This window comes from Microtus pennsylvanicus, chromosome 2 (genome assembly GCF_037038515.1).
Source record: "Microtus pennsylvanicus isolate mMicPen1 chromosome 2, mMicPen1.hap1, whole genome shotgun sequence".
Classification (NCBI taxonomy): domain Eukaryota; kingdom Metazoa; phylum Chordata; class Mammalia; order Rodentia; family Cricetidae; genus Microtus; species Microtus pennsylvanicus.
In genome coordinates this window covers 95478447-95622625 of record NC_134580.1, presented here as the reverse complement: position 1 = coordinate 95622625, position 144179 = coordinate 95478447, and the positions used below count along the sequence as shown (strand labels likewise).

The 144179-nt window shown below is 45.0% G+C and overlaps 2 protein-coding genes across 2 annotated transcripts; one reads left to right on the top strand and one right to left on the bottom strand.

Moving 5' to 3' along the window:
- Window positions 1-35243: 35243 nt before the first annotated feature.
- Rasgrp1 (RAS guanyl releasing protein 1) lies at window positions 35244-100277 on the top strand. The gene is made up of 18 exons (XM_075961764.1): window positions 35244-35468; window positions 39856-40040; window positions 70693-70798; window positions 75195-75257; window positions 76249-76380; window positions 79352-79505; window positions 82617-82790; window positions 83659-83775; window positions 85550-85825; window positions 87570-87650; window positions 88834-88938; window positions 89719-89828; window positions 90461-90605; window positions 91562-91598; window positions 92230-92382; window positions 95122-95504; window positions 97664-99917; window positions 99956-100277. Exons 1-17 carry the CDS (start codon window positions 35434-35436, stop codon window positions 97796-97798), a joined length of 2391 nt encoding a protein of 796 aa, XP_075817879.1. The 5' UTR covers window positions 35244-35433; the 3' UTR covers window positions 97799-99917; window positions 99956-100277.
- Window positions 100278-103822: 3545 nt separating this feature from the next.
- On the bottom strand, window positions 103823-126969 carry Fam98b (family with sequence similarity 98 member B). Its single transcript, XM_075961763.1, has 8 exons — window positions 126862-126969; window positions 120231-120376; window positions 119062-119196; window positions 117742-117920; window positions 115587-115667; window positions 114501-114617; window positions 108329-108496; window positions 103823-104727 (listed from the first exon to the last, which is right to left on the bottom strand). The coding sequence occupies exons 1-8, from the start codon at window positions 126930-126932 to the stop codon at window positions 104356-104358; spliced, it is 1269 nt and encodes a 422-aa protein (XP_075817878.1). The 5' UTR covers window positions 126933-126969; the 3' UTR covers window positions 103823-104355.
- Between the last annotated feature and the right edge of the window lie 17210 nt (window positions 126970-144179).

Sequence of the window (144179 nt, the reverse complement as noted above, 5' to 3'; positions counted from 1 at the left end):
GACAGCAGATTAACTGTAGGCTCCATGTTTAATTAATCACTGCTAAGAAAAATCTTCGTCTCTGATATTTATGGCTGGACTGGGTTGAGGGTGAATCTGTGAGTCTTGAGGTCTGAACTCTCTATGAACTAAAACTTTTCACTGTCTCAGTAAATGAAAGGTAGTAGAAAGCCCAAACTTTTACAGGGAGTCGGGGAGGAGCTGAGAAGGAAAGAAAGAGATAAAATAAATGGGGAAGAGGAGATGGACCAACTAGTCCTTGAGGCCCTGATTTTGTGAGCACAGGATCCCAATGGTCCTTTCCTCCAGAAAATCATCAGATGCTCTCAGTGTTGAAGAGGCCAAAAAACAGAGCTTAAGCCTTGTAGCACTGCCAACCCCCATGTGACCCCTGCCTGATGATATGTGATGACATGAACAAGTGTCCCACACTCTTCCTCCGTTAGCCACTGCAAATAAATAGACCCCTTCAGAAGGGCTGGCTGCCTTAGAAAAGCTAAATGCCCCACAGGCTGACCAGATAGTATGGACCCAATCCATCGCTCTTTTCTAAATTGTATGTTAATGCCCAGAATGGTCGAAGTTGAATAAGTCCATGAAGGAAAACTACCATGAACTTGAGAAAAGTGTAGTTAATATAAACTTCTACCTTCTGCAAAACAGAAAGCATTCACTCTAGGAAACCCAGAAAATAAAATGAGCCTTCCACCACATGCCAAGTGAGGGAACCTCACAGAAATCCTTGTTTACTTCTCGTCTACCAATTGCAAACTAAGTATTAGTGTTCTAACCTTAGTTGTGAAGAGATTTCAAGCTTCTTTGTGAGTTTTCTTTGGAGTTAGTAAAACAAGAGGTATTGGATGTCGGGTATCTTCCACCAGGGCCTTGGCTCCCTGAGTTTTATAATAATACACCATTCCAGATGCAATGAGGTTATGATGTGGACTTTCATGGGATTAGATGCTTAGCAGCACATACACAGTTCAGAGCCACTAAAAATCACAACTTCCATGTCTGACTGTAGGTGTTCCTGTGACTTCTGAATCTCTATAACTCTAGGGGAGCTCTGGGACAGCCCTTACAGCCTTGTTGACACTAATCACTGAAGAGCTAGCTGAGCACCAACCCCGTGCCAAGCCCTGTTGGCATGTGTGATAAGCAGATGACCTCATGTACACAGCGCTGTGTCTGTCTTCCATGTCCCTTGATTATCTTTTTTCAATTGACACCCATCCCGGGTCCTATATATAAGCCCTGGTTGCTGTTGTGGCTTTTGTACTCACTTTTGAGAGGCAGGAGAGTGTTGAAGTTATTTGATGGTGAGGCACATTCTCACTCAGTCACAGTGACAAGTAGCCAAGGGTGGAAATCAAGAGACTGAGCAGAACTGGGCTCAGCAAGACGGCCTTTAGGCTGAGCCCTGTAGAAGCGGTGTTGGTCTTAGACACTTTCCCATCTTTTGCTCTCAGAGTCCTATCTGAAAGCTGTGATTGGTTTCTAAGCATTTGCCCTTCAGGGTCAGGTCTAAAGGCTCTGAGGTGGGGGATGGAGATGGGGGATGGCAGTGCCTAACTGAGGACAGCTCCCTGAGTCTTAGCACGTGATTCATGCTGCTGTCTCCAAGTAGAACGCCTTCTTTCATAAAGTGTATTTGTCCAGTGTTTCTATTGTATGAAATGCATATAAAATAAGATTTGCTAGTTTAATAATTTCAAATATAAAGTTTAGTGATTTTAATTCTATTCACAGTGGATAAATTTTGCCAAGATCCAATGCCAGAATTGTTTTCACCTTGTAAAAGAGAAACTCTATAGCCATCAAACAGTATCTTCCTGCTTTTATTCACCTTAGCTACTAGCAGCTACCATTCCTCTGTCTGTCTCTGTGATTTAACTCTTCCCGTGTAGAATGTTATGGTTCTCCATATGGGTTATCTGGTAGACCCATCTCTCCTGTGATGGTAGACTCATCTTTCCCTATTGACCTGGAAAATACAGTGATATTCTTGGCTTCATCCCTGGGTATGGGGTAATACATTTCTGCACATTTTCAATGGAGTTTCTTCTCTCTGCTACTACAGGATCTGACCTGTCGCAAGAAGCTTCACTGAACCTTTATGTACAGTAAGCTCTATAGTTTCTAAATCCTCACTTTTCTTTATATCTCTCCTTGGCATCCTTCAGGATCTACACTCATCTCCCACACTCTTGAAGAGCATCGAACTCTCTAATTCTCTCTGATTGGTAAATGTTTCCTAATCTTTCACACACCTCTTTTAAGACTGTTTCCTCTATAAAGCTGTGTCCTCCCCCAATTATGTTTGTCAAATCAATTCTTTCCAAGACAATCCCCTGGGACACGTATATACATTTCTTACTGTGTTTTATGGTGGCTCCCCTCCCTCACCAACACACACCTATTTGTCCTACTAACTAGTGTGAAAATTCTTCAAGGATACCAAGTCTTGCTCAAGTCACCTGGTCTAAGCTCTATCTCAACTCATAGGATGACATCAGTTCACTCTCCATATGCTATAGGACAACACTGAGGATACAGTGTCTGGATAGTCAAGGCTTTGGCACAGGGAAAGCACACACTTGGAGTACCTCTCAGTGTAGTCACTGAGGTCCTTATGTATGTTGTGCCCTACATGGGTACAGTCCCCTAAGCCAAACAATGACACTCTCGGCTGCTTAACTGAGACATCATCTTCCCTTTACATAGTCTCTGTCATGTTTCCAAATAGCTGCTGTGGATACTTCTGGAGAATAGTGAGTTGTTCCATACCAATGAACTCTTACTCAGATACAGTATGTTCTTAAAAGGAGACCTCATGGAAGTCCTAAAAAATCCAATTTGATAACAAAATCAGAAATGAAAAGGAGGACATAACAGCAGACATGAAGGAAATCCAGAGAATCATTAGGTCATATTTTGAAAACCTGTATTCCACAATATTGAAAAACTTAAAGGAAATAGACAATTTTCTGGATAAATATCACTTACCAAAATTAAATCAAGACCTGATAAGCAAACTAAATAGACCTATAACTGCTAAAGAAATAGAAACAGTCATCAAAAGTCTCCCAACCTAAAAAAGTTCAGGACCAGATGGTTCAGCTCAGAATTCTATAAGATTTTCAAAGAAGAATTAATACCAATACTCCTCAAGTTGTTCCACACAATAGAAACAGAAGGAGCATTGCCAAACTCTTTTTATGAGGTTACAATTACCCTGATACACAAACCACATAGAGACATTACTGAGAAAGAGAATTACAGACCAGTCTTGCTCATGAATACTGATACAAAAGTACTCAATAAAATACTGGCAAACAAATCCAAGAACACATCAGAAAAATCATCCACCATGATCAAGTCTGCTTCATCCAGGAAAGGCAGGGATGGTTCAACATTTGAAAATCTGTCAATGTAATCCACCATATAAACAAACTGAAAATAAAAACCACATGATCATCTCACTAGATGCTGAAAAGGACTTCGACAAAATACAGCATCCCTTCACGATTAAGGTCTTGGAGAGAGCAGGGATACAAGGAACATATCTAAACATAATAAAAAGCAATATACAGCAAGCCAAGAGCCAACATCAAACTAATGTTGATGGAAAGAAATTCAAAGAGATCCCACTGAAATCAGGAACAAGGCAAGGTTGTCCACTCTCTCCATATCTATTCAACACAGTTCTTGGGGTTCTAGATAGGAGATCAAGGGGATATAAATCATAAGAGAAGTCAAACTCTCACTATTTGCTGATGATATGATAGTTTACATAAGTGACCCCAAAAATTCTACCAAGGAACTTCTACAACCCATAAACACTTTCAGTAATGTAGCAGGATACAAGATTAACTCAAAAAAAAAAAAATCAGTAGCCCTCCTTTACACAGATGATAAATGGGCAGGAGGCTAGGGCTACCCACCAATGAGTCTTGTCAGAATGGGAGGAGCCTCACGAGCCAGCTCAGAAAGCCTTTCTACCCGAAGGACATTTCTTATATTTGCACCAAAAAGCAAGACGTTTTCTCAGTGGAATTCCTGCTGAGGGGAGCTGCCTCTAGAAACTCCTTGTTTTGAAACTGTGAAGCTCAGCCACCTAAGATCAAATGATGAAAGTTGCTGACAGCATCAGCCCCTGGGCGCTACACACTTTGATTCAAGTGAAGCTATAGCTTCTGCTGTATCGGCTCTAAGATCTGCTCTCTGTAAAAGCAATTTACTAAATGTGCGCGCTTGATCTCAGAAGGTGCCGGCTAGGGAAGAGCTCATAGGGCAAATGTTGATGGGCCTGTGTCTAGACTTTAGGGCAACACCATAGAGAAGCACTCTTCTCGAGGAGGTGGAACGAGGGGGCAGGAAAGGGTCAGAGTGCAGGTGTGTCTGGGGCCTGTATCATATCCATATAGAGACTGAGGACTACTGGGAAGAAAGAAGCAGACATCTTAGGCTCAGCATGGAGCCTGTAGGATGAGGTCACAGAACAAGCCTTTCTGTTCAAATCTTTAGTTTCCTGGAAGTCTTCCTAAGTCTCAGCTTCAGCTGTGCCCAGCAACCCTTTCTGGTAAAGAGGGTGTCAGTACCACAAAGTTGAGCTGTGAATCAGCTGAGCTACCAACTTCCTGGAGGCTGTCGCTCAACCCAAGCTGGGCTTAGGTCTCACTGAACTGGCTTTTCTGGAGGCTGGACTTGATCAGCGTCCCAAAAACCTTCCTAAAAGGCAGAGGCATCAGGTCTTCCTCATCTCGCTTCTCCCTTCTTTTTTTTTATTTTTTAATTTCTCTATAGCTTTCGTTCTTTGTTTTACGGCACCAACAGAGGAGTATAGAACTAGAAATGAGATATCCAGGGCTAAGGAAAGGTTGTCTGGCTTTATCACGAGAGATTGCAGGAAAGGAGAGTATTGCAAAGCATTGGCCAAAATGGGCAAAACCAGAGATCACCCTGTAAAGCAAAATAAGCTATGTTCACAAACAAATGTCAAGTGTTTTCTCCCATTTGTGGAATTCAGAAAGGAAAGGGGGGCCTAAATGTAAAAGCAAGGCTGCTATGGGAAAAGAAGAAGGGCTCTGGATAAGAGAAGGCAGTGGGTGGGGAGAATATGACAGAAGGAGATCATATGCATGATATAGCTGAGTCGAAAATGTCCCCTACCCCAGGCTGGTGTTCTGAAAGCACAGTATTTAGAAGGGCCTTGTTTGAAGAAGTTGTTCTCTAGGGGTGGCCTTTGAAGGCTGTGTCCATTCCTAGTTCTATTCTGTATGCCTTGCTTTCTGGTCCACACTATGTGATGATCTGTGCCTCCTCTTCCTCCTGCCACAGATCAAGCCTCCCACTTTGCCTTCCCAGCCGTAATGGACTGTGAGCCTCTCAAACTGTGAGACAAAATAAAGCTTTCCTCCCTTTACTGGGATTTTATCACACTGACAAGAAAAGTAACTAATGCAGAACACACATGAAAATATCATGAGGGCCAGTAACCTGCACACTTAATGTCTACTAACAGCCAGGCCATGTTGACCTGGTCCCACATGAAATACAAATACATGACTTCAGCATGGCTCTGCCTTCCAGGTCCTCCCTTATGGACCCACTGTTCCTGTTTCCTAGTCCCCATCACTTCACACCCACCCCGACATATGACATGGAGAATCTCTAGTACTCGGCTGGAACCCTCCCCACTTTGTCCTCTCTGTCTTTGCATCTTCTAAAATCCAAGGTTGATTTCCAACTTAATTCCAGGAATCCTAACTATAATGTATTGTCTACAGTGGTGGTTACGAAATCTGACTACAAAACAAAACTCTGAGAACATTTTAAACTTTTTTCCTCTGTGTACATTGATTTTACAATGCAATACTTTTACTACGATGTTATCATGATCATATGCATACCCTTATTACTCTCTCTTGCCCTCCAGCTCCCCTGGGGGAACTGTGCCAGTGTCTACGAACACTTTCTGAAGACTGCTGAGTTTGAAATTTGGGGAGTAAGGCCAGTTATCTTCTGTCAGTGCTATTTTGTGGCATTCCAATGCACCTTCATTTAGGAACCACTGATATATAAAAAGTACTCCATACTTAATTGTTGTATTGTTTATTAGTTATTATTAGTTTGCTACATGTATTTTTTTCCACTGATCCCTCCTCACATCTCTCCCCAGGGACAAAGCTTACATGCCTCCGTACAAAGTCCTCTACAGTATCAAAGACACAATGAACACGCAATAAGTCGTTGATGCTATGTAACACTAAAAGGAAGCGAATGGGTGGCGGGAACATATACTATTGATATTTTTCTTTCTTTTGTTATGATTCTATGAATAGCAAACCCTACATGTGACTATAAAGATCTAGTTTGAAAGGGGGATGATTAGGGAGGAAGTAACTTCAGTGGTACAACATTGCTAGGATGCAAGAAGCCTTGCATTCTATGGAAACTCTCAAGTGAAAGAAGAACCTTTGGGGGGGGGGTTGAAGACATGAGTATCTTAGAAAAGATAATGGATAAACCCAATCTGTAAGATAATTGAAAAACCAGCAGAAATCTTGCTAAGGATGATAAGAGCTACTGTATTGTGAGTCTTCAAGCTGTTCACCTGACAGGGATATCACCAATCTTACTCCAAAGACAAGAAGAGTGAGTCCCCAAGATGCTGGATTCTTTATCCAAGTTCACAAATGACAGGGTCCATAGCTGAAGTGTTTAACCTCTCCATTTCTTGGGGTCACGTGTTTTCCTTTTCTTTGCCCTCCTCAAGAAACCAGCTCCTACTATCCCTTTCTCCTGCACCTACCCCTCCTCCAGACTAGATACCCCTATCCCTGCAGCTCTTCAAGAGACCTTCACCTTTATGATGTTTAATTAAAATTTGACAGAATCAGATTAGCAAATGAATTGGTACTTTGAGTCAGATGTTCATCCAGGATCCGATCCGATAACTATGGGCGGGGGTCTCCCAGAACAGGGGTTGGAGGACGCAAGCTGGCAGCATGTCCATTATGCCAGTACATTACTTGCCATCCCTGAAGCCAAACTCTGCAGTAGACAATGCCAGCCTACTGCTTTTCTCACATGTAGTTCCAGGCTAATAATGGTACTCCCCCACATTGCTATTTTGAGTCTTAAAGGAGATAATTTATGTCAAATGCATAGAACAGCGTCTGACACAGGAACTTCCATGGATGGTATTATGATCATTATGCAAGTTGTACTATAGATCCTGTTCCTCTGCTTTACCAGTCTGCCAGACCCTTGGCTCCCATTTGGCTTGGAGGCAGAAAGTGTGCCTCAACAGTCTACAAACTGAAACCCTTCCGGAATTGCATCCCTGGACAGCAGAGCGTGCTGCCTCCATTAGACATGCATGACTCTGGTCTGAAATGTCCCAAGTTCTTTCAAAGTGGCCCAAAGCAAGACTAACTTTAGCCTTTAGGAAATAAATCATTGAAACTAAGTCCTATAGAATAAGGAGAATTTCCCTGGGAGTCAAAGACCGGAAATGGCTCAGAAAATCATGGGACAGCTAGCCTAGAGCACACAGCAAACTGAAAGACAAGGTAGATGTGAGATCCAACTCCCAAAAGTCATTCTTAGACCTGCATAGTATGGCATGCACATGCCTACACACATTCACAAACACACACACGTACACACACTCACACACACACGTACACACACCACGTACACACAAACATCTCACACATACGTACCCACACACTATACTGCCTCCCAAATTTTTTTTAATTAAAAAGAGTTACAATGTCTAGGTGTTGATTAAATTTCTCATTAGATATTTTTAACTATTATCTTGCCAGCAGTGGAGAACCAGTACTATCCGGGTTTACAAAGGACTAAGTAAACACAGACCAAGTCACCATTACTCACTACAGGCAGCAAGGATGTCATATTAGGACCCAGGTCTTTTGACTCTTGAGCTCTTTGACTGTCCCACGGTGTCTCTCTATGATATGTTGTGCAAATTGTGGGAAAAGCCCCCAAATAGAAACTGAGAAATAACTGATTCTTTCCATAGGTGCTCCTGAGTAAGCTTGGGAGCCAGGCCTCACCATGTTCCCCGTCTTGAATTATGAGGCGCATTAGCTTATTGGAGGCTTTAAGCAGCCCTACCACAAAGAAACCTGTGCATGTGTTCCCCCAAACATACTTAATCGTAGTTTGGGGGTTGTATTATTTGTTAATATTTCATAGGACAATCATCAGGAAGATATTTTTGACTGTGTTACAAATGTTTATACAGCCACGTGAATAAAATTACATTTCATCTTTCCATACCTAATCCTGTTTTTTAGGTCCAAACTGATTTCTAGACATACTAATTCTAAATATGATTCCTGGAGCTACAAGGGCAGCATGTAGGAAGAGGGTTGAAGCAGGGCTGGGGCAGGCAGAGAAGCAGAGCAAAACTCCTGCCTCCTGCTGCCCACTTGCTTTTGTGGCTTTCCTTTAACCTACATGACTTGTCCTTTGTCCAGAGCTCTGTCCTGATTTAAGAAGGAATATATTCCCCCACCTACCCCCACCTGTGATCTTCCCCAGACAAGAAACTCTCCTGAATCTTCGGGGAGAAATTCTTGCTGTTTCTGGAGCTCAGAGTTTCAGGTGGAAGGTGGAAAGGTCAGCTGTGGTTGCAAGAACAACGATTCCAGGCATGGAGGCAAAGGGGAAAAAGCTAGTGTGCTTTCCCAGAAACCTTTGCCCAGCATGAACCAAAGAAGCAGTTGAAATCCACCATGCCAACAGGGCGAGGCTTTAAGGCACCGCCCAAGTTCCTTGCCTCTTGCCAGTGGCTGCCACTTCCCCGCTGACTAACAAAGCCTCCTCCCTAAGAAAGTTCCGTGTGAGTCCTCTTCATCCACACCAATACATATCTCTATTAAAGTCACTGAGTGGAGCCCAGTTGCTGCACAAAAGTCCCCTGGAGAGTTGAAGACACACTATCCCCACACACAGAATCTTGTCATTTGTTACTCTCACCTTCTACTGCCCCGTCCCCCGAAAGAGGACGACTGACCTGCTCCCTGTAGATTTCATAGATTCTCAATCCAGAAAGGTCCTTCTCGCACCTGGAGAAATCGAGTCAAAGTCCCAGAAGCACCAAGAGAAATCCGATCAGACAGGCCCTGCTGACCATCCCCCGTACTCCTCACTCAATGCCACTCGTTCATGCTCGCCTTTGTCCAACTGTTCCACGGCAGGACTGTCCGCTCTTCATCCAAGCTAAACATAAGACTGTTTCCCTGTACTTCTTTGGGACTTTTATTTTAAAGGCTTTTGGGGAAAATAGTAAATAAACAAATAAACAAGCATAGCTTCAGTAAGCTCGCACACTGTCCTCTTGTCTATCTATCTTCTGCTACAGGGGTCTCAACCATGACCTTAACTTTGGGTGAGGTATACTGCTTTTCTTCCCTGACACCCACTGAGAGAAACACATGAGCCTCTCTGCCTATGCCCTTCCTAAAACAGTCATTGCTAGAAGTTTCTTCTAGTCCTTCATTTTATCCTGAGCTAAGGAGGAGACAAGACTTAGCACATTGGGGACCCTTTAGCAAATTAGTGTTTCCCTTCTCACGTGATCCAAGATGGTGGAGGCCCCATAAAATCTTTCCTACCCAGGTCTGACGGTTACAACAAAGAACCAGCCTGCCTCCATCTTAGGCGTGAAAGCCTTCTTATAATAAAGATAAACTAAGTTCACTTCTGTTTATCATGAAATCTGTTTCTCCAGGATTGGGTTATGCCCCACCTGCAACCTGAACTACAAATGGCTCATATTGCCTGTTCCAGGAAACAGCAGCCATGTCTTTGTTTCAAAAAGTAGTTATGACCATTTTGTAACCCTACCTTTGTTTCAAAATGTTATTATAACTTGTTATGGCTACCTCAGTATGACTACTTTGTTATGATATGCTTCTTCTAGAACCTGCCTGCCAAGTCCCCAATTTGGTAACCCCCTACCCCTGAGCTATAAGCACCTTATCTTCTCCACATCTAATGCTAACCTCTTAAACCCTGCCTTTAGGAGGAGGCAGCCCATGTCCATAAATAAAAACAACCTGCTTTAATTAATTGCTTGCTTTAATTAATCTGGCCATAATGATTTGGGTCAATGATCTTTTTCTTCATATCTCTGAGATATCAATGGCAGAACTGTTCTCCCAGGAGCCAATCCCAAAGCTCACAGTCTTCTTGTCCCCCAGGGCATAGGCCAACCTCTCCTCTGACCCAGAAGTGGGAAAGGTCCACCTTCTTGAGTAGGGGTCTCTTCATCACAGGGACCATCTTACACTACAGAGTCTCGCCATGAGTAGAAGGGGAGTAGTGCTCTCCCAGGGACAAGAAAGGACCCTTCTGCCCCCACTGTCTCTGACCCATGTTCCCAAAGAGACGGTCTCCTTCCTAGTTCCTCTAAGGGAAAACTACTGGCTGTGGCTGAGGACTGGAGCAGAGAGTTTTGGTCAGCGAGAATGGCAAGTCAGTACTGGGGACCTCTGAGCATTCCTCTAGGATGCCACTGTCATCGCCTGGATCCACATCTTGCCCAGAAAAAGAGCAAGCTGACTTTCTACACATTTCAGAGCGAGGGACTCCTTCTTAAGGATCTTGACTGCCAGGATGAAGAAAAAAGAGCCTGCAAGGATGACTTGTGTTCTCGGGTGAAGGAGGAAGGATAGATTGCCAAAGTGGGACCGAATGCAGCAAGACCTGTTGGCTCTCATTCTTCCGTGATCCTGTGTCTTCAGAGATAAAGATGGCTCTCTCCCCTGGATTCCAGGATTGAGAGGAGAGGAGGCTGCCCTGCGCTGGGAGTGGCTTTTGGCCTGCGTTGAGGGGGAAGACAAAGAAAAGACAAGATTGTCTTTCTTGCTTCTGCAGTTTTTCAAAATGTCTAGGTGCAATGTTTTGGGATAGCTTTCTTGAAAAATCCAGAAGGGTTGTGATTTTTTTTTATTATTTGGGAAATTCATCTCAAACTGTAGCAACTGCACAATGTAATAACTAATAGTAAAATCTCCCCTTGTTCCTCGGTTCCTGGCTGCGAGCCTAAATTTAAACCAAATCCTAATCGATGCTGACTATCACAAGGAAGTGAGTTTAAAAATAAAGTTCTTTCTAAGTGTTCCTTGCCAGGGCACTTAAGATCATATGTGCCATCGTTCGGCAATCTGTGCAGGTTGCCTGAAGAACTGGGCTACACTAGATCTATACACAATAATCAGCCGAGCCATCTGGGGCGCAGAAAGCCCTGTGAGGGCCATGACTGCATGGCTGTGTGCTAGAGCAAAGTCTTAAACAGACCCAGGTGAAGCTCCAAGGAAGAGAGCAAGGAAGTTCTAATTATGATGACTTAAATTATTTAATATTCTTACTCTTTTGAGCCCCACTGTTCTCTGCGATGTTATCAGCCCTAATGAATGTACAACACAGATCAGAACAGGCTTTCATGATGCACAGATGGACGCCAGCGTCTCTTAGGCAGCCATTTCATCCCAGTCCTTGTGTGTGGTCTCTTCTTACACGACTTTACAAGAAAAATCAGGGTGGGAAGCAAGGAAAGGAGAGCGGCCCCTACCTTCCCACACCTGCCCCCACAGTCCTGTCCCTGCAGCCTCTCTACAGACAGAGAAGACAAGAACACCCCTCAGTGGCAAAGCTGCTGTTGCCATTATGTGCAGAGCAGACAGGAGACACAAAAGTCACCTTGTTTCCAAATGTGGTCCAAAGACCACGCTGCAGCAGAATCTCCTGGGGAGTTACTGAAAATGCCTATCACCAGACTGGGATATAGCTAAGGGGTACAGCACTGGCCTAACACGTATGAGGTCCTGAGTTCAATTCCTAGCATGGGAAGGGGTGAAGGAGAGCATCCGACTCCCATTCCTAAAGACTTAAGTCAGCTCATGGTGTGTCTGTATTCCGCAGTAGGTAAGTCATTACATTTCAGATCAAACATCAAAGCGGAGAGTGCACGTTTTCTCCCAGAGACCTTACACACTGGTCAGGACATAGTCAGACTGGCCTCCAGAAGCCCTGCCTAGAAGGTGGGCTTTGCCCAACCTGCCCCACCGCCTTTCAGGCACAGATAAGGTAGAAAGATGAAACCAGCCTAGGGGAAATGTTTTGCTTTCGACCATCTGTTTACCATTTTCAAACCATCTGTTTCTTCTCATGAAATATTTTGCCTATTAAGGCCCCATAGGGTGGTGATTAAACTTGTGTTCTAGACCCAGAACACCAGGAATTAAATTCTGATTTTATAACTTATAATCTGATTAAAGCACTTAACTCTTTCTGGAGTTTTATGCAATATTAATATCTGATGAGACACAGGACATAGCACTCCCACGACGGCTAAAGGATACTAGGAACATAGCACCCCAAACATGTTTGTGTTTGTTCGTTTGTTTGTTTTGGTTACTTGGTGACTTGCAGCCGGTCGTTTTTGAGAAACTGCAGACACAGTAGAAGCTGAGAAGTTGTACCAGTGTATGAGACCTTTGAAAGGATTTTCCTCCCTGCACCAAGAAAAGAAGAATGGTCACATCCCTATTGAAGAGATCAGTAGAGAAGGCGCTGGGCCTGGTCGGACTTGCACAAGCCACCCCTCCCTTCCTGGCCAGCTCTTTTGAACCCAGCCATTTGCCTCTCTGTGTCCCACATGTTAATACATGTGGGTTCAAGACTGAAGCTTCCTTGGTGTGTTCTCTAAAGACCGTCTAATTTTTCTGGATTTTCTCCCAAATCTAGTCATGTATACTAGAAAACTTCTATATTTCTCATGTTAATCCATCTTTTCTTACAGAGAACTCTATTAAGAAGAACAGAAAGAAAATCATATTTCCTTTCCTATATACTTACTATTATTGCCTTGAGGGTTACACTGATTAACATGTTATGACATTTTGACCAACGAAGATTAAGAATTCGAGTAGCAATGGTATGTTCAGAATTTGAAGTAGAGGCTGGCATGTGTTTAGTGAGTGTTAATTATCTTTTATTTTTGGTTCCCCTGCTATGATTACTTAAGATAGGAAGAATTGTGAACTATTTATCGGATTGTCAAGGGTACAATACCACGGGTAATTGCACTGTTCTGGGCCTAATATTCTATCATTTGACTGCATCACTCAAGGTCTCTCGCCTTGACGTTCTGCCTTGACGTTCTGCCCACGTGAAGGTCATGGAAACCTAGCGCTGACTGGTGTGGGATGCGGATGTGCATGGGGCCAGCCACGTCTCTGTGACTATGAAATACGCCATCCTAAGGAATTTACTCGCATTGGTATAGGGACTAAAGGGGTTGACCTCTGAAGGCTTGCTGGGACAGAGTGGCCAAGATTAAACAAGAAGAAAGGCATGCAAATCTATTAACAGGCAAGCGGGAGAACAACATTGGAAAATTCCAACAATGCAGTAGGTAACTCACTGGCCCAGTGCCGTTCAGAAGCTTTGTGCCTCTCTTTCCACAAAGAGCAGGAAGGGAAGAGAATGTGGACAATTTTAGGGAATGTGGGTGATTTTCAGGAAAGAAACGTGTGGCTTTGGAGACGTTTGTTTCAGGGTTTGATTTGTACATGCTAAGCACATGCTCTACCACTGAGCTACACACAATTCCAGCCCCCCCTCCCCCCACCTTGGGTTCTGACCACACAAGAACCAGAAGCAATCTGTTCGGCCAGCAGAACACACAATAGTTTGCAAGGAATTATCTATGGGATTGAAATTCAGGGCAATGACAGGTAACAAAAGTCTGCTCAGGTGTGTCAACCCAAAGCAGCAGTCTTTCCTCCTAAGCTTGAACGTGGAAGTTTTCCAAAGGGGCCACAGCCCAGTGGTTTCTTCCCTGGGTGTCCAGATTTGAGCAGGTAAAGAGTTGCAGAAAGTCTCTGCAACTGAGAAAAGTCAGGAAAGGTAAGAGAGATCCATTCTGAGGCTGGAGCTGAAGTCTGTTGGTGCGGCAACACACCAGTCTCGGGGCGAAGATTTCTGAGTCCTAACTTTCACCTCCAGCAGAATCAAAGGAATGTTTTAATAGTTTTCCTAGACAAAAACTCGAGCTATGAAACCAGGGCACAGGCCTCTCCAGGAAAAAAAAAGTTGAGACATCCTCCCCAAACTGATTTAATCTTATGCATTCCACCCCCTACCTTTCCTTCCAGATCCACCAGGTGTTTGGTTGTAGTTGTAGGGGCTACAAAGTCAGGTGGAAGTGGAATGGGATGGGGTTGAATCTGGGAGGAGTTGGGGGAGGGGATGAATACGATCAAACTACAGTATATGAAGTTTACAAAGAATTAATAAAAACCTCTTTTAAAGAAATGCTATCTACCCAGCACAAATCTATTATCTCAATAAAATGCAAGCAGAACTGAGTGTGGTAAAGTGTGCCCTAGAAATGAGGTTCACTTTAGATAATCACCTTCTTGCTGTTGAGAAGCCCAAGAGGCTGACCGTGAGCCCCAGGTAGGAACAGCATTAAAACCGCTGAGGCATGTCGGGTGGCAGTACACCTTGAGTATGGGCCGTGAGACTACCTGGAGGCAATACAGCTCAGTTCCCATCACGGGTCTCCAAGAAGTTGTCTACTCATTAAAGGACAAGCATTCAAGTTATGATGCCCCCGGGTGCTAGAGTCCACAGGGGGTCCCTAAGACTGACCTGCTGGCCACTTGCTACCTGCCTGAGAAGGAATAAATAATGCAAATCCCTCTGAGGTTGAGTTGCTTGGCTGGGACGTGGGAAGCGAGATACAGAACTAAACTATCTAGGTTATAACTTTCCTCGACTGTTAAGTCCCAGAAAAGCCATGACTCAAGAGCTGTATCGTGGGAAGTTCCATCTCACACAGCAGGAAATGCCTGGTCATGGTCCCAGGTGTGCCAAGCAGCCATCTTACCTCTGCTTTGCGAGGCTCTAGCGTCCTCCCTCTGTGTTTGCTCCTTTCATAACTGCTGCAATTCCAGGTAACTGTCAGGTCGCCGAATGGTAGAGAGAAGGACGTCTCTCTTCGTCCATGGGAAAACCTTCATTTTCTTCTTCTTCCCATCGTTCTTCCCCTTACCTCTCTCTGACTAGAACTACCTACAGCCCTTGGCCGCTTCTGAACTAACCACGTCACAGGTGACGTGATGGATGTGGAAAGACCTTTCTGCCCTTATCCTTGCATTAAGGACAGGGCCACCTTCCCTGAGGACAGGGTGATGAGGGAGAGCTACAGCTTCCTAAAAAGACCAGACTCTCTTAATAAGGGAGAAGCTGTGCTGGTGGGTGCGGTACGCAGCCAAACATGCTTATATCACCACATCAGAGTCTGTGGCAAACACGTGAATGGGTGAATGGCCTATAACATCACCTGGCAAGTGACAATAACAGCAGCTTGTATCCTGAGGAGTCATAATATTAGTGACTTTACACAAATTACATAATTTAATCAGTCTGCATAGTAGATACCATTATTACACCTGTTTCACAGTTAAGAGCACTGAGCCATGAGTCTGATAAGTAACTTAATCCAGGCAGAATACACATTCAAACTCAGTCTAACTTCCTTCAAAGCCCGACTCTTATCCATCCGCTCCCTCAGATTATCTGTGCTGAAATACAAATCGGATGTCTCATTCCTTCACTAATATACAGGAGTTATGCATGTGAGCCTTCAGGGAATTAACCCAGAGGTAAACAAAAGAATAGCATGGGGAAACAGCCGGTGATGGCCTTGGTGGCAGACTGGAAGGAGGGACCCAAGAGGAGGGTTCTGCACAACTCCCTTTGGTCCAGGAAGAAAGTGTCCTCTACTCTGGTCCCTATCCATCTACTCTCCCCTCTTCTCCCTGTTACTTAGTCTGGAAATTTCGCCCTAGATTTCTCGGCAGTCTGACCTAAGGGAGTGTCATGGAACAGCCAGGCTGGGAAATGATGGCATAAAATCGTCGCTGTGATCACTACATGCTCCCTTGGACCCAGGACTGAACCTCCGCAGGAGAGTCCCCATGGAAAAGAGTGCTCGGGCTGACAGTCATAAAGCAGAAAAGAAAGGCATCTTGCTCGTTGTCTACACAGGCTACTGTTTTGAATGTGTGTTATTTCTTCTTCTTTTCCCTTTCTCCACTGGAGAAAATGCAAAGGAGTGAGAGAAAATAGTCGAAGTGCAGAATATCTGTCTGTGGTTGTCATGGTATGTGATTATGCCGCTAGTTGCTGTGTGACCAATGGAGGACGCATTGCCATCTCTGGGTCCTATTCTGCATGTGCACACACAGAGCTTGGGTTTTTGTGACAGCTGATATTGACCCTCATGAAAAGGTCTAGACCCACTAGTGGTTCTCAACCTGTGGGTCCCGACCCCTTTCAGGTCTGCGTATCAGATATTTGCATTACAATTCATAACAATAGAAAAATTGCACTATGACGTGGCAACAAAACAATTTTATGGTTGGGGTCGCAGTTATAGGAAGGTTGAGAACCACAGATGTAGAATCATCTAGGAGACTAGTATCTGGTCATATCTGGGAGCGAGTCTATAAATTGGGTTAACTGATAAGAGAAGGCCCAGACTAACCATGGGCAGCGCCATTGTTTGGGCTGTGATCTTACACTGAGAAAATGCACTGAGGAGCAGCATTGAACTTTCTCTCTGCTTCCTGGCTGGGAATGCGAAGTGACTGACGGCCTAGAGCTCCTGCTGCATTGACTGTCCTGCCATGGCAGACAGAAATCAAAATAAAACTCCCTTAAGTTACTTTTGTAAGGTGTTTTGTTAGTGTGGTGAGAAAAGGAACTAATTTTATTTTCAGGATCATATATATATATATATATATATATATATATATATATATATATATTGCATTTAAACGCAATTTGCTGCCTATATTTCCCCAGCCCTGAGTCATGGGAATTCCCCAAACCCTTCAACTTCACGCAGGCTCAGGGCCATCTCCCTCAGCAAGGTGTGGTCCGTTCTTCCATGTCGACTTCATCTGCAGGATCCTACCCGCTTCTGGGGTGTTGTGCAATGGCTGCTCTCTGAAAACAACAAGGACCTTCTGACCACTCAGCAAGGAGGTGCCGTGAAGACCCGAGATAACCATCTATAAAAGAGCCCGCAGTCCTCAGCCAGACAGTCTAAGGTCCAATCCGAGCAGCCAAGAGCAAACAAGGCAACCGCATAGACTGTAAGGTCACCTGGTCCTGCGGTTTGTAACGTGTGGCCCTGTGAGCTGGGCAGGCTCCTCCGAGGCTCTGATGCAGAGAGGGTGGGGAGACAGAGAGAGATGATCCAGCTCCACTCTTCCAGAAAGGGTCCGCCTCTGACTCATACGTTCCCGGGTTTCTGCAGGAAGTCTCCCGCCTAGAAAGAAATGTCCTAATGTCACCAGTGTTATGTTCCCTTCCTCAGACTGGATCCTTCCCGCCTCCAGTAAGTTCTCCTAAGAAAATCATTCTAGATCTATGAAAACTTCAAAAGCACTATCCCGCTGCACACTTCACACTAGAGAAGGGAACAGGAATCAGGGACAAGAAAGAGAAGTGGCTGAGGATGCATCATGTCCCCAGACATGGAACACTGGGAAGTCCCAGATAGCATGGAAGAAAGATACTCACTCAGGAAAACGTTCACGATAGATTGCTAAGTGGAACACACACACACACACACACACACACACACACACGTTCTACTACAGCTAATTGTCTCCATCTATGTCTCTGAAGGGCATTCTGGCAATGTCTAACTGGGGCCCCATTATGTCCACAATGGACAGCAGTTGGCCTGTGGTGTTGGCCTGGCCCTTTTCTCATCCGCCACATCTCTCTGCATGATATCTTCTCCTGCTGCTGCTGCTGCTGCTGCTGCTGCCGCTGCTGCTGCATGAGTAAATGTCTCCGTGCTATGGTGCCACCTCCCTGCCTCCGTTCCTGGTGCACCAGAACTTCAGGATTCTTGACTGGTGACTTGGAGCCACATTATTTTGTCCTAATCCTGAACTGTTCATGAATGTACCCAGAATCTTATTTCCTTCTTAAATGGTATTGGATAGTTAATAAGGGAATGTGTCCTGGGATTGGAAAGATGTGATAGACAGACAACAGACCTCTAAAAGTGGCATATGACAGGATTGTGACCACGGAGGCAGACGTTGGATTCTGCTCATAGAGCTGGAAGAAGGAATGACAGCCACAAGACACCAGAAGCTTCCCTCCTTCACTCCAAGAAATGCCAGTGGCTAAAACGGTCAAACAATCTGTTCTCCCCTGCAGTCACTGGTGGGGAGCACTCCTTCTCCCCTGCAGTCACTGGTGGGGAGCACTCCTTCTCCCCTGCAGTCACTGGTGGGGAGCACTCCTTCTCCCCTGCAGTCACTAGTGGGGAGCACCGATTCTCTCCTGCAGTCACTGGTGGGGAGCACTCCTTCTCTCCTGCAGTCACTGGTGGGGAGCACTCCTTCTCTCCTGCAGTCACTGGTGGGGAGCACTCGTTCTCTCCTGCAGTCACTGGTGGGGAGCACCGATTCTCTCCAGCAGTCACTGGTGGGGAGCACTCCTTCTCCCCTGCAGTCACTGGTGGGGAGCACTCCTTCTCTCCTGCAGTCACTGGTGGGGAGCACTCGTTCTCTCCTGCAGTCACTGGTGGGGAGCACCGATTCTCTCCAGCAGTCACTGGTGGGGAGCACTCCTTCTCTCCTGCAGTCACTGGTGGGGAGCACTCCTTCTCCCCTGCAGTCACTGGTGGGGAGCACTCCTTCTCTCCTGCAGTCACTGGTGGGGAGCACTCCTTCTCTCCTGCAGTCACTGGTGGGGAGCACTCCTTCTCCCCTGCAGTCACTGGTGGGGAGCACTCGTTCTCCCCTGCAGTCACTGGTGGGGAGCACTCCTTCTCTCCTGCAGTCACTGGTGGGGAGCACCGATTCTCTCCTGCAGTCACTGGTGGGGAGCACTCCTTCTCTCCTGCAGTCACTGGTGGGGAGCACCGATTCTCCCCTGCAGTCACTGGTGGAGATCATTGTTAAATGTCTTGATCCCTGCTCCACAGTGCACTTATCAGCTACCAAACTCTGAACCAACAAAGTGTTGCTTTAAGTTGTACAATGTGGGATACTGTGTTATCACACTTAGGAAACTCACCCAAAGGGTAAGATGTTCATTCTGGGAACAGCCAACCCACCCCATTATTAAGGACTAGGCTGGCACTAAGAATGACTTTTTCTTAACTACATTCTCTGTCTTTAGTCAAATAAACACACAGTAACTTTTGTAATAAAACTGAAACATTTTCAAAAAGAAAATCCTAGTGGAACATTGTAGGAAAGCCCTGGAAGGGAGTTAGGCTGGAATGTATAAAGATCCTGGAAGGGTCATGGGCTAGCCTCTCACCTGTAACCTAGTGGGGATGGGACTGAGTCAAAGGAGGCAGGCATGCGGCCTGAAATACTACCTTTATCATTTAGGACCTTGACGTCCAGGGAATCTGAAGATAGGGTTAGGACAGCTCTCAGGAACTTTATATATTTATTTATTTATTTTGGTTTTTCGAGACAGGGTTTCTCTGTGGTTTTTGGAGCCTGTCCTGGAACTAGCTCTTGTAGACCAGGCTGGTCTCAAACTCACAGAGATCCGCCTGCCTCTGCCTCCCGAGTGCTGGGATTAAAGGCGTGTGCCACCACCGCCCGGCCTCTCAGGAACTTTAATCCCCCCGAAATACAGACTGAGAGAAGGAATCTAAAAGTGAGCAGGCACAGAGAAAGATTTAAAAAAAAAAACTAAAAAGGAGCCAAGGACGGTGCCCGTAAGATCAACATTGGGAGGCAGGAGGATGAAGAATGCAAGGTCATCCTCAACTTCATAGCATGTTCATGGCCATCCTGTCTCCATGAGTCTCTCTCTCTCTCTCTCTCTCTCTCTCTCTCTCTCTCTCTCTCTCTCTCTCTCACACACACACACACACACACACACACACACACACACACGCGCGCGCGCGCGCGCGCGCGCGCACACACACGGTGCCCAAGGGGCTGTGGAAGAAAAGTCAGGCTATTAGAAGAAGGTGAAAGTGGGTGTAGAGCCTCAGACACTACAGGGACAAACAGCAGTTCTTCTTTTCGGGTCTGCAGGAAGGAAGTCACAACAAAGTCAAGGTAATGGACCGGCCTACCGGGAGGAAACCGCAGTGAGGGGATTTTACGGTCCCTTTGCAAAGGTTATGCAGAGCTCCCTACCAGAACATTCCATCCAGCCCCTTCCTGGAAATAACCCTTTCTTGGGAAAGACAACTGTCATAAACACTTCATTGTCTCATGGTCATGAAGGAAAAGGGGGAGGCACATTCTAGAACCAGCCACACTCCAAAGAGATAGAATGTAAGTTTTACTCTTCCAGTGGTTCGATTAAAAATAAATTAAGTGAGATGAATTTCAAAAGTGTATTTCATTTAATTAAAGTATACTCAAAAGATTTCAACATGGAGTCAAAGTTTAATATATATTGAGATATCTATCATCCATTACTTCACTGTAAATCTTTAGGAGTTGATGTGTATATTGCATTTATATTTTGTATATTTTTATATCTATTATACTAGCCATATTTCAAAGTATTCAACAGCCCCATATAGTTTGTAACAATTATACTAAACTACAGTTCTAACTAAAAGAAATAAGACGGAACTAGTCAGTTACCTGCTGCTATAACAAAAGACCTAAACCTGGTTACTCTACAAAGAAAAGAGCCTACGTGTTCTTGACTACATTGTTCTTCAGCCTACATCCCTGATCCATGGCTCCTTAGCCCCAGGCACCTTGTGCTCCACACAGCTGCACACACGGCCCACTTCAGATCCCTTAGGAGAACCACAGAGGAAGCACAATTAGGGGGATCAGCTCTTAGTACCTAAAAATAGCTGCAACAGTGTGGAATGCCAATCATTATAGAAAATTTTTAAGCATATTCTCCTCTCTGAGCACCAAAGACTAAAATAAAGACAAAGCAGAAACGTGTTGAGTATATTGAAAGGCTCTATTAGTCAAAGCCCCAGGTAACCCAGACCATGGCTGTGTTCTGGAGACTGGTCGAATTCTGTTGGGTTTTGTTGCTGTTCTTATTGTTCGAAAAGTCAAGAAGAAAATACAGTTTTTGTTTTGAGACACAAACCTTAAGACATTTTTTTTACCTATTGACCAAAAATTGAAAGGCATTATGCAAATAGAGAAATAACTGTCTCGGAAACTCTGTGCTTCAGGGTTCCAATAATTATTTTGTAAGTGATCTATTTGTGATGTGGTTATTCTGGCCCCGACTCCTCCTCCTCTTTTCCACACTGTGAAACCGCTTAGGTCCCAAGGTTCATCATCCTTTGTCTGTGGACCTTGTTTATTTCCCTATCTGCTTCCTTAACACATTTATGTATACAGGCACTAACCAACGCATAAAGACACATACACACACACACAAACCTAAACAGCAAACTCACATGTAGGAACATCATGCTAAATATGGTCCTCAAAAATTCATGAGCCACACTCACCCCAAGCCTCTTAACTTTGTGACGTCTGGTTAAATTTCTTGGTGAAAAGAAACAGAATGTCACATTTTTAAAAGTCTGCAGGGTATCTTCAAGGATATGGAGTTCTATGGTATTGGCTTACCTTCCTAGGACATACCCCTGTTGAATATTCTTTCAGAATGCTATGTGGTCCATGTTGCTGAACTTACCTATAATTGGTAGTGTTTTTAAAAGTTTGCGAGTCCCCCAAGGTTGTTTTCTTCTCAGTAGGTCACCATTTGCTCCAGCAATCACGTGCTTGGGCTGAATAAACTCTTGCCTCATGCATATCATTTTAATTCCAGAGCTTCTCTTCATTCCTCTGGAATCCCCAGGCTCCCAAATGTTGACCGTGGATAAATATTGCCTATCCCATTGAGAGCATAGAGTGCAGTGGAAATTTAGCTGGGTGACAACGAGGAGCAATGCTGAACCCAGATAAGAAACCCAAGGTGTCAGGGATGAGGGACTTACCCAGTGAGTGAGATGAGGAAGAAGAAGAGGAGGAGCATGAGAAGGAATGAGTCAACCTTCTGAATAGAAAATCCTTAGGTAGAAGCTGAATGAACGCTAGGACTCATGTCTGATGGCCCATTCCTAGGGAGGTTCTTGCCTCGGACCTAGTAGCTAGTATGGAGTTGTCCTGGCTGGAGCATCTCCCAAGAAACGGGAGAAGAAGGGCCATAGCCTGAGACTAGCTGTCTCCTCCAGAAATTCACCTCAGTCCTGACCAATGATCTTACACATTACTTTCTCAGCCAAACAAGACACAAAATTCAGAAGATTGCTCACATCTATATTTAAAGTTTTTTAAATGATTATTTTCAGTATATTTTTCTAGGCCCCTGATTGAAAATCACATATTTAAGATCAGCACTAAAACTTTTGTTCTGGGCCCAGCTGAGCATTTTCTTCCCCAGCTAGAAAGCCAGATACAAAGCTTAACAGGAAGCACCATGGAAATTGTGTTTAAGATGTGGGAAATTTCCACAAGCCAATTTTTGAAAAAAACATGATGTGACTTCCTGCCTTTTTAATGAGACAAAATAACTAAAGAGGCAACGTGTGAAAATCCAGCTGTAGATTGTGCATCAGTCATGAAGGCAGACACCTCAGATCCCTGCCGGAAACCGGCTCCAAAGGAGTTGAAGCAAGGCGGCCGCTTTCCCACCTATGATGTAATCTCTACAGGTAAAACAAGACGTTCTCTTGGTCAGAAGGCCAAGCTGGATTTTGAAGACATGGTGCAAGGCAAAACCTGTCAGTGACTCACTCTGCAGGGCACTTATCTCTGAGCCTGGTGAAGGATTCATGTGTGCATTGCACAGGAATGGGAAGCCTAAGAGGAACTACCGCACTGTGTACACAAATCTGTGGGAAGATGAGGGATTCCCCCATCCTCAGACATGGAAGCCAGGAATTGCCCTGACAGTCATTCTCCAGCTGCAAGGGTTCAGTCACTGTGTTCCCAAAGAATACTCAGAACCACAAATCCACCCTCCTCCCCCACTACACACACTCACATGTGTGTGTGCGCACACACGCACACACACACAAACCAGTTTGCTGTCCATGGGGTGCAGGCTCCCTCAGGATGCCAGCAATGCCCCTGTTACACTCAGGATGGATTCATTTCTTAAGGTCAACTTGAGAATTAATTTGACCTTCCTGCGTTCTTCACATCCACCCTGACTGAGATCTGGAGGTACACCTACTTAAGAACAACAAGGGGGTGCTGTTAGCACTCTTTCCCTGGTGCAGTTCCTCCCTAGAATATCTCTTTCCTCCACCTGCTATGTTCTGGTAATGACAACCATGGCCCTCGTGGGGTCTGAGATCAGAATATCAGCAGAGAACAAGACAAGGCTTGCCCCCACTCCCTTTCTCCATCGGTGAGCTGTGTGCTTGACAGTGAGGACTAGGCATCTTTAATGGTGGCTGGCCTGTCACTCAAAGTGCAGCTCTTCCTGCATTCCAAAAGGCAGTTGTCTGTGCTTTCTCTCTGCAAACAAGCATCTTTGATTTAGTACAGAGTGACCTTCTGAACCCCGGGACTGGAAGGGCTTTTTGTTTAGATACTTCCCTGGCATGTTTTCCTTTCACTCTGGTCCTGCTCAAGTCACCTGATGATCTCTTACAGTTCAGAGGGAGAAACCTCCACCGGAGACATCAGGATCTGAAATGTAAATTCTCTGGGAGTCACTCCCGACTCCCAGAAACCTGTCCCAGGTCTCAGATGGTCACCGCCTTACGAAAGTTAACAGCATTCCAAATACTGAGACAGGTTGTCCGTTTCAGGCAATTCAAACTACTCCTGCCTTCAAGACACTACAGCAAATCTACGAGTCTTAGCTAGAGAAGTGATTTTTACTGATCACTTAATGTGAGAGGCACAGGTTCACTCATTTTGAAACACGATTAATAAAAGCTCAGAGACAAAAATTGGGTTCAACCGAAAGTTCAGAAAAGCAAAGCAGCCAGCCACTGGCTCTTACCTCTACCTCAGTCTAAAAGGTGATCCTGCCTCCAGGAATCTCAGAATGAACTGTGTCTGAGAGCTGTCTCCTCCCGTTTTGTATTCCTCTCTAGTTCTGGGATTAAAGGCATGCACCACCCAGTTTCTATGGCAAACTAATACGGCTACTGGGATTAAAGGTGTGTGTTACGACTGTCTGGTCTGTAAGGCTGACCAGTGGGGCTGTTTTACTCCCTGATCTTCAGACAAGCTTTATTTATTGAAATACAAATGAAATGCCACTACATCATGTCCTGGGATCCTGGACATAGCATGCTTCTTTTTAGCAAGACTAAAACATAGGCACGTCGCCTGCTGCGGGCCAGTTTTCTCTCTACTGTCTTTTCCAATCGTACCAGGATGCTTTTCCACATGACTGCTCTTTGTAGAGGCTGGAGTTCAGAGAAAGGTTTGAGGCGTGCTTGCTTAACTGGCTAAGGGGCCAGGTATCCACCCTAGATAGAAAATAAAAGTGAAAAATGAGACACAAGTTCCCTAAAAGGGTAAAAGAGCATCGAGGCACAGCTGAGATGAAGAGAAGCCTCTGACCTGAGTCTCATGAAGGAACTTCGGCAGTAGATGGAGGGCTCCCCCGTCCTGGGGGTTAGCAGTGGATGGAGGGCTCCCTGCTACTGGGTGTCAGCAGTGGATGGAGGGCTCCCCCGCCCTGGGTGTCAGCAATGGATGGAGGGCTCCCCCGTCCTGGGAGTTAGCAGTGGATGGAGGGCTCCCCTGTCCTGGGTCAGATCTGAGTCAGAAGCTGCAAGCAGGATGTGCAGAAGAACAAGGAGGAAGATGCTGAGTGCATACGTTTAGGCCATTGCGGGAAAGAATGGTCCTGACTGGATACATGAGGGACAAAGAAAAGAGGATTCTAGATGGGCATTCATTTTTAATTGAACCGGGTCAGACCAAGTATCTGAAATTGTGTTAGGACCTCAAAAAATATTCATACCTGTTTAAAATAGATTTTGATATCCAGAGCACAATTCTAGTAACAGCTTGGTCATCAGAATAAATTATATACATTATACATACATATGTTCTCTCTCTCTCTCTCTTTCCTTCTCCTCTTTGTGTGTGGGAGTAATGAGGGAGGTTGTGGCTGTGTGGTTATGGGTATGCACACTCAAGTGCTAAAACGCTGTTACAGAAACAGCTTAAAAAGTAAAACTTACCGGGAAGTGGTGACACACACCTCTAATCTCAGCACTCAGGAGACAGAGGCAAGGGGATCTCCTAGTTAGAGGCCAACCTGGTCTACAGAGTGAGTTCCAGGTTAGCCAGGGCTACACAGAGAAATCCTGTCTCAAAAAACAAAACAAACGAAAGAGTAAAACTTCTTGGGCCGTTATTAGAAAGACCCAATACCCAAGTATTAAGACCCAAGTCACTCCATCTAAGAATTTCCATTTTCCTATTGGAATAGACCAAAGCCTTCAGGAAAAGAATCATGGGGAAGAGATGGTAGCAAAAACGTGCTTCTGGCCCAATCTGGGTTTTAAAATGGGGAGAGAGGGGGAGGTCCGGAGAGAAAGAGAGACAGACGGAGAGCATGCCCTGGGCCTGTCCTAGGAAGACTGATATATTACACTAGCCCATGACCCCAACCAGCACACAAGGGCGCACTGCGAACACTTCTGCTTTCGCTTCTCAGATGTGAAAGCGAAAACTTGGTGGCAAGGCCAAGAGAAGTCTGGAGTAGTGATTCTTCTTAGCCACTGTAGAGATGCTTGGCGCTCGAGACAGGGCAAGGAACAGCTTGTAAGTGAGCCAAGATCCTGGCCTCCATGATGCTCAGGGTAGAAACTTCTAGTCGGTAAGACAGTTCAGAGGTTAGCACTTTGCTGGGACCACCAACCATCTGTTTACATCTGGTCACTTATCCCTTTTTCTTACGCAGTACTTTTGATGACTAATGGCCGACATGTTCAAACGTTTTGGATACAGAATCTAAGCTGTCATGAGTGACTGCCATAGCAGAGGGGTGATCAGCTTGTGCTCCCGATTTGCTTCTCACAATCTGTGTTCATATGAGTGACTCAGCTCCTCCTAAGTCTTAAGTTCCTCAGCTACAAAGCAGGGACCATGACAACTAAAAATCAACACAGCATTTTGTGCGGATGAGTGAGGTCATAGACAGGCCTTCCTCAGAACAGCTTCAGCTGTGCAGGAGTCATGAGGGCTAGAGAAACAGAAAACAAGGAGAGTCAATCAAGTGTTTTAAATAAATTACTAATAAGTGAATACTTATTTTAAAATATTCTGCTCCATCACAGCACCCAGGTTAGGGTGAACTGACATGCAGCCAGTCTTTGAGGTTTGTTTGTTTGGTTTGGCCTCTTACTCATTTCGCCTGATGGTGTGGCTGACTTCCTCAATCGTCCAGGATTGCCGATGTCCTTTCTGTTTGGCCCTCTGGTGTAACAGCTCCGAGTGGGACATGGAACAACTCGTCACACTAGGAGAGACATATGGGTGATCCAGGACAAGCACTTACGAGTTGATATGCCGGCAGGTAGCTGTGGGGCAGGTACGACTCTTTGGGCCCCTTTAAATGGGAGTCTCTGGTATTTCACTGCACTTTGAGCCTCTAATTTGCTTGGACTGTGATGGGGGTTCTTTGTTTACATGTTGTCAGGGTCTCACTATGTACCCCAAGTTGGCCTCAAACTCATTGTCTTCCTGCCTCAATCTTTGGAGTGTTGGGATTTTTTAAAAATATTTTTTTTTATTTTTAATGAGAAGTTTTTAGGTTCAAGGCAAAACTGTGTTGAACAAGTTCTTTTCTTCTTCATGTGTGTACAGTGTCCCCCTCCGGGACGGTGTGTGTGTGTCAACTGAGGAATCCATGTCATTATCTGGAGTTCTGTAAGGCTGAATGACTACCCACTCTCTAGTGTCCCCACGCACTCATACTGTCTTACAAAATAGAGTCACTGTTCTAAAACGTCCCTGCTAGAGCCCCCAACTTAAAGAAGATACAAGATAGGTTTGGGGGCGCTGGCCTGTCATCCTAGCATTTGGGAGATGATAGCAGGAAGACAAACTCAAGGTCTATATTGAATTCAAGGCCAGCCTGGGACCATGAGACCATGTCTCAAGACAATAAAATATATAAAAATAAAAGAGTGTGTGTCTTAAGCTCTCCCCTGCCCACCATATCCCACTAACTGCTCTCTATTTCTCCTTCCTGGGAGTCCAAGGGGACCAGAGCGTGGCTCCCCTCTAAACTCACTAGTCACAACCCTTCTGAGGCCAAATGAGAGCACCTCGCCTCCACGAAGGAGCAAGTCGAGCTGCCAGGCACACTTGCCAGGCAGGTTCAGTGCCCAGGACCCTCAGCAATCACAGCACCCACAGAAAAGTGTTTCGACTTCACTACTTTCATAAACAGACAAAACGTGTACTTCAGCCTGCATAGAGGACACGCTGAGCAGAGCATTAGCTACCTAAGCGTAAGGACCTGAGTTCAAATCCTAGAGCCCTTGGGAAGAGTGTGGGTGTTTGTCTTTAGTCCCAGCCCCTCTCTGACACAATGAGCAATAGCGACAGGTGAATCCCCCGGAGATCAGGAGCCAGCACTCAGTTTACACAGTCGTGAACAACAAAGAGACCTTGTCCCAAATAAGGCAGTAAGGAAGGACTGACAGCCAAGGTTTTTCTCTGACTTCCACACACATACAGCGTTCCTGTACTCATGTACAAAAACATACACATCACACATGTATACACACACACACACACACACACAATATTTAACAATGAGCACAATCTGGATTACATTTACCTTTATGTCAATGTACTTACAAAAGGTGCTTTTGAATTTTTATGGAAAAAAAAGCCCAATGCTGAGTTTGGAGGGGCTTTGGGGGGGCGGTCTTAAGATACACAAGGTGATACCATCTCCCACTTTGTGTCCACTCCTCCATTTTCTTCCTCTTGCCACATGACCAGGCAAAAGCCACAGCCTCATTGAGTTCTACAAGGGTCTCTTTTAAGCAACTACCAGCATTGGCTATCCAGGACTTGGTTAGCTCATGTGCCCAGCATAAGCCTCTCCCGGATTTTTCACACCCCCCATCCCAGATACAAACTAACAATATCGCAGCAACTAACAGCACAGTGGGGTCACACCTGCATGGGCCAAATTAGGATCTGGCAGGGGTAGCAGTCCCCTGGGAGTAGCTCTCACTTCAGAGGCTCTTGAGAATCACACACAGCGGCAGTGATCACACCCTTCACAGCAGCAGCAGCGATCACACCCCTCACGGCAGCAGCGATCACACCCCTCACGGTGGCAGCGATCACACCCCTCACAACAGCAGCGATCACACCCCTCACGGCGGCAGCGATCACACCCCTCACAGCCAATGGCTGTGTTTTATTTTTTTGTACTGACTAACGAGCATGATCAATGACTGGACACTTAGTTGATGCCCGGTCAAGTGCGGGTCTCCATCCACTCTGGGAAGCTGTCATGAAGGCTTTCTGGCATTTTTTGTTTAAAATAATACGGGGTAGAAAAAAAATTAAAGAAACAAAGCAAACAAAACAGTAGTGTTTCCTTGTACGTTGAATTTTGTACGTGTGTTGGGGAGTGATAGTGAGAAGTTTTTTCTACCAAAATACTTGAGCCAGTTGCACGCGAGGCAGTCATGCAGATCAGTCTTGACTTACTCTTGCAACAACTGCAGCGACCATTCAGCACTTCCCCCCTGAACAGTGCAGTCCTGATTTGCACGATCCAGCCCTGCACTGACTCTGCGAAAGAACCCCAAGTCTACACAGGATGGGCACACTTTGGCACAGTGGAATTGGCTGTTTAGAATGTCAATGTCAAAATCAAGGAGTAAACTCGCGTCTGTCATTGTCTTTGGGTGTGAAATTGACTCCTTCAGGCTTCATTGGCTAAGAGAATGAGCGGTGTGTGTGGGGGGGGGGGGACCCGGCCCTGAGCTGGGGTACCTGTCCAAGCGTTACAACCTGAATTTTGGTCTTCACCGTCCAGTGAAGTGCCTGTGATTTAGGGTGCACATGAGAGGATTTAGGAACTCTCTGGCCAGAAAGGAAAGCCCCAGCAGCAGTGAGAGATTCTTGTTTGAGGGAATAAAGTGGAGGGAAAAGCTACAGGATACCGGGCATCTTTTTCTAGACATCACATGTGAGCACACACACATGCGTGCACACGCGCACACACACACACACACACACACACACACACACACACACACACGGTGACTTTCCCTCAAAGGAACTGTTCCCTTACATAGCTTAAGGACATCAGCTGATGAGCCCGGTCTGAGCAATTCCTGCCCACGTTAACCTGCAGCGCCTGTCCCTGCTGCTCACAGGCAAGTTGGTCTGCAAATTGCCGGGTGTTTTCCTTTCAATGCTGTGTTGATGGCATGCTTTTTTTTTTGAATGTATATTGACTTGAGCAGCTTGGGTTTTTTTTGTTTTGTTTTGTTTGGCTTTGTTTTTACCCAGAAAACCACATCCTTTGGCTGATCCTGGCCACTTGAATCTTTCTATAAACTGGTTTTTTCCAGCTTTTGCCAATGTACCTTTGCAGGTGCTAAGTGGTTAAGCAGAATCAGTTCAGCGAGGTACGCGACACGGCTTTAAAAATACTGTTGGTGTGACCAAACTGGTTTCAGCTTTGGAATCATTGCTCTTAGACTGTACTCTGGAAAGGGGCCCGGTGTGGAATTTTAATCACTTCAACCCTTTCTCAGTCCCCCTCGTCCCAGGCACCCAGTAGCAAACCCGAGGGTGTATGTTAACTGAATCACACCCAAAGGGGAGGGAGGATGAAAGGAGCTGGAGGAGTCTCTTGAAGATGTGGAACCTCCAGCCTCTGCCAAGTCCGGAAGAAGCAGACTGATATACATACACACACTGTGTGTGTGTGTGTGGTGTGTGTGTGTGTGTGTGTGTGTGTGTGTGTGTGTGTAGGGGGGTCCCCCAATATTGTGATTCAGCACTCACTGGCTCTCCCTAACCTCTGCATATTCCCCCCACCCACCACTTTGATGTCCTCTCCCTTCCAGCTCAGCACACTGTTCCTGACCCTAGGTGTCACTTAGCCCGGATCTAAGTTCCTCCGAGAAAGGGGCCCTTCCTCAGCCAACAAGTGGAGGGGGTGTCCCATGGGTGTGAACATGACGCTTGCCAGGGTACGAAGCATCCACTCTGGCAACACCCACCCTTGCCATAGAGGAGGCAGTCACAGCACTAACAGTACTGCATCCGGGGCAAAGTTCATGCTGTATGCTCTGATTCTTTGAAGACTCTTCAAGTGAGCATGGAGCCCATTATGAAGAAGAGGCTCACCTGGAGTCACTTAACTAAGACATCTTACAGACGAGAGTCACGTTCGGTCTAAACTCATACTTTTAACCACTAAATTCATTCCTTGGTAACAAAAAGCTGATGTTGTTTGTTTCCTGCTTGAATAAAGTGGATGCACCGGGTTAGTACCATGAGGGGCACCTCTCCCAGTTCCTCCCACCTGTGCCTGTACAAAGGGGGGGGTGTCTGCTAAAGCAGAAGTCAGGTCCCGGCCCTCCTCTGTTCTCTCCCTTCAGGATGTCTCTCCAAGAATAGACAGCCTGAGACCTATGGTATGGTATGGTATGGTATTGGTATCATATATAGCATTTATTCTATTCTTCATTTTATTATAGAGTGTATTGCAATATCATGTGTTTATTGTGTTAGCATGCTCAAAGATACTGAGACCAAACCTGAGACTATTTAGAGACACTGTTTCTGCCTATGCGTTCTGCAGGGTAAATAAATACAATTTACCAGACTCTAGTAGAGAAGTTCACAGACTCAGACAGCAGTCTTCAAAGCACCTAAAGACAAGAATGGGTTTCCACATTTAGGATCTGTACCTGGGGTGGTCTAACATAATACATGCAATGGCCTTCATTACCGCTCCCCCGCCCCTGTCCCCGTGAAGACTTGGGAATAGATGGGTTGGTAAAATGACTGTCTAGATTGTTTGAGCTCTGAATAGACCAGGTATATCGGTAGGTGCCTGTAAAGTCAGCACTCTGGAGATGGAGTCAGAAGGATCAGAAATCCAAAGCTCAAGGTCAGCTATGTAGCAAATTTAAGACCAGTTTGGCCTCCAAAGGATCTCTTTAAACGCAAACATACAAACAAAACCACTTCTTTGGAGAAGATACCCTGGAGCAGTGGAGCGTACCAAGCCCCTCTCTGGACAGAGACTCCCTGGGTCTTCTGAAGTATGCAAAGATGAAGTCTGAAAGACAGAAGCAAAGGAGCACCTCTCATGGAGACCGCCTCCTGGCCCCGGTCTGAGGTGAGCCACAGCGAGACTGTACCGTGCTTACAAACCTATGGATCTGCAACTGACAATGTGCAGAGAGTGAGACCCTTTGGAGCACTCACTCAGCTCTAAACCCAACCTTTATATCAAAGTTCTCCTCTATATAAAGTCCTCCTCTCAAGACTCCGGGAGCTATGTGAAAGAGGTGAAAACTTTGCAAGAACCAGGGACCGTGGTGACTCCGAAGGAAGAGCGTCTTCCAGGTACAGCAAAGCTGAAGCCTAGATGAGCCCCTGGAGACCATGACAGCATGCGTGAGATGTGTGCAGACCCAAGCCGCAGAAAAATCTCAGGACAAAGACGGGGAAGTGAGTTCGAAGACCTAGCACTAACCAAAAAGCTGTTTGCCATTGGTGCCTTCTGGGAGAAGGAAAACCAGTTTTCACCAGTAGAGTAAACTGAGCAGGCCCCATGCTCGGGAGTAGAGGCCAACACAAAAATAGACTCCATGATTTTTGTGTGCGTCTTTGTTTTGTTATTTTTGGTCTTTTTGGTTTGTTTTCCTTTTTTTCTAAATAGAGAAAAAGAACACGAATTTAGGTGGAGAGGGCGTGGTAGGATCTAAAATTAGTTGGGGTAGGGGAAAGAATATGATCAAAATACATTATGTTAAAAAAAAATTAAGAAGTCAATACATAAAATAAAAACCCATGGGTCAGAGGCTGGAGCAATGACTCAGTGGTTAAGAGCACTTACTACTCTTGCAGAGGACCTGAGTTTGGTGCCCAGCACCCACATAGGGGCTCACAAGTACTCAATAACTCCAGTTCCAGGGGCTCCAACACCCTCTGACCTCCGAGGACATCAGGCACGTGCGTGATGAGCAAACATACACACAAGCAAACAAATCAATAAACTGTAGAACAGCCATCACAATCACACAAACAATGAGACTAAGCATCCCTGCCTCTGGGACAACCGGGGCCGGCAAAGGATGACATAACCCGATTCCATGCCATTCTCCCTCTCTTTCCTCTCCTCTGGGCTTGAGTGCCTGGGCACGCTGGCCCACGAGTCCTTCGCTGGGACATAGGATCATGCGGAGACCTCCACCAGGACACGTGGACGTATCTCCATGAGGGTAGAGGTGTCCTGGCGCTGTTGGCAGTTCCTGGACAGGAAAGGGTTAAAGCCACAGCCTACTTCACATATTTGTTTACTTGCTGACTTGGTTATGCTGACTTGGTTACTGTCCATGTGCTAGACACGTGAGCTCATGAACACAAGGACCTTGCCCATCTTGTTCTCTCCCAGACTCTCAGCATATGACACCAGGGAGGCATCTAGCAATTACATCTTAGGAGGGTGATTAAGTCTTAGGCAACGCCATGCAGATTCCCCAAACATGGCCAGGTCTGAAGAAAGGCCTGTGTGCCGTCTTCTTATCTGCCCTCTAGGGTGACCTGGTGTCCTAGATAACCTGGGTATAAATCTACGTTGTGTGTTTACCAGGCAAAGAGAGAGGGGAGGCAGCAGCAAGCACCCAGGCAAACACATTGCTTCCTAGGGTGCAGCAAGGAGCAGCTCTCAGGAGTGAGCGGAGTTCAGTCTATGAGATCGCTTACCGGATGCCTCCAGCCAGGAGGCTGCAAAGCTTATGATGTCCAAACCTTATTTTCTAGGTGATGGGGAATTCCTAAAGTCTGGAAGCGGAGGGATAACACAGTGATATAACCATGGGAAGGACCTGAAAAAAAAATCAGAGAAAGGAGATCTCAAAATTAGGAAGGCCAGTTACAAGTCTACGACTTTTGTCCTGGTGAGGAACCATGGGAAAACACTCCAGTTTGTAGTTTGGGGGACAGAGATGAAGTGACAATTCAGGGGAGTAGTGGAGGGGAAGGTGACTCTATTAGATGCTAAGTGTAGACACTCAAAGGAGGCCTGTGGGTCTTGTTGAAGCCAAAGAAGAAAATGAAAACACCTCATTGACGTGTAGGTCATACAGAAAAGCCAAGGAAAGTAAAATCATCTCCTCAGGAAGAGCATATACAAAAATGTGGGTACGATGGCAAAGGAGTCACACATTATGTCTCTCACCTGAGCAAGGGATCTTCATTAAGAACCCCTAAGTAAGAAGAGGAAGAATGACCTCAGAGAGGGTGGGAAGAAAGACCCCCCCCCCCATGAATGCTGACTGCTCCAGAGGCAGTGTCCGTACCAGATCGGAACGGCGAAAGCAGTAGCAAAATGGGCAAGATGAGGGTACAAAAAAAGCAGACCTTTGCTCTCCAGTGCACTAACTCATAACAGGAGATGAAGAGGGGGATGGAGCCGCCATGATTTCTAGGAGTTTGGGGGAGGCAGGTTGCTCAGGTCTTAGCAGACAGAAGAAAGTCATGGGAGGTCTCAGGTGAGTGTTTTCTTGACTGGCCACAGGTATCCATCCTCATGAGAAGAGTAAGGCGAGGCCCTCCCTTTGTCCAGGACTGCCCTCACAGGAACCAGCCTGCACTCTGCTGCCCTCATCCCGTGTGACCCCGAGGTAGCCATAACCAGGAGAATCCTCAGGAGAAACTTCATCCATCCCAATCTCTGTGGCAAGAATTGAAGATTTTTGAAACTTTTCTGTGGTTGTTGTTCTTTCTTATGTAAGGACGTGATTTTTAGAGCAGGCCTTCCTCTTGGATGTGGCACACTTGAAGCAAGTGTATATTGAATTCTGTTTCCCAAATGTGTAAGTATATATTGGTACATAATTTTTAGAATAATGTTAATTCTGACCCCATCTTATCATCCTTATCCCCCCATATACACATACTTATTTTTACCTTTTTTGTAGGTTATGTATTCCTGTAAATGATCCTCAATTCTTTTCTGGGACAGCATGGCACATAAATACAAGGAAATACATGAGATATAGCAGAAGGAGTTCTTAAAGTCCGGAACGTTGTGACTGGGAAGATTATGGGATGTGACGATAAGGAGTGTGTTATTAGGCCAGTCCAACAGGGACCCAGAGGTGCCAGGCAGTCTCTGTCTGGGCCACCTCTTTTTTTCTGTTTACTGGCTGTGAGACCTGATGTTCTTTAGCTCTTAGGTAGTCACCTCTTTGCATTTGGGGGGTGGCTTAAACGAGGTAGTGTGTGGAAACGCGTAGGTCAGCACTGTGTCAGCATTAGCTGCTGTTATTACCAACATTGTCATGGTAGTTGGTAGGTCTACCCTCTTGGCCACGTCTGCTGGCACACTGGCACTGTCAGAAAGCCCCCTCCCCCAGACTTCCATCCCCCGCTTGACTCCCCCCCCACCGCCACCCATATCCCACCCACACCCACAGACTCCAAACAGCTGTCTCTTGTCCCACACGGATCACTCCTCCGGAGCTCACCACCTCTTCTAGGAAGCAGTGCACACATCTATGTCCCCTCTTGTAAAATGTGCCAAAGAGAATGAAGTGCACAGGTTTAGGGGCTTTGTGTTCCCTGTCTGGACCCGACTGTGTGCCCCCACTGATACCTACAAGATAGTACTGCTATCCGGGAAGGGGTCTCAGCAGAGCCCCCAGGGTACCCGTGGCCTTGGGTGGAAGCAACTCAACTGCAAGGCTCTAAGCTGGGTCAATTTCGGGGCAGCTCACTCTGAAGCCCTTGAACCTAACTAAGCCTTGAGCTGGCGAAGGAAGAAACGAGGGCGGCTCAGGCCCTAAACCGGGCGCTACCGAGTACTGGGGGCAGGATTCGAAGAAGAGCTGAGGGCGCCCCACGTTTCCTCCACCCTCGTGATAACATCAGCGCCTGTCAGGTGGTTGGTGCGAGAGTGTGTGTGAGCGCGCGCGCGCTGTCGCGCGGGAGCGAGCTCAGGGAGCGCGCTCGCACAAACTTTGTGCCTGCGGGTGCGCCTGGGTCGGCTCGCCTGGCTCCGAGAGTGGCCGGCGCCAGGCTGCGAGGGCCGGCGGCGGCCGAAGGATGCGCCACTCCCCGCCGAGCCGGTCCCGCCGCTCCAGGTGAGACGACTCCAGGCAAGCGGCGCACCGCGGCCATGGGCACCCTGGGCAAGGCGAGAGAGGCTCCGCGGTGAGTAGCTGTGGCTCCTCGGGGAGCTCGGCATCTTTAGTGGGGAGGGATAGCCGAACGGTGTCCCTTGCGGTCCTCTCCCAGTGGGTAAGGCGCGGGTTCGGAGGACTAGGCGACTCCGTCCCAGAACAGTTGCTTCCCGGAGTGGACGATGGCCGGAGACCAGGGAGCCGGGTCAGGACTGAGGTTGGGGGAGAACAGGCGTGAGGCAGACACCCCCGGAGCCCAGCACTTTGGACCAGGAGGAAAGAGAGCGTTAGGGCTGTTGAGGTGGCAAGGCCATATATCCTGGTTAGATATGGAGTGGTCTGGGCCCAAGCCTTCGCCTACCCAGCGCCCACAACAGTCGACCCCCGTGGATGCTCTTCGGCAGGTCACCCCCCACCCCGAACTCCCACTCGCATACTTTCTGAGCCCCTGGCACCTGCTGCGGGCGCGGGGCGCGGGAAGCGCCATCTGGTGGACTCTCCAGGCCTTTCTGGAGCGACCCACAGCAATGGCTGGCTGCAAGCGGAGGTGGCAGTGCTGGCTTGGCTGCCCGTTAAGAAAAAAAAAAGTTTCCAAATCAGTGGTCTGCGAACTGCACTCCTCCCCCCATTCTCTAGAAAGATGTTTGGGAGAATCTTGAAATGACAGAAAGTGAAGGAAGAGTGACCATGAACAGTCCGGCTCTTGGAAGCACTAAGGGGACTTTAAGAGGTCAAAAGGAATTTAGCTTTTGCCCTCAAAGCACAAGAGTCCCGCAACTGCCTGGATACCGCTCTCCTTATTTGGAGCCGAGAAGGTTGTGTCCTTCACAGCGCCGTTCACGTGGTCTCACATATGAGCACACCATGCCCGACCTATGTATATAGCCATGCCCATTCTAATTCCCTGAGTGTGTCATCTTGAGGGTCCTCAGCATCGCTTGGCACTACTCTGAGGTGGATCTGTCCATTAAATTAACTCTGTATTGTGGACAGCGTGGGGCAGGACTAGAAGGTGAGCTCAGCAGAAGTGACCAGTGAAAGCCCCCTTTCCTTCTATGCAGACCAGGGGTTGTCTCCCTTGTTCCTCCTTTGTCCTAAGGATATCTGTGCCTGGAGACCAAATCTCCCAAACCAGTTCAAACTTCCTTCGGCACGCTGTGGGGGTGGGAGGTGGTGCGAGCTAGCCACTACAGGACTGAAAAAAAGATCTTCAAGTGAATGTGTTTCTTTCAAGATGTTGTTGTTGTCTTGTTTTATTTAATTCACAATTTCAACTGGAAACGTTGTGGCTACTGCCTTTTAAAACACTCCTTTGTAGAATTAGCAGCTGTTCATTCTGGGGATGGCTAAAACGCTCTCAAAGCTTCCTATGATAAAGTACTGTATTAAATCAGTGGTTCTCAACCTGTGGGTCTTAAACCCCCTGGAGCTGTAAATCAGGAAGTCCTGTAGGTCACACATTAACATTACGATCAACAGTAGCAAAATTACAGTTATGAAATATCAACAAAATAATTTTATAGGTGGAGGTCACCACAACAGGAGAAACTGTATTAAAGGATCACAGCATTTGGAAGGTTGAGAACTACCAGTCTAAATCCTTATCTATAACCATTCTACCAGGAGGTGGGGGGAGAGGGAGGAGGGTGGAAGCGGGGAGGTGCTGGGGGAGTATTTCAGTAAAAAAAAGCTTGCCTGACATATGACAGCCCTGGATTTGGTCCCTAGCATCATTAAAGAAAACTATTTAAGATATTTCTTTTGTTTTCTTTGGGGCATCCTGGTGGGATGGCAGGAATATTTTTTAACCTGGTGTGATGAGGCATACTTGCAAATCCTAGCACCCAGAAAGAAGGCTGATGTAAGGTAGAGAGTTCTGGGCCACTAGGCTGCATAGTAAGCCTGTCTCAAAAAACAAGTTCTTTTTTAAAAATATATATATTTTAAAAAAGGAAGAAAGCCAAGTGAGAAACATGACCTGAAAGTTTTCCAGGCAAGCAGTCAAGAGCCTGGACAGAGGAAGTATCTGCAACCCATAGGGCGCCGTTGGCTTTTGACATGTTCCCTTCCCTGGGTTTTCATGCCCTCTGAATCTCTTAGCCCTGGACCAGGTTTGGATAGCTGTGATTGTTCCTAGGGAGGGAAGAGAGCCAAACTAGGAAGTGTGGCGTGGTGCTAAGGAAGCCTGCTGCCGTACCTGTGGCCAGACATGCCCCTGTCGTGTATCTGTGGGTGTTTGGAAGAGGACTGTGTAGAGACCGGCCAGTTCTCAGGTCCTGAGGACCATTCCAAGGGCCTGCTGTACAAAATGTCACCTCGCCATGATCAGCCATCTTTCTGAAGGAGCTGACTTTTATTGTACATTGAATAAACCCTTTCAGTCCCTTGACAATCTACTCACCAATACCAGGGTGGTGGTAAGCACACAGGCTCCCCCCAGAAATGCCTATCACATGAATCGTGCCAGAGAGAGCCCAGGTACTAGCCTCCCGAGATAGCCCATATACAGCCTCAGAATGGTTAAGACTCAGTTTCCACATCAAATGGTAGCATCTTTCTGGGCTGTAGCTTCAGACACAGTGCAGATGCCCATGTCACTGGAGCATGGAAACTCGCTTGGTGAGGGCCGTTAGTGTTTTCAAAGCACCATTTTGTTCTCAGACACTGATCTTACTCTCTCAGGGCCTGAATAAAAATCAGTGATGGCCAAGAATTTGATGGAGTTCTCCAGCCCCAACCTGAGTCTCCTTTGGGTGTCGGTGGCTTAGACTAGCAGGTTCCCAGCAACCAGATAACTAGGCTTCATCGTTCCCACCTCAGTTTGGAACAGAGCCCCATGCACACCGCATTTAGAACACATTAGATGATGTTCTAAAGTGCAAACAGAACTGTCCCCTGGAGTGTGGCCTGTGTTCAGAGTGCTGTCTCTGTGCAAGCTGGTTTCTCCACACCCAGGTGTGTCCAGGCGGTGTTTGTTGGTTTGTTTGTTGCTTCTGTTTTTTGGTTTGTTTGTTTGTTTTTTAACTGAGCATATGGTTGGCCCCTTCTGAGTGAGGTTTTCACCTGGTTAGAGAAGCTTTTCCACAGAGTCCCTGGAAACTGCTTTTCCTTCCTCAGAGAACATCACGTTTCTTGAGCTCAGCACTCTTTAGACATTGACCTAGAAGTTATGTGGTTGCACTCACTGTCTTATTTAGGTTCTCCTACTAGAGCTGTTTGTATGAAGGAACTCCCGATGCTTTTATACAAGAATAACTAATGTGCAGCAGACACGTGGTAGAATTTACAGGGTAGTTCCAAAGGCTCCTTCCCCGTGGTCTCCCCCGGCCTACTGCCATGTCCTACTCAGGGTCTAAGTACTTGGTTTATCGATGCTGGTTTATGCGTATAATATGTGCTCCAGTTCTAGAGTGGTTTTCACTTGTCGTCTTTGACAGTAAACTATAAATTAGCCAAAGGTGCAACAGAAAGAGGATGGCCAGGTATATGCCAAAGAAGTGATCGGCAACACCACCTTTCATTACTGAACCTTCAAAGGTTATAGATGTGGGTCTCTGTGTGTTTTTTAATAGGGGGAACTAAAACACACTGCGTAAGACACTTTACAGAGTGACTTGTATCAAACAGGTCATCCCCAGTGAAGCTAAGCGTGAGCAGATGAAGATCCACCGGACTCCTAAGCCACCTCCAAGTGCAAATAGCTATTTTACACTCAGCTCTACAGCAGGCAATTCAGTTCAGAGCCAACCCCTCCCCTCTTTTCTCTTCATTAAGGACCCAAGAAAGGACTTCAGAGAATGTTTACTGGTCTAAATGATTCATAGTGATGTCTTGTGTTATCAAAAATGAAACTATTTATTTAAACCAATCCAGATTTGTAAGAAAAGCAGAGCTGGCTGAGAAATCTAAATGTCACCACCGTTACCACCACCCTTGAGTCTTTGAATTCTACTGCAAGGCCCTTAAGGGTGTCTCCGAGGGCCCCTGCCCTTAGGCATCTTAGGTAGTGCTCAACTGAATGAAACCAGATGACAATGAGGCAACTGTACTAGTCCTTCAGACTCCAAGTCCGTAGCCTAGCAGCTAGAAGCTAAGGGCTGCCAATGTCCAGTCTCTCTCTGCCTCTCCCCTGCTGGAAGAGAGACAGCAGCATAGAGTAGGCCCTTCATCAGTGGGGAGAAAGCTGTTGCTGCCAGGGAATCTCACCTTGTCATTTTCTGGGGAGATGTCTCTTTAACAGCCAACCAGTCCGTTCAGTGCTTCTGCCAAGTGGGAGGGGTATGCCTTCTACCAGCCAGGCTTCAGGGACTCATTGCCCTGTCTCCTCTTCCCTCTGTCTCCAGAGCCTGGAGCTGCCAGGGAGACCCCCAGCTGTTCTGTCTCTCCTAACTTGAATCTCTCTTTCCCCCCCACCCCAGGAAACCTACCCATGGCTCCAGAGCTGGCCCTAAAGCAAGACTAGAGGCCAAATCAGTCACCAGCCCTCTCCCTGCCCAGCCCAGCTTGGCCCAGATCACCCAGTTCCGAATGATGGTGTCCCTGGGACATTTGGCCAAAGGGGCCAGCCTGGATGATCTTATTGACAGCTGCATTCAATCTTTTGGTGAGTTGGCTAACTGCCCACATACATAGAAATCGCCGTGTTCTTTCTTTCTTTTTCCTTAAAAAGTGTCTTATACAAGAGCAGCCTAGATTGTATTTGGGCTTTAAAAATAGCTTTCGAGCCTTTGAGATGTTGGAGACAGTCTGCACCGCTACGGCACATGACTACGTGGGTGGCATAGGTCGTGATGAGTGCAGAAATCTAAAGTGAGAAAAGTTACTGAGGGGACTTGGCATTTTCTTTGCATGGAGGTTTGGCTCGTGGTGGGAGATACCGGAAGATGATATTGGGCCTCTAATGCTGTGATATTTTTCTGTCCTTCTTGAGGTAGAAAAAATAAGTTTTGTTGCATGCACCGGCAAATAGAATTGGAAAACATTCAGGTCACTTGGAAATATAAGGTCTCAATAATGCCACGAACAGTCTGGAATTATGCTTGTGTTGGTGACTAAAAGATAGGAGTGCGTGTGTTGCAAGGCAGGTCGGGTAGGGACCCGGGGGTCAGGGAATAGGAATGAGCTTGTGGGCACATGGGCCAGCGGTGGGGTTCCGGCTGCTGCCCTCTGTCAGTACATTCAGAGCTGTGCTGCCAGCGAGCAATGCCCTGAAAAGATTTATTATTAATTAAGCGTTTTCTTTTGATGATTGCTTGTAACGTGATGATTTGAAAGTACTAAATATTGGGTTGGCTTCCAAAAGTGCAAAATTAAAATTGATGGATTTCAGTAAAATCTATTAATTCAAAGATTGTCCATATCCCCCCCCCCCCCCCCCGTGTCCCCGATTCTGTGTTTCTGCATCTCCTGCTGGGAAGCAGATGAGTTTGTGGGGCTCAGCTCTGAAGCATCAGCCCACCCCAACCGGAGCCTCCTGGAGAGAGTAGAGGGAGGTGTGGTGCTCAGCTCTCAGAGGTGGGGACTGTAGTGTTTAGGGCTTGTTCGGACCTCACTTAGAGACTTAGGAAAGATGTGGAACTTTGGCGAGAATCATTGAGTGCAGCTCTTTTAATTTGGGTTTAAAACGCTGCTTCCTCAACATTCTTGCAAACACGGTCATGTGGAGAGTTTTTTTTCTTTCTTTTCTTTTCTTTTTTTTTTTAAGTAATGCAGATGGCTGGGTCCCACCCCCAGAGTTTCTGCTTGAGTAGGTCTGGCTAGGGTGGGGTCCAATAATTTGCATTTCTAACAAGGTCCCAGGTGAGATTGAGGCAGCTGCTCCCAGAACCCCCGCTTTGAGAATCACTACTTTCAAGCACTGTGTGCTCTGGCCAGCTTGCCTTTGGAAAGAGGGAGGGGATTGGGTGTGTGTGACTCAGTGGTAGAGTGCTTGCTTAACACACAGGGGCTGGAGTGCAACCAATCTGTCCCTGAAAAAGAAAAAGCCGTTCGTTCTGTTCCTTGATTTATCCTTACCTGAAAGATTGGTCTGAGATGGGTATTCTACCATCAGCCGCTGATTGAATAACTCTGTGTTTCACGATCATCTTAGAAAATGTCCACATTAAAGGAGACAGCTAAGCTGGTAGAGAGACCATTTAGAACAGAGTGGGGGCTAGTGCCGTTAGCTAGGCTACAAACATCCTTCTCCTGGCTACCGATTGTAGTTCCTAGACCGTCGTAGAGCATAGCGTTAGTATTGCATGAACAAGGACCTTTGTCCTCTGTTTTACTACTTGAGAACACTGGGACTGTAAATGTATTTCTCATGGGCTCTTTATTCTTTTTCTGCCAATCATCCAACTACCTGATGAGTTCAAGAGTATTTCCTCAGCTTTCAAATAATTGTGGCTTCCACCTCAGAAATGCATGGCCAACTCCAGAGTCCTTTCCGAAAACAACCAATAACAACTCACCCCCCCCCCCCATGAGCCCTACAAAGGTAGTGGTACATTGTTTCCTGGAATATGTTAAGGTGAAAATTAGAGCCTTAAAATGTAACAGCTGTGTAAGACCCACTGAGGCTAAAGACCTTGAGGCATTACCAAGAAGCATTTATTAAATCCTTAATTATACCTGACCCTGCACTGTGTGGCACCCAAGAAAAAAATGACAGTGACCAAGTGCCTGTTTCAGGAGCACTTATAGCACCTGTGGAATATCCTAATCAGGAGTGCACACGCACACACAGGCATACACATATACATATGCACACATGTACATACACGTGCACACATGTATGTACATGCAAGTGGGTGCACACACATGCACACACACACAGTAATAAGTGAAGGTGTTCAGAAACAAGTTACTTTTACTATGCAGAGCTTGAACATGGGCACTTACTGGGAAGGACCAGCCACCACCTCACAGCCCCTGGAACATGGGAATGCAGTGGACAAGATCCAGGGTTTCTGTATTATATGTTGCTGAATTTCCCATCCCAGAGTTTACATAAAAGACAAACCAGCAAAAGCCAGTGTATGTCGGAGACCATTAGAGAGGAAGCCTTCATGAGTCTGCCTCCTCTTGTTATCAGTTGACCTATCTGTTGTGAGGAGGAGCTTCACACTGCCCAATGAGAAGCTGCTTTGAAGATAAAGACTGCTCATTCCTTTCTTTCCTTTCCCTGCCTTCTTGCCTCTTCTTCACGCAGACACCGAGGAGGAGGATGTGTTTCTCTCAGACTGTGTGCTGCTGTCCAGGGCAGCAGCCCCTAAACACACGGGGCTATTGTCATGTATATTTTAATTAGTTAAAATGAAATCAAGCGTAGAATTTAGTTCTGATGCCTCAATAGCCAGCCTGTAAGTGCCTGGTGGCCTCAGGTGGCGACCACTACCTACTACTGGACAAAGTAAACAGACCGTGTCCATGGTGACAAAAAGTCTGACTGACAGTGCTGGAGAGGGAAAGTGGCTGACCTGAAGGGAGACACAGTGGGTAGATTGTTCTGGAAACTGGGGTTGCATTCACTTCTCCAGTGCACCTAAGGGATAATCTAAATGTTGTTTAAAAGCCCCTGGGTATTGAGAAGTGTGTACTAAAAGCCCCTGGGTATTGAGAAGTGTATACTAAAAGCTGTCTCTTGAACATTACTAAGCATCAGAACATCTGCCCCCCCCTCCTGCAACTGTTCTCAGTGGAAGGCTGGATTAGGAGGCTTTGAAGGGTAGACATGCAAATGAAGGCACCAAGGAAGGCCCCCAGCCACCCTCCCAGCGTCAGAGGGTTACAGATCCAGGACTAGAAACACCAGCCATCCCTTTGCCTTAACCCTGTGCAGCCCACTCCTGCCTTCGGTTTCCATCAGAAGGCAGGCTACAGACCCCACGTGTGCCTGTGACTTAACCCGTGCCAGCACAGAGCATACTGAGGTGGATCATCACAGCCAGGAGCACTTGTGTCTCATGGGTACGGATCACAGCAGTGGCTGCTGAGCTTCAAAGCCGATGAGATCACTTAAGCGTTTCATTTCTTTCTCTCTTTGCAAGAGGACTACCAGCATTGGGGCCAGGTGGGGAAAAAAAATCAAACAGCCCAATTCATGAATCTCTTTCATGTCTCCTTTCTGTACAAGACAACTTCTGGTAGCATTAGAAAAGAGTTGCACACGGGTCCTCGCAAGCACCCTGGCAAGCTGCTCCCCTGTATCCAGGGTGGGCTATCACAGCCAAGGACGGTGCATCCAAGTAGCTTACATTTGTGGGGTGTTATTTTTTTCTTAGTGTTCCATATGTATTGATTTTTTTTCTTTTATAGTCAAAACAAACCTGAAATAGGTCAGGTATTATTATCTCCATTGGATGAATAAGGAGAAAAGTGGAGCGCCCGAAAACTGAAACAACACGCCTTGTACCCACAATCTAAATAGAAAACATGCCACCCTTTTTCTTCTGCCTCTGCCTCCAGCAGCCATGGGTACCCTGAGCTGGGGCAGGTGCGGCTCTCTCCTCAGAAGAGACTTTGTGCTGCCCAGACTAGGTCTGCACCCTGGGCTTGTCAGCCTGCAGGACTGGTCTCCCCGGCTAGAAACCAAATTCCACTCAGGGCAAGAAAGAGTCCAACTCCACTCCGTACCATCAGATGTCTGAGTGGAATTAAATCTCCTGTGAAACTGATATTTTTTTAAGTTAACATGTGCATGGATGGTACTAATGTTTCCCAGTCTAGAATGACCCTAGGACTGGTAAGTATAGTTTCTGTCCTAGGGGCTAGATGGGTATTAAGTGCCTTACGGACCTTACTGCAATATGGGTAAAACACTATACCTATCTTTAAAATTGGAGCAGAGTGAAGGCCATGGGGGCTTCTTAGAATCACAGTCCCGTCTCCAGCAGAGGGAAGGTTGGATGTTTCTCAGCTCTCTGTAGCTTCCTCTCTGTCTACCAAAGCAAGGTGTATAGGAGACAGCCAGGCACCACACCGTGCACTGCACCACCACGCGGATGGGTCCTTAGAACTGGCAACTGCAAGCACCAAGCCATGTATATAAAGTCACCTGTATGAAGCCTTTGCTACTGCTGATAACAGGCCCTGTGTGATGGCTACAGCTGCCTTTGACACCTTCCCAGGAGAACTCCCTAGATCTGCAAGGTTTCTCATAGGGGAAAATAAAGTCACCAAGGCACCTTGTCCTTAACAGCTGGGGCCAACAGAAGTGCCCAGCATGGCTGTTCCTAGCCCTCTGGAGAGAACTGGCATTCTTTGGTCAGCATGCCACTCATGCTAAAAAGCCCTTTACTGTGTCTCTGCTGGGCTGGTGACACCCAGTGTCCCTAGGACATCTGCCCTCTCTTGACTATGAGTTCTGCTAACTCTGGGGACTGGGGGAAGGAAAGGGTTAAATTCTCCTCCACCCTGAACTTTCCCATGTAGCAGCATCTCCAGCCCTCCCTGGGTGCTGGGACAAAAATCAAATCTTCAGAGCAGTGATGCATGAGAGCCACAGTGTCTCAGGAATTCTGGGTACTTTTCTTCAGTACACAGTGGCTGAGCACTGATGGATCGTGGGCTGAGTGGGGAGTGAGCCTCTCCCTGAATTGACCCCACCGGGCTTCCCCACAGCACTGTGGATTATTGGTTTGCTCTCTTAACTGAGAGGGAACTGGAATTCAGGAGAGGGAAAGGCACATGGGATATGGCCGAGCTCAGTACTGGGCCAGCTGCTGAGAGCAAAGCTCTGATCTGCTCTCTGAGGTTTGTGTTCTCTCTGCTGTATTAGAGTCTCAACATGAGGAGGGAACGATATCAGATACCTGCAAGCTCAGGGGTTTTGTCTGTGCGGGATTCACTTTGGTGTTTGGGGAACGCCCCTCGTGAGCTGATAGTGAGCATTACTGCCTTGTAGCCCGCATGCATCTTGGACACCCCAGGACATGTTCTCAGGCTTTCTAAGAAAACATAAAAAACAAACATCTCTGAGAAGCAATGGAACAAATAGGTTTTTCAATTTACAAACCGGTAAAGCTCTCAGGGAAACCGCCTCGCAGGAGTGTGAAAGCAATCCGGCCAGGTTTAATGAGATAGATATACGCTCCATCTGGGAGCGGTTTGGCAATCCCAGTACCACTGCTGTATGAGTTCCCAGCACTTCTTTCTCTTCTCTGTGCTGCAAGCGATCTATGAAATCTACAGCCTGTCCATCTTACACTCGGGGAAATAAACAGAAGCAGATGTCTGTGGTACCTCCACCTTTATTCCTTGCTCTCAGAGATGGTTTGGTCAGGCCTACCTTTGCAGCTTTTGTGATGTTCACGCCCATTTCCTGTGCTGCAGTGAGGGCTCCATCATCATCTTCTCCATGCAGTCTCCAGGATTCGGAGGCCTTCGAGAAGTAGCTGAGCTGGGAGCAACTGGAGAAATTGCTCTCCCTGAACAGCCATCCAAACAAACCAGTTTGCCAATAGATCATTTTTTTTTAAAGCTTTCATTGGGAAGTAATATGAATCCCAAAGCCGCCTGCTCTGTCAACACTGACTGGACCTCTGAGAGCCCTAGAGAGGGGCTCCTCAGGGGCAGACTCACTCTCTGACCTTGCAGTTCCTGCTCCATGCCTGTAGCACCTGCAGAGGCCTGGCCCTAGAGTTAGGATACAACCAAGGCAGGCTTCCTGTCCTGGGGAACACCAAAGGAAAAGGCAGAGAAATAGTAAGACTGTGTGGGCAGGACCAACTTTGAGGATGCAACTCCAGTGCCACCACAGTCTTGAAATTGTTTCAAAGGGGGGCATCTTTTCATGCCTATTGGATCTTAAAAACCACACAGCAAGTCATGGGCGTGAAAATCACAGGGGTGGGTGGGGATGAGGATAACTAGCTGAAGATGCAGAGGGTGAGACGGGCCAGAGCTTACTCTTTTCTGTGGCTCTCAAAGTGTGTGTAGAGGGGCAGATAGTAGCCTCATCTGCTGACGCTGGTACACTACATGATGATCCAGTCCACAAGGTCAAAATTGCTCTATCCTCTCTAATTTGGCAACATAGCCACCATTAAAGATTGAGTTCTGTGCCTGGCTGATGAATACGTTTATAAGTGATAAGCATTCCAAAACGACCACTTTCTAATACGTGGTCATGTTTCCTATTCCGTGTGCTTTCGAGGGTGTATCCACAATGTCTGCATGGTGAAAAATGCTATAGAGGTTTTGTTGCAGTGCAGAGCCACCATGGCTCTGTCTGCAGCAGGGCGGGACAGGGAGCCTAGCTTGGCCTTGCTGGAAGAGCACCACTCCCGCTCAGGCCCAGCCCTGAGGAGCCCCTGGTTAAACTCCTACAGCATGCCAGTGTCTGGGGCTGTTTAGGGGGAAGGGACCCTAAACCTAACAATCTTGTTCTTTATCACACAGAAGAAGGCTACCATGGATTGATTTTGTTTGTTTTGAGTTTTGGTTTTTGAGGGGTTTGTTTGTTTGTTTTGAGGTTGTTTTTGGTTTTTTGTTTTTTTTTTTTTGCCTCTTTCATACCTTAGGAAACAAACTCTCCATTTAGCCAAGACAAGATATACTAAAAAGGTGAAGAAATATCAGCAAAGCTGGGGTTTGCTTAAAGAAATAATTATGGAACAAAGACTAAACCCAGGAGATTTTCATTTGGAACTGAACAGACTATGTAGTGGTTTTTTGTTGGTGGTGGTTTTGTTTTTGGTTTTGCTTTTTTTCTTTTTAATTCTTAACTCACGTCTAAACACTATCCAGAATCAAACCTTTCCTTATTTCTTACTTTCTCAATTTCCTGTGCTCCTGACCTTCACATGTTATGTGCGGTCCCTGTTGGTTCCGGGTGCCACCCCAGGTACTCCTTTGCCTTTGTTCCCACTGGATGCTGACGATGACACCCCTGTGTACGCACAAGCTTCGGCTGAGCAGTTTGTTGGTTTGTTTTTCATGAGTTTTATGTAGTGTATCTGATCAAGAAGGGTACCTTCTCGTCCCTTGCCTGTTGAATGCTTTCTGTTGCTAGAGGCTTGAGCCTGTTGACTCCTCGGATACCATTTGCTGATGGCCTTTCCTTCCTTCCTGTCCCTCCATTATGCAGAAATTGTGTGTTTTTATGCCTTTTTTCTGAGATTCCTTTACTAATTCTAAACTTAAAATCTATATCCCAAACACTTAGGGAATATCTTCTTGTCATTTTAATCAAAATCAGAATCGTGTTAATCCATTCTGCAGATAACATGTATCAAATACTCTTAAGAATGATCAGTAAAGCTTACAAGTTACTGATGGAGGAGGGAAAGCCTTTGACTCTGTTTCTGACTTAAAGCCGGTCTGGTTCGGGCTGCAAACCAAACCACTGCGTACAGGTCATGCTGTCGCTCAGTGCCCTGGTTTCCCTGATACTGTCAAAGAACATTAAGATCAGCCCTGGAACCAAACAATGCCCGGAGGAAGAAAGATGCGATCCCAAATGTGATATTGAATGTGAACTTGAAGGAGGCCATTCAGAATTGAAGCATGAAGTACTTTTATATATAAAGTTCCTTTAACTGTTTACAGAACCAATGACCTTAGAAGACTCAAAGACTCAACCACATTTAAATTCCATTTTTTCTAAATTGTTAATACAGACTGAGATTATGTTGTTCTTAAATGGGCTTTTTTTGTGATGAGATATACAAAATATTAATGCACACTTACTTAGTCTTTTTAAATATCCAAAGTATTATTTCACTAGTAACTGGCTTTTGAGGAATTATTATGGACAGAACAATGTTGATATCTCATATATTTATTTAATTCACATTCCTATGTTCTTGTAACTACAAAGATTTAATTAAAACTCAGAACTTGTATTTTTAAATTTCCTTAATAACTTTAAAAAACCTTTTGCTTCACTCTGGAAAACTTTAGAAATATAGAATAACAAAAGGAGAAAATTACAGCCACGTAGCCCACCCCACCTATGAGCATGCTCAGGTGTGTCTTTGCCCTCTAAATTGACTCCTGTGGACATTCGCAGATACTGTGAACCTATTACACATTTAATGATAGACTGTCCACACCTCTGTGTGTTCCAAATTCACATCTTAACCAATTATGATCCTATGATCAACATTAGTATTTACTAAGAGGCACACTAGCATACAAGGTTGCTATTCTTTCCTAAAATTGATACAAAAAAAATCTGGCATAATTCCATCAAATATGGGAAATAAAGTTGAGGTTGCCTGGCAACTAAAATGATGCTGATGAAGAACTGAAGGCATTTCCAGAAGAGAAGAGTACTTAGTTTTCCAATGCTAATTATAATGGGACTGGCTACAGATAGAATAAGTAAAGGGGGAAATTACTTCTACTAACTGAACATGGGGGATGTGAGCTGTCTTTTCTGTTATGTGCGGTGAAAGTGAGGTAAAGGTTTGATGTCAGAAACGAGAAATAAAATCTCTTGCCATCTTTATCACTTCCTTAAGGAGTCTTGAGGAGCCACTGGTGGGACTTATGGCAGCGCCTAGAAGAGGCCACAGTCGGCTCAGTCCATCTTCTGCACTGAGGACCAGGCGTGGGGCAGCAGGGCAAAGGCTGTGCCGTTTACTTTGGTTTTATTCCAGAACAGATCAAGGTCCCTGGGAAGATCACCAAGGATCTTGCTAGAGGACTTTACTGTTTTGGCAGAAATGGCTGTCAGGATGGAGCCTGAACTGGGGGCACACCACTGATGGATTGAAACGGACAAAAGAACACAGGGACTAGAGGAGGAAGGGGCAGCAGAGACTGCCAGTTTTATACTGAAGGAAAGAAGGGAATCATGGGTGTAGTGGGGCTGCTGAGGATGAAGTCCGGTGAAGATCTGGACATGGGATAGCCTTAAGGGCAGAGAGTGAGAATTCCCAAGTGGAAGAGCAGAGACTTATTTCATCTCCTCTCAGTGATTTGTTTAGCCACAATATGACTGTTTGTATAAAATGTTGAACAGTCCCATTTTAAAGAGGAACTGAAGCACCCAGGAAGTGATGTCCCTCTGGTTATTGTGTGTGAGTGTGACTTGTCAGCATGAAGTCACACCCTACAGAGCACCCTCGAATCCACTGAGCAGTGGGCTCATTCTGCATTTCCTCACTTCATGCGTGAGCTTGGGGATTTCTCCATACATCCTCCCCTTGTTTCTCACCTTGGATTCCAACCATACTTCATCCAAACCTGCCTCACCGTTCGCCGCTCATCTCCAGCCCTGGGTAACCCAGGCTACACAATAAAGCATTCCGCCTCTAATACAATGGCTTGCAGAGGTCACCCACAGGAACCACACTGCTGGCTCCTCAGCTGTCTTCAGTTCCTGCTAAGGATGAGGGCTCTGCCTCTGTGGTAACTTGGCTTTGCTCTACAAATGTATCCCCCTCGCTTATTCTTCCTGTAGGCTCCCCGCTGTCTCTGTACCCATCACCTTGTCATCAAAGCATAGACATAGACTCAGCTACCTACTTACTACTTACACTACTTCGTAGTGTCACAGGGAAAACGTGGAGGAAGAGACTCCAGATTAAAAGAGACCACTCTGATGTATGCCTGTGCATGTATGAAGATAGGCTCACATCATATAATTAGATATATTTGTATAATTATATATATATATATATATATATATATTGAAATTTGGATACTTAAGTTTGATATTAAAGAATCACTATTGATTTGTTTGTGTAATCTTTTATTTTTAACTTTTACTAACAGTTGTTATATAATAATGAGGTTAGCGTATTTCCAGCCATACATATTTACACCATACACTGATCAAACCCATCCTCCCTTTATTCACCTCCATACGCACCCTTACAACCTCTATTTATCATTCATCTGCATTCGGCAAGGAAAGAAAGAGGGGAGGAGTGTGTAGTGGTGCTCACCTTTAGTCTCAGCACCTGGGAAGCAGAGACAGGGAGATGTCTCTGAGTGCAGGCCAGCCTGATCTACACAGTGAGCCCAGGCCAGCCTGATCTACACAATGAGTCCAGGCAGGGCTCCAGAGTGAGGCCCTGTCGAAAAGAAGGAAGGAAGGAAGGAAAGGGGCACTATTTGGAAAGAGGAAAGATGGGAGGAAGGATGGCAACTAGAAAAGGATCTGTAAGGATGAACATGACCATAGTACGTTCTATACGTGTTGTATACATTGTGGCATGTAAGGATGAACATGACGATAGTGTGTTCTATATGTGTTGTATACATTGTGGCATGTAAGGATGAACATGACGATAGTGTGTTCTATACATGTTGTATACATTGTGGCATGTAAGGATTAACATGACCATAGTGTGTTCTATACATGTTGTATACATTATGGCATGTAAGTATGACCATGACCATAGTGTGTTCTATATGTGTTGTATACATTGTGACATGTAAGGATGAACATGACCATAGTGTGTTCTATATGTGTTGTATACATTGTGGCATGTAAGGATGAAAATGACCATGTGTTGCATACATTACGGCATGTAAGGATGACCATGGTGTGTTCTATACATGTTGTATACATTATGGCATGGAAATTTCAAAAGGAAACCTACTATATTGTACAATTAGTGGATATTAATACTTTTAGCACAAAGAAGGGAGAGGAAAGACTGGCTTTGGTCGCATACCATGAAAATAATTTATTTAAGTCTGTACTAGGCATCCTATGTCGTGTCCAATCAGCCCGTTTTCCTGCCCATGCACAGATGATGAATACTTGAGTATTCAAAAAGAAAAGAAACCAGAAACTTTAATATTTAGTTTTCCCATTTGCGGCTTGATTTTATGTCATTGTTTTTTTTTTTTCTTAAGTGAGAAAATACAGAACTTCCCTCCCCCCACACACAGTCTGGGTGATGGAAATGCCCTGGCCTTGGCACAGAATGCTCCCAGCAAGGCGGTGAGAACAGATCGCAGCAGAAGGCCATGGGAGGCCACTCGGTTCTGTGGGTTTGGGACGCTAATCCTGCCTCTGTTATTTACCAGGCATTGCCCTCGACCAACTGCCTCACTGTGCTTGTTCTCGTCGGCAAGATGGCTAAGAGCACCAAAAAGTTTGAAAGGTTGTTTTAGGTTAGGCAAGAATCAGCGTGCCGTGGTGTGAGCTGTCCCAGAAGCAGATCCTGAGAGGAGAAATTGAGCTCAGGCAGTGTGCTTGGGAAGGGGTGGGGTGGGGTGGTGGGCTTGGGAAGAGCTGGTGCCGGCAGAGAGGGCTGCTCAGTACCCGGCATCATCACGTGAGCGCCAACTCCGGAAGCCAAGATAGCAGATGCAGACCCATTCCACATCCAAGAGAAATGCATTAGGCGCCACGTCCCCCAGTCAGTGCTTTATGGGCTGCCTCCAGGGGATGTTCTGTTTCCAGCGTATCTGTCCAATCTTGCGCACAGGTGAGGGGCAGGGGTCAGGGGGAGCCAGAGAAAACTGTCAGGTGGAAGCCAACTTTAGTAAGTGCACACAGTGGCACAGCCTGAGGTTGGTGGGTACACAGCTGCGGACTCTGTTACAGAGTCAAAGCGTCAATGCCCAGTACACATTAGCGGGCAGGCACAGGCTGTATACAAACCCAGATGGCTCGGAGCTGGTGAATAGTTGTGCTGACCGCAGATAAGATAGCTGCGCCTGCGGACAGCCGTAGCTCTGGATGCGCCCGTCAGACCTTCACACATGTGAGTTGCATTGCGGGTCATTAAGCTTCTCAGAAAGTTAAAAGATTCATCAGTAGAAAACTCCCCAGTTGGGAAAACTTCAACAGAGAGAAACAAAGGAGCCAAATGAAAATTCTAGAACCCAAAGATAAAAAGTATCAAAAGGAAAAATTCACTAGATGGGTTGAACTGCACACTGAATGCTGAGAAAGGAGAGATCAGGTAAGAGAGAGGCAGGGCCTGATTTCAAAAGGGGAAAAAGGCTGGGCGAAATCAACTCAGATTTCAGGGAACCAGGCCTCACAGGGACATGAAAGGATGTAGGATAGCAGGGGATAAAGTTGAGAAACATTATACTACCTGTTCTCATGGCTTACTATAAAGCTACAGTTTAATTAAGATGAAGAGACACAAGAAAAACACACACACACAATAGACCTGAGAGACAGAAAAGCATCTTCAGGGACAAATGCATACATGGTCAATTGCTCTTCCACAAAGTCACCAAAGCAAGTCTATAAGAATGGGTGTCCTTTCCACAAACACTGATGAACAAATCACACACACACACTCGCACAAACACACACACACGTGTGTGCATGCTCACACAATCACACACGTGTACGCATGCCCACACACACACACAAACACACACACACATGCACATACAGACTTATGTACATAAATTAGGCCACAAGTTCTGAAAAATAACTTGAGATGATCCAACATATTTGATTACAGTAAGACACCTAGGAGGAAATAGAGGTGAGCATTCATGCAAGATTTGAGGAGGTATTTCTAAAGATGATATGAAGTAACCATAATTAATATATTTGACAAATTGGACTTCATAGAAATCAAAAAGTTCTACTCAGCAGGTATTGTTGAAAAAAATGGATATACAAGCTACACAGTGGGTAAACGTTCTTAGCCACATATACCTCTGATAGGAACACTGGATCGTGTTAGCACACAATAGAAATCTCCCTGCAGCCCAGATTAATTACTTTGTGGGTTTTGGTTGGCCGGTTTTGGGGATTGAACCCAGGACCTTGTACATACATGCTAGGCAAGTGTCTCTCTACCACTGAGATACACTTCACTCACCCCGCCCCTGACCCAGGCAGTTGAGTTACTTCCTACCACAGCTCTCTGACTCACACCAAATTGATTTCTGATGTTTCCTATTGGGTATTTCCGATTAGAACTGGCCAGGCCCCACCACAGTGTCTGTAGAAAAAAAAAAATCACCCACTTAAGCACTTATCAATTTATTCCACTGATTTCTGAAGCTGCGAAACCTTCATGGGGTTATGCCAAGATACCCAAGTGTGCTGGCTGGTTTTATGTCAACTTGACACAATGTAGTATGTAGTATGTAAGCCCACCACCCAAGGGTTAAGGCATGAACTAAATGGTTCAGATAGGCCCAACCAAACTTGACTGATCTTCACATCCCCCCTGCAGGACTTTCAAAATTGCAAAATCTCTGCTTTGTCCCTGGGTGTCTTTGTGAGGGTCACTGTTGCTGTCCAAAAGTAACTTGGGGAGGAAAGGGCTCATTTCACTCACAGTTCCATATAATAGTTTTATCATCAGGACCAACAAGGGCAGGAACGTGGAGGCAGGAGCTGATATGGAGGCCAGGGAAGAGTGCTAGTTACTGACTTGCTAGTCATGGCTAGCTCAGCCTGCTTTCTTATAGAATCCAAGACTACCAGTCCAGGGGTAGCCCCACCCACAATGGGCCGTACCTACCCCATCAATTAATAAAATGCCCTACAGGCTTGCTTACAGCCTGGTCTTATAGGGGCAACTTCTCAACTGAGGCTCCTACCTCTCTGGTGACTCTAGTCTTGTGTCAAGTTGACATAAAATCAGCCAGCACACTTGGGTGTCTTGGCATGGTGATTGAGTGGTAACCACTTATCTTTAGCACTTAGAGGGTAAATTTCACCCACTAAATTCCCAATTGATACCGATTATGAATGTTTTCTTTATTGTTTTACTCCAGTTTCACTGTGGATACTATGTGTGTTTTTCTGGAGCATTGAGTCTCTAATACTTTAGTCACAGACATGCCTTTCCTTCCATTTTTATGGTGAGCAGGTGCTTTAGTGCTGGAAGGTGGAAGAGGAAGGGAAAAAAGTGTATCGAGTGAGGATACCATGTAGAGCCATATATTAGGACGTGGTCATTTTGCCTGTCCTGGGTGTAGAGGTGCCAGGGATGCTTACGGAGCAACTGAAAATAAAATAACCACATTTACTCCACTTTGCCAGGCAGGCGAAGCCAAAGCCTTGCCAACTTTAAGCTCCACCCTTTGTTGCCTTTGTACATCTTTGGGGGTGTGAATTTCTTCCACTAGCAAAGAAATGACCCAGCTCCTGTTAAAGGGTGTGGGGAGCTCTGGATCTTTTACTTTTCTGTAGCCTTCAGTATTATGCTTGTTCATCTTACAAAGGCCAAGCTTCAAGGCAGAGAAAGGTATGAGCACCAAGGGACCAAGTTGGAGTCCCAACTTCAAGTGACTGAGCTTCTAACCAACAAAATCATGTTAGGCATGAGGGATGTTTCCGTTGGTGAAGTGCTAGCAACGCAAGCTCGAGGACGCGAGTTTAAGAAGCCCAATGTGGCTGTGGAAGCCTGTCATCTCAACAGTTGGGAGGTGGGAATAGGAGGATCCCCAGGCTCGTGGGTCAGCGGGCCTAGTGGAATTACTGAGCTCCAGGTTCTGTGAGAGACCTTGTCTGAGCAAAACAAAGTGAGTGGTTGAAGACCCCTGATGTCATCAGTCTCTGGCCTCTGCCTGCACATGCTCATGTAGCCATATCAGCATAAGCATACGACACCCTTACGACAATAAACAAACAGCAAGTGAATGAATGGATGAATGAAACCTTGCTAAGAACCTTAGGACTCGGATTGTAAAGTACACAACCTTTTGGGGGTTTTTCGTTTGTTTTGTTTTATTTTGTTTTACAGTACTGAGGAACCAACCCAAGGCCTGGCACATGCTAGACAAATACTTTCCCATTAAGCCACAGCCTCAAACTATCAATGTTAACAGGACAGTAGGTCAGAAGTTGCTGCTTGCTTCGCTTGGAGAACCATCTGATCTTTCGACCTTCAAGGCAGAGATCAAAGCAAAGGCTTCTTCTAAGACTAGTATGTGAGGTCCCCAACACTACGACCCTGATCTTCCTCCCTACCCATCCATCACTCCGTCTATATCATAATCCACCCAGCTTGGGTATCCCTCCCCAAGCATAACTTTATCTCCATTGTCTCCAGATACAGAGATCATTTATTTCCCAACACACTTACCTCCACACACCTCTGTCAAAATGTGACCCCCCTCCTTCAAGGCCAGTCTCCAATGTCACCCTTCTGAAGGTCTAGCCATTGTTTCCTGGATGGCTGGCTTTCCCTTCCTCTGAACCGCCTTCGTGTTTTGTTTGTAGTTCCTTGAAGGTCCTCAATGTCTCCTGCACTGTCGTACTGCTGGTAGCTCCTGGTGCTCAGCTTTCGGGGACAGCAGGATCTTCATTATACTCGGAGCCCACAGCACCTATCACAGCCTTTTTGAACAAAGAACTTTTGATGAGTTCAAGCACGGAACTCCATCTCTGTTACTTGGTGCTGGGCTATTACTATTTGTAGGTGGTTATTTAACCAGAGGTGATATTCAAATCATGTAGTAACTGGGACAGCCCAGGTTCCTATCAGCCTGACCAAATGCTTTTGGGACAGCCTGAATATCAGCCCTGCTGCTGTGGCTTTTCCTAGATGAATATGGTCCTTACCCCCTCTCACAAGACTGCCCTGGGCAAATGAGGTAACACATGTGGAGGTTTTTGGGGAGCAGAAAGTGACTTGTAGATGGGGGGGTGCTGCAGGCAGTCCTCTGGTACCCAGAGTGGGGTTGGCGTCATGGTCCACTTCATTCCAAGTCACCTCCTGAGAGCAAACGAAGGAGCTGTTGAGCATCTCATCAGGACAGCACAAGCTTGCGAGAGCTTGGAATCAACCCCCAGATCTCCCTCTCTCTTAATGTTACCTTCTTCAAGCTGGGCCTCTTACCCTTTTAGGCTAAAGGCTAAATATTTTCAGTAGATGAGTTTTGAGAAATCTCATCAAAAAATTTAAGCCTAGGAAGACTTTTTGAACATTACTGTAAATTAATTCATTTAAGGATGCCGTTTGCTATTGCATTTTGATCTTAAAACCGAGACTCTTTAATGATTTCTGGACATATCAGGTGTTCTCTCTATGTGACATTGGGCTGTTCTGCCTAGACCTGCGAGTGGATTGACCCCCGTTCAAAGAAACTAAGGTTTCATCATAGCTCCTTTGTCTCTACAGTTTTCTGTCTCCTTTTCCAATGTGTTCTTCCTGAAGAATTGTGTTTGAAGCCAGGTGGTGGTTGTGCACACCTTTAATTCCAGTCTTCGGGAGGCAGAGGCAGGCAGATCTCTGTGAGTTCTAGGCCAGCCTATTCTACAGAGCAAGTTCCAGGACAGGCTCTCAAGCTACAGAGAAACCCTGTCTTGATAAAACAAAATAACAACAAAAAATGAGTTGTTTTTGAGCCTTACCATTTTATTTCCCTCCATGTCCCTCCCATTTCTAAACTGTAGGAATACAATCCGTTAGCTACTTCCTTCTCCTAAAGGCATTAATTCTTTCCATTAAGCACTGGTTGCGTTTTTGTGTTTATTAGTCATTTGCAGCCAATGTTTGTTCTTGTGCCTTTGGATTTCAGTGAAAGAAATGGTCTCAGTGTTGTGTAAACAGCAGGAAACTAGAGATCCTTGGGAATTGACAGTACAGTAGACAAGACTTGAGGAAGTCCCATCTGAAAGGCAACACAGAATTAAAATAAATATGAACAAGTTAAAATCCTAGAATTAGAACAAGAATTACTATTTAGGACAGTATTGTGCAGCCACTTTGTAGAAGCGGGGCCATCGGCAAGTTATTGGTGGCACTCTTGAGTGTGCTCCTTCATGAAAACATGCTCTGTATGTGCAGGAGTTGAGAATCTCTGGGATGTGCACAGACCACATCTGGCCGTCATCCATCATGTTGATATGCTCCTTTATGGGCCAGCTTTAGAAACCCACAAATGTTGGGCCAAAGGATGTTCTTCTGTCTCACAATGGACCATGAATTCAAATCCCCATGCTGTCACTCACTAGTCACCTCCTTTCAGGCAGGTCACATCTTATCACGGCCATTCTTCACCTACACATAGTGAAAGTAATACCAGCCACTCAGGGGCTTTGTGAAAGCGGAGGAGACAGCACCAAAGGAGAAGGTCGCTAGCGGCCACAGTCAGGGCAGGCTGTGATGCTTCACAGCTCAGTGAGGGTTTCATGTGTTTATGTTGTTGACAGAGACTGCTTATTTGTTCCCGGCCATCCAGACCCAAAATAATCACACAGAAATTACAACACTGCTTGGCCTATTAGCTCATACTTCTTATTGGCTAGCTCTTATATCTTAAATTAATCCATTTCTATTAATCTGTGTATCCCTGCATGGTTGTGGCCTACAGGTAAGGTGTCCAGCATCTATCTCCTGTGGCGGTTACATGGTGTCTCTCTGACTCCACCTACTCTCTCTCTCCCAATATATATATATATATATATTCCAGCCTGTCTATATTCTGTTAAGCTATTGGCTGAAAGCAGCTTCTTTATTAGCCAGTGACAATAAAACATATTCACAGCATACAGAGGGACATTCCACATCACCTCCCCTTTTCTGTCTAAATAAAAAGGAAGGTTTTAACTTTAACATACTAAAATTACATACAACAAAATAGTTATCAAGCAAGAATTATAGTTAAAATATTTATATCTACTTTATCTTTTATCAAAACTAAGAAAAACTACAATTGTAACTGTCTATTCTTCAACTCCATCAAAGACCCTGGAAGAATATAATATTACCTAAGTTAACAGAAAGTGCATTGTAAGCAATTTCAAAAGTCTAGAATTGATAGAGACATCTTGTTGCCTGAACAGTCACCCAAAATTCTTCTGTAACATTGGGACACCAATCTTCAGCCTATAGGTCCATAGTATCTGACAGACTTTTCCATGAACAGGAATTTTTAAAGATAGTTCCACCTAAATTGGCAGTTTGTTAGTCACTTTCTTCTGCAGAATGTCTGGCATACTCTTTCATGAAGCAGGAATCTCACCTTCTTTAGACAACTTCAGCAGTCATTTTTCTGTGCATCCTGCATGTCCAGTTCATATAGCATAACATCAAACAGTCCAGGCAAGAACATTTCCAAATGGCTAACAAACTCCACAAGGAGCATCTTCAATGTCCATCATCCTCCTAAAGTAGATTGGTGCTGCCAGGAGCAGATGAGTCTCATTGTCATGAAACGTCCTAAATTCTTAAAGCATCTTAAATGCCTTATTCTGTTAGTCTTTGAAAGGTTTGAAAAATATCTATTCATCTGAAATATATATATATATATATTCCTAATAAACATGACTACAAATGATTATTATAGATGACTATCTATTAACCTATATTTCTTAATTATACATTACATTTTTAAATGAGCTGCACAAACACAATACCTTAATCAAGAGCAAAAATATATATATATATAACAAAACTGATCTTAAACTTATATCAATAAACCAAGATCCATACCAATGCAAAGTATTCATCTCTATAGCATATCCCCCTTTAAATGTAAACAAACATTTATAAACAATATTTGAAACTTTAGGCATAGTTCTCTCCAAGATGCATCCTGTTTTTTGTTGGGTGAAGTAATTTTGGGGTTTGAAGTAATTTAAGGGGGCATTGGTCCATCAAACCACATTAGTCTGGAAGGGATACACAGGTTCCCATCTTCTGTGGAAACAAAAGCAGAATCTCTTTTCCAAAGCAACATATACTTAGACCCAAATTTTGAAGTCAAGATATCTTTAATGTATATATATATTGGTTTAGCTTAGCAGCCTATACAATGAAATGTCTCTCTGTACTTAGCTCATTTACAGTCAAAAGATTTAAAGAAAACACATTAATATACATACTCCAAACTCTCTGTCTATATTCTACTTTTACATGGCTTATTTTTCTTTTCTCCTTTAATCTATGACTGTTTGTACTCTGTATTTTTAAAAACATTGTTTTATTTTTAAAAAACCATTTACTTCTTTTTATAACTATTTCTTCTTTCTCCCAAGCCTATGCACATTTATCCAACACTGTGACCTATTTAGAGGTCTTTCCATTTAAATCTGTCTTTATTGCATATCTGTAATCCTATTCTGACCAGGACCACTTCTTAAAATGATAAGTGGCATGGCAAGGATTAAGCTGATTTGCCTTTTGACTCCACCCAGTCCAACATGGTGGAGGTACATTCACTGCCTGTGAGACTGTTGGGTAGGAGCCATCCTCACCACCTCAACTCTGGTAACCAGTTGGCCCTTGCTGCCACCAAGTAACTTGCAGCATGCTGCCCACAAACCCCATTTAAGTGCTCAGTCTCCTGAAAGAGCCAGAGTTCGTGCTGTCCAAGCCAGGAAGCTGCCATTTCTTATGCTGAGTCAGTAAGCCTTTTCTTAAAGGAGCCACTGCACCCCAGCTTGCTGCTAGCAAACAGAGCCTATCCCCCCCAAAAATGCCAGCTACCAAAAAGCCATGTTTAACTGTGTTCTTTTGTGTCTAGAACTCCTTTCCAAGCATCCTCAGGTTTTACATGGATATAGTCAGCCCCACATTGGCATGCCAATTCTGTTGACAGAGACTGCTTGTTCATTCCTGGCCATCCAGACCTGAAATAATCACACAGAAACTATATTATTACAACACTGCTTGGCCTATTAGCTCATACTTCTTATTGGATAACTCTTATATTTTAAATTAACCTATTTCTATTAATATGTGTATCTCCACATGGTTGTGGCCTACTGGTAAGGTTCCATCTGGCATCTGTCTCCTGCGGCAGCTACATGGCATCTCTCTAATTCCACCTATTCTCTCTATATGTCTTTTCCAGCCTGGATATATTCTGTTAAGTCATTGGCTGAAAGCAGCTTCTTTATTAACCAATGGCAATGAAACATATTCACAGCTTGCAGAGGGGAATCCCACATCATTATGTGGAAACTGTCAGGCCTCTTCTATGCTTGAGCCCCACAGACCAAAAAGATGTCAGTTTGGACTCAGTCCAGGACCTTGAGTACCCCCAAGATGTCTGCCTTCTTTTCTCTTTTGGTTGTGTCTCTGCTGACGGGGTGAGAATGAGACACTGCCGAACTCTAAGAACAAGCAAACTGGGGCTCAGAAATGGTCAGCACCCTCTCAGGTTTAGGCAGTCTGGGACAGAATCCTATGTCTACTGCTTACAAACTGTATAAACTTGAGCAAGTGACATGGTCCCCTAATTTTAGTCCCTTTGCCAGATGGCATCAACACCATTTATTAAGACTTCAGAGGGATAATATGGAAAGGCTGTGCTGGCATGACCCTGGGAACACAGGAAGGAGTTCAGGTATGAGGACAAAATTAACAACAACCAGAAAGCTAGAAAGCTAGAAAGCAGGAAAACAGGAAAGCAAGAAAGCAAGAAAGCAAGAAAGAAAGAAAGAAAGAAAGAAAGAAAGAAAGAAAGAAAGAAAGAAAGGCTAGAGCTGAATTTCTTCCAACAATGCCCAGTGTTTCTCGTAGTCCCTACTTGCATGGGTGGGAAAAACTTTGTAATGTTCAGTTTTGTATTTCTGCAGTTTCCATAATGCAGTCACATGACATTGGTTCATTACTCGGAATGTGTGAACCATGTTCTCACTGGGTTCTTGGTTAACTGAATAGTGGCCAATGTTTTCCTTCCTATGGAAGAGATTTTCCCACCCACCCATGCAGTTCCCCCATTCAGAGCTGCTGCCCACATCTTCAAGAAGCCTTCTTCCTAGCACCTCTAAAGTTCTAAGGGGCAGAGGGGGAGGTGCAGGTAAAACCTAGCTCTAGGAAGACTCGTGGGAAACAAGGAACTAACTGCTATGGTGTTCATGCTTGAGGGCATGCTAAGTATGATCTCAAGGCCCACATTGTATGACAGACCGCAGTGGACAGTCACTCTTGGGACTGCAGCTTCTGTTCAGTGTTCTCTGAAGATCACAGCCCTGATGCAGAATAGTTGAGGAGCAGTAGAAGCCTCTGTGAGTACTCAATGAAGTGTAATCTATCACTGATGGTTTACCGAGGAAGAGGGACCTACAGAAGAGTTTCTGACGATGGCAGACTGTGCTCAGTGAGTTTTGCCTTACATGGTGTTGTAAGGCAAATAGTTCTTTTCTCTAGAACTATTTGGGGTGGTAAGATGGTATTTGGTACCTCGCTGGTTAAAATCGCCTGCCTGATTGCTGTAAGGTTGTCCTGCGCTAGACTGAGTTTATCTATTATCTTGGCTTGTCGATCTGATAAAGTTAAGTTGCACACAGAAAACATTTCTGAAGAAGGTTGAGGTCCTGGAAAGCCAGTAATTCATAGATGGGCTTTGCATTATTTCACCGTGTGGGTATGTACAAAGTCCCCCTTTTTAGCACCTGCTTGGCCTGCTGCCCTCCTCCCCAAGCCCAGAGTTTTAGTTCATTTGGGAAAAGCAAAAAATACGTGATTTCTTACAGTTTAAATGTTTTCCTTTCATACAATGTATTTTGACCATATTTCCCTTCCCCCCAACTCCTTGTGGATCTTCCCCCACCTCCCTACCCAGCCCCAGACTTTATATTCTCTATCAAAAGAAAAAGCCAAGCAAGCAAAAAAAAAACCTAATAAGATAAGGAATATCAAAATAAAACATACACACACACAAAAATATGGAATCTGTTTTGTGTTGAAAATTCTTAGAATTTAATAGACAAGAAAGAGGTGAGAGGAGTAAGTTACAATGAGCAAGGTAAGAGTACTGCCCCACATTTCCTGCCCAGCTTGTTTGTGGTTCTGTCTTCTTCAAGTCTTTGGCTTGTGCCCAGCCTCCCACCAACCACTTCCTAGCAGTTCTCCGGATCCCTCTGAGAAGCTAGGACCTAGCCTAATGCTCCATTTCCCCTGCCTAGATGCATTCCTATGGGACTACCATGGGGGTAGGTCATGGCCTGTGTGCCAATGAGGCTGTGTCCAAAGCAGATTCCTTCAGATCAAATCAAACTGCACTATGCTAACGGGCCAGGTAATTCTACTGTTCAAAGGGTTCTGGGAGCAGAAGCTGGCACAGTCTTCTAACAGTGGCTTTTAGAGTCTGAAGCCATTGCATTGCACCTGAGTCGGCTCACTGGGTCTTCCCTCCTGTCCCACTTCCACCCTGGCCCTGTCTTTAGTCCCTTGCACTTTGCCTACTTACTCTCAGAACTATTACCGGTTTGCAGAATTGCTAAGGACAACTTCCTTCATGAGTTCTCAGGTCCCTGGTTCCACAGATGTGGCAGGTCTAGATTCAGGCAAGCAGCCCCCAGGACAGCCAGCTGTTTTGTGCAGCAGAGACAACGTAGCTAAAACATCCTTTCTCACTTTAGGCAATCCACTTGGGTAGACATTTATAGACTGCGATCACTCATCTAAAAAAAATCTAGGTAGAGAAAGGGGGAGGGGGAAATCTGTTGGTTTGCTATAGAAATAGAGGACACTTCTCCTGGCCAAGCAGGGTACTGACAACTTAGGACAGTCACCATTTTTAGTCAGTGGCAATTGGCTCATAGGCTGTGTGTGTTCTAGACCCAGGCAAAGGTACTCGTAGTAACTGTCTCATGTGCTCATAAACAATGGTGGGTAGGTCTAAGGGTTAGGATTGCTGGGGGAAACTTTAGAGCATGTTCTGTGCTTCTACAAAGACCAGTGAGGCTGTGTGTGTAGCAGTTCTTCATGGGACAGGAGGGAGGCACCAGTGTAAATATCCTTGTAGCATAGGTGGCTTTTTCTAAGACTTTACTATACCAAGAAGAAAACAGGTGCGAAGGAAAGAGACCAGTGCTTGGGACGAAAGGCCCTTCCTGCCAGGTATTCGATTCACCACCCCTATCGCCATGACTACAGTATGTTGCCTCCATTTCTTAGCCTTAATATCAAGCCCATGGTCATCCCAGAGAAAAGGAGTCAATCAAGATAGAAAGGCTAGAAGAGGACCCTTGTGAGCATCAGACCTTGAACCTCACAGGTCTGCTGAGGCTGCATGGATTGCCCATCCTTGGGGCTGACTGTCAGCGCCTCTTCCAAGCTCCAATTCCCAGCTGTGGCTTTCTGTTGTTTCCTTGAGACAGACCATACTGAGAATAGTTACATCCCAGAAATACAGAAACACCACACACCAGGAACCTGTCTTCTCCGGAAGAGCAGTTGAGCACTCATTCTGATTGGCAAGCTTGTCCTGGTCCCAGTCACCAACATTTGGTTTCTATACACCCTTCTCTTCCTCTCAAGTCCCAAAGGGTTGAGAATTAAAAAAAAAAATAAGGTGAGATGAATTACATATTTTATGCTGCCAAGACTGTGAAGTTGAAGGCCTGTGTAACTAAATTCCTTCGTCATATATGCTTGCTGTCTCCGTTGCCACTGTCGGCCTGAGAAATCCCTGAACCCAACACACGAAACCCAGTGCGTTTTGGGTGTCCTTTCCAGAGTTTTGAGAATGTCATTGTCTCTCTGTCAAGTGGGTTTTACTTCTCTGAAGTGCTCAGAGTTCTGAGTGTGCCTGTTGGGTTCCGCCTATATCCAGTCTGCCTTCATTTCTGGGATGCTGATTTCCTTTGACAGGTTCAGCCTTGCCCATGGATTTCTGATCCTGGCTCCCCCAATTCCTGGATGGAACACACATGCTACTTCCTGTTATGCAAGCCACCTCCACCCCCATGCTTATTCATGCTCAGTATACCAATTTCTGACATTCTGCCTTTGGTACCCTCCAAAATCTTTCACACATCAAGATATTGCCATGGAAACCAAAGCAGAGGGGACAAAAAGGCTGCGTGTTAGTTTCTCACTCGCGTGGGTCATGTGTCTTCATGCTTCATGTCAGCTTTGCGGTGTGGCATTTTTATCTTGTCCCTCAGACAAGTCTCACCGGAAAGCCACCCCTTCCCCTTGCCAGGAGGTGGGAAACACGGAACACAGCCTTTGCTGGCTTTTCTCATGGGATTCGGACCACAGGGAAGTAGTTTGTGATCTGAAGCCAGAAGCTTATTTAAATCTAAGCCAAAATTAAAAAGGAAGAAGAGTCTTTGAGATGACAGACACAGTTGGACCTTGACGTTCTAGGTCACCTTGTCAGAGATCTCATGAGGTCCTCTCTGAACCACATATATGTGAGATCATCTCTCCCTTTCTCCTAGCCCTCCCACTATTCGATGTGGTCTCTGTGGTTTCTCTTCCTAAGATTTGGTGCCTAAAACTATTAGGTCTGCCAACTGTGGCTCATTCCTCAGCTAAATTTGGAACTCTTGAGAGGCAGCCTTACCTCTGTTCTTCAGACATCTGCTGGTACCTAGGACATTGCTTCTCTCAGGACATTTTCATAATCAATATTGGTTAATGATGTAAAAACATGGTACTGAACTTGGGGCCTTGTTCATGTTAAACAAGCACCCTACCATGAATAGGGACCTTTAGGCACCCCGTCAACTCTTTAAAACTGAAGCAGAGTAAAAAGTTGATACATAGAACAGTTGGAGAGCTATGTGTCTTTATTGGTAAAAATGGTTGCTAGGTGCTCACCCACTGACCTGCAGAGCTTTAAGAAGGAAAAGATGCATTTGACAGAAAATGGAGACAGAAGACAATCAAGAATCTGTGATTCTGGAAAGTATAGCTTTTGCTATACTTTGGGACTAGTGATGGGAAGTGATTGTCAGTTCATGGACAGAGGAGTCCAGAACCCATATGGCTTTCTGTTCGTTCTGTCAATCAAACGGTCCACGGGTTAGATGTGTTTCATCAGTGTATTTCCCTGGACGTATACACCCATCACTCTATGAGTCCAAAGATGCAGAGAATATGAGAGGGACATCCCGCACTCTGCTGAGGTTCCAGCCCTTTGAAGAATAAGCAGCAGCAGATGGGAGTGAAAAATTATGCACTTTTTATTATGCATTGCACATTTTGCTTATTAGAATTTTTCATATGGCACCCTGCATTTTTTAAAAGCCTAAAGATGAAAACAAAATAGAATTATTCATTGAAATATTTAAATCAGCTTACAGCAATTATATCACAATAAAATCTAGCACCCCGGAATGTAGCTAGATCCCCCTTGGCCAGCATCTTGAAGAAGTGCGTTTGTTCTATGGGATGGAGAAATGCTCCCTCGGTGAGGTCATCAGAGGTCATGCAGGGAAGAGATGGCAGTAGGGAGGGTGAGAGACTTAAACCAAGCCCATTGGAAAAGAAAAGCCAGGAAGGCAGACAGTGAGAAGCTCTGGCTAGGTGTAGAGAAAAGTGCTCCTCTCTGCTCCTCCCGCTGGCTCCGTCTCTGCCAGGGGAGGAGCAGGAGTGAGTCATCCCCCAGTGCACTCACCATTCGCCAGCACTCACCCCCACAGAACGCATGTGGGATTCACAAGCCACCGTGTGGGTGTGTCACTGAGACTGTAGAAGAAGAGATGGGGGGGGGGATTGGAGTGTGAAGATGCTCGTGAATCTTAGGCAGGACTCCTTGGCATCGTAAAAACAACTCTCAAGTTCAGACGGAGCAAACATGACATATGCGACCTTTAGAAATCACCAGGTTACAAAAAAAAAATCTCTTCCATATAGAGATTGGCTCCAGCTAGGCTTTTCCAGCAGCATTTCTGGAATCTAGAGCCAGAGGGGCCGGACACATAGTTCGCAAGGCTCACTTGAGTCAGCTACCATTTAATACATGAGTCCCTTGGCCTGACAGATGGCCACCCAGCACACAGCCAGATGTGGAGGGAAGCACACAGGTGCTGGAATCAAGCAGACTGGACCAGATCTCTCCCTCTGTGCCCATTTTCTTTTGACCTACAGTGTATTACCCAACCTTTCTACCCTTGAATTCTCCCATAAGCTGTGAACTATGCGAACTTTGCTGGGCTGTTCTGAGAATTAGAAATCGCGTCACCATTTCAGTCCACAGGGGCTTCAGTAAATGGAGATCACTTTGCAGAGTGCTCATTTGGTATGGTCGCCAGACGCTAAGTCCTTTGCGATGGGCGTGCTTTCAGCACGGGGCGAGCAAATCAGCTATACTTTCCTGCCACACGTTAAACCAGATTCTGTTTCCTGCGATGTCTGTCCGTCAGCTCAGGCACTGCCTTTTGTGATCCCACAGAGCAAATCTAAACTTGTTCCAACAAGTAATTATAAAATATTTGAACAGTTTCAGTGCCTCCCTGGTCTTCTCCATGGTGAGCCCTTTTAGATCTATAAATTCTTTCAAAGACCTTGCTTGATCTCACTGAGGATACTTCCTTCCCATGTGAGCATCCATGGGAAGACATTTGCCAGCCGTGAGGAGATGCAGGGATAGCATCTTGGGGCAGTACATCCTGAATAAATTTGTGTGAACATGGGAGTGTGCATCTCACAAGCACGGTTCATAGCGTCCCTTGCCTTTCACCACTGGGTTGGACAGGAACACCACTACTTCTACAAAGAAAAGCATGATGTAAAACTATGTTGTCAAATGTTGTATTGAAAAGTTACTCCCTGTAGCTCTCATGGGTTCTGTTGCATTGTTGCCCTCATTTTTTTTCTCTGTATATCTAATGCCTCCCATGTAACTTGAAGTTCCTGCCCTTCAACTTTAGATGCAAAAGCGTGACCTGCTTTAACTGACAGAATGAGACACCAGTGACAGACAGCAGGTCACGTCCAAGCATAGGTTTAAGAGGCTATTGGATATTTCTATGTAGCTCTCAATATCCTGGCATCATGAGAAAAATAAACTCACACTGGCTTACTGGTCCAAGGAAGCTGGGAGACTTGTTAAGTTGGGCCCCCAGCAAAGGTATCTGTATCAGGCAGCACACAGCCAAAGCACAAACACTCAAACAAAAGCAAATGTTTTTAAGATAATTTGTTATCTGGCATTTTTCTGCCAAGGGGCAATTATACAGAACTTATGTGGGCCGTAAAACCTACAAACAGAAAGGACCTCTATCTATCAGAATATAAGTTTAAAAGAATGTATGGGTAAGATTACAAAACCATAATCAAGTTAAATAAATGTCTCATAAAAATAAATGAATGTTTCATAAAAATTCCTAACTTTAAAGTTAGAAAGAGACTGGCTAAGAAGAAAATAAGTGTGCGTATTACAGCAAGTGAGTGAGGTGGCTATGGCAAAAAAACACACGGAGAGTTGGGATTTCTATCCGACACAATTCATAACTTTATTCAGCCCATGTTCACGCACCTTATGTCAGCACTGGTCTGCACTCGGAAAAAGAGACTGTGGAGGGACATGCACAAGGCTCAGGTCCCAGAAAGTTTGTATTCTGTTGACTCTTTAGGAACCTAAACATTTTTAAAGACCAATGGGACAACCAGGTCATTTGTGCAACCAAGATACTCAAGCAGAGTACTGGCTACATTGGCTAGTCAGAGGAAGACCTCTCACGGATGAGGCCAATGTGATGAAGGATCTGATGGAAGAAAGATAACACTGAGGGACATAGCAAGTGCAAAGGCCATGATCTAGCAACGGCCTCAGAGTGTGTGAAGCAGAAACAGAGATGTAGAGAAGGGAAAAGCATTTCAAAATGAAGGCCATATCCAAAGAAGCCAGGGCCCGTGGAGCTCAGCCAGCCACAATCAAGGCAATGCAACTCTTTGGAATGTGCAAGGAATGTGACCTGGTTTTCCAGGCTTCAGGAGCTGTGTGGAGAAGAGATTGTGGGTAGATAAAAGTGGAAAGAGGCGGGCCCATTGGCTTGTTGCATCATGATGGTTACTCTGGAGAGATATCAAAGCTAGAGAGAGGTGGGCAGGTCACCGGTGTATTTTGGAAATATAACCAAGACTCACTGATGGATCAGGTGCAGGGAAAGTGAAGGGCTGCGTGTGAGTTCTGGGTTTTTGGCTGAGGGAATTCAGGGGGTGGTTGGTGGTGCATTTCAGGCAATGAGGATGAGTGGATGAGAAATGAACCAGAGAAGTCAAGAGTTCTGTCCGCATGAGTTCATTTGGATTTAATGAGGCTAAACTGCTGGATGTACTAAGTTTGTGGTCAATGCTGGAAATAGAAGTTGGCAGATATCAGCAGAGAGATGGTGTTTTAGTCAGAACCTGGATTGATTCATCTAGGGAATGCGTTTGCTTTTTTAATTTAAAATTTAAGAACTTTGAAGTTTTAAAAAACGTTAGCAGAAAGAAGTGGGAGTACTAAACTGTGGCACAAGCTGACATTTAAGAGCTTAGCAGAGGGAGAGGAGACAGAAGAGGAGGCTGAGAGAGACGTGACAGAGTGCGGAGCGTGGAGCCAAGAGAAGAAAGCCTTCCAGGAGACTCTCAGCTTGGCTTTGGTTTGAGTGAAGATTGACTGAATCATGAAGCGAGATGAGGGCAGAGGAGTGATCGGAAGTGTGGAGCTCATCGATGACGCTGAAAATTAGATACTTAGGCTAGTCATGGTGGTTTGTGCTTAGGATCCCAGCAGTTGGGAGGCTGAGGCATGATGATCTCTAGTTCAAGACCAACCTAGGCTATGTAAGAGACAACTGTAGAAACAACTATCCAACAAACGGAATAGTGGAAACAGAAATTGAAACGGAATGGTTGAAAAGTGGCTGGAAAGATAGATGATAGATAGATAGATAGATAGATAGATAGATAGATAGATAGATAGATAGATAGATAGATAGATAGATGATACATACATACATAGATGATAGATGCATACATACATACGTAGAAGATAAGTAGATAGATAGATAGATAGATAGATAGATAGATAGATGATAGATAGATAGATAGATAGATGATAATACATACATACATAGATGATAGATACATACATAATAGATGATAGATAGATAGATAGATAGATAGATAGATAGATAGATAGATGACACATACATACATAGAATATAGATAGAAGATAGATGGATAGATAGGTAGATAGATAGACAGATAGATGATAATACATACATACATAGATGATAGATACATACATACATAATAGATGATAGATAGATAGATAGATTGATTGATTGATTGATAGATTGATAGATGATAGACAGACAGTTAGGTAGGACTACTTATGGAGATGAGAATGGAATTGAAAGATGTTACGTCAGAACTGCTCAACCCCCAGCAGCCATTCCCATCCTTAGGTCCAATGAGTCAGGAGATAACAAGTCTGAGACCCTAGTGAGTGCTGTAACCATGAGGAAGGACCAACCTCTGTGACGGTTCATCCAGGAGGTAGGAAATGGGTCAAAGCAGAGAGGGATGAAAAGGAAACATGACTTCTTTCTCCTCTCATCTCTTACTGATTGCTTCAAAAGACTAAATCCAACTAGCATCCAGCTGGCAAGTGGTCCTGACTAATGTGAGAAGCAGGTCCTTCTTTTGGACCACCAGCTCTCTGATAATGGCATGGAGACTTTTTATTCATTGTGAAAGCTTGGTTTGTTCCCAACTAGCTCTTAAAACTTAAATTAACCCATTTATATTCATCTTCATCTGCCACGTGGTTCATTACCTCTCCTCAGTACCATATGTTCAACTTCCTCTGTGTCTGCCTAGTGACTCTCTCATGCCACCAATTCTTTCCCAGAGTTCCCATCTCACCCCAGAAGTCCCGCCTATGCTCTCCTGCCTAACTATTGGCCATTCAGCTCCTTATTGAACCAATCAAAGGGTGCCTTAGTCAGGTGAGTCAAGACAGAGACATATCTTCACACAGCATATAAAAAGAGTTTCCCAACAAATGGATTCATGGTGAAGATCAGAGAGTAGATACGGCAGAGGCAAGCAGCACAGCCCTTGACATTTGATACCATAGAAACCAAAGCAGTGCTAGAAACCATTCCCGGGCATCCTTACTCCTGATGCTACTATGCACAACACAGATTGGGACTCCTACTCATTGGGATTTAAAAAAATGCAAATGGTGTCTTTTGCAAATCATTGCAAAATCCACCCTCAAAATCCACTGCCACTCTTCACGTGCAATGTTTATGCCAACCATCCCTCTTTGATTTCACCACAAGCCTTAGAATTGGGGCAGCTTGTACTTCAGGGTCCTGGCTGGTCTGAGCTCCTTCCAAGGCCAGGAGAGAACCATAGAAACATATCCAACTAGCCATGTGCCTTTGTACAAATTCTGAAAGATGTTTTAACTGTTTATTATTAAGCCTGTGACCCTAGAGAAGCCCCTCTCAACCCCACATTCTATAAACTTTGAGTTCCATAAAACATACAATGTAAGTGTAGATTCTACCACCTTTGGGCAGCTTGATTAATGAACACTTGGTGATGGGGAGGGTTATGGAGGATGGCAAAGCCAGAGGGGAGGACACGAAGTACCAGGCAGCCCGAGGCTGTGTTGAAGGATGCTGAGGGGACCCCCCCCCATTTCTCGCTGAGGGTCTCACATGCTGCTCTTTGCATTTTCAGATGCAGATGGAAACCTGTGTCGAAGTAACCAGCTGTTACAAGTCGTGCTGACCATGCACCGCATCATCATGTCCTCGGCTGAGCTGCTGCAGAAGCTCATGAGCCTATATCCTTGGGCATCAGCTTAGGCTGCAGCTTCAAGGGTGCTTTTACTTCGATTGGTGTGGGATAAACCTGAGCAGTAAATGGCTTCATCTGTCCCTTTAAGGATATAGTTGTGTGTGTGCACACTGCTATATGTGCACTTGTGTGCGTATGTATACCTGTATGTATGTGAACGTGTATGTGTGCACCTGTGTGCGTATGTATACCTGTGTGTATGTGAACATGTATATGTGCACCTGTGTGTGCATGTATACCTGTATGTATGTGAACATGTATGTGTGCACCTGTGTGTGCATGTATACCTGTGTGTATGTGAACGTGTATGTGTGCACCTGTGTGCGTATGTATACCTGTGTGTATGTAAACATGTATGTGTGCACCTGTGTGCGTATGTATACCTGTGTGTATGTGAACTTGTATGTGTGCACCTGTGTGTGCATGTATACCTATATGTATGTGAACATGTATGTGTGCATGTATACCTGTGTGTATGTGAACTTGTATGTGTGCACCTGTGTGTGCATGTATACCTGTGTGTATGTGAACTTGTATGTGTGCACCTGTGTGTGCGTATGTATACCTGTGTGTATGTGAACGTGTATGTGTGCACCTGTGTGCGTATGTATACCTGTGTGTATGTGAACATGTATGTGTGCACCTGTGTGCGTATGTATACCTGTGTGTATGTGAACGTGTATGTGTGCACCTGTGTGCGTATGTATACCTGTGTGTATGTAAACGTGTATGTGTGCACCTGTGTGTATGTGAACTTATATGTGTGCACCTGTGTGCATGTATACCTGTGTGTATGTGAACTTGTATTGTGCGCCTGTGTGTGTAGCTTCTTTTTAGGTAGGACAGTATTATTTATGCTGACTTCTCTGAGTGGTAGATGGTCAAAGAAATCATCCTACAAATGCAGACATTAATATTTCTTGCTATTAAAAAATTTTTCCTTAAACACTAGTCACAAATCCTATTCATGCTACACAGACTGACCGGCACAGTTGTGAGCTCTGAATGGACTTTGTATGAGTCCTTCATCCGTCCTAGGCTCTGAAGAAAGGCTACATGATCTGCACTGCCTTCTTACTCTAGGCTGTGGCACTATGAGCCGCTTAGACCTTGTTAGATCTGCGCCCCCTGTGGCAGGATGTGGAAAGTGCCCACTTTTTCCTTCAGAGCACCAGCGATACTGTTGAGTTGTTGTCCCCAAGAGAAAAAGTGCTATAGGGGACCAGCCAGCACCTGAGGCCTAGGTCTCTGCGGATGAGTCAGGACATGTGACTGTGCAAATCCTTTTCCAAAAAACAAAACAAAACAAACAAAAAATCACTACAACCTAGGAAAGAAAGGGGGAGACGAAGCAGCCAGGACAGACTCGCTTCTCTAAACCTCCTTCATGAAGCTCTATCTTCCGTCTCAGAGACCAAGTTCCAGGGGCAATGACAAGGGTAGAGCTAGGGAGAAGGCCACCTAAGAGACATACCTATAGTAAGTAGGTGCCTCCTCTACAGAGACTTTCAAAGCAATTCACTCTGCTCTACCTGACTCCATGCACCAGTAACTGTGAACAAGGCCAGTAATTAAACACTTCTCCTTAAAGCTGTGCTCGTCTCAGAACCAAAAGTACTTGAGTGGCCTCCTTTGGGGCAGCACTGGGTGCTGTTCCTGCAGCAACCCCTTACACTGCCTGCCCTGCAACATCCCCCACGCACCACCCTCTCTCCGCTGTGCCCGCACCCAGCCCTTCAGCGGCACCTGCCCCCCAGCCGCGGCACATTCAAATGCCCCGCATCTAAAAATAACCTCAACCCTGTTTCCCCTTTCTTCGGCTGTTAGGATTAGAAATTGGATGTGAAACCTTCTGAAACGCTCTGCCTTCCCAGCTTCCAACCTCTCCTCCTACTCACTCCGCGGCACAACTGCAGCGCCCACGGAAGCACGCAGACTCTCCTCTGCTGTCGCCGGGGCCTCTCAGCTGCCAAGCCCAGGGGCTTCACTCCGTCCTTGCTCATACCTTCCAGAAGCACTGGACAGTCCAGGCCTCTGAGACCTTTCCCCCAGGACTCCTGAACTGTACCTTTCCATGACCTTCCTAGGTCCTTGTGGAACCTCTCCCAGAAGCACGCTTGCGCACACGGTCCATCTGCTGTCTTCTCACTCGGCAACCTTTTGTGGGAGGTTTCACGCGATGATTCCCCCACCACTCTATGGGCCCAGGATGGCTTTCAAGTTTTCAGTTCTCTATCATAAACTGAAGGTCTGGGCCAGCATATCCTGCTAACATTTTAAGGCATTCAAATTATTTGTTAGCTTGCCTCCAGTGTTTGTGTGTCTCTTTCCTTAACCCCACGTAGCATTCCAGTTTCTCCTCAACCCTGCACTGGCTCCTGTATTTTCAGTCGCAGGCAACAGTACCGTTGCCTAAAACAGGAGCAGCAGCCTTGAGCAGGCTGCCTTTGCCACGGCACACAGCCGAGAGCTGGGGGTACTTCCTCCTTCTGAAGGATGCTCAGAGCCTCGCAGTCCAGTGCTGCTGAGGTCTGCACAGAATGTAGCTCCTGTGCACCAAACATCAGGAGGCTAGGGAGCAGGCTACACTGGAAAACAATCCAGCTCCCTTGACTTGACATTTCCACTTAGCTCTTTCAAAAGAGAGGTGTATCTGTCTGTCTGTCTGTCTATCTGTGTCCCCTTCCCTTTTACTAAGGAAGAATAAAACTTTCAACAAGTTTTAAAAAGCTTGTTCTATGATAAAAGCATAGAACCCTGAAAGCATTTATCAAGAATGTGCCCTGTGCTATTTATGCTGATGCTACACATTTTCTTATCGCAACAAAGAAACGTGTGGTCATTCTATGTGCTTGGCTTCTGAGCCTTTCCCTTCATCCATCTGCCACTGGAAGCCTGGACATACTTTGATTTTGATTGTGTTGTTGATGTGGTTTTGTGTGGAAGAGGATTATGATGTGTGTGTGCACATGCATGCATGCACGCACGTGTGTGCGTGTTTAGTTTCAAGAACAGAGTTTAATAAGAAACAAATATATTCATATTTAATTTTTCAATTATATTTATTAAAATTACAAATTTTAGCATAATTCTTTGTATTTTCAAGATTACTTTGCTCATCTTTAAGAAGCACAGTGTCATATTTTTTTCTTGAGTTGTGATTTATCACTCTAATGGACTAACATTATCATAAATGTTCTAAAGCTGAGCATAAAATCAGTAAGCTTTCATCTTAAAACCTGTCTTCTGCACTTAACCAAATGTTCCACACTTAAGTTTCAAGTCTATGGGTCCAAGATGCTCAAGATCATTCAAAATGCCACAGGCTTTCCTAGGAAACAGAACACTGGGGTCCTGATGAGCCCCACCTTCTCTTATTTAACTGACTTTTCCAAGGGGAATACATTCACAGCATTTCCACCCCAGTTATGGGATTTGGGCTGGTTGTCACTAGACCCATCTCCCTGGCCCAGCTGGAAATCACTGACCCCTAGATTGCAATTACCATGTCTCAATTGTTAAAAGAGAAAGAGGCCGTGACCTTGAGGGACAGCCAGCCAGCTCTTCAAACTGTCAACAAAAGAAAGATGGTAGGACCCACCCATATTTACCATGGGACTAGGGTTCTCATCAGATATTTATTTATTTATTTATTTATTTATTTATTTATTTATTTATTTATTATGTATACAATATTCTTTCTGCATGTATGCCTGAAGGCCAGAAGAAGGCACCAGACCTCATTACAGATGGTTGCTGGGAATTGAACTCAGGACCTTTGGAAGAGCAGGCAATGCTCTTAACCGTCTCATCAGATTCTTAAATATGCAAATACATTTTTCTTATATCTCAAAAGACAGGTAAACACAAGGATTTTTTTGTTGTTGTTCCTTCAAAATAGTCAGAATTATAAAGACTGTTAAAGCGCTCTTTGGTTATATTTTTGGATTCCTCTGTTGCCTTGCCATGGCAATGCACAAGGTGGGTCAAATAATGCCTGATGTGTGTGTGTGTGTGTGTGTGTGCATGTGTGTATATGTGTGTATATGTACATATGTATACATATATATGTATATGTGTATATAGGAGAAAATGTTCATGTTATTGTTCTTAATTATCAACACATTTGAATAAATATGGATATATATTTTCTTAAATCACTGCCCATGTAGTTACTGCATAAATCAATTACTGGAAAATTTTTTAAAGATTCAGGAGATCTCTAACTTATTCATTCAGCTGGACTCCTAGTTCCTAGTCCCTTGAGCACAAGCAAGAAGAAATTTGCCCATATTTCCGAGTTTGATTTGGTAAATACTTCCAAAGACTGAAGTTTTATGGTTTCTGTAATATGTCTTCATTTCCCTTAACCACGGCCCTACATATAAGGATGCCTTGGAGAAGCAATCTCCGGGAATTTGTCTGAAGATCTGCTATTTTGTCAGGTAATGTCTGCATGATTTGAAGACTATGTGGAGTGCGGTGAGATGAAAAGATGCTCTCTGGACTTCTGCTCTTTCTGGTCCTCCTAGTCTGCATCTCCCAGTCTCTGCCTGATGTGGGGTTGGTGAAGATCTTTTCCCATTCTGTAGGCTGTTGTTTTGTCTTGTTGACTGTGTCCTTTGCTTTTCAGTTTCAGGAGGTCCCATTTATTAATTGTTTTTCTCAGTGTCTGTCAGCCATTAAAGACTAGGTTCACAACCAAAAATTTAAGTGTTTTTAGTAGTTTTTACTAATTTGTAAGTTAACATGAAATTCATTGGTTGCATTATGACGTTTTCAAACATAAATGTCATTATACTTTGTTCCTTTCCATCCCTTTCTGCTTATGTTCCCCTGTCTCACCATGCCCTTGCTTTTGCATGCCTTTAATCCCAGGACTGGAGAAGCAGAGGCAGACAGATCTCTTGAGTACGATGCCAGCCTGGTCTACAGACTGAGCTCCAGAACAGCCAGACCTATATAGAGAAACCCCGTCTCAAAAAACAAAACAACAACAACAAAAACATAAAATCAGTATGTGTGTGTGTGTAGAATGCTTTTATAATGTGTATCTTTTGCTTAGCTTTCTGTTGTAAAAAAATCTAAGTTTTTGGTAAGCATTATTTTTTATAGTTATAGCAACATATAATAAAACAAACTTTGCACACCCCAGTTTTGAATATTTGCTTGTTTACAGGGCCATGTCTAGATCCTGTCTGGCTTCTCTGATATGACAGGCCTTGTCCCGTCAAAGCATTTGTGTGTGGAGACACTAAAGCCTGCTAGACGGTTTTCTTCCCTCCCAGGCATCCCCTACCCCCAGACTTTTTTTTTACCACAGACAAATGACCCTCTGTCTTCTTCTGAGAACTTTTTGTAGCCTCAGATTCCTTTGGGAATCTGCCTAACTGCGAAGCCCTAGGCTCAGTGTTTTTCCTAACTCCCTCTTTGTAGGTATTGGATAACAGAATTCTGGATCATGTTCAAAATGGACGCCAGCTTGACCAGCACCATGGAAGAGTTTCAGGACCTGGTGAAAGCCAACGGTGAGGAGTCACACTGCCGCCTCATTGACACGACACAAATGTGAGTGTTAAGGTCCTGGTGGGTCCCTCAAAACCACTTCCCTCCAGTAACCTGAGCTGTGTTGCTGGGCCTCTAATTCTCTCCACCTCCAAGAAGGCTCAGAGAGCCCCACCAAAGATAACTTGACAATTTGACATTTTGTTTTGTTTTTGTTTGTGTGTGTGTGTGTGTGTGTGTATGTTTTCTTCGAGACAGGGTTTCCCTGTGTAGCCCTGACTGTCCTTGGAACTCACTCTGTAGACTAGGCTGGCCTTGAACTCGCAGAGATCTACCTGCCTCTGCCTCCTGAGTGCTGGGCTTAAAGATGTGCGCCACCACCAGATAACTTGACATTCACTAGGGAAGCAGAGAGGTCCCCAGTGAAGAAGCTGCAGGGGATGGGAGCTAAGAGCAGAAGGTAGTCAGTCCGTGAGAAACCAAAAGTCCAGTGTCTGGACCAAGGCCTTATTTGTAGTTGGTACAACAGGCACCCCTGCACTAACATGGCCCAGGCACTAGTGCCAAATGTCCCAAGCAGAGAGTGAGAACACGTGGTAGATGTCTGTGTAAGACCATTAGGTTCTCAGAGCCGAGAAGGAGCTCGGGGATGTTTACATTGTTCTTCGAGTTCCTTATTCACACAGTTGGCTCACTCAGGAAAATGAGGCCTTCTTAATTTGGAGAAGAAGGTCACACATATTACATGCTGGGGTTTTTATGTGTGGTTAATTATTTTGCAATAATACCAATTCCCAAAATACAGAGTTCTAGAATGGCAGCATATTGGAGAGATTAATTCACACAAAATCCTGTTTTTGCCTGGGGGCTGTGACTGACTGGTCTGGGGGCTGTGACTGGTCTGGGGGCTGTGACTGACTGGTCTGGGGGCTGTGACTGGTCTGGGGCTGTGACTGGCCTGGGGGCTATGACTGACTGGTCTGTGGGCTGTGACTGACTGGTCTGTGGGCTGTGACTGGTCTGGGGCTGTGACTGGCCTGGGGGCTGTGACTGGCCTGGGGGCTGTGACTGACTGGTCTGGGGCTGTGACTGGTCTGTGGGCTGTGACTGGTCTGGGGCTGTGACTGGCCTGGGGGCTGTGACTGGCCTGGGGGCTGTGACTGACTGGTCTGGGGCTGTGACTGACTGGTCTGGGGCTGTGACTGGTCTGGGGGCTGTGACTGGTCTGGGGCTGTGACTGGTCTGGGGGCTGTGACTGGTCTGGGGGCTGTGACTGGCCTGGGGGCTGTGACTGACTGGTCTGGGGCTGTGACTGACTGGTCTGGGGCTGTGACTGGTCTGGGGGCTGTGACTGGTCTGGGGGCTGTGACTGGTCTTGGGGCTGTGACTGACTGGTCTGGGGCTGTGACTGGTCTGGGGCTGTGACTGACTGGTCTGGGGCTGTGACTGACTGGTCTGGGGCTGTGACTGACTGGTCTGGGGCTGTGACTGGTCTGTGGGCTGTGACTGGTCTGGGGCTGTGACTGGCCTGGGGGCTGTGACTGGCCTGGGGGCTGTGACTGACTGGTCTGGGGCTGTGACTGACTGGTCTGGGGCTGTGACTGGTCTGGGGGCTGTGACTGGTCTGGGGCTGTGACTGGTCTGGGGGCTGTGACTGGTCTGGGGGCTGTGACTGGCCTGGGGGCTGTGACTGACTGGTCTGGGGCTGTGACTGACTGGTCTGGGGCTGTGACTGGTCTGGGGGCTGTGACTGGTCTGGGGGCTGTGACTGGTCTTGGGGCTGTGACTGACTGGCCTGGGGGCTGTGACTGGTCTGGGGCTGTGACTGGTCTGGGGCTGTGACTGGTCTGGGGGCTGTGACTGGTCTGGGGGCTGTGACTGGTCTGGGGCTGTGACTGGTCTCTACCCCTCATCTTGTTGCTGCCATCTGTTTGACGCAGCTGAGCTGTGCACTAGCGGCGGAGCTGTAACTGCTCTCCGAGTCAGGCTTGTAACACCCATCCACAAAGAAATGATTTCAAAGCTGTATGCATCAATCCCAGATCAATCTGCCCATCCACGTGGGTCCTCTCTTACTTCTTTGCTTGGAATTACACAACTTGATAGATAAAAGAGTTGCTTTTTTTTCAAAGTAACAACCTTTCCATTTTAAAGATGAAAAAAAAAAAAGCCTAGAATCCAGGCTACTTGGTTTCTAGCCGGATTTTCTCTCCCAGAATTTTTCACCGTGCGTTCTTTAGAAAATGTTAGTTGAGGATACGGCCTGACTTGATGTATTTAGGTTACTTTTTCCTTTGCCATACATTTGAGAGTCTTGAATACAATGTGGGAGAGATCTACAGAATTGCAGCCTTGCCCAAACTTAAAATCAGGCAACGCATATGTCCAGAGCCAACAAAGCTCTCAGAAATGCCCTTTAGAAACACAAATTTATGCCCGCTGCTTTCCAACACTGCTTTCCTCTGCTTAGCATGAAACAGAGACTAAGAGAGACTCTGGGGAGAGCTGTGAGGACATCAAGGCATCACTGGGTCGTTCTAGGGCCAGCTAGTTTATATGGCCACTTTTGTAACTGGGGACATTGAAGGAAAATAACTTGTTTCTGCCCAGGGTGACCTCAGGTTCCTACCAATGATCCTTGCAGCAGAGTGTCTTCTCTCTGTTTCTCTTTGAGTTCTGCTGGTTCTACCTCCTCTTATGAATGCCGCCAACAGTCCTGCGACCCTCACAGCAATGAAGGAACGCATCAGAAGAGTAGCTATATTAAGACCAGAAGAAGAGCCAGGACTAAAGCCTAAAAGTGTCCCTTCCCACTTCCCTGCTGTCCCTCTTACTGAATCCAGGAGGCTCACTTCTTTGGATTGCTATCCCAGGGGAACAATTGACTGGGGAAAACTCAGCTGGTGCGCTATTTGCGCCCACCGAAGCTCGCTGTGCGTTGGGTATTCTGTGGATAATGCTAGTGTGCTCACTCCTGAAGAGCAGCTGTGGTTTATTCTTCCTGTCATCTCCCTTTCTCTTCTCCCCACAACAGTAATTCTCGAGACTGGTCCAGGAAACTGACCCAGAGGATAAAATCAAACACCAGCAAGAAGCGGAAAGTCTCCCTGCTGTTTGACCATCTGGAACCCGAGGAACTGTCTGAACACCTCACCTACCTTGAGTTCAAGTCCTTCCGAAGGATCTCTGTACGTAGCCAAGGGGCGAGAGGAAACCTACTCTGGGGAGCTTAGGGACACGAGCAGAGGATATCAGCAGCCAGCTGCCCTCCTGACCCAGCATGATCCCCTCCCTGCCGTGGTGCCAGATTTCCCTAGCAGGCATCATGGGATCTGGAAACCCAAAGCCATCAGATCTCCTTTGGCTGCCTGGGCTCTGCTTCCCCTTGTCACACCCTCTGTGCCCACAGACCGTCCATTCTAGCATTCACTCAGTCTATCAAGATATGTGCTGGGTGCGGGGTACACATGATATCCTGCATGCAGGCTTGCCTGTGAGGATGCACACGCCCTCCCACCCTGAAAATCATTACACTTTCAGAAAACTGTTTTATAATTTGTTTAAAAAAAAAAAAAAGAAGAAGAACAAAAGAAAAAGCGGGAGTAGGTTCCCTAGGAGTTGGGATTCCAGGGTAGGCTTTGAATAGCTCTGGGAAGTCCTAAAAATAAAACAAAGATGGCCCGTCTTTCTAAAACATACTTAAATTCCTGAAACAGTGCCGACATGGCCGGCATTACCATACTTATGCTTACCTAACTCATGCTGCTGGTATAGCCAAGCAGAGCAAAGGTAGAGAGAGCTGAAGGGAGAGAGGGGGCTTTACTTAACCATCGGCAACCGTCCCGGCACATCCTGTTCTCACTACGGTCCTCCCAACTAACTCCACAGGACACCCGAGACACTGTTCCACACAAGAGAGCTTGTCACCGTGTTAGCTGCAACCTGCTATCCCCGGCCAATGTGCTTTTCTGAAATATGACACACTTATTCCACTCAGGCGCCCCTCCCTCCCCCAGGGACCGTCTTCAGTTTTCGCTCTGAGGCTAGTCAGTACTTTGCTGGTGCCTTAGAATGACCTGTGTTCCCCAGGTGGAGGGTGGAGGGTCACGGGATTGATTTGAGCAAGGGCTACACAGCTTATTCCAGTTGAGGCTCAGGTCTCCCAGTCACTCAGCCCCAACTTCCTGAGCCCAGCTGCTTGTGGAAGGAGATGAGCAAACCAGATCGCAGAGATTATGTCATAGCTTCTCCCATAACACCCTGACTGCCATCACCCAACCAGAGACCCAAGAGCTTCCCCTTGGAGCTGGATCCAAAGGCTCCCCGGTGCCAACTACCTAGTTTCCTCCTGGGCACCCCTCAGATAAAGCACTGGGCCCCCATTGTGAGGCTGGGAATTTTCCATTTAACCCACCTCCTGGGTCCCAAGGCTAGACAGAGCTGAAAGCCTTTGAAAAGGGAACGTTATCACATTGGAAATCAGAGCTGTGCCGGAGAAACTGGCAGAGCTGTCCTGGGCCTGCGTGATGTCTGCTTGATGCCGGTGCTCAGCTGTGGGGACGCAGAAGTGGAGGGAGGAGAAGGAATCAGAGCCAGCCTCTCTGGGTGGAACAGTGTTCTGTTTACAGATAAAAGCCTTCTCTCTTTTGAGTGCCGTGGCCCCTTCATAGAAGGCTTTTTCAGTGGGTTCTTGTTTGCTTTTATTTTTCCTATGCAGTTACAAATAGTAACTTTCCCTCCAACATTGGGGAAATGTAGCTCTGCTGTGATTTTTTTTTAGCCCTTTATGGGAAAACTTTATTTCGTGGATAATTCTCTCTCTTTAAAGAGACAAATGGATTGAACTTATTTCAAGTGAGAAGGGACATAGTGCATTCGTCGTAATGAGGGTGAACACTTCCTCTTAGAGCCAGGTAGACCTTTGCTTGCTGTGGCAGTCCTCCCAGCTCTTCTAAAAAGTGCGATTGTCTCACTGGGATATGTGCACCTGCCAGCAATCGCAGCACCATGGATGGAGATCGATTAATGGGCATCTGGGCATCTGTTTTATTTAGGCAAAACAGACATTCATGTTCTCTCTCTCTCTCTCTCTCTCTCTCTCTCTCTCTCTCTCTGTGTGTGTGTGTGTGTGTGTGTGTGTAGTCTCGAAAGTTGCTTTTCCACCACACCACAAGTCTAACAGGTGTGATTAGTGGGAGTGGCCAGTCTTTCTCCGGTTGGCATTCCCATCATCTCTGGAGCACTAGGAAAGTGGCACAGCCCGGCATGCGCTGGCGCTTAGATTGGTCCTGATGCTTCGCTCACATTCTACTGGCTATCTGACCTGCCCACCCCGGCTTTCAAAGTGCAGAGATCAGCACATCACCACAGCCTCCCATAGCAGTATCCCGGGAGACTAGGTTCTTCTTTACTGCTGAAGCCGAGAGACATGTCAGCTATAATCATCACTTAGACCACACAGTCCCATTGATATCAATGGGACACTTGCAGTCCCATTGTTGCCCATAGCTAATGCTACTGACAGGTTGGGAAAACAAGGTCACTGTGTGTCTACTTAGCTGTGTTTCGGGTACCTTGGCCCCTGCTCAGGGTAGTTCAGACAGGCTAGTGTTAGCATGATCTTCCTGTTAGCACCACCGCACGTTTGCGTGGAACTGTGCTTCCATACCATGTGTTATCTTGATGTCTATAGCAGGCTCGCGTCCTAAGCAGGGAGGTTTTATGATCACAGCTTTTGTAGACAGCAGATGGTTCTAGAAGGAGAATTGTGTTCTCCAACAGGAGATTCACAGCTAGAACTAATAAACATTTTCTACTGTGCTGTGCTCTGTTCAGGAGGGAGAAAGCTATCTTCTCAAGTACGTCATTTGGGTAATTACTTGGGAGCCTGGAGAGATGGCTCAGCGGTTAAGAGCATTGCCTGCTCTTCCAAAGGTCCTGAGTTCAATTCCCAGCAACCACATGGTGGCTCACAACCATCTGAAATGAGGTCTGGTGCCCTCTTCTGGCCTTCAGGCATACACGCAGAAAGAATATTGTATACATAATAAATAAATATTAAAAAAAAAAGGTCCTGGGTTAATTACTTGTATCCATCCTTATGCGCCTAATGGACGTCATACAGAGAGATCCCAATGTGACCTCCCATCCATCGTTCTTTGTGACCTGGTAGCAAAGATGCCAGGGCGGTAGCCACAGGCTTGTTTGCCCATACTGGTTCCCAGCCACCAGTGAGCAGAGCTGATGTGCCCCTCGGAACTCCAAGAATACCTGATGGTTGTCCTTTTTTTTCCCTCCAGTTCTCTGATTATCAAAATTACCTGGTAAATAGCTGTGTGAAGGAGAACCCCACCATGGAGCGGTCCATCGCCCTGTGCAATGGCATCTCCCAGTGGGTACAGCTGATGGTGCTCAGCCGTCCCACCCCGCAGCTGCGCGCAGAGGTCTTCATCAAGTTCATCCACGTGGCTCAGGTAAGTGGCTGGACTGAGATCCTAGGCCGTGGGGTAAATGACTTCTTCCTTGAGTCCAGCGTATCAGAGTTATGTCCCCTCCGACACACAACGAGGCGTGTGCGCCTTCTGTTGTCTGCTGGTCTAGACATGCAGCTCTTCTTCGTTCTCACCCGGGAGCAAAGTGGAAGGCCATGTGGACCACGTCAAGATCCACACTCAGCTCTGTAATGCTTTTTCGGGAGACACATGAGCTTCTCATAACTAGACATACGGCCAGCAGATAGGCAGAGCCAGCCCAGCCTGAGTTGTCTTAGGTTCTTGAGTTGAGGCTCCGTGAATAGCATGGTCGATGTTTAAGGAGCAGAGATCCTAACTTCTCTTCCCCAGCTATTATCCTTCACTGGCATAAGCACACATAAGATCCTCAACAATAAGCCTGGCAATAGGATAAAGAAAATACGGTTGTACCTGTTACATTTTCCAACCCAGAATGGCCTGCACCAGTATTTCCCCAAGTTTGGAAATGGCCCACATCGGCTCTGATATTTATTAAAGACAGATGTGACATACTTTCTAAGCCTATCCCCAGTCTAGGGAGCCAGAACGTATGGTGTTAGCTCCAGAAGTCTTCATTGTATGTACTCAATGATCCTTAGACACCAACGGTTTAGATGATAGTTCACAGATCAGATACCACGAAAGAGAGCCATGTGTCCTCCCTGCTGATCTCGGATCTGCTCTAGAGGTCAATAAAAAGGGAGAAAACTGAAGCCCCTGGCTGTTAGTCTGACGTTATACAGAAAATGCACAGCACAGAGATGTCGCCTCTAGGCACCCCCGTGTGATGACATGTACAGTGACTGTTGTCATGTGTCCTGTGCCACAGAAGCTCCACCAGCTGCAGAACTTCAACACGCTGATGGCTGTGATCGGGGGGCTGTGCCACAGCTCCATCTCCAGGCTCAAGGAGACAAGTTCACATGTCCCGCATGAGATCAATAAGGTCAGTGACCTGTGTGTTCCGGGGCCCCGAAGACTACACACCCCTGCTCAACCAGGTTAGGGGCCAGGCAGGCAAACCGTAAGGAAATCAGGATGCGTGAGTCACAGACCGGAGCGTGTGTGAGATTCTGCCCGGCTGCAGTGTCACTGTGCCTCTCTCTGACAGACCACTGAGAAGAAATAACGTGTGCCTCTTCCCTGTGTCTACAAGGCGTCAAATGTTCAATACTCTCCTAGTCTCTCCTCACTTCGGAATGTTTCACCCAAACAAATAGAAGCTCAGTTGCTCATAGCGTGTGTCAGATGTATTTATGCAGTGGCAGCCTGGAGCCCTAGCTCACCCAGCACACTTGCAGACTTTCCGGACCCTTGAATTTCCAGAGCTGGAAATGTACTCTTTAGATACGGTATTGTTGAGAAGGGCCTGGTCACCGAGCTGCATCCCCTGGTCACTTGCTACGGTTTTATGACACGGTTTACTCACAATGGTTTCCTGAAGTGTCTCATGGACTGTCCCGCACTCTTAGTTAGATGTCACAGGATCTCCTTAATCTCTGTGGCAGAGGGTTGCTAGCGTACGTACCGCCCACCGTGATGTGGTGAGCCGTGCATGGCACGGGCTAGGTAATGATGGCTGTTTGAGCGCTGTCATCTCGTGTCTCGGGACTTTGCTATCCACAAATCATAAACATCCTAACCTGGAAGAGGGGGTTCTTTATAGGGAAAGATTCCTGAGTCTCGATATCCCTGTCCATCATCCTCCTTACAAGGAGTCTCTTTTAATTAGCCCCTCCCATCGCCATGCTGGACCCGTGAGAAGCCCCTTCTCTATGGCTGGGTACCCAGAAATGTCTTTAGTCACCTTTTCATTCCCAACAGTTCTACTGAACTGTTACTGAAAAGATCGCTTAGGTATCAGAAACCATGGAAACACTAACAAAAATTAATATATCTTACATCCCGCTGTTCATCTCATCTCGTGGGTTCACATAGCTCACACCTGCCCGCAGTATTTGACAAAGGGATGACGGGGGATCTCTTGCTGTCTCGGAATGACTGGGTGGGCACAGTCCAAGCCTCTACTCCCTCACTGTATAGACATGGCTCTTGTTAAAGAGAATTTGGCATAGAGTCTAACTAATAGGGTTATCACATGTGAAGACATGATGGCAAAGCCACCCCGCTTCACTTCTGAAAAGCTGACATCATCATACTCGGGGAGCAGGGTTCTGACACCAACCCGGTGTGTTTGAGAAGACTGTCTTTGGCTGCTCCCTTTAGGCATGGGCCCATTTTGAGAATCTTGAGCCACAGAATAGTAACCTGTCCTCCCCAAATAAAACACAGCTTCCCAGGCCAGCAGCTAAGGCTATGCCTGCTGACCTCACAAGCTGGACACGATTCAACATGATGTTTCTGGAGGCTTCCAAGGACACCAGGGAAGGCAACTTACAGTTTGGGGTTCCGAAGACACTTATTTACGGTGTATCCTCCTGCACCTCTAATTGTTGTGTCAAGAGCTTATATTAGTTCTAAGAATAAATCGTTTTGATATAAAATGATAAAATCGAGGAACACATACTTCGGTTATGACTATGCTCTGACATTTGACGTGGCTGGAGTTTTAATTTGAGAGTTGTAATAGCTACAAATGAGATGCGTCATGCATGGTTCAATGAATGCAGAATGGGGTAAAATCACGGCAGACATGCGCGTAAGCAAGGTGGCACACTCGGCCTCACAGGCATCTGTGACCAGTCTGCTCTGCTTTGTAGGTTCTGGGTGAGATGACTGAACTGCTGTCCTCCTGCAGAAACTATGACAACTACAGGCGAGCCTATGGGGAGTGCACCCACTTCAAAATCCCCATCCTGGGGGTGCACCTCAAGGACCTCATTTCCCTGTATGAAGCCATGCCCGACTATCTGGAGGATGGGAAGGTGAACGTCCAAAAGCTCCTGGCCCTTTACAATCATATCAATGAACTGGTCCAGCTGCAAGAGGTGGCCCCACCACTGGATGCCAACAAGGACTTGGTGCACCTGCTAACGGTGAGATCCCCATGGGAGAATAATTACTACGTACTAGCTATGTGCCGGGTCCATTCGACTTCCCTTCCCATACACTGCCAGCTCCTCTTTAGGAAAGGGATTCAGAGACACAAAGTTCAGCTTCGCAGAGGAGCTGACATTATTAAGCAACTTAGAATCGAGCTGGGGAGCGGGACCCAGAGGCTTTCTTTTAAGCAGTGTGCCTTGTAAACTTCGAGGGGTGTGCTCCTATTCTTGCAAAAAGCTGTTCCTAAGTTTTCAAGGTGGAGCTGATAGCAAATCAGATGCAAACCTTGGTCACTAGTGGAGACAGCGTGTTCTCACTAAATACAATAAGGCAGGGGTAAAAAACAAACAAAGCAACAAGACTAGCTAGTTTCAGCTTAGATCTCTGTGCCCGAACACAACATCCCAGCCAAGGGTGGGTGTGGGGAGTGGAGATCAGCTTTGCAGTGGGTGCGGGTGACATCTGCTGCACTTCCTTCCAAACTCGTGATGCTTCAGATTGCTAGCTGCACAAATGTGGGCCTCTGCTCTCCAATCTGCTCCCTCCTCTCTGAACTCTAAGAGGCCAGTCTTGGGGTGATCCAAACCTCCTGTTCTAAAATTACACAAGTTGAAACTTGGCTTCTCTGTCCCCAGTGGGAGGAATGGTGGCCAGGGTCTCTTCCTGCCTCACAGAGCATGTTGATGGAGCCTGGGCTTCACCCCCAGCTTGGGTGCAGTTTGGGGGTTCAAGCCCTCTTTCTTTAAACAAGTGACTTTGGCAAGTCTCACACACCAACATCAAGTCTTTAGAGATGCATAGATAATAAATCACAAATAAAGAGAACATCTTAGAACTTGGTCAGTATTTAAGAACATTCTAACAGGAACGAATTAAAGTTTTCCCTCAGGATTTTCATTTTATATTTGTTTGTATGTATACGTGTTTGTCTGTGCACAAGATGGAGCAATGGCTCACACGCGCGCTCACACACATGCACACATGCACGTGCACACACACACACATGTGCACACATGCCATGGTGTGGGTATGGATGTTAGAAAACAACTTTGTGGAGTCGTTTCTCTTCTTCCAGCTTTATCTTGGTTCCAGAAACTAAGCTTAGGTCTCCAGGCTTCCACAGCAAGTGATTTTACCTGCAAAGGCATCTTACTGGCCCCAACTTAGTGTTTTCCAAACTGCTGAGTCTGGAGAGATGGCTTGTGGTTAAGAATACTTGCTGCACTTACAGATGACCAGGGTTCGGTTCCCAGCATCCACATGGTGATTCCCAACCATCAGTAACTCCAGCTCTAGGGAAACTAATGCCTTCTTCTGACCTCTGTAGGCGTAAGCACACCATGCACACATACTTACATGCAGGCATAGTGCTCAAACATACAGGAAAATGAATACATCTAAAAACAAACAAAATCCCTGCTAAGCACTAAGAAAATGGGCTGGAGAGATGGCTCAGCAGTTAAGAGCACTGCCTGCTCTTCCAGAGGTCCTGAGTTCAATTCCCAGAAATCATGTGGTGGCTCACAACTACTTGTAGTAAGATATGACGCCCTCTTCTGGCCTACAGGCAAACAGAACATGCCTGCAGGCATGCAGACAGAACACTGTATATATAATAAATAAACCTAAAAAAATGGAAAAGAAAATGAACCACTGGGAAAATGTAGCCAAGAATAAGACCTCAGGTCTAGGAAAGGTAGTGTTCCAGAAATGAACCGTGTTCTGCTTCAACTTCAGTTATCCCTGGATCTGTACTACACAGAAGATGAAATCTATGAGCTCTCCTATGCCCGTGAACCAAGGAACCACAGAGCCCCGGTAAGTTTCTTATCCTGACGCTGAGTGTAACCGGCCTTAGAAAGTTCCTCAGATTCCTTCTCAAGAAGCTGGGCTTCAGTTGCTTACTAAGTGTACGTTTTGTGCTGTGTGCTCAGCTTTGGGCAAGGCTTCTCAACATAAGTGTAACACATAGTTCTTATCCATCAGCAGCTTGTTGTTAAGATGAAGGGGCCACTGTGTGAACAGGAAATGACTGTGTGCCCAATGGGGGTGGGGTCAAATTTGTCAGCGGCAGTGTTACAAAGCACGGTGCTGTCTCCCTCCTGTCAAAGGGTCCCCACGTCTTGTTTCTAAAACAGGATGATGACAGCAACACTCACACTAAAAAGCAAAATTCATAAAACTTCCTACCATGGTAGAAAGAAAAATGTCGGTGGCCTGTGGTGTTCTGGGTTCGGAAGGTACTGGATCTTCTGAACTCCTGTGCCCACTAGGACTCAAAACAGCACCAAGTCCTGGTTTTGCACACAGTAGGACCATTACAGGTTACCTGAGCCTGCCTCTCTTACTGACAAGTAAGCCCCAGAATTCTTTCCATCTCCTAGAAGGCTTCCTAACTCCCCAAGCAAGAAGGACTTGAGGGAAGAGAGTTGCCTACCCACAAGAAATCCATTTTTGTTGTTGTTGTTGTTGTTTGTTTCTGTATTTATTGTTATTAATTGTTGCTAAATCCCATTGCCTCTATAGAATGGTCAGGAGGGTCCACACCCAGGGCACTAGAGGTGTTTCAGAAGAAGCGTCAGCAACTTCTATTTTCAGGGGAATTTTAATTGGGGCCAAGGTTTAAATTACCAACAATAGATTCTCTCTCGGCATGTGCATTTCCTCCTTGTACAGCTTGCTGTCTCGATTAGCTTTTCCTCATCCATCTCTACTAAAATGGGACTGGAGCACAGAGGCAAAGGGCCTGATTCATGTTAACCTTTGTTGATACATCTGACAAAGGAGCCAATGGAGAGGGGCCTGGAAGTCAGGCCCACTGAGGAGAGAAATTGTCTGCAGCTTGGGGTCCCGTAGCCATTCTTTAGAAACCTATTGGCCAATCTAATTCAGACAGATTCCGACTGTGTGCTCTTCTGCCACAGCACACAGTCAGAGATCGCGAAAGGAAGGAGCCCTGTTAACCTGTATCAGTCACAAGGGTTTCCCTATTCCATTTTAGCCACTGACTCCTTCGAAGCCGCCAGTTGTAGTGGACTGGGCCTCTGGAGTATCTCCCAAACCAGACCCAAAGACCATTAGCAAACATGTCCAGAGGATGGTGGATGTAAGTACCCATTTCAGCAGACAAAAATCGCGGTATAGCCTGCTTTAATTTCGGGATGTGGGGAGGAGAAGGGGTCAGAGAGATAGAGACATGGAGGTGAGGATGCTCAAACCCGTTCCCTTGGGAACACAAAGCTGCTCACTCTACACACGGTGGCTGTGGAACGTTTCAGAGGAAATAATGTCAACACACTGGTCTCTAGTGGGCGGGTTTGCCATGCTTAAAGGCCCTTGCAGGGGAACATATGTTACTGGTTAATATGTGGCCAATGTCAGCATATAATAATGCTAAGACGGAGGATGGGAAACTTGGCACCGCTTGGTCTGGCTAACTGCTGAGGAAGGGGATGGACTGCATGCTGTCTTCACGCTCCAGTCACACATGCAGAACAACGAGGAGCACAGGACTCAAGGAGGAGAACACTCCCAATTGGGTTAGCCTGTGAGCTTCCCAGGGAAGGGAAGAGAGACCTGCAGGGAGGACAGAGTGGAGGGAGAACACACATCCTCTACCCCGTGGAGTAGCTGTGTGCAGCAGCCAGAGCGTGACACAGTTGATATTTACAGGTTGAGAGCACCTAGGCACCCTGTAGCGGCTGGGAGAGCAGAGGCCCGGGATGTGCCCTGCCGTGCCAGTGCCACAGTTGAGGGGGCACGGCTCAGCGCTGCTCTTACTTAGGCTGCTGCGGAGCTTTTATATATTTCTGCCCCCTTGTCATTTAGCTACAGGGAGAGGTGATTGGTTTCCTTCAGTAGAGGGAAGAAATCTTTTCTTTTTCAGTCTGTCTTCAAGAACTACGATCTCGACCAGGATGGATACATCTCTCAGGAGGAGTTTGAAAAGATTGCCGCAAGCTTTCCATTTTCCTTCTGCGTGATGGACAAAGACAGGTAAGGGTGGTGCGTGGGACTGTGCAAGCAGTCACTGAGGAACTTGCAAACGCGTGTGCTGCCAGGCTTAGATGGAATATCCTGGAAGCAAATGCCGCCATCAAGTGAAGGCCTCACGCCTGTACCCTGGGCTGCTGCAGCCCATAATATCCATAAGCTTTCTGAATACTCCCAAAGACTCCCAGTGCCACCAGCGTAGGAGAAACACCGGGCCTTCCCTCCTGCTTTGGCGTTACAAACCATGGAAGAACTCATAGTTCTCTCAATATTTCCTGCGTTTTTCTTGTGGCTCTAAAAGCTTTATCCCAGTTCTCCACAGAAAAACAAATGCTTGGCCATGGGTTCTACACATGGCTTCCTGCCTCAAGTCAGACACCGGAGCAGGAGGCCTTTGCTTTCCTATACACACATTACACAGCTTCCCCTTCAGTTCTGAGCGCACGGATCTGTGTGGCCATTTACCACGAGTGATAAGCAGTCAGACTGCCTCACTCCCAGCCCATGCTATCCTGTGCCCTAAGGATGAGGAGAACTCAAGGAAGCAGCCACAGGAAGGACAGAAGGGAAGGTTAGGTCCAAAGGCTGGAAACCTCCCTTCTCATACTCACCGCCTTGCCTGTCATTTGCTGCAGGGAAGGCCTCATCAGCAGGGATGAGATCACAGCCTACTTCATGAGGGCCAGCTCCATCTATTCCAAGCTGGGCCTGGGCTTTCCTCACAACTTTCAAGAGACCACCTACCTGAAGCCTACTTTCTGTGACAACTGTGCTGGCTTTGTAAGTCACTTTTAGAGTGTCAGAGCTAAACGTGGTGTGTGTGTGTGTGTGTCGGGCAGTGTATGCAGAATAGTTTAAACGAGTAAGACGCGCACAGTATCAAAATCCTTACATAATCACTCCGGCTCAGAACCCAAAAGAACACCTAGAAAACACAATCCTCTATGGACTTAGCCTGCATCTAATTTCTTCCTGCTTCTTTTTTAATTCCCTGGTGCAATAAAGTTCTGGAATAAATGGTACAGAAATGTGGAGTTTGGATATGCCTCTTAGAAGTGTTCCATGCTGTTTCAGATCTTAGAAGATAAGCACTCCCTTCCCCTTTGAAAAGAAACAACTTACCTGCGTTCCAGTGGGCACTCCACACCCCACAGGGTGACCCTGGCTAACCTCAGGGTGTCACAGAACAGACACTAGAAAGATATGGCAGTGGAAGAGAGACTTATTGAGAAGAGTGAAGGTTGGTAGGACAGGGAGAAGGATAAAGGAGGGTGGGACAGAGGGATGAGTGTGACCACAATGTATTACATGGGAGAAATTATCCCAAAGCGATCTTATCTCAGAGGTTACCTGAGTGCTGTCTGCCCTCTGTCTCAACCCAACTAGGAGTTTCCGGCAAACCCAAGTTTCTGACACAGGATGACATACTCAGTCCTCAGGAGCCTGTTGGCCTGGATTCATCCACATCTGGCCTGCAGAGCACTGGGGTGTACAGAGCTCTTGTATAGGTAGCAGTCATCTCCGGCCAGTGGCTTCTTGTCCAAGAACCAGGACATGAGACAGCTGCCAGAGTCTCCCAATTGACAATCAGTAGAATGAAGATAGAGAATGAATGGTACCAGGGTCTACCCACTGACAGACAGTAGAAGGAAGATAGACAGGGAATGAATGCCAAGGCACAGCCTCACACCAGACAGATGAATGACTTGAGCCATATTGTCTTCTTTACCTTGTAGCTCTGGGGAGTGATCAAGCAAGGATTTCGCTGTAAAGGTAAGTCCCAGTTTGGGGAAATAGAATCACTTCCCTTGTCCAACAAATTCCCCTTGGTAACATTTCTTCTGCATAGTAGTTATCCATTTAGTCCAAACATTCTTGGCTACATTCAGAGCCTCGTGTCCAAACAAGAGAATCCTAAGAGGAATTGTTGCCAGCCAAGAGAGGGATGCCCATAAGACCAGTCAGGTAGTTTTGCTCTACAAGACTCTCTCTCTGCCTCAGTTGCTCTGGAAATACAGATGGCCATGCTCCTTGTAGAAGCCTGGAAAGATAGATCTTGCTCAAGGAAAGGGAATCACCCTGGGTAAGGTTACTACAGGACCAGTCAGTGTTTCTTTTTTCAGCAAACACCTCAGGACCTAATTTTCCAGGTCAGCATCTCTTTTCTTGATGAGATGCTGCTTAGTTCTGAGACTCATTGGTGACAAGCCCTGGGGTTTGCCAAGGAGGTTAAGAATCAGGAGGTGATCTTCCCTAGATCCCTTAGGAACGTCAGGTGTCCTAGCTCCAGAGGCTAGACCAGCTGAGTTTGGCAAGAAAGCAGTGCGTGAATTTGGTTGTGAGAGAGATGCTAGGAAAAGTGAGCGGAGGACTTGTGAGCTGAGTGGGAGTGTCTTGTCCACAGACTGCGGGATGAACTGCCACAAACAGTGCAAAGACCTGGTAGTGTTCGAATGCAAGAAGAGAATCAAGAGCCCAGCAGTATCCACGGAGAACATCAGCTCCGTGGTGCCCATGTCCAACCTCTGCCCACTGGGAACCAAAGATCTGCTCCATGGTAAGCCGAAACCAGGGACGTTTGCCATGGGTATGTACGGGTAAGAAAGATCACCTCGATTGCTGTGCCATGGCTGATTCGTCATGGATTTTTAACTCACTGGATGCTGTAACAGAGTGGAAGTTAGACAAAGAAGTCATCAGGTGCTACTGGGCACCGACACCAAGGGCAGGTATGGACTTCCTGCCATGATAGCATCCCATGTTAATTCTCTTCCTCTATCCTTAAACCCCAACCAGAGGCAGAGAGAATGAACGTATAGCATGCATAGCGTGCCGTGTGAAAGTAACATACTATGTAAAAGGGACAGCTGTGTTCAGAAACAAAGACTACTATCTCCATAGCTCAGAAACGTCCTGAGAACACACTATCAGCAGAAGCTGAAACAGCACTAGTAGACGCTGAAAACGTGGTGTTCTTGACCCTGTTTCCAGGAGGCAGACGCAGCTGAGAATTTGGTTTCTGCAGTTTAACAGAGACCGCTATGCAAGAAAAGTGACCAAAACTAGACTCATTGCTAAGAACCCAGAAAGGAGCCTCAGAAAAGCATGTGACTGGCCCTTAGGGCTGGCGGCAGGAAGTAGGCTTATGCATGGGTTCAATACGCATCATCCCTAAGAGGAACCTCGCCCATTAAATTAACACCCTGTCCGAGATTGAGAACCTTGAGAGATCAGGTGAAGAAAAACAATTAAAATTCTAAAATCAGAAAAGTAAATACAAAAAAAAGGGGGGGGGGGAGGAACTCTAGAGATATGCTTGGAGAGGAACCAAATCATCCGAGAGGAATCTGGAGCTAAGCCAGAATTGTCACCACTAACCCTGCATATGGTAAAATGCAAGCAAAGAGTGGTTAGGAAACTACCTGAAGCAAGTACATCAGAGACTCCCTAGGTCTGGAGGGCACAGGAGCAGAGAAGATGTGTCTAGTAGGGATTTGAAAGATACCCACTGAACTGGTCATCAGGAAGCAGCCCTGTGAGCCAGCCTAGGTCCTGTGGTAACTCAGTATATTTGAGTCAAATTTGCTGAAGGTCCTGCATTGTACAGGATGGATGTTGTCATGTGAAAGAGAAAGGGTAAAGAATATGGGGAGTGGATAAGAAGTGATAGACGACATCTATGCCTTCTTCTAGTCTCCAGGCATAAGGCAGGCACAAAAGAATCCCTTTTTAAATTTAGCAATAAGAAAAATGTATCCTTTTAATACACATGTATCACCAACAAAACAACAAAAAACCTTTCTCATACATAAAATCACTTTATTCCCTACACTCTGGAAAATAGGATATTTTCCAACTCCATTTAATGAAATAAACAGAATCCAAAATGCGTTTATTAATAAATGAGATATAGACCCTAATTACTTTGCAAAGAGTTCAAAATTTGCGCTGAGTCTTTACAAAAGGTAAACTTGGATGACCTCCAGTTTATCTTCCCACATGACTCAAAGAGATCCACTAATCCTCTACTTCTTTGGGAAATTCTCCTTTTAGTTAATATTTCCAGGCTGTGTCTCAGGCAGGGATATTGGCTAAAAGAAAGCCAGATGGCTGGTTTGTCCTTACCCCTGCACAATCAAATAAGGGTAATAAATTTTAGAATACACTCCACAAAACTAATCCTGCCACCTCACCATTAATCTGTACCAATGCACAAGTGAGTTCCACAGGGAGTTCCTACTGTCTTGAGCAGCAGTCCTGTACCTGGATCAAACTCTGAGCCATAGCTCTCACCCTGAGTCCACAGAAAGCATTTATGGAATGGTCATTCCCAGCTGCTCAGCCCCAAAATAATCACACAAAAACTGTATTAACTAAATCACTGCTTGGTCCATTAGCTCTAACTTCTTATCGGCTAACATCTTAATTTAACCCATCTCCACTAATCTGTGTATCATCATGTGGCAGTGGCTTACCGGCAAAGTTTCAGCATGTCTGACTCTGGCTACAGCTCCATGGCATCTCTCTCTCTCTCTCTCTCTCTCTCTCTCTCTCTCTCTCTCTCTCTCTCTCTCTCTCTCTCTCTCTGCCTTCCTTCTCCCAGCATTCGGTCCAGTTTTCCCCGCCTACCTAAGTTCTGCCCTATCAACAGGCCAAGGCAGTTTCTTTATTCATTAACCAATAAAAGCAACACATAGACAGAAGGACCTCCCACACAATGGAACATTCTGTCCATATGTTTATCCCACTATCTTTAGAAGTGCTAGGAAACCTTGCTACATCAAGGCAGGGATTCTAACTCACAGAAACAGTGGCTGTCTGGGTAACTTTTGTGCAAACAGAAAAGATGCTTGAGGAGCTGGAGGTTAAGAGCACTTGTTGCTCTTGCAGAAACCTGAATTCAGCTCCCAGCATCCACACAGTATCTCACAACCACCTCTAACTCCAGTTTTAGGGGATCCAAAACCCTCTTCTGACCTCCACAGACACTGCATGCATGTGGTGTACATATATACATACACACATACATGATACAGGCAGAACATCATACACACACACACACACACACACACACACAATCTCTTAAAAAAGTAAAAAAGGAAAGATGTTCTTTCCTTGGTGTAGATGAATCCTGACACAAAAATCTCTGGTTTTCGGCTCCTATTGTGCCTGACATTGCACATCTGAAAACAGAGGGTGCTTGGAAGCGGACTCCTGAAATAAGAAATGTCTGTTTGAGACAGATGTTGAGAACTGAACTGTAACTGAGCGCACTAACAAACATATCTCCCCACAGCACCGGAGGAAGGAGCATTTATATTCCAGAATGGGGAGGCTGTGGACCACAGCGAAGACAGCAAGGACCGGACCATCATGCTCCTGGGGGTGTCCTCCCAGAAGATCTCAGTGCGGCTGAAGAGGACTGTTGCCCACAAGACCACCCAGACGGACCCGTCTGCTTGGGTCGGCAGCGAGATGCCGGCTGGCCACTTGGTGCTGTCCTCCCCACGGAAGCCAGCCCAGGATGGTCTGTATGTGCTTCCCAGCCCCACATCCCCATGTCCCAGCCCAGTGCTGCTCCGGAAGCGGGCGTTCGTCAAGTGGGAGAACAAAGAATCGCTTATAAAACCCAAACAAGAGCTTCACCTCAGACTCAGGACCTACCAAGAACTGGAACAGGTGCCTCTCTTCTTGCCACCCTCCTCCCTGAATTAGCTCTCCTGCTGAAATAAAGTCCAGTAGGGAAAGCAGAGGAATGACGATTCAAACTTTGGTTACTAGCAGGTTAAGTAAGCAGACAAGAGAAAGGAAGAAAGTTGTCAAATGTGGGTAATCTAAGTCATTTCATTGTCAAGGAAGAAAGGAGACATTAACGGTGTTTAATTTTACTAAGGAATGTTTTCTTGCCCGTTTCCCTCAGACATCATGATTTGTATCATGTTTGGAGACCTGTCAGTACATAAACCACCATCCACCTAGCTTAACGGGCTTCTCTGAACAGTATGTCCGGTGAAGCCACCTGCAAGGTGCTGGGACACTCATCATTGTTCCCAGCAAGGTTCCTTCCCTGCCATGCAGGCAGGAGAGTCTGAGAGCTATGTGCTAGGCAATGTCTGTGACTTAATTTGGTGACTGGAATGAAGAACATGGTAGCAGGAGGAGCACAGGACAAAAGAGCAACAGATTTTCTGGAAGAAAGCATGTCCTTTACTCCAAGTACCTTTAAAATGCGCATTAGTGAACAAGTCAACTTGAGTTACCGTAGGAAGAGAAACTACCAAATGTCACCTTTTAGAACAATAAAAGAAATCTTGAAAGGAGAATGTGATATAAGTAGAGAACTTGGTCTGAGACACCAAGACATTTCTTTTTTTGTATTCCTTTTGTTTGATGCTGTTTGGTTTTGGTTTTTCAAGACAGAGTTTCCCTGTGTAGCCCTGGCTGTCCTGGAACTCACTGTGTAGACCAGGTTGGCCTCAAACTCAGAGATCTGCCTGCTTCTGCCTCCTAAGTATGGGGATCTAATCCCAGACATTCCTTATGCCAATTATTAAACACTACAACCTGGTTGGTCTTTCTGTAAAATGCAGGGCTGGGAGTCCATGCCGAGGTTTCAAACCTTACATGCTTATGAAAGGCAGAACTACAGCTGTGGAAATGCCATGAGGCACAGGTGACATCACCAGGGTCACGAACACTGATGATGTATTAGCTGCTTCTCTTTTCTTTTACCTGCATCACAGGGACCTGAGGACCAGAGTTCCCCACAAGCATTTCAGAGGCACAATCCTGTGCTCTGCTGGCCTGTTAGGGACCTGCCATGACTGCTCTTTAGGCCAACAGTCCTCAACACAAGGAAGGTGTCCAGCTAAACTAGGATTTAAAATAGCATGCAGTAAGGGCAGCTGATTACAGCTGTATATTTAATACACATTAAAGTAATGTATGTTATTTTGGTTCATGCCATAACTGAATCAGCATGGAACCAAATAAAAAAGGAATCGAAGACATTTGGGTCAGATACGCCTGGGCTCTAGGAGTGTGTGTGAGCACTTTCTGCCCCTATAAAGTTTACAGCTAGCACCTCTTTCCAGGGTGTGCATGAGGATTAAGCTACCCTATTATCGCACAGCAGTGTTGGGCTCACAGCAAGTGCTCAATCACACAGAAGCTGGTAGACAGCACTCTGGGTGATTCCATCTGAGAACCCAGAGGGGGCCCAGTTAACCAGACAGTGTACCTGTACTTTCTGATGCCCATGCAAGTCAGTCTGACATAAGAACACTTGCCTCAAAACCAGAAGCCTGGAGATGAACCCATGGCTGTACAGTTAAATTAATACCAACAAAACACTAAATCCCAGTGTGGGGGTGAGACAAAAGTCTTCCATCAAAAAGGCGAATTAGTTATCAGCAATGGGAATTGCGAACTTAGGTTAAATTAACAACAACATCTCATTTCGCGGAGTTTTGAAGCACTGCTTGGCTTGCATAGCTGAGAGCAGATCAGACCAGACTACTGTCTGCCAAGTGACGATGCCTGCTACACACTATCCAAGGGTTGTGTCTTCCTCCACCCACTTCCCAAGAATGGATTATTCTGTCTGCTAGCCACTCACATCTGTGATGTGATAACAAAGAGTAATTGCTATTTGCACATGTCCGTGATAGCTAGTGTGTTATTTTATACTCACAGCTAAATAACCACTTTGAAAATAGTTTCTAATTCTTAACCACGGTGAATAGGAAATGCCAATCAAATATAATACTCTTGCTACTGTAAGTGATTTCCCACTCGCCGCCTCTCTAGTGATATGCCTTATTCTCATTTCCCTTTAGGAGATAAATACCCTGAAAGCCGATAATGATGCCCTGAAGATCCAACTCAAGTACGCACAGAAGAAGATAGAGTCCCTTCAACTTGCGAAAAGCAATCATGTCTTAGCACAGTTGGACCGGGGTAATGGCTCCTAATCCAGAAATCAAGGAACAGAATCTGTAGACGAGTATCCTGGGATCTCACTTCAAAAACTGATCGCAGAGGCAGAGGTTCGGGCAACTTCAGATTAACAGTCTTGAAAAGGGGCAAGCCAACCACTGTTGCCGGTGTCATTGTTTTTCTACCTAACATACTCTTAATGTGAGTCACTGGTTTTCAGTCAGCTGACTCAATGGGAAGAAAAGCTCAAGTATGTTAAGCTTTGAGCATTCATATTCAAATCTCGTTCTTTCTTTACTGGAACCAACACCAAATGCGTGCTAAAAAAAGACCATAGTTTCCTGACAGTGTCTCGGGCAGCCTGCTTTACTGATCCGTAGATAAAAAGTCCCTGGAGGATCAACTTGTTGCCTTCCCCAAGGCTTCTGCAAACTGAAAATTTTACTTTAACCCAAAAGCCTGCACTTCATGGAAATACCCTAAAAGTGGTGACTTGGACATGCTTGCATGGTTTGTGAGACCGATTCCCTACTTCACTACCTCAGATCTGACCGAGCGCCTCCTCCCTTCCCTGTCCTTCCTCACCACCCCCTCCCTTGTTTGTAGGCACATCAGTCTACCTACCTAGAAGGGAACTGCTAGAGATGGAGCCCAGTTTTAAATCCAGGACTTTTTAATTGAACTAGACATTACCCAATTGCAGGCCAACTCATAGCTCTAGGTCTTAGGCATCATGAAATACAAACTAAAACTCACTATCCACAAACAGCAATCACTATTTCATACACAGCTAATTAGCTAAGACAAACGACATAAAAATGTTTGTTCAGATATTCTCTAGTGGGTACAACTAAGAATCCGTGACTTTTTAAAAGGAATGGTCTGGACAGTGTTTAATTCTTCATGGTCGAATTCTCTCTCTCTCTCTCTCTCTCTCTCTCTCTCTCTCTCTCTCTCTCTCTCTCTAAACTATCTTAAGGTTTTCTTTTTAACTGAATTTGTGCTTAACCTGTCTTACTTCTACTATCTAGAAATAAGCTAATGGACATGACGCTCTAACAGCTGACAGCATGTACATATGTATAGAATATGTAGATACACTATCAGGCATGCATGTAGCTTGGACTTTCTCCTTTAGAGAATGCAGATGTGAATCAGACACCCTTTAGGAATTGACACAAATTCACACAGATAGTTCTCTTTGTTATAACACAAACTGCTAACAATGTGAATTGTATTCTTCTGCAAAACCACGAGTACCAGTCTCTGTGTATTCTATCACGAAAGGGTAAAAGTCAGCAGTTTTGACTTGTTGCCTGGGAAGCTATTCACAGAGTCTCCTGTCAGCTTCTTTTCACCTTTCAAAAGCATTTCATCTGAGTGTGTCCTTTGGGGGAGACTTTGCTTCCGTGCTTAGACGGTCTGGCACCATGCTAACTTGTAATCCATACACAAGACGAACAGCTTCTTAGAGTACCATCTAACAAAATAAGTTCCAAACCTACAGCCAACAGCACCGTGTCTCCAGAGGAATGCGAACCAGATGTGGTGCTGCCCCCTAAAGTACTCGGATCACTTAAGTTTGTTTGGTGAAAGACCAATGCCCATTTGTGTACCTTTGTGGAGTTTAGTGACCTGGCTTGTGGTTAAAGTTTCACTAGAACCGCTTTACGCACAATTTCATCCTTATTCTATATAGAAACTTGGAAATACACAAAGCATAGCTACCGCTAGCAGGTGTAATATGGAACAATTATTTGGAACAATTATGAGTAACGACAGATCTCAACATTTATATTGTGCACTATGAAAACTTTCCTCTGCTATTCACAGAGAAAATTTTTTTAGACACTGTATTTTTCTTATTCCTCATCCCCCAAAAGATCTCCCAGGGAGTTTTTAATGTAAATAACCTGTAACATAGGAATTCAGAGGGCCTCAGTCATGGCTAGGTGGTCCTAGCATGAACTGACAGAAAAGACAGGAGGAGGCAGTACGTCCATCACAGATTCTTACAGTCCAGCACAGATAAAAAATGCTTGCTTGGAGTCTACATTGGTACTGCTCCTATAGAGCTGTGGGACTGGAGTCTGCACTGGTAATGCTCCTGCAGAGCTGTAGGACTGGAGTCTGCACTGGTACTGCTCCTGCAGAGCCGCAGGACTGGAGTCTGCATGGTACTGCTCCTGCAGATCTGTAGGAGCAGGTGGGATCTCCTGATCCAACTGGGAACAAAGTTCAGCTTATCACACAAAGTTTTGTTTACCATACTGCTTGAAATGTTCGGGCAGACACGTGTCTGCCAAAACAAGGACCAATCTTGTCAGTAATAGTGACGACACTTCTCATCTTCTCTGTTGACTGACTCACCTCCTTACTGATCACAATTCTGTCTAAAGATGTATAATGTAAAAGCCGCAAGAAAACAATGTACAGACTGTAAAATTTTTGATACCTATTGTACGTTTTCTGTGTCTAATATTTATATGATAAAAGACATTTGGATCCCTGTAACTCAAAGCTCTTGGTTTCTTAACATCGTGCATTTCATTTGAAGTTTTACTGTAATTCAGAGCAAAACCACTCCATTCTACTACAAAGATTTCTGGGGGAAGGGGACTTAATATTTCATATGAAATAATGAAATCACTTTGAAAAGCTGACCCTGAAGGAAAGGTAAAAATTCTTCTTATCCATCCTCATCCTCAATCTGCAGATCTCACTGCAAGCTCTGTCTTCCTCATGTAGTTAATGGACCAAACATCAACTCAGGACATTTTCTGGCTATAAAGCCCTTTGACATTATGTATGCTGTTGGCCACAGTACTGGTTAATGTTTCTGAATTAGATGTTATGGATTTTCTTTTTAATGAGACAAGTTTTTCTAAATCTACAGAGTACAAGGAAACAGCTAAACAGCGGCTTCCCTTTGACATCAGTTCATGGGGTCGGGCAGCATTGAAGTTCTCAGCCCAGAGGAAAGAGCCCAGTTACGAATTTAATTCAGAAGTTGCTAGTAAGATCATGTCCATAGGTGCTCATAAGTGCCACGGCTGGGCAAAGACATGGAAAAAAAAGAGGCAAAAAAGTGTAAAAGTAGAAAAAACATGAAATTAAAAAAAAAACAGAAACAAAGAACAAGTATCCAGAAAGGCGTCAGGTTTTAGGGAGCAGCGAAATGCCATTCGCCATCGGTCTCCACAAAGTCAATTCATTTACGACTATCTCATGTGACCTTCTGGGGTACAAGCCCCAAGTCACCCTACTGCCAGCACAGGGGTCAAATAGCAAACAGTCTACAAAGACCATCATAATAACTCCACCTAAGCTATTAGGCTGCAGACAGCTTCTCCTTGTGCGAAGCTCACAGGCTGGGTACACAGAGCTGGCTCCACTCCCCTGTGATTTCAGAAGTACCCGACTGAAGAAAGACTGCCGACGGTTGCCGGAACAACCCAACAGCACTCACAGAAGGAATGAAAAGGCGTAATAGAAATAAACTAGTGTCTGTCATATTTACATCAACCTTTAGGGTTAAAAGTAAAGAACAGATATGGTGATACAGGCCTGTAATCCCAGCACTCAGGAGGCTGAGGCAGGAGGATGCCAAGTTTGAGAGTTAAGTTTAAGAACAGCCTAGGCTGCACAACAAGAGCCTTTCCCAAATAAATAAATATTAGTTGTGAATCGCCCCTGTCAGCAACTCATGCTCATGATAAAAGGAATGTGAAAACGTTCAACTTTGTCTATTCCACACTATCTTACTCATATATATTTTATAATGTTTTGCTTTTCAGAATTCAGATACTGACATATGTATTTTCTTAGTTATGGAAAGACTTTTGCTTCAATTGCCACAAATGGAAAAAAAAAACATTAACCACAGACACAAAAACTCTTAAGTTTCCAAGTGACAACACGGTTTTTCTGTCCCCCATTCTTCAAAAAGTTGCCTCGAAAGCACATGTCCGTGACTGCGGCACACACAGTATTAACTTTTGCACGTTGAAGATCATTTTAAATTTTATCATGGAGTTTACTATTATGATAAAATAGTACACACTTGCCAATCAAAAGCCAGTTGTGTGTTGTCCCCAGATAACAAGTTGTTTGCTATAGACAATTGTGACCTGGAGCCTGAACTGTCCACCACACTGGATTTAGAAGCCCTAGGAGACACAGCTCTGGGTGGATCTGTACAGCACAAAGTCAAGTTTAACTGGAGAGAAAACCCTACTAGCCATGACAACTGAGCTGGAGACCTACATGCCTGTCCAGGGTGGCCTGTCCAGGCAGGCACAATTACGGCCAGCAAATATTTGGTGGGGCACGGGAGAGAGAAAGAGGCAGATCTGAAGAGGTGAAGGTGATGAGGAGCAGGCTAAGGTAGATGGTTTCCTTGCCATCCAGGGCCATGGTGATGCCCAGGCTTGGGCTGCTACTAAGGCCCTTGCCTGGGTCCGTGGCCCTGCTGCAGTCAGTCTGTGTTGACGTCCATGGCTCCTGTGACCACTGCAGGCCAAGAGGACAGGGCTACACAGAGTTGGCCCAGCCCCACAGGCTGTAACACTAGGGAGAATCGGCCCTGCCCATCACCAGGTGCAGCCCTGTGGAGAGGGGGTCCTGCACCTCTCCTGGGCAGCACAACAGAGCTGACTCTGATGAGGGGGCAGGGATGTGAGAGTAGGAGAGCTGGTCCTACCCCCTTGTCTGCCGTATGATGGCATAGGTGAGGGAAAGATGCCCCCAACCTTGAAACCTGTGAAAAGCAGGGAACCTGACCCAGCCCCTCACCAGCAGCAGCGGATGGGAGAGCAGGCCCTGCACCTCACCTGGGCAGCACAACAGAGCTGACCCTATTGATAGGGGCGCAGGTGAGCTGGCCCCAAGAATGTAAACATGAGAGATCTGGTCTGCCCCCTCATCTGCCACACAGTGGCATGAGCAAGAGATGTCCTCCCTTCCCCCTTGCCAACTGCGGCAGATGGGGAGCTGGCTCTGAGGTCATTGAAGTGGAAAAGCTGTCCCTGCCCATCAACTGTCAATGGTTGCAGCACCCGGGAGAACAGGGCCTGCACCCCAGGGCAGCACAGTGAGCTGGCCCTGCTGATGGGGGCATGTGTGAGCCAACCCCAAGGGTATGTGTGGAAGAACTGGCCATGTGGTGGTGAGAGCGAGAGAAAGGCGCCCCCCCCCCCCACTCTGTGACACCTGTGGCAAACAGGGGACCTGTCCCAGTCCCTCACCAGCTGCAGCACTCAGGACAGCAGGCCCTGCTCCTCTCCTGGGCAGCACAATAGAGCTGACCCCATTGACAGGGGAGTGGGTGAGCTGACTCAGAGAACGTGGATTCACAGCTCCTGGGAGCCAAGCCTTTGATTGCTCCAGCTACCAGATCACATGCAGCCTGACACAGCCTGCCTCTCAGAACTTGATATCTAAAGCAAGGGTACTTATTAGGAACACATTTTTCATAGCATCAAGTAAAAGCAGTATGTATTTTTGTTCCTTTAAAGTAGTTTTGATATTATTTTTTCTTTTATTGTTTGAGAATTTCACACAGGCATTTGGTGTGTTTTGATTAAATCCACACCCCCTACAATCCCTCTCCTACCCCCCATACCACGTGCTTTTTCTCCTCAACTTCATGTGCTTCTATTTGTGTCATTGTTCTTTAACTGAGTCCACTTAGTGATGCCCCCACGGGCAGGGTCAGGACATCTACTAGAGCACAAACAGCTCTCCTGCCCACATCCCGGGAGGAATCTGGCTCGCCCTCCTTCAGCAGCAATCAATTGCCAACAGCTCCTCAGCTGGGGGTGCGGCTTCATGACCACTTCCCTCTCCGTGCTGGGATTTGTCTGGCTTCATCTTGCATAGATAACTCTACGAATTCAGATGTGTAACTGACCCATGTCCAGAAAACACTGTTTCATTGTAGTTACCCGCCATCTTTGGTTCTCACAATCGTTAACTTAGCTATTCTGCCAACCACACAGGTTTCATATCCAGCTGGAAAATAAGTCACATATACATAGTGAAATAAAGAAGACTTTGGCTTCAGTTAACAGAAATTTAATAAAAACCTAACCAGAGGAATTTCATTCTATTAAAAAAAGATGACAACTGCCTACTGAGCACAAACATTAGACACTTTCTCTGTTCTGTAAAATAGAATTAACAATATAGGACAGATCCACAGGAATACAAACAAGACAAGAGTCTGGGTTCCTTTCTGTTACAGGTGGGGCCATTTGTGTGTTTCAATCCTGAACAAATACCAGTTTACAGTCTAAAATCAATCATGACAATAAAATACATTCCACTTTCCAAGTTGCTGGTAATAAATATTTAATTTTTAAAAATAGTTTTTGGGTTTTTTTTTCTCTTTAAAAAGACATAGCATGCTGAGTACAGAGAACACGGAAAGCATCGTGCTGCAGGCTCACCTGTGGTGTAAAATGGCCTTCTACATTCAAGAGCGCCATCCTCAGAGACACCACCATGCTCTACTCGGACGTTCAAGTACGTTCCTCACAACACTATCGCTACATGGTATCTAGTAGAAAGCAGGGCTCTAACAGCTGCAGTCTTAGTATCTTCTGTACCCACCACCACCTCCTCCGCCTCCCCCGCCATAGCCCCCTCTCCCGCCATAGCCCCCTCTTCCACCATAATCTCCCCTCCCACCATAATCTCCCCTGCCTTGGAAACCTCCTCTGCCACCTCCTCCCCCACCTCCTCCCCATCCCCCTCCCCCACCTCCTCCCCACCCTCCTCCCCCACCCCCACCCCATCCACCTCTTCCACCCCCACCACCTCCTCTACCACCACCTCCACCTCCACCACCCCAGCCACCCCTCCCTCCGCCTTCTTGTCTCTTCTGCCAAGGGGGCATTTCAGGGGGCGGTGGTTCAATTTCATTCGGCCGTCCTCCCCTGTCAGGCACCCTTCCCATAAGCACCTGTGTGAAAAAAGAGTTCTCATTAGGTTTCTGGTTTTCAACGTTAAATTTCAGAGGATATTAAGGTTATTATTTCTAAATAAAGAAGCCAAATCTTTGAACATATAAGGGATGAACGTGTATGAATTAATACTGAAAATATAAGTGTGATGTTTGACATATTCCTGAGTACAGTAGTATTTTTAAACAAATTAGAGCAGTATTCCCTACAGTTAAAGTCTTATTAATTTTTTCTCATTTAAATTTGTTAACAAAATTTATGACAAACATGGTGTCACATGAAGAACTATTTTAGCAAAATGTTTTTAAGACACAAATCATAAAACCTACGTTAGTCAACTTCATATCCATTTATTTATACAACTCTGACTTTGCACAAGGGTCTGTTCGGCACTGGGTTATCCAGTAAGTCTGCACTCCTCTGACACATGTTAGTTCATCAGTGAATAAAGACTACATAGCATGCAGCCCCCTTTGAATGGAACAATAGTCCCAGTTAAGTTCTGTAGCAGTTTCCTCCGAGGGAAACATTCCATCCTGCAGGAAGCTCTCATTAACACAGGAAGTCAACAACTCAAAGTAACTTCAAGAAGTCCCTAAAACTGACCAGATTCACTAGCTTTCTCCTTCCCCAGGAATATGTGAACAGAACAGAACGCTGAGCATCTCTCTCAGAGGAGCAGAGCTACAAAGCCCATTCTGAGACAAGACGCGCTGTCCACTGTCCGGAAGAAGCAGAGGCCAGCAGCACTGCATGAAAAAATGAAGCCTTGGGGCTGGAGAGATGGCTCAGAGGTTAAGAGCATTGCCTGCTCTTCTAAAGGTCCTGAGTTCAATTCCCGGCAACCACATGGTGGCTCACAACCATCTGTAATGAGGTCTGGTGCCCTCTTCTGGCCTGCAGGCATACACACAGACAGAATATTGTATTCATAATAAATAAATATTTAAAAAAAAAAAAAGAAAGAAATGAAGTCCAGTGGAAGTGTTGAAAGGGGAGGCTCAAACTGTGTCACCCGCTGAGCTGCCTGTAAGCTGTGCAGTGAGCTCCAGGTTCCCAGCTTTTGTGAGCTGTCTGTCAGCCATGCTGGGGTGGGCTGTGGTGATGGCGCTGTCTGAGGCATTTCTACTCCTCATCCATATTCCTGAAAGTAACCCAGTGAAACCCACTAGGTGGACATGGTGGCATCTGCACTTTGATCTGTCGGGGCTCCGAACCTGGGGACAGTCTCCCCAGACAAAGTCTGTCACATAACAAGTGACACAGAGAGAAGGATTCTCCTGAACTATTCCTTTCTTTGAGGAAACTTAATATCAGTAATATACCTACTATATTATAGCATAGATAACCTAACTCTAAATCCAAGACATGAAATGCTTCAGAATTTAAAACTTTTCAGCACCAACTTGATGGCACAAGGAAAAAAATTCTACAAATGACATCATGGTTTGCACAGAAACACAGGCACACAAAAAATATGGCACAAAATTACCCTCAAACTATGTGTATAAGGTATACACAAAACAAATTCTGTGTTTTAACACTGGTCTCATCCTAAGATCATTTAAACAAACAGATATTGTGTGTGTGTGTGTGTGTGTGTGTATACCTATAATCTTTCACTCTGCCATGAGCATGCAGCATAGCTTATGTCTGCCGATGGGTAGAAGTGTACACACACACACAAACACACACACACACACACACACACACACACACATATATATAATTTAAATCTATTTTGTAAAAAAAATTTAATTTAAAGTTGAGCGGTGGTGGTGCCTGTAATCCCAGCACTTGGGAGGCAGAGGCCTGGTCTACAAGAGCTAGTTCCAGTACAAGTTCCAACGCTAGAGAGAAACCCTTTCTCAAAAAAAAAAAATAATAATTAATTAATTAAAATTTTAAGTTAAATTTTTATTAAACATCATTTAAAATACAAGCATTTCTCTCCAAGTACTTTGAATGAGGACAATTGAACCCTTCTGAGAGAGAGCATGCATACAGACACCAATTCCCTTAGCCAAGCTTTTAGCAACACCTGGAAATATAAACTAGGGAGAGTTGAAGCTTCCACCGTCGGCAGACATAAGCTATGCTGCATGCTCCTGGCAGAGTGAAAGATTATAGGTAACTATGGGAAGTGTCAACCTTGCCAGAGGGGTACAGCCAAGGGGACTCCAACAGTTTCAGGGAGACAAGACAAAAACATTCACCTCTCAATCAAAGCAGCCAAAGAATCAGCTAGACTGCAACTTCATCTCTAATCAAACCCACAGAAAAAGGTCATCAATTTGAGAGAGAGAGAGAGAGAGAGAGAGAGAGAGAGAGAGAGAGAGAGAGAGCGCGCAAGGGTTTAAGCACTAGAGGAGGAGTGTGGAAGGGAGGTGATTGGAGGGAAGAAAGGTAAGGGGTTGATCTAATTATATTATAAATTTTAAAAATTATTTTAAAATGCATGGAAGAAGTTATGTCAAAGATATGGTGGCATAGGCTTTTCATCCCAGTACGTGGGAGCCAGAAGCATGCCAGTCTCTGTGAGTTCAAAGTCAGCCTAGTCTGCATGAGTTCCAGGTCAGCCAGGGTTACATAGTAACCTACTACTACTCTTATTACTACTACTACTACTACTACTACTACTACTAATAATAATAATAATAATAATAATAATAATGCATTCTCACTATGCAACAAACTTCCACATATAAGAATCTTTATCTCTCAGCAATAATGTCCTAATTACCAAATTATACACATACGCACATGCGTGCACATACACAACACCAAACTTTTGTTTTTATTGTGCTACACATTTTCACCAATCTTTCTTAGCTATTATTCTCATATAACTTCTGCCAAATTCATAGAGATGCTGTCCCAAAATAGCTCACAAATAAACTATAGAGTAAAAACACGGAAAAGACTGACTTTAAACAACCATTGGGCTTGCCTAGCATACAGGACGGGAGGGGGAGAGCAAACCAAATGCCTCTGACAAATAATCCTATCTCTTTTTTTTTTTTTTTTTTTTTTTTGGTTTTTCGAGACAAGGTTTCTCTGTGGTTTTGGAGCCTGCCCTGGAATTAGCTCTTGTAGACCAGGCTGGTCTCGAACTCACAGAGATCCGCCTGCCTCTGCCTCCCCAGTGCTGGGATTAAAGGCGTGCGCCACCACCGCCCGGCTAATCCTATCTCAAATAAACTACCTGTCCCACTGCTTTTGATTATTATTTTGTTGTTCTTCTTCTTTAGTCAAATCGCCCCTGGATGCTCTAACAGACACAGAAACCTTTCTACTCAAGCTGACGGTGACATTTTGGATTTGTCTAGAGTGTTCTGCCATTACACTACATTACATTACAGTCAAAAATCACAGACATCTTCAACTTCATGAAGACCACTGTCATAAGAGTTGAAACAGACACCACAGAGATTTTAATTAGTAAATCTAATAAGTGGTGGTAACAATTCCTGAAGATTCTTACTAGTCAGATGGATAAAGCAAATACTTGATAAAGCTACTGTAAAAGCCCTTCTCAACTCCTCGCAGTCAGAAAGCGTTGACTGACTTCACGACTACAAAAGCTGAAAGAAAACTGACCTTATTGATGGCACATGCCGTCTTCTCCCGGCTGATGCCACTGCTTGTCCTGATGATCTTGGACAGATCTTCACGGGCAGCAAGCAGATGTGCCAACGTAACTGTTGTCTTGGGCGACAAAGCATACCGCTTGGGCTGGTAAATTCTTGCTATGTTATCTGTTTTTGCCTACGTGATGGTGAGAGAGGGAAATCGGCACAAGTGAATCTGAATGAAAAGTGTAGCAATCATAATCTTTAGAAAGAGAATTCATAATATGTAAGCAAGGAAATAGAGAAGAGAGAAAGCATCCCAATACTCAATGCAATGGATAAAGTCAAATAAACAGAAAAATAATACAAACAAACAGAACAAAATGATATTACTCATGTTAACACATTATAAAATGGGTAATAAATCTTATAGAAACAACAGCCAAACTTGAAGAAATGGGGAGGACTATTAAATGTCTGGAGGGGATGCAGTTGTTGTCAGTGTCCTTCAGTTTAACTTACACACTTTGATCAACAGTAGTCCTAATGAAAATGGTTTTAAGACAAGAAAATAAACAACAACAACAACAAAATCTAAGGTTAATCCAGAACCTAAATATGGAAGAATGACTTAAAGTATTTTTAAAGAATCCTACCACATACTAATATATAATATGAATTTATCTTTTTCTTTGTTTTTGTTTTTTTCTTTTTCAAGACTTCAAGACAGGGTTTCTCTGTGTAGCCCTGGTGGTCCTGCCAGGATTAAAGGCATGACCACTACACCCAGCTGAATTCATCATTTTTAGAGCTAACAATTACTCTCATTAAATGTGCTACACCGCTTTCAACTTAGGAGTTATTTAATCCAGAAATGTTCATTTATCACTCCATCTGCAGCTTTCTTAAGTTACAGGAATACGAAGGATAGATGGATCCACAAGGGGAGGGGAGAGGAGAGAGGGACTTGGGTCCCTAAAACACAGTGAGAAATCCCAGTTGCACCACATGCTAACACAGGAAAAGCACCCTGAGCACAACACACAGGACATCCACTGCCTCACCTGATTAACTGAAACTCTGAAGAAAAAGAAGATTGATGAAGCAAGACAGAAAATGGCTGGAGTCTCATAAATAAATGAATGAATGTGAAAACAACCTGAGAAACATTGCAGATTAATGAGCAGAAAGGAAAGATCATTTTCCACGGTGTGGCACGCGCCGATGGATACTCGGCAGAATATCGGTGGTGACATCAGCGGGGAGGCACACATTCACCAAAAGACATCCCAGAGAGTAGAGCTGTTTTATCTTAAACTTTAAAACCTATCACACTGTACAGACTAAAGTTTCCATATATCATACGTCAAAGGGTCTAAAACAGAATCATCAGAAAATTGAGGAAATATCCGTAAGTGATATGTGAACTTTCTTAACAAAAGAGTTCAATCAAAAGGAAACCAGAAGACACAGGAAGCAGCATCAAGACACAAATAGAAAACAGGAAATTCAAATGACTAACGGGCCTATGGAAAACAATTTTCCTGATAAGAAGAAACAAATTAGTAAGTTAATCTTTTTATCCATCAAGTTAGCAAGAAAATTGGTAAAGATAATGTGAGACAAGACAGTATTTACCGGTATACAGAAGCTCTAATTATTAAAACTAATAACCTTTCACACAGCAAATACCATTTTAGGAATCTACCATAATACACTAAAATTTACAGTAAATTATGAAAGTTATAAAAATTATATAGAAAAATTGCTGATGTCAAATATAGGAAGAGGTATAAAATTAGAGCTAAGTGAGTTGTAAAATTATAAGCTAAATTTAATACAGCCTTCAAAAAGATCCTGAGAGAAAGCACCATGCACCCAGACCTCCATTTCCTGAAGATCAGAGAGCACTGTGCACCCAGGTCTCTAGCTCCCATGGACCAGAAAACTCCATGGGTGCAGGCCTTCTGCTCCAGTGGGTCCAGAGAGTACCTGGGAAAGATACTACAGAAGGACCCGGGAGCACCATGGGACCAAGTTCCCAGCTGCAGCAGCCTCAAGACCCATGCAGGGTCTGAGCTTTGGCTCCAGCAGTCTTTAAGGTTAGTGCGGTTGTGAGGTTTAACTTCTGCAGTGCTCCCCACAGGACTGAACGCCAATACTTCCATGGTTCCAGAGCTTACTCAAGCCCTGGACTCTAGCCACAGCTCATAGTACACAGACTTGAGTAGTCTGACATTTGCTATCTTGCCCCTACTGGGCTCATAGACTCCAAGGGCAGACCAAAGTTTTGACTCCATGCGATTGTCTCCAGACTTAGTGAGCAGCTCCACCCTTGGTCCTGTGCTGTACAGCCAAGATGGAAATCATGTCAGAGCTTCCATCTGACAGTCAGCACCAAGCTCCACCAGTCCCAGAACTGAACTCACAGCTCAGAGACATCCATCTAGGACAGCAGTTCTCAACCTGTGGATCTCAACCCCTTTGGGGGTTGAACAAGCCTTCCACAGGGGTCACATAACAGATATTCTGCATACCAGGTATCTATATTACAATTCACAAAAGCTGCAAAATTACAGTTATGAAGTAGCAACAAAAAAATTTATGGCTAGGGGTCACCACAGCATGAGGAACTATATTAAAGGGTTGCAAGATTAGGAAGGTTGAGAACCACTGCTCTAGGAAGAATCACGGAATCTAACACATTCAAATGAACTGGAGGAAGAGGAACCTCAAACTTAAAGACAAGCCCATTCCAACAGATGGACAATACAGCATAGAAACACAAAGACTATGACACAGCCACCATCCATGGCCCATCTCCATCCGACCAACACACCTAGGAGGTAATCCAGAGCTACAGATACATAGCTGAGTATCTGAGAAATGATTCAGACTTTTCAAAGAATTAATGGTCATAAAGGTTCAGAGAAACAGATGAACAAAGTAAGAAAATCTATCCAAGACCTCAACAAGACAGTCTCTAAAATGAATGACAGTCAGTAAAATTAGAGGTAGACATTCAAATTATGAAGGAAAAGTTTATCAAGGAGATTGAAATGCTGAAAAAAAAAGAGATGGATACTTGGGGATAGTTGCTCAAATCAAAGCCACATCTGAAAGCATCAATAGACAAGACCGCACAGCAGATCATGGTTCAGGGACAGAGGACAAAGCTGAGAAAAAACATAAACAGATATAAGAAGGAAAATATTAAGGAGCATGAATAAAATTTCCAAAAAGCCTGGAGAGAAGTTCAGAGTTAAAATGAAATGGAACAGACTATTTATTGAAGCTACAGCAGAAAACTCCCCAAACTTAGAGAAAGAAACAGTATACAAACACAAGATGTACAGAAAACTCCAGACATGACCAGAGATGAAACTCCAGCATGTCACAGTCAGAATGTCAAATACAATGTAGAGAAATAACCCCAAGAGCACAGGAAAACATCAACTCACACATAAAGGCAGAAATATCAGAATTACTTCAGATTTTCCATCAGCAACCATAAAAGTCAGAAGAGCTTGGAATTAACTATTTCAAGCTCGGAAAGTAAACAACTATGAACCAAGAATGCTATACCCAGCAAAGCCATCTTCCAAAACTGGTGGAACAATAAGGATATTCCAAGGCAATTCATAACAATCCAGCATTGTAGAAAATTCTCAATAGAGTACTGGAAAGAAGGGAGGGAAGAAGGGAGGAAGGGAAGAAGGGAAGGAGGGAGGGAGGGGGGAGGGGAAGAGGAAGGGAGGGAGGGAGGCCATCCGCCTGTCTCCTTAATATGAATACATGAAAGTGGATACTCCATGGGAAGTTCAGATAAGCAAACCTGAGCTGGGAAAGAAACAACCATATCCAACACAGCAACTCGGCAAACCCTTGAAACTAACACAGAAGAAGGAAAAGAGATACCAATAATTCAGCAAAACAGAATATCACCAAGAAAATGCATAGGAAATAGTAAGCCCTGTCTATAATAAACTAAAATGGAAATGGCCTCAATTCACCATTCACTAAATAGAAATAGACTAACAGACTAGATTAAAAGAACCAGCTATCTATTATCTGCAACTAACACTTAGGTAGCAGAGATGAAAAAGTGGAAAACAAATCACCAAGCAAATGGAAACTGTAAACAAGCAGGCATAGTTATCCTTATAGCAGAGCAAGTAAACCTCAAACCTATAGTCGTGCTTTCTCACCAGGACCACTGGTCAGCAAATAAGGACACAGACTTCTGAAAGCTCGGCCTGAGCTCAAGCTTTTTTCCAACTAGCTCTTATAACTTATTATTGCCTCTATTAATTTACATTCTGCCACGTGGCATCCCTACCTCTCTTTTTCCCAGAGTCCTCTCTCTTCTGGAAGTCCCACCTATTCTCTCCTGCCTAGCTATTGGCCATTTCTTTATTAAACCAATCAGAAGGTGTCTTGGACAGAGACACAGCTTTACAGTGTAAACAATATTCCACAATACAAACCAAGACTAATTAGAAGACATAAAAAGGGCATTACATATTAATAAAGATGACAATTTATCACGAAGATACATTAATTATAAACATTTATACACTGGATCTATTAGAGCCCCTAATTTTATACAAACAAACACTGAAGGGCATAAAAGGCCATCTAAGTCCTGACACAATACTGGAGTAGGGGGGTTTCAACACTACACTCTTGTGTTTAGATGGATCTTCTAAACTGGAAGCAAGTAAAGAAATTCAGATCTAAAATTCAGTATGGATCAACTACGAATAACAGATGTATACAGAATATTCCACCTAACAGAGAAGAAATATTTTTCTTCAGCATCAGATAGAACTTTTTCTAAAATCAATCCTCTCATAGGACACAAACCCAAATCTCTGCAAATACAGAAGAAAACAGAATCAAGCGAGAGCGAGAGAGAGAGATAATCCCTTATGTCTGATTAGAAGACGGTGTAATAAAATTAGAAATCATCAAGAAAAACACAAAAATATCTGGAGACTAAGCAATAATTTTGAAATTAGCAGTGGGTCATATAAGAAATACAGGAAAAATTTAAATTCCTAGTGATAACTGACAATGAGAAGACAACTTCTCAGCACCTTTGGGTTGAAAAGTCAGTCCTCTCACAATAAAACATCTGAAGGGCAGTAAATCAGTAACCTAATGGTACAAGGCTTCTGAAGGGCAACCAGCGGCCAATCCCAAGTCCTGCAGAAGGCAAGGAATACTAAAGGTCAGAGGAGAACTAGTGATATAGAGAGAAGATAGGGAAAGAGGAAAGACTGTGTTAAGGGGTCAAGTTCATGACAGCTGCACTTCAAACAGTCCGCTAACTCATTCCTGTGAGACCAAAGCTCAAGACCAGGATTAGACCACTCAGGAGGGCAGATGCCTATCTTCCACGAGACTCCACGGCCACCACCATGGTGGGAACCAAGCTTCTAGAATATGAACCTTAAGGAACATCAAACATAGTAGCGTATGATGCCAAGTGACACAACACAGGAAGAACTGCTCAGCTGTCCAAATAACAGTAACGATGTAATGTCGAACTCCACTTGTGGTCAAAGTGAGTAACTGATGCCAGATTCACCCTCTGAAGGGTGTGGACTAACAACTGCCAGACAAACAGTGGCAACCAATGGCTGCCAAATAGTGAACATCACAGAGCTCAGGACAGCAGTCCTTCAAAGAGGGAAGGTCTATGGTGGCCCTATTTACTGTCTGGAAAGTTCTAATGGTTGGGAGAGGAACAGAGAGACCCCAGACTGACACCGGGTAAAGATTCAAGGAGTCTGGAAAGCTTCTAGTTAGAATAGCTCCATCCTGCAGTTCTCTTCAATGAGAAGACATGCCACAATCACCCAGCCTAAGAAACTCAAGAAACCTATTCCAGCATCAGTACCACCTAAACCTGCTTCTACTCTGTTTTCTCATTAGTTACTCACTGTCTCTACCTCAGTCAGCTCAAAGAAATACTCATTTTACACTAACATAAATCAAGCCATGCAAGTTAAAAACAAAGATGAAAGTCAGGGAACACTGTCATCAGCAAACATGAACCTGGAAGAGCCTATAATCACTATATGTAAGAGCAGTGGTTAGCTGACATGTGGCCCAGAACAGAATTAAAGCAACTCGAGCAGCAGGAGCTGCCCTACACTGCCACCTACAGGAAACCAGGGGGAAAGCAGCCTCACCTTTGCTCTATCCGACCACCCAAAAGACTGCACGGTCACATCCAACCGTTTCATTAACATCCGCCGGCGGCATTCATATTCACAGCAAAGAGCATCATTAATCCTTTCCAATTTTTCCTAGATGATTTGAGGATGAAACCACAAGATTAGACTCTTTGATTCTGCTCAGAGAAGAAATCTGAAAATTACTGTACTTTAAATAATACTATACTTAATGATCATTTTATATCCTGTGAGACTACAGAAAAATATTTAAATAACATTTAATGATAAAACATTTATGGTGTTCAGAAGCTAGTAAAGAAGCTTATCTTTCATTAGATATATATGTATTTAAGCAAAACATCAGCTTGCTAAGCAGCGCATATTAAGGAAATAATAGGCCAAAAACTGTCTGTCTTGCTGGCCTCACAAACTACCCTTTTCAAATCACAGCTCTGCTAATATATTGCCACTAAAAACATTCTTCCTAGTAGATATTTTAAATTAATAACTCAACTAAAGTGTTATGATTATCTGTGATCTAATTCTCCAAAACACTAAATGTCCATTTACGAAAGGACACCAGTGCAGAATGGACTGGATGCTGCTTGTCCCCTCAAAGGTTCCTGTGTTGGAGGTCTGGTCTGCGAGGGGGCAGGGGTTGAGAAGGAAGAGGAAGGGTACAGAGAGCCTGTGTGAAATGGGGCTCAGGAACAAGGTTTAGGTCCACCAAGATATGACTCTGAAAAGGACTTTGGGATGCGAGCCTGGGGACTTTTTTCATCTGGTGTCTCCCTCATGCACACACACCAGCCTTGCCATCCATCAGGAAGTGACAGAGCCAAAGGTGGTCCTTGCCAGAGCTGTCACCTTGCAGTTTAGACTTTGAGTCTTTTAAGCTGTGGTATAAGTCTCGGGGTAGCCTGCCTCGAGTATTTCCTTAAAGTAACAAAAACGTTTAAAAACAAACCAGGCTGTGGTGGCACACGCCTTTAATCTCAGCACTTGGGAGGCTGGTGGATCTCTGTGAGTTCAAGGCCAGCCTGGTCTACAGAGCTGGTACAGTTATGCTTTAATTATATAATTAGTAAAAGGAACACTTACTGCCTGTTCTGAACTTAAATCAACCTTTAGCAGTGGTTTTCCCACATGGTTTTTCTGGACTTTCGAGAGAATATCCTTCACCTGAAAGCAAATATAAAAGATTACAAAAAATATACATACAGAATCATTTAAAACCATCTTATTCTTATTTGATGTGCTGTTTTGAACAGCAAATAATAACCATGCTAAAGTGATACCACTAAAACACACCTTCACCTAGCAGGAAAGCGGGTCATGGCAGTGCCGAGTCCCTGGTGCACAAAAGGAGCCGGCTACATTCATTCAAACCACAGAGCACTCTTGTCAGAGTAAGGAAGTGTACAGAGGTCCAGTGTTAAAATGGTGTGTGGGCAATCACTGTGCAGTGTCCTCTCAAGATGGTTCTCTTTACTTCCTGGTCCACACTCAAGAGAGAACTAGGACATTTAACAAGTTTCTCAATTTCTCTCAAATAAATACTGGAATTTGCCGGGCGGTGGTGGCGCACGCCTTTAATCCCAGCACTCGGGAGGCAGAGGCAGGCGGATCTCTGTGAGTTCGAGACCAGCCTGGTCTACAAGAGCTAGTTCCAGGACAGGCTCCAAAACCACAGAGAAACCCTGTCTCGAAAAACCAAAAAAAAAATAAATAAATAAAAAAATAAATAAATACTGGAATTTTTACTTAGCTGACACTGCTCTACAAGACAACATGGGATAAGCTTCCCTATTACAAGCCTGACATAAACATTTTAATTACTTTTACAAAGCTACTGACTTAGGGTATCATTTTTATTCTGAAAACAGTATATTAGACAACTGCTTTTTCTTTAGTATCATCATAGGTCATTGCAATAATAGGAATTTTGCCTGAAGAAACTGACTGCAGAGTAACATTCTAAGTTGGGTTCACCCTCCAAACTAGAAAGTGGTTTGGTGTCTTATTATATAACAACCATAGCAGATAATCAGAAGCAGTAATGTTTCTTTAAGAGCTCTGGGAGCTAACTGCCTACTCTCAAATGCTGTGGGATATTAGTACACTGTGTGAAGATATACTGCTGTGATTGGTTTAATGGAGAGCTAAACAGCCAATAGCTAGGCAGAAGGTATAGGCAGGACTTCCAGGTAGAGAGAGAGGAAGTAGGAGATGAATCTATGATGCACTAGAGTTCCAGGAGACACAGAAGCAGAATGGGCGGTATGCAACAGAACATAGATGACTAGAAATGGGTTCATTTATGTTATAAGAGCTAGTTAGAAACAAGCCTAAGCTCAAGCCAAGCTTTCATAATTAACAGTGTTTCCAGGTCATTATTTAGGAAATGCCTGGCAGGAAAGAGGAAGACTCGTTACACTCAGATATCAGGTCTACCACACTGTGAATTATTATCACATGTAAATATTCAAAACAGTAAGTGACAGGGATTTGCTGTCACATTACTGAACAGCTTGAGTTAGAAAGTAAAAAGTGTCTTTCTCAATCATAACAGAGCATCATGTATGAGCACGTGTAGAAAAAATAAACTACAGAAATTTTTCTTCTGATAGGAACTGAATGGCACAGGAAGCTGCTTTAGGTAAACAGCCCAGATGGCACAATAAGAGAAAATGCAGGAGGTACAAGATAATAGTTCCTTATAACTACCCTATCTGTGCTTATTTATTCATTTGCTAAACCATACACATTTACTAACAATCAAGAAAGTATGTTTGCTCTCTGGCAAAGAAAGCAGAGTGCAGCATCCCATGGGTGTGGGGAGGTGAATGTCCTTCACCTTGCAAAATAACCACTTCTTCTATTACACTGTATTACAGACCTAGCTAGGACAGCAATCCTTAAATTTGAAAAGCAATTTTTGTCATAGAAAACTCTGGCATAGTCTTAGGACTCACTCATCAAGATATGATTCTTGAATATTAATTACAAATTAAATTATATGTATATTAAACATAAGTCAAAAACTTAAGTTTACACATAAAATTTTAGGGAAGTATTTTTGTTTTGGTGCTGGGGAAGGCAGCCAAGACTTTCCATATGGTAGGCCAGGGCTCTACAACAAATAAGTTTCTCTAAAAATTGATAATCTATATCACAATTAGAATACAGCACTGACATGTTAGCATTTAGTAGAATCTTGAATAAAATATTTATGTATTTTATACATATAAAATACCTTCGATTCCACTTGGCTCAGTAGGAGTGGAATGTCAGAAGTGTCTGACTTGGGGACCCCAAGGGCATCACACACAGCTTGAACTTCCTGGCAAATTTCACTGTTTTTATCTAACTGAGAATTTTTATGTTTCTTCTTTTGTAATATCTGTAAAGCTTGAAGTTCTGTACTTAAAAACACTGTAACAAAAAAAATCAGAAAAATAACATTAATACATGCATGAGAATTTCTTGAAAAAAAACTGTTGAACTAATTTACGTAAACAAATAATAACCATATCAAAACTAACTTACAAAGAACCAATGAGAACAGTAGATATAGAACACCTCAAACCTCAATGACAAATAGCTATTGTTCACTGAATTCCAAAAATAGCACAAAGTTCAATAAAATATGGCTCTACGAGGGCCTTTATAGCAGCTGTAGGAATACAGATTAATATACACAGTGATATTTCATTTGTATTTTAATAAAGCTTGCCTGAAGATCAGGGAGTAAAACAGCCTCACTGGTCAGCCTTACAGACCAGCAGAGTTAACACATACCTTTACTCCCAGCAGCCACATTAGTTGCCATAGAAACCGGGTGGTGTATGCCTTTAATCCCAGCCCTAGAGAGGATTATAAAACCGGACGAGACAGCTCTCAGTCAGTCTCTTTCTGAGGTTTCCTGGAGGCAGGATCACCATTTTCAGACTGAGGTCAAGGGAAAGAACTGGTGGCTGGCTGCTTTGCTTTTCTGGTCCTCAGGCTGAACCCCAATATCTGTCTGAGTTTTTACCAAACCTCCCAAACCTCACTCAAGAACCCTGAAGGCACAAACTACATTTTATCTGATTTTCTGTGATGTATTCCTAGTGCTGTTTCTGGTTTAAGAGTAGGTGATCAATAAATATTCCTAAACAGTCAACCACTGTGTATCACTACAAAGAAGATACAGTGATCTGCAGAATAGCCTAATATCCCAAAGAATTTAAAAAATTAAGTCAGACATCAGAGATGGCGAAGTTAGCCATTTCATCATAAGCCATCAGAGATGAGTCAGGCAAAGGAACACTTGCTAAAATACAGCAGAAAGCACAAACAAGGGGATTTACTGACTATACTGTGAGTATTAATATATACTAGCAGAGTTTAAGCTGTCTGTGTAAGACTGTTTAAGACGGTGCAATACTTTCAAACACAAAAGCCTCTTCAGTATGTAAGACACTGTATGTAAGGTGTCTAATGTCTCAATAATCGAAGAGTATAAATTCTGATCTGAAAGTAACAAGAGTACACTGAACACGCGCATTCAAACGCCCAAGGAAAGACAACTTACACAGAAGTTTCAGGCAGTCATCCTTCTTTGTGAGGCGGTCTTTAATATCTCCTGATATGAGTACCGAGTACGGACAGGCCATCTCTTTTAAAAACCCACTTATCTCAAGCTGGAAGCTCTCTAGGTCGTCTCTCCCTTTAAAAGAAGTCATAGGTATTCACTGAGCGCCTACCACACAATCCACCACTGTAAAATGCATCACAGTTGCCTCCCACTTTACATTCAGTTCCAGATTTTCACTTTCATCTTTAGATAGGCAACCACTAAAAGCAAGCACACAATGTCTACGCACAGAAAGCGACATCTAAGCCTAAGAACATGAAGGACATGATCACAGGATTGGAAATATTTCTACATTTAAGTCTCACATAAGTCTCTCCAAATGGAGTGTCCATAAAATCAGATAAGCTGGACATTTTGAGTATCAGCAACCAGAATATTCAAAAGTACTACCAGTGCAATAGTCATGACCTGGCGTCAGGGCAGCTGTCAAACTCCATTGCTTCTCCACACTCAGTAATTAATGTAATCGTGGAATTTAGCTTCGCTGCTATCTTTACTATAATCATGAGGAACCTGCATCATATGCTTTAAATGTAGATATTTTATTTTGTCTCAAATGAACTCTGTCATGTATGACAAAGAAAGTAATTAATTGGGGAAAAAACAGCTTTGGAAAAGAATGCTACTTTTTCTCTTCAGCGAATACCCAATAGTTCCTTATTTTTCACTTTATCAGACTATCTGAAATTCTACAGGGTCTGGCAGGAAGACCCCAGCCCCAGATGCCAAAGAGTTAAAAGAGCAGCCTAAGGTACTAAGAGGTTTATAATCACAATATTTCCATGTGAATCCACGTCCTAAGATAAAGACTTGAGAATAATATTTAAATTGAGGAGTATACATATTTTTAAAACTTAATTCAAACTGAGTCATAGTCAAGAGCTTCAGTTTTTATAACAGCCAGTTCACATTGCCTTTTCCAGATAGGCAGTGAAGGCTTACAGTTTACTATAAAATTTAATTTAGACTTTTAATAACCAGTACTAAGGCTCATCATAAACGGCTGTTCCTTATACAGTGGTCGCACTATTGGTAAACTACAGTCTGAGCACAGTCCACTTGCTTCCCTAGTGAGTGGAAGGGTGGGCAGAGCAGGGCAGCAATACCAGCGGAAGTGATGCTTTCTTCCAGGTTGCATAAAGACTTTATTTGAGAGCCTAACCAAACGCAGAGCTCCGAAAATTCAGGTGAAGACAGTCCACCTTCTGCTGCCTTGGACAGCGCCTGTTCCTCTAGCAATGGACCCTTATACCTAGAAAGGAAGAAACAACAACTTATAAAAATAAAAAAAATTGTTTTGCTATTAGCCATTCCAACGAGGATAAGAGGAAGTTTCAAATTGTTTTAATTTTCATTTCCCTAACTGCTAAGAATGATGAACATTTTGGAGGATATGTCCTCACCATTTTTATTTCTTCTATTGAGAACACTCTGTTAAGATCTGTAGCCCCAGGGGAGGCCAGATTACTCCCCAAACAATATAGGCTGTGGCTATTGGCTTTGGACACCTCTCAGAGGTTCAAAGTAAGCCCCTTCTTCTGAAGGCACATTGAGGACATAGGACTTGGATTGTTTGAGCTGAAACCCAAAGCCTCCTTCCTGCACTAGCTCCCATGGTACCACACAGAACCGTACAAGCTGCCAAGGGACGGAAGCCATCAACAGTCCTACCCTGTGGCGACACCTGTGAACCACAATAGTGACAGCATGACAAGATATCCATAAGGTACAAGCCAACAGCTGTCTAAGTGAACTTACGGCCTGCTCAACACCTAACCAGCTGGGGTCTGTTGGAGACAGTCTTAGAGAGAGTCTCCAGCACAATTCCGTAACTACATTCTAAGTCCTGCCCTCATTCCCAGAGGAGCTTCCCTCTACAGCAAATGCAGATCATTACAGAAAACCACAACTGGACACAATGTAGAGGGAGAGAGAGCAATGGATTGTGGAGCGCCCAGCCCTGATAGATACACCTGCAGAGAGCTCCAGCATCTCTGGCTTAGGAACATCAACCAGGAGGGGCAGACAGAACACAAGAGTCAGAACACAAGGAACCCTGTGTCAGACTGCTTCTCTTAGAAATGACTGCATAAATCAGACATAAAAGACAGTACCATCAGGCCTGCTCATGGACGGGAGAGAAAAATCTCATGGGGCCCCACCCTAGACAAAGAACTACAGTCTACTAATGACTATCGAGAGACTTGGCCTCTCCCAGAGATCAATACCCTCACTGGCTGATTGGCTATCTAATACAAAGTGGTCAGCCCTGAAACTATATACAAACAAAAATGGACTCAGCAGGATGTATTCATAAATCAGTGTGTAAATTGAGAGAGATATGTACAACAATAATAAAGAAAAAGAGACTATCCATGTGAGGGTTGTGGGCTACGGCAGGAGCTGGAGGGAGGAGAGGGAAGGACAAAAGGAACTCTTAATTTTTCTTGTTTACTTTTCAACTTTTTTTTTATTCTCTAACTTGCTCTGGGGGGAAACCTCTAGTGCTCTCTGCCAAGCCCTGCTGCTTGTCTTTATACATTATTTTATCAGAATATAGACATTAACTGTGTTGATGTGTGATCGTAGCTGCTTTCAGGGAAGAGTGGAACAGCTGTACAATTTACTGATTATTCTTACTCTATGTAACTAGTATTTGGCCTTTTCACATTTTTCTAGAAAATTTAAATACTACAAATAACACAATACCAAATAGCTTAATAGCCTTGTATCATCCTAATTGTAAAAACTATAGTGAAAAGTAGCATAAGTGCAAATATCTAGTTTACGAAGCTAAAAACGACCTATGAGATCTTAACCTATATTATTTATTTCATAGTTTTATCATTGAAAGTATTTCTACAAGTTGTATTAGTCAAGCCATTAAATTTTCAAAATACTTTATATATCACCTCAACTGTATTAGATACCAATTTTCTAGACTTACTCATTCTACAACTAAGGTTTTCTCAGGCACCGTACACTCTCAGATTTTAGCACTCGGCGATGTAGCAGAGACTACTCAGCTTTCACTCTGAGATTTAAATTGTTCTCTCTGGGTAGCAGGTGTGCAGTCACGGGGCCAGTGTGTCTTTTGACTCGTCCCCAGAATTTGTAAATAGTTCCCTACTTTCCTGACAATCCAGTCAGACACTTCTCTACCAGAGAGAGCATCTTTAATTCAAAATACAATGAGTTCATGCCCAGACAATTCATCGAATCAATCATTTGATAAATACAGCTTGTTTTGCTTTTTAATTTTTAGGAACTTTTGTTTTCATTTCACTTTTACTTATGATCTTGCTGTATAATTATACAGCATATATAGTTTTGAAATCTAACTTACAAAATGAGGTACACTTACCCTGTTTTGTCTATCTTTAAACAGGACCTCAGAGTTTAAGTCAAGCTGGCCTTGAACTCACTGAAGTCTAGGACGACCAACTCTTATTCCTCCTACCACCCCTCCTCCTGAGTGCTGGACCTGCAGGTGTGAGCCACCACGTTCCTAGTTTGCCATCTGAATCTAATCTCTACTCCACTCCCACCCCATAGATAACCAAGTTTATTAATTTGGGGCTGGGCTGCAATCATTTAGAGTGCTGTGGACCTTCCTCAAATAGACATCACCCAGGGCCTACTTCTTTTTCTTTTTTTTTTTTTGAATTTTATTATTTCATGTGTGTGGGTGTTTTGCCTGCATGACTGTGCAGTAGAAAAATGCCTGGTGCCTGAAGCCAGAAGAGGACACAGATCTTCTGGAACTGTAGTTACAAATAGCTGTGAGCCCCCATTTGGGTGCTGGGAAATCAACTTGGGTCTTCTGAAAGAACACTTGGTGCTCTTAAAAACTGAGCCATCTTTCCAGCCCCCTAATTTATTAATACCAATCAGCCTAAGCAATACAAGCCCTTTTTCTGCCATTAACCCACCCTAGTGGTCCTGCCGCCAGCTCAGCTCTCCACCCCTCTGCTGCCCATGCCGTCTAACCTGTAAACAGCTGCCCTACAATCCCACCTCCTCTAAGGCTACCCTACTTTACCACCCAGCTCCTTGGGGGTTTGTCCTCCTTGCTCTCACACCTGCCCCCTGCTGTCTAAAGCTCCAGACAGTTTCTCCTGTGGCTCCCAGCTGGAAGCCCCTTGTGCATCTAACACGGCCGTGGTCAGTTTTCTTCTCCACCCCTGCTCTTACTATTATCTTGTGTCTCTCCAAAGCCCTAAGAAAGACCTACCTAATACCTGAGCCTTCAGCTCCCTAACCTCCTTTTTACCAACCTTCTCCGCTCCACGTCTGTCACTCTCTCCCTGTACTTTGCCACCACGAGAACTATTATACTTCCCAAATCCTGAATTCAGGCATGTCCCTCCCCGGCCACACCTCCTACCTCCCCAGCTTCTTTTGTCATCTTTCACCAACAACTGTCCTTTGACCTCCTGCCACCTCCATGCCACTGGTTTCTCTGCACCCTCTGTACTTTCTGCTCCCTCCTATCTTCACTGCCTCCCCTATTAGACTGTGATTCTGCGGTGCATCTATCTGACTGAAGATACGAACCCTTGGTACTAAGGATCATCAGTAATGCCCTTACCTCTATACTACGATGCACCCCTACCGCTAAGCAGCACGTCTTTCCCAAACCATCAAAGGAACTTTGGAGTCAGACAGCTAATTACCTGGCAGGTCCTACTGGTAGTTAAGGGAGAAAATGAACCACACAGCTGTAAAGGTATGTGCTGCGTGCCCTGGTCCTCTTCACACTCTGCCTCCCAGCCCCATCGCCTCCTCAAGGTCTTCTTCTACTCTAACGTTCAGAACACAGCATCTTCCTTCCCCAGCTACTCTCACCGTTACTCTCACCGAGTCAGTTTCTACTCATCCTTCCTACTTCGACTCCACTGTCCTTTCCTCAGGCATCCAGCACGAACCAATGAGCCTCTGTTACACCCCCTGCTTTTTCCTCTAAAGCACTTATTACAGTGCATCAACAGAAAACCACATGTTTCTGCACTTAACTGTGAGCTCCATAAAGACAAGCACCAGTCTCTTTTGCTCACCACTGGCTCCTTGGAACAGTATTCCAAGACACAGCCATGCTCCATAAATTTTTGAAATAAACAGTGGATTCACCCCAGACTGAAGCTCTGTAACATCTGCAACATTATCATACCCCTCTGAAGATGGTGACGTGGACAGCGGGTACTGTATACCCCTCTGAAGATGGTGACGTGGACAGCGGGTACTGTATACCCCTCTGAAGATGGTGACATGGACAGCGGGTACTGTATACCCCTCTAAAGATGGTGGCGTAGAGCGCGGGTACTGTATACCCTCTGAAGATGGTGGCGTAGAGAGCGGGTACTGTATACCAGACCAGAACCTTTCCATCAGCTATGTGCATGGCTGCAGTGTACAACCAAAGCAACTAGGTGAGCCACACTGTTTGTAAAATCCCAGACCACTGTAACTAAAGAAGCATGAAATCATCTGTTTGAGGATACTCAGTTCACGGAAGAGCAAACTGATTCCTAAGTGGTTTTCCTTAGTAACCGCTGCAGCTCTACATTGGCCTTTTAGTTGTCCTATTTAAGTCATTCCATTAACGTCTTTCTTTACCTGACAACCTAAAGCACTTTCACTAATAAACTAAATGGTTTCATCACAATAGAAAATACATCCTTCACAATCTTTATGGAGATCAGTGATCAGTTACAACATATACAATCAGTAACATTTCCACATTTTGTCATCATAAAGTGAGTCTTCAAACCTCAAAATCTTGTCCTTGGCCTGTAGCATATACTCTAATTGGTCTTAAAAATAAAAACCCGGAGTCAGATATTAGGGGTGAAAGCTGAGAGATCAGAGAAGCAGATGGGCCAGTCACTAGTTCTTACCTTTACGAAATCCTCAAGGCAAAAGGGGCAAGATCCTGTGTCTACGAATCCTCAAGAGTGAATGTTCTGAGCTCCTGTCTCCTCCAGTCTTACATTCCTCTTGTCTCACGTGCTGAGATTAAAGGTGTGGGACTCCCAAGTACCGGGATTAAAGATGTGAGCCACCACTGCTTGGCTCGGTTTCTCTTTTAGACTGGGTCAATCTCGCGTAGCCCAGGGTATCCTTGAACTCACAGAGACCCATCTGCCCGTGGCTTCCGAGTGCTGAGATTAAAGATGTGTGTCACCACTGCCTGGCCTCTATGGCTAACTAGTGTGGCTTAGCTCCGTACTCTGATTTTCACGCAAGCTTTATTTGTTAAATCACAAACAAAATGTCACCACATTGCCCATTCGAGAAAAAGCCAATTTTAAAGTGTGCAAGCTGTTGTACTTCTCATATTGAATGTAAACAAATGTTCCTCAGTAAATGTCAGCATTACAGTAAATCTCACTCTCTTAACAGCTATAGTAGTAACAACTTTAACAAATCAAAGAAGGATAAAAAAAAAAAACATTGTCTTCCCTTTTCATAAATGACTTACAAGATCCCAAAAATTTCAAAGGTCAGACTTGGGAGCCAAACTGGAGCCTAAACACTTCTGGCTACTTTAATTAAGTATCTAATAATTACATCCCCGGTGAGGTAAGAAGAGAATTTCACAGAAGTACAAATGGCCTTGAAATAATCCCTGGCTCTTTTATTTCATTAAAAAAAAACATTTTATTCAAGATCAAATAAATGCAAAGTTCTGTTACGCTGGGCAACAGTAAAGTAAGCATCACCAGAGGGCAATAAAAGTAACAGTCTCTAGAGGAGCAATGACGTTTGAGGGAACAAAAGCCAGGGGGCGCGGAGAGAAGGTTCCAAGCTTCTTTAGGAACACAGTTACCATAAAAGAAGCTGCGCGCAAGGAGGCAGACACGATTGTGCAGAAGGAGCCAACGTGAGGTTACCAACCCTCCGTCGTTTGGCCCTTCGCTTGCATGTATGCACCCCCCCCCCTTTGAACTTTTTCTTCACTCTTTTCCCCATCAGTCACTGTTCCCTGCGACAGACCCCTCTCTAGTATGTTGCCAGGAATCCCTCAGTGAAGAAACCTGGCACAGCACCTGTTCTCCGGGAGCTGGGTGAAGTTCATAAGACAAAGATGGAAAAAGAGCAGGGCTGTGAAGGAAACCACGATGGGAGGAAGAACTGCGTGTCCAGATCGTCCCACCGCCGCGACCCCTGGGGTCCTCCTCATAGCACCTAGCGCCCAGAATTATAAACTGCAACGGACAGTAGATCCTTTAAAGCTAATATCACTCTGAAAACTGTCATTTCTCCCTGCCTACCATTCATACGTGCATTGAAGAGCGGAGAAGGTTAAACGTAGAGGCTTGCACTCAACTAAGAGAGTCTCCGATCTAAAAAGCTGGAGAGAGTCCCCCAGAGCCCGGAGGAAGTCAAAGCCTGAGTGGCGTGCGGCAACAACGGTCCAGAGGCGACTGTGGTGCGGAGCGGCGCGCGCGGCTTCTCCGTCCCCACAGCAGGCCCCCCGAGGCCCTGGGAGAGCCGGCTGCGGGGAGATCGCGATGCGCAGGACAGCAGGACCCTGCCCCGCGCCAGCCTAGTCTGCTCCCGCCGCGGCCGCTCGGTCCCGCCCCGTTCCCCGGGTCCCGGTGAGCTGGAGCGCAGAGGCCTGTGCACCGCCCCACACACCGCCGGCCCGGTCCGGGAGGCGCGCGCACCCGAGCCGCAGCGGCCACGCGCGAGGCCGGCGTACCTCCCCGGGAAGCGGTCCGCGAGAGCACTCACCCCAAGGCCTCCAGGGTGTCCAGTACGTCCCCCTCCATGCTAGTTTCGGGCCCCAGCTCTGGCCCTCTCATGGTCGCTTGGCCCAAAACTGTTCGTCACTCTAAAAATCCCGCCGGAAACCAGCGTCATCACGCCAAGGTTCCGGGGCAGGTAGCCATGGCGACTGTGGAGGAGCACGTGGGACCCAGACCTGGAAACAATCTATGCTTGGTGCATCCTAAAAACCGTGTTTGTAACAATAGACTTTAAAAAAAAAAAAAGGAAAATAAACATGTGTTCATATTGAAAGGGCATCTTTGTGTTAGATGTTAACCTCGTGTTAAAGTCAATCTTTTTGTTTGGTTGGTTGGTTTTTGTTTTTTGAGACAGGGTTTCTCTTTAGCTTTGGAGCCTGTCCTGGAACTAGCTCTTGTAGATCGGGCTGGTCTCGAACTCACAGAGATCTGCCTTTCTCTGCCTCCCTCCCGAGTGCTGGGAATAAAGGCGTGGGCCACTACTGCCTGGCTAATGTCAATCTTTTTAGCATCTTGATTCAAACCTAGTGGTTAAACACTCCCCGCTTTAGATTTTTAATTTTTCTTTATGGTGTATATGGATTTTATGGGACCCAGTCTCCTTTGTTGGTTTTTGTGGGGACCCTGCAGATTTGGGCATAACAGAAAGTAATAGCATGTGTATAAATAAACCCATTGAGCCAATATTTGCAGCAGTGCTCAGGCATTAATAAGAATAAATTAAGAGTATATTTCATTATGAATGTAGAACCAAATAGATGAGCTGTTGTTTTCATCTGTCTATAGAATCACCACAAATATATACTCAGATTTTGTGTAGTATTGCTGATCATTTATGAATGTATAAGTAACAAAATACCAATAGTAGCTACAAATATGAATTCAACAGAAGATCCTTTAATCCCCATACCCTGGAGGCTGAGGCAGGCATATAACTGTAGTTCAAGGATAGGCTGGTCTACATAGTGAGCTCCAGTTCAGCCAGAGCTACAAAGTAAGACACTGTCTCACAAAACAAACATCCAAAAAGAAAACAGAGAAAGACAGACAGACAGACACACACACACACACACACACACGGGGGGGGGGGGGGAGAGAAGAAGGAAGAGGAGAAGAGGAGGAAAAGGGAAGGAAGGAGAAAAGAAAGGACGGAAGGGAGGGAGGGAAGGAAGGAAGGAAGGAAGGAAGGAAGGAAGGAAGGAAGGAAGGAAGGAAGGAAGAAAACAGACACAAAAATAAATCTGATAAGCAAATTTAGCACAAATTATTTCCAGCAGATTCATGCCAAAAGGAACCTCAGGGTTGTTTGAGTGAAAAGAAAATAGTGACAGATGAAAATACAAAAGTGTAAAAAGTGATGAAAAGTACTCCTTGAAAGAGAAAAATGAGATAAATATTGGCTGTGCTTAAAAGAGCAATAGGAATGTCATGTAAAATTTCAAATGGAGAGAGTGTTGGGGGAGGATTAATGAATAGAATTAAAGAATTACAGCATTCATCATTATAAAGTAAAGAATTCTTGGTAGTATATCAAGATTGGACAGCATCCTCATTAAGATATTCAGTAAACAAATCATCAAACATAACAAACAACTGAGAGAAGGGGGGAAGTGATGTAGGTGGGTCTTCTTTCTATGTGTTGCTTTCATTGGTTAATTAATAAAGAAAACTGCTTGGCCTGATAGGTCAGAACATAGGTAGGTGGGGAAGACAGAACAGAATGGGAGGAAGAAGGCAGTGAGACAGACACTATAGCTCTCCTCTCCAAGATGGACGCAGGTTAAGATCCTTCCCGGTAAGGCACCACCTCATGGTGCTACATAGATTATTAGAAATGGGTTAATCAAGATATGAGAATTGCCAGTAAGAGGCTAGAGCTAATGAGCCAAGCAGTGTTTAAAAGAATACAATTTGTGTGTTGTTATTTTGGGGTATAAGCTAGCCAGGCAGCCGGGAGCTGGGTGGTGGGAAGCGGCCCGCAGCTCCATCTACAGGGCAGTGCAAAATATCTATTAAAGAGAAAGCAAAATGGAAAATAAAATGTTAAACCATGATGCAAGACAGCTGGGTAGCAACATTAATGCCAGAAAACATAATTGGTGGGACAGTAAATATTGTGGGGAAAGATAAGCAGGGAGATTTCATTATTATTTTTTAAGTGAAGGGCACAGACGCCTGTATCAGTCATAAACGCTTCTTTCATAATTAACATCAAAACGTTTAAAGCTGTTCAGAGCACAAGTAATAATCCGAGGGAGTGTTCTGGTGAGAGGACATGAAATATTGCATCTCTGAAGAGGTTTGTCTGTTATTCTGCAGTGGGATTTTGCCGCTGGCCCATCAAGAGCTATATTTACTATCCTCTTCAATCCAGACCCTATGACCACTTTGACCAATAGACTATGGTGGAAACGATGTTGAACCTGTTAGGTATAGTCTTTAAACAGCTGGCGCAGATACACACACACACACACACACACACACACACACACACACACACACCAGGCTACCGGGAATGGAATGCCTCCTGTAGAAGCTCAACCACCAGACTGAGATTTTGGGGCCACATGTAGAGACCAAGTGTCAACATACTGCTTGGTGAACCCAAATAAGATGCTAGGGCATAGTCATCACTTTGGGCATCTCTAGTCGAGTGATCAGATGATCATCTGTAGTCCCAGAGCACAAATACCAGTAACTGTGCAAGGGCCAAAGCAAGAACTAGTAACTGAGCTCAGTCAACTCATAAACAAAGAGATAATGAAACTGTTATTTTAATCACTCAGGTTTGAATAGTTTCTTGTGCGACAGTAAATAGTAATGGTGGATAATGATTATGCAAAGAGTTGCACAGTGAAATTTAGAAGATAACACATTATCTCTTTCAATATTGGATAGACCAGTGGGTCTCTACCCTTCTAATGCTATAACCCTGTAATACAGTTCCTCATGTCGTGGTGACCCCAACAATAAAACTACTTCATTGCTGCTTCCTAGCTGTAATTTTTCTATTGCTATGAATCATAATGTAAATATCTAATATGCAGAATATCTGATATGTAACCCCTGTGAAAGGGTCATTTGACCCCAAAACGTGTTGAGACCCACAGGTTTAGAACCACTGGTGTAGATTAAGACTCAATCATATTTACCTATGTGGAAGGAAAGTGGGAGACACACTCTCCTTGTGTGTTCAGGAAAAACAATATATGACTGGGAAAGACATTTAATTTTGTCTGCCACAATTTATCTTTCCAGTTAAACTATCCAGAAACCTATAGTTTGATCATATATCAAATCTAAACTTAAAGTGACTCAGAGACCTAAATATTGCCAAAAAAATCAAAACCTTGTAATATAGGTAGAGTCTTTGAGGGCTTAAATTCGGCAAATATTTCCAAGATGTATCACTAAATGCACAATTCAGAAAAGCAAACATAGATAAACTGTGCTTTATCAAAACTTATTTTTGCTCATCAAAAAATTAAGAAGATGAGCTGGGCATTGGTGGTACACACCTCTAATTCCAGCCCTTGGGATGCAGAAGCAGGTGGATCTCTGTGAATTCAAGGCCATCCTGATTTACAGAGTTCCAGAACATCCAAGGCTACACACAGAGATCCTGTCTTGAAAAACAGAAAAGAAATTTAAGAAAATGAAAAGCAAGCCACAGACTTGGAGAAAATATTTGCAGTTCATATCTAACTTTAAAAAGACCTGTATCCAGAATATATAAAGAGTTATTAAGGGAAGACATCCATGCCCTACCCCCATGCAGTTCTGCTCAGATGGGGATTAGCTAGCTACAGGCCAGCCAGGGTCCTCGAGGCCCTGGCCCGAGGGAAGACATCTATGGGCCCCGTTATGCTAATCAAATATTGTGATGGAGAAATGGGAGAGGAAAGAGAATCAGAATGGTTCGTGTGCAGTGGAAAGAAACAGAAAGGAAGAAATGAAGATGGTGAGGCATATGCTGATGTTGGAGGCCCTGCTTGTCACTTGGAACTATGGCAATGCCTGAGTCGGGCTGCTTCCAAGGGCCATATCTGGGTTCCTGGTCCTACAGCAGCCAGGTTCTGTGACCATAGCTCCTGTTGCCATCAAGGGCCATGCTGATTTCAGTGATCTGGGGCACCAGCTGGTGTCATGGTGACAACCAGACCCAGGCTACCACTGAGAACTATGTCTGCCTCTGTGGTCCTGCCACAGCCAAGGTCTGTGTTGATGTCCGTGGCCTGTGTTGCCACTAAAGGTCATATGAGCCTGGTGTCTGGGGAACAACCTGTGGCCTTGTTGGAGTTTGGGAGTCATACTGCTGCCAGAGCCATTCAGATCTGAGTGGTAAGGGCTACCACTTGCAGCTAAGACATAGACCAGGCCAATCTACTGCCTGAGGTCATGTCTGGGTCTGTAGACCAGCTGTAGTCAGGGTCTGTGTTGAAGACTGTGGCCCAGGTTGCCACTAGGGCCCACACGGAGGCTGGGGATCTGGGTCGTAGCCTGTGGCTTTGTTGGAGTCTGGAAGCCATGCTGCAGCAGAGGTCATACAGATCTGAATGGCCTGTGCTGCCACCCAGGACAATGGCGTCATCTGAGCCCAGACTGCTGCCAAGAACAATGTCTGGGTCTTGGCCCTATAGCAGTCAGGGCCTGGATTGACATAGGCGGTTCCTGTTGCCACCAAGGGCCATGAGAATGACCAGGGTCAGGTCAACCACCTGAGTCCAAGTTAGTGTCCAAGGGCCACAATGTGTGCAGATCTAAGTGGCCTGTGTTATGCCCAGATCAGGACCCCCCCAAAAGACCACCACAGAGACTGAATCCCATATGTAAAACCAAAAAAGCCTTTATTCAAGTTCGAACTTGGACTCTAGGTGTGTTCAACACATTGGCACCATCAGAGAGGCTCAAATTAAGTTAGGGTGGAGTTTTTATCATAGCAGAGGCTGGAGTGAGGGATTATCTAAGGTTCAGGACCTCTGATTGGCTGACATTTGTCTAGGGGTGTCTTGGTGAAAGGGGATGGGTGTGTGCTGGGCTAAGGGACATCAATTGATCCTCCTATCTACAATGGTTAGAATGTTAGTGTTTGGATGGAAGCTTCACCTCAGCCCTTGGCATGCATATATCCATAGAATCTGAAATGTTTGGATAGAAGCCACACCCCAGGCCCTGGCATCCATAAATCCAAAGAGTCTGGAATCTTGGTTAGAAGTTCCACCCCAAGTCCTCCACTGGGAGTTGCCTCAGCCTAGACTCTGCCCCCGAGAAACTTTCCAAAGGATGACCCCTTCCTAGAGATGCCCAAGACCACTCCCACAGGGTATTTAGACTGCCCCCCCCCCGAGCAAACACGTGGTGTTCCAGTCTTCCTTTCCCATCTCCTCTCTGGAGGGCTGGAAAGCCATCAGGAGCATCTGTATCCACTAAACCTAGGCTTTTCTAATTCAGTTTAATTTGATCTGATTCAGATTATTGCATCAGCGGAGGGGCTTATTGGGGTGCAGAAACTTTCCAGTTAGGAATTTCCTTTGTAATGTTAGGTACTTTCCCCTTGGATGGTCCATTTCTGGGTGGTGCCTGGGTGGTCTCAGTTTGTGGAACCAGGTAATCTGAAACCCAGGCCTCTGTTGAGTTTGTCATGGCTGGGCCCCACTTTGGGAAGATGTTTGATCTACAGTCAGAGGTATAGTTTATCCTTCTTGTCTCTCTGATAGTATTGATGGCTGGGCTAGCTTTAACTTTGTCAGCTTAGGAGCCGGCAATCGGGTTCTACCCCTAGGCTGCAGCCAGTTTCTTAGCTCAGTTCATATGTAAAAATCAAGACTTGATCTTTTTAGAGCTACTAGGTCTCCTGTTGAAAAAAGCTAGACAGGTTTGCCTTGCCAACAGGGTTTAATATAAACAGGTTTCAGATGCAACTTTCCACTAAAGACATACGATTTAAAATGACTTTTCTCAGTAATAACTGCTTATGTCTTTGGTAAATGATTAGATAAAAAAACAAGGGGTTCAGATTTCTTCCTCTTCTATGGTATAGTTCTGATAAGCTAATAGATTTTCATGTACTTCTCACTGGGCTAAAGACATCTCTGTCCAATCTATACCTGGCTTTCTGAACAGAGGAAAATGTACACGCTTCTAACCCAAATCTGTAGTTTTTGTGAGGACTCAAATGAGTCTACTCCTGCTGTTTTACAGACACCCATGACCTGCTTTTTTCTGCTATGTGTATGTCAGTATAGATTGATGATACTTATATATTTAGAACTCTTATATCCTTTTATAAAATAAATATATATATATATATAGGTTTCAGAAAAAACCTGGATCCACTTCTCACAGGTCAAAAGGGTCCAGATAAGTACAGCCTAAGTCCCCCTTCCCTCCCTGTCTATTCCTGAGGATGGTATTTTTCTCTCTCCTGGTCTTGAGACTCCTTCCCTTCCCACTTAGTAAGACTGTGGGCCTGAAAGTTTCAAATATAATATTTTCCTTTAAGTTCATAAATCTTAATTTCTGTTCCTAGTTTAAACTTGTCTCAACAGGTTTGCACTTGGCTGACAGATGATTCAAGCATCAGTTCCTGACTATAACCTACCTCAAAGGACTGCAAACCCTGGATTTGCTGACATCTGATATGGGCCAGTATAGCCTGTGTGAATGCTACCTGTCTCTGAGCACAATCAGCGAATCGGATGCTTCTGTTAAATGCCCCCATTGCCTGAATTCCCTCCTTACCTTTGGCTAGCCTTTCAGCCTTCTTGGGCCCTGATAACAATGCCCCAATGTCAGCTTGAAGTAGTTGTAGAAAAGAACATGTCAACTCATGCTCCCCTTAATGGCTCCTTCAACCAAGATGTCTATTTCCTTGCTCTCCCTCCCTAGCCACCCATACTGGAGCCAGTCAGGCTTTAACACCCTCCTGTAGAGAAAGGACACTGTTCTACAAGCCCTGAGGTGTTCGCCGTTGTTGCACACCCTGCCTTTATAGAGAGGACACTCTTCTATAGGCCCTGTGGTGTTATTTGCAGGCTTTCACTTTTCAGCTACAGTATGAACACCTCAAACTATGCTCCACTGGTGTCCCACCGGCTCCATTTTTCCTCAAACTGTCCTTGCCACTGCTGCCAACAAGATTGGTCGGATCCACAAAGCAGCTGTTTTCAATTCCAGCCTTTGCTCCCCACCACAGCTTGTCTTGTGGCGGCTTGGCAACAGGGCAGATCATGCCTCTGGGTCTATCTTGTTATGTGTAAAACTCCTGTGGCTTAGAAAACGTGGCTTTTCCATACAACATGTGACCACCGCCATTTTGACAGATCAGCTGACCTTACCACCATTTTGACTGAGGTCAGGTGACTTCACCACCATCCTAACTGAAAGGCAGGGCAGGTGACCATGTCCTGCCATCTTTACTGAAGTATACCCTGCCTGGTCCCCTGGTTTACTTATGTTTTGTCTTTAGATTCCTCTTGCTGACTCTGTTGCAAGTATATTTTGTGCAGTGGCATGCCTTTGGTAGGGCCCACCAAGAGCATCCACTTCGCCCAATTCCTATTCACTCTGTGTGTATGTGTTCATATATGTAACTTAAATGCAACTATGTTTACTGTTAAATGTTATAATTGTCTGTTCATTGTTCTCTCATTCTAGACTACAAAGCAATAAGTCTCATGTTTTAAATTGGTATGTACTTTTAAGTCTCTTACAAAAAATATTATATATGTAATCCAACCCTGATTTAAAATATATTCATCTGTTTTCTACTATTGTCAGTTCTGCCATTAACATTCTATTTCAAGTAGTTTTTTTCTTCTTTTTTTGAGTGTAAATCTTACCTGGTAAGTTGAGAGTCAGTACAGTCAAGCTCATACCCAGCTCTCCAGGCAGATTCTATACTGTAGTTATGCCTGATAAACAGCCCTCAACTGCTCTGAAATCTGGGGAATATGGCATTTAAATATTTAATTATTTAAAAAACTTTTCATAACAAAAAGAGACAGGTTGGCTCCTAGCAGCAGTACTCTATTTCCTTCAATACAGAAGACAAATGGGCACAACATGATTGCAAGTAAAGCTATCCAGTGACTGTGCAAACGAAGCTATCCAATGACTGTGTAAATGAACATAATACAGCTCAGCTCTTAAGCAGTTCTTCCTCTATATTTGGTTGCCTTGGCGGATGTGTGAGCATGGGTCACATGCAAATACATCAAGGCTAAGACTTCTGCTATCTATTCCCAGAGGTTTCTTTCAGCTGCATTAAATCTCCAGTCCCCAACAAGCTCCAGTTCGTGACCTCCATCATTGATCCTCTCTAGTGTGGCAGAGTACTGTGAGCCTCCCAGGAGGCCTTGGAGTTTAAGTGTGCCTGCTCAATGAAGGTGGCATGTGAAGGTGGCATTGTTGGGTTTTGCAGAAGTGGGAGCACTGGGATCCAAGTGGCCCTTAGCTGTAAAATTGTGCGGTGTCACATGATGGATGTCCACAAAAAGCTTAGTGAAGTGCCAAGACCTTCAAATGATTTCTTATCAGCTGATCTTCTAAATAACGTTTCATTGTGATCTTGGTGTATAGCTGGAAGTCCTCAGTCCTGCAGTCCACTGCAAGGGTATTCCTTGCCAGCTTTGATGTGTCACTGTCCCGGGTCCTGTGGTATCCAGCAAGCCAGCCTTCAAAACCAGACAGTTGAGCCATGGTTTGCCAACACAACCGGTGTCTTGTTGTAATGTGTGTGGGCTGGCTATGTTCCTGGCACCCGGCCGCCCACATGGCTAGCTTATGCCCGGAATAATTACACGGAAACTGTATTCTTTTAAACACTGCCTGGCCCATCAGTTCCAGCCTCTTATTAGCTAGCTCTTACATATCAATCTAACCCATTTCTAATATCCCTGTAACACCATGAGGTGTCTTACCAGGGAAGATCTTAATCTGCTTCTGTGTCCGGTAGGAGAATCATGGCGACTCCTTGACTCAGCTTCTTTCTCCCAGCATTCTGTTCTGTTTACTCCGCCTACCTAATTTTATGTCCTATTAAAGAGGGCCAAGGCAGTCTCTTTATTTAACCAATGAAATTAACACAAGCCAGAAGACTCTCCCCCATCAGTGTCTATACCTCCTCCCCTCCAGTTCAGCACTATTCATCCCTGCTCTGTGCAAATGTAGTTATCAGCTGGCATGTTCAAATCTTAGCAAACTTGGCCATCAGCTGCAATTCTAGTCCCTCTATTTATATTTTTAGTCTCCAGTGTCCCAGTAACCATAGCAGCATTTTAAAAAATGAACCAGATGTGGAGAATTCCACACCACTCCATGATTTTGCACATTCAGCTTCCCCAGCCCAAAGCCAAATGCTTTGCTCCAAATATCTCTGGCTGCTGTGTCAAGTTTCACATATGGTGGAAGAATACACACTGGTAACACACAGTAGCAGCTAGCTAGGCTGCTGTGGACAAGACCACAGGAAGAGGCAGCGTGGGAGCCTCCTAAAAGGCACCTCCACGGCTAGTCACTGGGCTCTCAGCTAAGGCTTTGGGGCTCTCTAATGGTTGGGCTGCAGGAAATGGATGGAACTGGAAATCATTATGCTAAATGAAATAAGCCAGATTCAGAAATGCAAATAGTTTATGTTGGTTTTGTTTGGGTGAAAGCGTCACCCCACCCCCTGGCATTCATATACCCAAGGAGTTTGGAATGTTTGGGTTAAAGCTTCACCATAGCCCTCGGCATCCATATACCCAAAGAGTTGCCTCAGTCCAGACTCCACCTCCAAGAAAGCCACCAACCGATGACCCCTCCCCAAAGATGCTCAAGACCACGCCCACAGGGTATTTAAACTGCCCCCAGAGAACAAATGTGGTCTTCCTTCCCTCCCCTCTCTCTAGGGGGCTGAAAGGCCATCTGGGAGCATTGCTATCCATCAAACCTGGGCTTTTTCTAATTTGGTTTGATTTGGTTGAATTATTGCGTCAGCGGAGAGGTTTATTGGGGTGCAAAAACTTTTCAGTTTTCTCATATGCAGAACCTAAATTTAAAGTTATATGTGGGGAAGGGAGCAAGAAAATAAAACTAGAAAGGTGATCGTGTAGGGAGAACTCCTACACAGCTGCAGCCGGCTTGATTGCTGAATGCCCATGGAGCCTTAATCTTCATCTTCAGCACCTCCTGTTTAAAATATGTAAATCATGTCTGATATTTGCTCAAGGGTAAAAAGCCTATGCATAACTCGGTTGGGAAAAATCCCACACGGTGATATTTCTTAACTGAGAGTTTGTATTTGGCATTGTCCCTTTGAAGGCTTATTTAGGATGTTTTGGAGATATGGAAATTAACTTGCTAAAGATGTAAATTGGAGAACAATAAAAAAAGGGCCCTTGGCTATGGGATAGTTCACAGAGGCTGAGCCTGCCCCCCCCCCTTCCACCACCTCCCCTCTTCTCCAGTTAAAAAGACTAGAATCATCCTTTAGGTGCCCTGTGTCTTCTTTCAACGCCTCGGATGAACCCACACCTGTTCAACCACATGATCATAAGAGGAAAGGAAGACATATTAAGATGACGGGAGAGAGGGTAGTGGGATGCATGTGACTTGAGATTAGAAGGGGGAATATTTGGGAAAAAAGGAAGGGGACCAGCCAAAGGGCTGGGGTAGCATGGTGGGGGCACAAATGAGAACAAAGTATAATGACATACAGACATGGAAGTTCACTAATAAAACCCATTCCTTTACATGACAACCTTAAAAGTTAGTAAAGGAAGACATTTGTGTAGCACAGGTATAGCTTGGCAGCCATCAGTAACCAACTTGGGTACCAATAGGCCCTTATAGCAACAGCTGAATGCCCTCTGCACTTGATCAGCGCAAAAATGCCAAGACGTTGTGTCTTTTAAGATTTATTATTATTATTTTAAATTACGTGGTGGGAAGAGATAGGCATGTGCACATACAGTGCCATAGAGGCCAACGACAGTGGATCCCCTGGAGCTGGAGTTACAGGCGGTGGTGAGCAGTCTTGAGTTGGTAGTAAGAACCAAACTCTCGAAGAAAGAGCAGTATGTGCTCTTAACTGCTGAGCCATCTCCCCAGCCTCAGGAAGCCATGCATTCATCTGCCTTTGCGAAGCTTAGGTTGAGCCTCTCTATTTGTCTTAAGCTGATTCCTTAAGCTTGTAGCGCACATTAGGGTCTTGGTGCCCCAGGCAGCAAAAGGCTCCTCTGAAAAGGCTGGTGCTGAAGTAGGGGTATGTTTGCTTGAACCAATTCACAAGCCAGGAATCTTCCGGGTTTAAGGAATGCTTTCAATGCCATCAATGGCCTGGCCGTCCTTTCCACAGTCTCCCCTCCCTGACAAAGACAAGTCTGATGTTTGCCTCTTTCACAAAGCAGGATTGACTCTGAGGACACTTGGAGGAGAAGGTCAAGGGAAACAAGCAAATGGAATGAACAATAATCTACAGCCACAGAATACAAACTACTTAGCATAGCATCATTGATGTCCTCCTTTGTTGGTTTCAGCCATTTATAATGAATAAGATCATGATCACCACCATGAACCAGTGGATTCCTGGTAGACTTTTCATTTCCTGCGTGCCAACTGCATTGTGCTCTCCCCTGGATTCATTCCGCTAAAGGACATCTTCACAGATCCCACCAGAGACTTGGTGATTAGGAGATCCAACCTGTGAGGGACACTAACAAGCAGTCAAAAAGTACAGCAAAATCAGACTCTGTAGAGATGACCAGATCTATTTTCCCAGAAGGAAATGATTTGGTTATCTTTGTGAAAGCAAAAATCTGTTGTTCCTTTTTTCCCTCCACCAAACTCTCAAAGTCCACTCTACAGTGTGACATAATTCCTGCAGCAAAGCTGCACACCCTAATATTCTCTAAGCAGTGCTACCAACTGGGGACCAAGTGTTCAAACATCCAGGACTGTGGGGGACATTTCTCATTCAAACCACTGCAATCAATAAAGACAGAAAATAGATTAGAGATTGCTGGGAACTGAGGGTGTGCCATGCTGGGAAGTGGTAACAGAAGCATGCAGGGTTTCTTCAATGAGGAACCGAAGATGCTCCACAGTTGATCACAGCGATGTTTGCAGGACTTGGTAACATTGAAATGTACAACTTAGACGGGTGAGCTGTGTTGAAGGTGTGGTACAGACAGCTATTAGCTGCCCCTCCCCAGAAACAATGAAGTGTGTTGAGTTTGAGTCATTCAAAGACAATGAGAGGTGATAACCGTATCTTCTATGTCATAAGTGTTCCTTCTGATTTTACATGAAGGTGTTTACAATTCATCCAGTGCCCACTGCTGAAAATCCTACCCTGTCCCCTGAGCTCACGCCTCACACCCATTCCAGTGCAACACAATTTCTGGTGTCTCATGACCAAACAAAGACACCCCAGGGTCCAGAACACAATTTCAAAGTAACAGAAATACTGTGAAATATTAATATATGTAAAATGTGCTACATTTGTTTATATTGTGGAACGTTTATTTAATAATGCAAAGATGTGTTGCATTCTTTCATGTTGTATTTGTTTAACTCTGTGAAGCTGTGTTACTTTGCCTGCCTAAAACACCTGATTGGATCTAATAAAGAGCTGAACGACCAACACCGAGGTAGGAGAAAGGGTAGGGGGGCTGGCAGGCAGAGAGAATAAATAAAAGGAAAAAACTGGGAAGAGATGGAGGTGCAAGAAAAAGATGAGAGGAGGAGGCCTCCAGGGGCCAGCCACCCAGCTACACTTACTCAGGGAGTAAGAAGTAAAGAAAGGTATATAGAAATAGAGAAAGATGACAGCCCAGAGGCAAAAGTAGTTGGAATAATTTAAGAGAAGCTGGCTAGAAACAAGCCAAGCTAAGGCTGGGCATCATAAAAAAGAATAAGGCTATGTGTGACTTTTGGGAGCTGGGTGGCGGGCCCCCCAAAAGAGCCAAAAGAGTAAAGGGTAAAAAAAAAGCCACCAACACAGAAATTCATTTCTGAATATTCAGAAACATGTGTGGTGGGATGTATAGCCGTCAGAAACATTCTAGAACCTTCCTTCCCTCTTCTGTTCCGTCCATGCCTGTCCGTTTCTCCAGCATCCACTTTCCCCACACTCCTACAAAGCCACCTCTTCACGCTCTTGGCTTTGTGTCACTGTGTTCCCTCCCTGCTCCTGAGTCTGCACTTTAAAAACACAGGAGGAAGATACGACCATTGGAGCTACTTAACCTTTCCACAAGGCATCCGTGCATCACCATAGGACACAGCACCCCCAAATATAAACCGTCCCTCTAAAATAGTGGTTCTCAACCCTCCTAATGCTGAAACCTTTTAAGACAGTTCTTCCTGTTGTGGTGACCCCCAAACCACAAAATTTTGCTTGCTGCTACTTCATAAGTGCAATTCTGCGACTGTTGTGAATTGTAATGTAAATATCTGATATTCAGGATATCTGATATGTGACCCCCGGACAGGGTAAGACTCACAAGTTGAGACTGTTATGTTACGGCACAAGAGGAACCTTGGCGGATTGTATTCAGCCCCACCCCCACCCCCACAGCGGGTGAGAGACAGACAGGCCTTGCAGACAGTGCTCACGTGGAGCAATTTTATAGGGGGGGACGCAAAGGGAGAGAGAAAGGGAGCACAGAGTGGCCTGGTGGGAGGAGGGAGACACAGAGAGAGGGGTAGAGAAAAGGAGAGAGAGAGAGAGAGAGAGAGAGAGAGAGAGAGAGAGACAGAGACAGAGACAGAGACAGAGACAGAGACAGAGACAGAGACGGACAGACACACGTGAAGGCCTATCTGCCTCTTCAGAAGAGCTGCAGGAAAGAGTGGGAATGGGCAGACCTTGTCTCTTAAAGGGACCTTTTGCACCTGTATACTGACTACTACGCAGCCATAGTACCCTGGGCTGGCCAGGGTACTGCCTGAGTGTATCCTCAGGGCAGGCCAGCATAAAGCCTGAATGCCAGCAAGAACTGATGCTTTAAAACCAAATAAGTAAGAATCCATTTCAGGGGACAAGAACATTTGCTAAAGCCACGGGCTGGGAGGGAAGCGGGTGCTCAAAGCCAGCATCCTTTTGAGAAGGTGGAAGTTAATAGAGGCTCTTCGGGGCTGTGAAACCCTGTCTTAGAGTGCCTAGACCATACACTACACCAACCGTACCACATGGCACAGCAGGCGGTGTTGAGAGTCCCCGGCCTCTGGAGAACTTCCATTTGTTTCTAAGTTGTTTATCTGCTCCTCCTCTTTTTTTCTTCTGGTGTTTAGAGACAGGATTTCTCTATGTATCCCTGGCTTTTCTGGAACTTTCCCTGTAGACCATGCTGGTCTCGAACTCAGAGATCTGCCTGCCTCTGCCTCCCACGAGGATTTCCACATTTTCCCTCTGGGTCATGAGCATCTCAGTTTCTCAATAATTTGTTTTTTTTTTTAAGTCAAGTTAGTTCTGTTGCTTATAACCACCCAAACAAAGACAGGGATCAATAAATTTGGAAAGAAACCAAGTTTACACCGCGCTTAGTTTTTGGAGCGTGAGCGACAGAGAAGCACTTCGATGTTTTAAAAGGTGAGAGCGTGTGCAATTGCTAGGCTACAGCCTGGGACTGCTTCACAGTCTGAGTCTGAGTCCTATGAGGCCCTTTCCAGCCCCTCTCACAGACTCTGAGCATGCCGAGGACGTCCGCTTCTGTTCACTTTTGTCCTACTGTTCTTCTTAAAATCTGTTTCAAGATGAAGCTAGTGGTTACCTAGGGACCATAGGTAAGGTTCTAAAAGTAAGCTGATTGTACCCAGGGTCTGGTATCTTTAACCTAGACCCTTCCTTGAAGAAAATAGTAGCAAAGTATTCCTTGTTTTTTTTTTTTAAATCATCACTTAAAGCAATTTTTTTTGTCAGAATCATGTAATTTTGGCCATTCTAAAGTAACAGTTAAGAAAATGTATGAACTTGGAATAGAATTCACGCTGTCAGAAAGAGAGCACTCTTTCCAAGGAGGGTGGGTGTGTTTACAACTGAAGCCAGCCACACGCAGCATGCATTCCCTGCGGCTCTTTACACTGTCTTTGTTTGTTGAGACAGAGTCTTGATGCATAGCCCTGGCTGTCCGGGCACTCACTCTGTAGATCAGACTAGCCTCAAGTTCACAGCCATGGCCCTGCCTCTACCTCCCGAGGGATGACCTTACAGGCACGCACCACCATGCCTGGCTAATCGTGATGCTGCTACGGAAATCTTGCTCTACAGTTTGTGGTGACTCTGTCTTCCTGAGGTGCTGAGGCGGAGGTTATTTAGGGGTTTTAGGTCATATGGTGTTATCCGCTGGAAACCTGAAGTTGAAAATAGCACAGAGAGGCACCAAGAGGGCACTGTGGGTATCAGTAGAGTCTCTCAGTCTTATGTACGCTTGGTCAAGCTCGGAGTTTTTGTTTTGTTTTGTTTTTAAGTGGTGTTGTTTTGGGTTTGTGAGACAAGGTCTCACTATGTAATCCAGGCTGGCCATGAACTTGCAGTGATCTCTCGGCCTCCGTCTTCCAAGTGATAAGATTACAGGCAAATATCACGACACCTGCGTGTGTAAGCCTGTAAGAAAGAGATCCGAGGTCAACCTCAAGTGTCCCTCTTCAGGTGCCGTCTGTCTTTATTTTCTCAGACAGGGTCTCTAACTGTCCTGAAACTTGTCAATTTGGCGAGGCCGCTTGCCAAAGAACATCGGGATCCTCCTGTTGCTGCCTCCCCGACGCTGGCATCGATAGTGTGTGGCACTATACCCTATACCCATCTTTTGTTTATGGACGCTTGGGCTCAAACTCAGTGCACCTTACTCTCTCCCAAGACCCCTGGCTTCAATTTTGCAAAGGTAAAAACTGTTCCTATTGTCTGTCTGCACAGGCCAACTCCATTACTCCAGCCTTTCTATCCACTTCCTGGTTTCTCCCACCAGATACCATGTATGGCATTTGGGCTGATAGTTGGCTCAGTCGGTAAAATACGGACACTACGCAGTTCTGAAATCCATGATGGTCTAGGAAGTTGGCATGGTGATGAGAGATCCAGACTTCAGTGGCTCATCATTGAATGCCAGCTGCTTGAAAGAGGGCAGTGTGTGCCAGGAGTCGGTATTGTGATCGACCTGACCATGTTTTTGTTTGGGGGAAGTAAGAGTTTGGGACTTTGTGTCAGGAAAGCACTGGAATACTTTAAGTGCTACCTAATGGGCCATGCTAGTAAAAACAGGGAGGACAGTGGTGTGGAAGGTGATTTGAACTGTGGGCACCCAGCCCAAAAGGCTTTGGGGGGGATGATAGTTGTTACTTAGAGATCATTCTTGTGATATTTTGGTGAAGGATGTGGCTTCATTTTGTCCTTGTCTGAAGAGTCTGCCTGAGGTTAAAGTAAAGTAATTTGGATTAATTCCATTGGCAGAGGAAATTTCAAAGCAGCCCAGCGTTGACTCTGTTGTGTGGTTATTAGTGGGTACTCTTATGAAGATCAATAATGAAAAAGAGCCAGGTGTACAATGTGAGGAGAAAGGGGCGCCAGGAAGGGGAATGGAACTCAGTCCTGTGTTCAAGGAGATAAACAGATTAAGAAATGGAATAAAGTGGTAAACTCCAGGCAAGGCACTACTTAGCTAGGCTTCCAACTTGTGAAAAAGAATTAGAAAACATCTTGTAGACCAGGCTGGCCTCGAACTCACAGAGATCCACCTGCCTCTAGAGAACATCTTAAGTCCATCTTAGAGTTCCAGGACAGCCAAGCTTAGGCAGTGGAGGAAACCATCAAAACCAGAAAGCTGGTGAAGATGTAATCGAAGGAGGAGGCCATGTTCCTGCCTCACAAGCAGCAGAATTCGGCAGCTTTGGCCACATGGTGGATCTGGCTTCAGAGTGAAGGCTAGAGAAAGGGTTTGTGGGATCTTCCTCCACTGCTAAGGAGAGCCACTGAGACCAGGTGCTTGTCAGGGACGTCACAGAATGGCGATCTGGAGAGGCTGGTGTGTGAGCCTGTGAGGGAAATCTTGGGTTGCCTTGGAGACTTGAAAAATGTTAGCAACGCCAGAGCCATACGATACCTGCTGAGGAGAGCGGCTAAGAGGGAGTGAGACCATCCCAAGAGAGAGACGTGTGTTGCTGTCAACAAAGATGAACGGAGCTGGAGATCTGAAGAGCACTTTGACATCAGAATGGAGTTGCAAAGTTTGGAGTTTGCCCAGCTGGTTTTGAGTCTTGCTTTGGTCTAGTATTTCTTTTATATGCTCCCTTTCCTTCATCTTGGACTGGTAATTTATATCCGGT

Coding starts and splice junctions, on each gene's coding strand:
- Rasgrp1 (XM_075961764.1), top strand. CDS start 35,434: ATGGGCACCCTGGGCAAGGCGAGAGAGGCTCCGCG. Junction 70,799..75,194: donor CTGCAGAAGCTCATGAGCCT/ATATCCTTGGGC, acceptor CCACGGCCCTAC/ATATAAGGATGCCTTGGAGA. Junction 88,939..89,718: donor ATGTCCAGAGGATGGTGGAT/GTAAGTACCCAT, acceptor TTTCTTTTTCAG/TCTGTCTTCAAGAACTACGA.
- Fam98b (XM_075961763.1), bottom strand. CDS start 126,932: ATGAGAGGGCCAGAGCTGGGGCCCGAAACTAGCATGGAGGGGGACGTA. Junction 117,921..119,061: donor TGACTGCCTGAAACTTCTGT/GTAAGTTGTCTT, acceptor TTTTTGTTACAG/TGTTTTTAAGTACAGAACTT. Junction 108,497..114,500: donor GGTGGTCGGATAGAGCAAAG/GTGAGGCTGCTT, acceptor ACCATCACGTAG/GCAAAAACAGATAACATAGC.